Source organism: Balaenoptera ricei, chromosome 3 (assembly GCF_028023285.1).
Source record: "Balaenoptera ricei isolate mBalRic1 chromosome 3, mBalRic1.hap2, whole genome shotgun sequence".
Classification (NCBI taxonomy): Eukaryota; Metazoa; Chordata; class Mammalia; order Artiodactyla; family Balaenopteridae; genus Balaenoptera; species Balaenoptera ricei.
The window spans coordinates 169,495,396-169,612,063 of record NC_082641.1 but is presented as its reverse complement, the minus strand read 5'-3'; the positions used below and the strand labels follow the sequence as shown (position 1 = coordinate 169,612,063).

The 116,668-nt window shown below is 55.9% G+C and overlaps 2 protein-coding genes and 1 non-coding gene across 10 annotated transcripts; 2 read left to right on the top strand and 1 right to left on the bottom strand.

Moving 5' to 3' along the window:
- Positions 1-8,343: 8,343 nt before the first annotated feature.
- On the top strand, positions 8,344-82,350 carry CRTC1 (CREB regulated transcription coactivator 1). 8 transcript variants are annotated; one of them, XM_059918062.1, is made up of 17 exons: positions 8,344-8,493; positions 54,536-54,652; positions 55,881-55,928; positions 57,487-57,624; positions 58,654-58,715; positions 60,719-60,813; positions 62,880-62,965; positions 66,178-66,218; positions 66,697-66,917; positions 71,639-71,772; positions 73,507-73,818; positions 75,917-76,021; positions 78,671-79,003; positions 79,509-79,595; positions 80,196-80,376; positions 81,464-81,524; positions 81,635-81,761. In XM_059918062.1, the coding sequence occupies exons 1-17, from the start codon at positions 8,368-8,370 to the stop codon at positions 81,663-81,665; spliced, it is 2,178 nt and encodes a 725-aa protein (XP_059774045.1). In that variant the 5' UTR covers positions 8,344-8,367; the 3' UTR covers positions 81,666-81,761. The 8 variants fall into 8 exon arrangements, with proteins under 8 accessions (XP_059774045.1, XP_059774043.1, XP_059774047.1 ...); XM_059918060.1 differs by lacking the exon at positions 81,464-81,524 and having other exon boundaries at positions 81,635-82,350; XM_059918064.1 differs by lacking the exon at positions 81,464-81,524 and having other exon boundaries at positions 81,724-81,840.
- On the top strand, positions 63,322-63,428 carry LOC132364173 (U6 spliceosomal RNA). The gene has a single exon (XR_009502729.1). It is a non-coding gene; the product is annotated as a U6 spliceosomal RNA (small nuclear RNA).
- A 5,343-nt stretch (positions 82,351-87,693) lies between the features above and the next one.
- Positions 87,694-95,108, bottom strand: COMP (cartilage oligomeric matrix protein). Its single transcript, XM_059919736.1, has 19 exons — positions 95,029-95,108; positions 94,714-94,799; positions 94,247-94,298; positions 93,640-93,809; positions 92,799-92,936; positions 92,430-92,504; positions 92,176-92,334; positions 91,983-92,087; positions 91,787-91,894; positions 91,427-91,586; positions 90,765-90,883; positions 90,503-90,555; positions 90,221-90,402; positions 89,828-90,006; positions 89,652-89,700; positions 89,253-89,449; positions 88,583-88,755; positions 87,824-87,963; positions 87,694-87,740 (listed from the first exon to the last, which is right to left on the bottom strand). Exons 1-19 carry the CDS (start codon positions 95,105-95,107, stop codon positions 87,694-87,696), a joined length of 2,271 nt encoding a protein of 756 aa, XP_059775719.1. The 5' UTR covers position 95,108.
- Positions 95,109-116,668: the final 21,560 nt, after the last annotated feature.

Below are 116,668 nucleotides of genomic sequence, written 5' to 3'. Positions count from 1 at the left end.
AGCCCCCCTCCCCAGAGGCTGTGATGGGGGAGAAGCAGGGCAGGTCCTAAGGGAAGCATGAAGCCACTGTGCTTCCCTGTGGGCCCAAGAGCTCCTCAAATTGCCCCTGGCCCCTGCTCTTGTGGCAGGCCTCTGTGCGAACCCGGCTGCAAATTGGTGGAGAATGCAGTATTCTGACAGCCTTCTGAAAGGGCAGGCTTCCGGGATCACCCTCAAAACATACCCACAGGCCTGGTGCTCCTGTGCAGCGGCCGTCGGGGCCCGGGGTGAGGCTGGGTGTGTGTATGGGGGTGCGGGGTGGAAATAGGAACTTGGTTGGGAACCAATAAGGAGCCCACACTGCCAGGGGCATAGAAGTGAAAAAACAGCAGCCCTCAGGGACTTACTGGAACATTCTAGCCCCTTCTCATCACCCCCAACCTGAGCTCCCCCAAAGAGAACCCTTCCCTGCTGGAGGCACGGCCCCTTCGGGGGGGCAGGGAGAAGCCTTTGCCAGCTGCAAGTCCCCCCAGATCAGCTCACACCTCAGAACATCTTGTCCCCAACGAGCTGGCAGGGGCGCCGGCGCGGAGTTGGGGGTGGGGAGGTGCTGCCATATCTAACCGGGTCGATTGTGCATAACCGTCTGGGCTGGTTCATGGAATGTTCTCAGGGGCCCCCTGCCCCTCCCTCTCCACACCCACACCCCCCCGGAAGAAAGGAAAATTATTTTTCATATTGTAAACTTTAAACACGAAAAAGCTGTTTTTAATTTAGCAGAAACTGGCTTGCATCTTTACTTTGTGCACATTTGTGTCCTTCAGAGGGAGGCGGAACATGCGTGCACACAGGCACGCAGACGCTCACACGCACACCTGCACTCATGCATCTGACACCCACATCCACGTGGTCACACTCACAGGTAGCCTTGCTCATAGGCCGTGCAATGTGCTCACATGCTCACTCATGCACAATTAAACACACAGCTCATGTGTACATGCTCCTGGACTAGCCTGGCCCTCCTCTGCACAGCACCATGAAGGGGTCTGGAGCTCATCACCTCATCACCTCCTTCACCTTTTGCCCAGGGCAGCTTGGGCACGTAGGGACTGAGCTTGTGGAGAGCCCGTCTGCTTCCAGATATCCTGCTTTCCCACCGTGGCCCTGGATATGGCCGGCAGGAGCCTCCCTCTGCACCTGGGCTTGGGCTGTGGGAAAACGCCATCTCCTGGGACGGTGGGATGGAGGCCCGCGAGAGGGAGGCCAAGTGTGACTTCTGGGGCCTCACAGCGAGCGAGGGCCAAGGGGGCCTCGGGGGAGCCGTGTGAGGTGGGAATCTGCCCCAGACCTGGCCAGCTTGGAAACCCGCCCCTGGCTTCATCTCTGAGAATGCAGCTCCAGCCCCTCTGTTCTCACGGGCCCTGGAGCTTTTGCTTCTCATGGTGGAGCCTCGGCGCACCAGTTTTATTAGGGGCACCTGGCCATGTATCCCAGGAGGCACAGCCTGAATGTTTGTTGCACAAATGACAGCTTTTGGGGTGGGGTGGTGGGAGCAGAGTCTCATCCACTCCAGCATCCGTGGGCATCATTGGCCTGAAGACCCCAAGGGCAAGAGGGCCACGAAGCTGTGCTCCTGCCCACAATAAAGGGCCCAGCTTAATTCTTGTGGCTGACCCTGCTTGTTGCCATCCCGGCGATCATTTCACCCTCCTCACCAACAGAGCCATGGTTTGGTGCCCAGCCTCGGGGATTAATTTAGGATTTGGCTGAGCCATTCTTGGCAACGTCTTTTGTGGGGGGTTTTCTCGATCTGGGCACATTTCCCAGTTCTGGCCAGCAAGTTGTAAGGGGAGGTCTGGGGTAGGGGTTTCTGGACACAGGAAAGGTTTTATTGCCCCCTTCCCTCCCTTACTGTTTCCTATGAGGACATGATACCAGGAGCTTCTGTAGCCATCTTGTGGCCATGAGGAGCAAGTTAAGACAGGCACAGAGATGCTGCCTCCCAGAGCCCTGAAACCATGGGGGCACCAGTCCCACCCTGGAACCTCTTACCTCCAGACTCCTTTTTATGAAAAATCACAATGTCTGTGCCACTTAAGATACTAGTGGTCAGATATTCTGCTAATTGTAACCCAAACAGTTCCAAAATTATAATATAAATGTAACAGATGCTGGGGTTTCCCCATCTTACGTAAGTCAAGGTTTTAATTTGCAAGCAGCAGAAACACCGGCCAAATTAAATAGCAAAAACGTGCATTGGAAGTCTGTTCAGTTCCTCACAAAAGTGGCAGGAAGGCTGGAAAACCAGGCTCAGAAAGTGGTAGAAATCAAGGAGGCTAGGGTGATTAGCTGAAATCATGCCAGGGAACTGGTTGGTGAGGTCACTCCTGCCACCACCACAGAATCCAGATGCCTCAACTGGCACTGCCATTGGTACTCCGCCATAGCTGCCCCTGGAAACCACATGCTCCTGCCCCAACGCTGTTTCTTTGCATCACTTGGAAACATCCTGTTGGCCCAGCCCATGTCCCGCTCCAATGCCCTAGGGAGTGGGGAAAGTTAGTACCTCAGTGTATTAGTCAGCTGCTGCTGCTGTGTAACAAGCAACCCCAAGTCTCAATGGCACACAAAAATATTTTTCACGTGTCTGTGACTCAGCTGGGGTGGGGTATCTGTTCTAGGCTTCCCTTGGCTGAGCAGCTCTGCTTCTAGGTGCAAGACTGTGGAGTAACCAGGAACTTCAGGTCCACCTGCCTTGCATCTTCCTGGGACCAGCAGCTAGTCAACCTATGTTCTCCTCCTACAATGGTGCCAGAGGACAAGTGGGATCACATGAGGCTTCCTAAGGTCCAGATTCGGAACTCTTGTGCTGTTGCTTCTACCCATATTCCTTTGGCCAAAGCAAATGATGTGCTCAAAATCAGGGCTGGGGAAATATCCCCTACCTTATGCAGGAAGAATGCACAGTGGTGTGGCAAAGGGTGGGACACAGAAACAAAGGGGAACTGAGGCCCATAATTTGATCACACCATTGGCTTTGGAGCCTCTGTTGTCAGTGGGGAGGCTGAATTCCCACTATGGGGACTCCCCAGCCTCCAGATGCTGGGCCACCAAAAAGAAAAGCCAGCTGTATCTCTTCTGCAGCCACTGCCCCCTAGAGGTTGGGGAATCCTTCTCTTTTATTGTGGAGTAGATTGGGGCTGTAAGTGTCCTGGGCTTTTGGACAGTGGGTAGGGGGGTCTCTGTGAGGCAGTTTAGCTGGAGCTCAGCCAAGTCTCAGGGCATTCTGGTGTCACTGGAAGGCCTGCCCCAGATGTCCCGTCAGCGTGGTGGTGGTTGTGGTGGGGACTGGACGGCTGGCTCTGTCCCACCATACCCTAGATCCATCCCCCCGGGTCCCTGCCCCCTCAACTCCAGCCTCCTTGGCAGTCCGGCAGTCCGCCCCATCCCACCTTCCACCCCACACTCAGCCTGCGGTGGGGGGCTGAGGGGCCTGGGTCCTCATCTAACCTCTTATTCGGTCGTAAGGAGTGAGCTCCATGTCTGGTGTTTATGGCTCCCATCGGGTTCTTCCCTTTCGCTTCATAATCAAACCTGATTCTTGCTTTGCCTTTCAAAACTCTGTCTGATGAGGGCCTGGTTTGGAAGTCAAAGACGGGCCCTGGATGGTTTTCCTCTTTGCCTTCCAGCTCCAAATGGCCCGAGTTCACCTTCATGCAATGTGGGTACCCTGGATTGACTAAGATTCCATATAAGGCAGTGCAGAAAAGCAAGCCATGAAAACTAACATCTCGATGTAGGGTTTTGCTTCCCTAACAGTTATTGAGTGCTTGCGAGGAAGCAGGCGCTGAGCTAAGTGCTTTACATGCATTATCTATTTAATCTTCCCAACAGCCTGCTCTGCGGAGTGCCATTATCTGCATTTCACACGGGAGGACAGTGAGGCCCAGAGACATGAAGTCACTTGCCTGTTGTCACACAGCTGGAGAATTGGCAAGGGCTGGGCCACGCAGAAACGCACAGGAATTTAGGTTTGAATTTAGCTTGTATTTAGAACTTTACGTTGAGGGGTGCTGTGGCCTGGATGCAGGGGAAAGGGCATTCTAGGCAGGGAGACAGCCTGTGCAAAGGCCCATGCAGGATCAGCAAGGTTGGATGGAGGACACGAGAAAGGGAAGGGTGAGAGAGGATGCTAGGGAAGCTGGCAGAGAAAAAAAGGGAGTCAGCCAGAGTTATGGAGCAGAGGAGAGAAAACTATATCATGGAGGCAGCAAGAAGTAGCTTATAGGACTTGCCTCTTAGCTTACACTTGGATGTGCTCTGTAACTCAAGTGAAGCTATTTAAGAATGGGATACTCCTGGGACTTCCCTGGTGGTCTAGTGGTTAAGAATCCACCTTCCGGGACTTCCCTGGTGGCTCAGTGGTTGACTCCATGCTCCCAATGCTGGGGGCTGGGGTTCAGTCCCTGGTCAGGGAACTAGATCCCACATGCATGCCGCAACTAAGAGTTCGCATGCCACAACTAAGGAGCCTGTGAGCCACAACTAAGGAGCCCACCTGCCACAACTAAGACGCAGCACAACCAAATAAATAAATAAATATTAAAAAAGAAAAAATAAAGAATCTGCCTTCTAATGCAGGGGACGTGGGTTCGATCCCTGGTCGGGGAACTAAGATTCCCACATGCCGCGGGCAACTAAGCCTGCGTGCCGCAACTACTGAGCCCACACTGCGCCACAACTAGAAAGTCCGTGTGCTGCAACTAGAGAAGCCCACGTGCCACAACAAAGAGCCTGCGCTCCGCAATGAAGACCCAGTGCAGCCAAAAAAAAAAAAAAAAGAGAGAGAGAGAATGGGATATTCCTTATCCCTTTGGGTCAGGGTTGGCTGGAGAAGGACCCAGGGCTGTGTGAGTCCAGAGGGAGGAACAGCTCTGCTTTGGGGTCAGCAATGGCTTTCTGGAGGAGGGGTCATTTGAGGTGGGTTTTGAGGGATAGATAGGAGTTTCCCAGGCATATTCATTTAACAAACCCTTCCTAATTCCCCATCTCTGCCTAGTCTTGTGTTAGCTCTGGGGATCCAGGGAAACAGAATGAACACAGATGAGCATAAAATGAGGCCTAAAGTGCTCAGAGCCATCAACAGAGAACAAGCCTTAGGAGTAGGGAATTGGGTGTGTCTGTGTTCTTTCTGCATCACAGGAAATTCAAGCCCCCGGAGTGTCTGAGAAGGGTGAACATACTTTCAGCTTCTGATCTCTGCTCAGTCTATAGGGGAGCAGACAGTACTCCAGAAACAGCTGCCTTCAGAGGGTGGGATGTTCCTGGATCATGGGACAAACATTCAAGGGTACACTTTAGATAGCGCCCTCAGGGTGGGTCTGCCAGAGTAGAGGTCTGAAAGATGAGAAGGTGCCAGCCATGAAAGGATCTGGGGGGAGAGCAGTGCGGGCAGAGGAAACAGCACATGCAAAGACCTGGAGGTGGAGTAGCAAGGAAGCCAGGGTGGCTGGAGTGAGGCGCCAGGGTGTGTGAGGACCCTGCGGGCCACTGGATTTTTTTCTGAGTATCACAGGGAGCATGAGATCCGCCCCCCTTTACGAAGACCATGAGCTGCTCCAGAAGTCCTGCCCGGGCCACACTGGGTGGCGGAAGCTGCCTTTGATGAAGGGAGAAAGTGATAAAGTCAGGGTTGGGTTCTGCCTGGGTCACCAGACGCCCTGGCCTCACCCTTCTCAGTGCTGGGGGTCAGTGGAGTGGGAGGAGGCCTTGGGTCACCGTCTGGCCATTGTGCAATAAGCAGGCTTGTGGCTTCCTCTGACTCATCACCAGGGTTTAGGATGGATCGAGTTGCTGCTGGGGTGCGGGGTAAACGGGGGTAAGTAAGGCGAGCACTGGCCCCCCACCTCTGCCCTGTGGGCATGGTCTCTTGCTGTGGCCCCTGCTACCCCCCAAATCTTTTCTCCTCCATCTTTCTGTGCAGAAACCGGCTTAGTGCAGCCTTATGTAAGTGATCAGGATAACCAGCATTTTTTGAGCACTTATTATGAGCCAGGCACTTGACATATATTAACCTCATTTAAACTTGACAAAACCTGGTGTAGAGAAGGAAGCCGACCTCTGCTGTCAGGCCTGAGTTCCAGTCCTGGCTCTGGCGCTTAACTTGTTATGGGCAGCTGCCGTCCCTGCTCTCTGTCACTATTTCCTCTCCAATCTCACAGGATGGTGGCAGGGACTAAAAGTCACATAAATAGAATGTCCAGTCCCTTACCTGACTCCCAGAAGCTTCAGTCTCCGTGCCAGGGAGAGAAGATGGACTTCAAATCGACTTCAGCAAAAAAGAGAATGAATTATTGGCTCATATAACTGAAAAGGCAGGAGTGTCTAGCTTCAGGTATGGCTGGATGCAGGAATGCTGAGAGTGTCTCTGCCTACATTTGGTTCTGTTTTCCTTTGTGTGGGTTTACTCTCAGGCCACCTCTCTCTCTCTTTTTTTTTTTTTTTTTTTGTCTGCACGCACTGTGCGACTTCTGGGACAGTTCCCTAACCAGGGATTGAACCTAGGCCACGGCAGCGAAAGCACAGAATCCTAACCACTAGACCACCAGGGAATTCCCCAGGCCACCTCTCTTCAAGTGGTGACCTCTGGCTCTGCAAACCTGTGTTATCCTTCAAATCAGCCACCCAAACAAAGAGGGTGCTTCTCTTTCCCATGCTTCAAACAAAAATTCCAGACTTGCATCTCATTGGGCAAACTGGGTCACATGCCTGCCCTGACCCAATCGTGCTGGTCAGAGCAATGGCTCTGCTGATTGCCCAAGCCTTCCAATTTGAAGGGGAGACTTTGTGGGGAGAGCAAGTGGTGAGACCAGCTCTACCACAAACCAGGGACTGAAAGTTGGAAAGGGTTCCCTGAAAGGTAGTTGGTTGTTGACACCCCAGATAAGGGGCAGATACTTGCTAGGCAAAAAGGCTAGAAGTCCAAGAAAGTGCTCAAAACCATATGAACAAGAAGGATAAAATAGAGCAGTGGCAGTGCCCAGGACACTCCAAATTAAAATCTATGTATGTGTATGTATTTAATGTGGACTTTTCATTAAACTGTTGTAAAATGTAAATAAAAGCATGTTTGGAAAATGTTGGTGTCCCCCTATGATCTCCATCAGTGTCCCCTCCAGCCATCCCTTGCCCTGGTAAAAAAGTGTGCTTGTTGTGCAATTAGAGATGCCCCCAATTCCCCTGGCTGCCCCTCCTGGCTTCTGCCCTGCCCATGCCCCCAAATCCCTGGAGCCTCCTGAATACAAACTTTTGACATTGGTGGTTGGGGATCCCTCTGTCTGGGGAGGGACAACTAGATGTCAGAATCCCTCTTGCCTCCCTAGGTCACCTGCCCCCCCACCTCATCGCTGGGGAGACTCTGCTGTCCCTTTCACTGCTGGGTTTGGGTGGGATTTCTAGACCTGTCCTTTAGCACCCCATGGCAAAGCTGGCTTCCTTGGGCAAAACTGGACTGGAGGAATTCACAGAGAGGAGGCTGAAGCTCTGTAGTTCCAGTTCTCCGAGCTTAAGGATCCAGAAAATAGGAACTGGATAGGGAATAGGAACAGGGAAAGAAAGGTGTTAAGGACGACACTGGGATTTTGGGCTGGGGACTGATCGCACCCCCAAAACCATGTTGGCCATAGGAGCCTCCCTTCCTAACACCACTCTCCTCCTGGCCCATCACTGGTTTTATTTTCCACATCACATTTCTCTCCATCTGAAAAGTTCTCGGGTCATTTGTTGGTGGGTTATGTTCCATCCCCCCGCCCCGACTGTGCATCCCATGAGGGCAGGGACCACGTCTGCTTGCTCACGCCGTTCCCCCAGTACGCTTGGCACACATAGGTGCTCTATAAATGAATGAATGCATGCATGGATGAGCAACGCCCTGAACTGGTGTCTAAGCTGAACTGGTCCGAGCCCAGGCTCAGCCTCGAGTGCTACCTGTCCTTGGGATGGGTGCTGGCTCCATCTTGGTGACCTGGAAGGGTTTGCGTCCAGGAGTCTCTCTCTTGGGAGCTCCAGCGCCCCAGCCTGTCCCTTGCCCAACAGCCAGGCGGCCGCTGTCCAGCGGGCCAGGAGGCGGCTCACTGCGACTGCGCCGAAATCTCCACCCTCCCTCTCCCACCTCCCCTTCTGGCTTCTGAGCGCGCCGCCGAGGCGCGCGCATGCGCTGTCGCCCCCGCGCCGCGCGCCACTCTTGTGCGCATGTGCCGCTCTCACTACAGCCGGCGCGCCTGCGCACTGCCCGCCGCCCGCGGGTCCGGCTGGCGCTTGCGTGGTGGCACCGGCGAGTCGGGGGGGCGAGGAGGTGGAGGAGGAGGAGGAGGAGGAGGCGGCGAGAAGATGGCGACTTCGAACAATCCGCGGAAATTCAGCGAGAAGATCGCTCTGCACAACCAGAAGCAAGCGGAGGAGACGGCGGCTTTCGAGGAGGTCATGAAGGACCTGAGCCTGACGCGGGCCGCGCGGGTAAGGGGGCTGCCCGCGCCGACCCCTCTGGGCCGGAGAGGGAGGCAGGGGGCGCGTGTTTGGCGCGTGCACGGGGTGGGGGGCGCGCGGCGGGGGCGGGGCGCGCGCGGCGGGGGCGGGACTTGGCTCGGCCCAAGGGGACAGGTGTCCCCACGCCCCGGGCGTCGTGGGCGGGACAGGTGCCCCCACATCATCGATACCTGAAGGGGTGAAGGTGTCCCTGCATCATTGCTATCTGAAGTGGGGGACAGGTGTCATTACATCATTGTTACCTGTAGGGACAGGGGTCTCTACATCATTACTACATGGGGGGAACAGGTGCCATTACATCATTGGTACCTGAGAGGGGAAAGGTGTCCCCACACTGCTACCTGAGGAGGATAGGTGCCTTTATATCACTGCTACCTAGGGCAGTGATACTGAGGTGTGTGAACTGGGTGCTGCTTGCAAGCATCACTGTTACCTGGGGAGGGGGGATAGGTGCTCCTATATCATTGGTACCTGAGGGGGACAGCTGCCCCCACACCATTGCTACCTGAAGGAACAGGTGTCTCTCCATCATTGTCACCTGTGCACTCACTGCCTGAGTGTTGGGGGAAGGACAGGTACCCCCACTTGCAGAGCTGAGATGGGATAGGTATCTCTCCCTTTTGGATACCTGAGGGAAAGGTCTGGCCTCCGCTGTGGGGACCTGGGCGGGATCAGGAAGGCAGATTGGGCTGTCTTGGAGCTTGAAGTGCAGACAGCTGCCCCTTCCCCATGCAGCCCATATGGTGGGGACCAGGTGATGTTCCTCCCACTAGGACAAGGTACAACTGGCCACAGATGGCCCCTGGCCCCTCAGGACCAGGATGGAGGGACAGTTCTTCAGATGGCTGGGTGCTTTTGGTGTGCAGGGGCAGGCCCGGTTACCTGCTAACCTCACCTGGGAAGCCGCTGTAGACCTGGAGCAGGGGCTTGGTTGTGGCTGGGGTCGGGGGTCCTGGCTCTTCTTCTGGGCCCCAGTTCTCTGGCGACCACCGTGAGGTGCCAAGCTCCTTGGGTCTCGGTGTCCTCCCTTGTGGAGCGTGTCTAGCAAGCCCTTACTTGTGGGTCAGGGAGGGGAGCATGCTTAGCACAGGTGGCAGTAAATCTCTGCTTCCATCCTGCAGAGCGATGGGACCCCTGTGCTGTACCCTGGGGCCTCGGGGAGGGGTTGAGTGGGAGCTGCAGACACCCACCTCGCTGGTTTCTGGATTTGGTGTCTGATCTGACTGTCCTAGGCAGATCTACCTCCCATGTTGTGAGCCTCAGTTTCTGATTCCTCAGGTGGGCTTTTGGGGTGACATTTTTTAATTAGTTGCTTGTTTCTCTTTGAGATCATGACCTTAAGACTAGAATGTGTGTCTTCATTTCCATGCATTTGTTCAGCTGTATCAGTCGGGTGCTCACTGTCGGCCAGGTGCTGCTTATCCCTGCTCCAGCAGCTTGCGGCCTCGCTCAGGATGTGGTTGGTGAATGAATGAATGAATGGTAGCTTGAGTGTTGCCCATACGTCAGGGCTTCTGAGTGCAGGAGTGTCCACTTCATCTTGTCTCTAGCATGTAGCGTGTGCTAGCAAATGTGTAGCATGTCAAATGTATGTGGTATGACAAGAAGAAGGGGTCACACTGGTTCATGACAGTTCTTCATGATCGGAGGCCTGGTTTCTGCTTTAGGGTTGGAAATGAATTATTGGCTTTTTTTGTTTGTTTGTTTTTGAATTGTTGTTGGAAAGATATCTTTAAAGTAACAACTTTATTGAGATAGTACCATATAATTCACTTGTTTAAAGTGTACAATTCAGTGGTTTTTAGTACATTTACAGAGTTGTGCAACCATCACCACGGTCTAATTCCAGAATGTTTTCATCATTCCTCAAAGAAACTCCGCACCCATTAGCAATCACTTCTCATTTGCCCCTCCCCCCAGCCCCTGGCAGCCACCAATTTTTCTGTCTTTATGGATTTACCTGTTCTGGACAGTTCATATAAATGGAATCATACAAGATGTGGCCTTTTGTGTCTGGCTTCTTTCGCTCAGCCTAATGTCTTCAAGGTTCATCTACATTGTAGCGTGTATCAGGAAGCTTCTTTCCTTTTTATGGCTGAGTAGTATTCCTTTGTATGGCTGGACCACATTTGCTTATCCATTCATTGGTTGATGGGTGTAGAAAAGATTTTTAAGATTCACAGACAGCAGTTCTCTTGGCCCCTGGTAACTGCTTCCCATCTCTTTCCTCCCTCTCCCTGTTGCCTTCCTTTACTTCGGGAACTGGGGAGGTAGGGTGGGCTTGGGCCCTGGGCGGAGGTGCGCTTATACTAGATTTTTACAGACAGAGCAGTGTTATCTATTGGGGGTGATTCTGTCCTCAGGGGACATTTGGTAATGACATTTTTGGTTGTCTCGACTAGCGGAAGGGCTGCTACTGGCATCTAGTGAGTAGAGAGCAGGGATGCTGCTCAACACCCCACGATGCATAGACGGCTCCCACCATAGACAGTGATCCGGCCCCAGGTGTCAGCAGTGTCAAGGCCGAGAAACCTTCAGTTTGAAGGAAACATTGTGTGGGCAGGGGTGCGAGCTTTGCACCCGGGCAGATCGTTCGAAACTCTGCACCCACCAGTACGGCTGTGCCACTGTGGGCAGGCTGATGGCTTTGGCTGCACCTGAGACCAGGATGGGCAAGCTCTTTCCCAGCCTATTCTGGCTATTGCATGTGGCACGTGGTACATCAGCAGTGTCTGGTGCAGGTGAGTGAACCCGCCTGATGCAGGGTCCCCTCCTGCTCACCCTCCCGTGGCTGCAGCCTTCCGCGCTGCCTCCGCCTGCGGTAGACACCAGGGTTTCACCTGAGAACAGGTGGGACGTGGCCCAGTTGGTCCCTGCTCTTCTCAGGGGAATTCCACAGGTCAGCATGCCCACTCCTGGAGCGAGCGGGGACACTCGTGTCGATGTGTGTCTGCTCGCGGTCCTCGGTCGTGATGGGTGCACCCGCGGTGCCTTCCCTTGTGAAAGTCAGCAGATGTTGAGCCTGATTAGTAGATCCGTGCTGTCACATCACCCAGGGGCAGGTACCCCAAGGGCTAGTTCGGGTGGGGGATGGGGTGTGACGTCCACTTTCGGGTCGCAGAGTAGAGAGGTGAGTGCACGAATGTTCCTTTCTCGTCCTCAGACTTGGGCAGCCTGATGTGCAGAGAGGGCTGTGGTGCTCTGCTGTGTGACTTCGGGCAGGTTTCTTAACCTCTCTGGGCCTCAGAATCCTGATCTGTGAGCAAGGGTAGCTTGCTTATTCCACAAAATGACATTTTTCTTTGCCCAGCACGTCCCAGGGACTGTATTAGGTACTGGGGAGCCAGCAGCATATGAGGCATGTGAGGACCATGCTCTTGGGGAGCCGGCATGGTTTTAGCGGGGACAGGAGAGAATTGCTACAGATAAATGAGGCAGATGCTCTCAGAGAGAAGAAGCAAAGCAATGTGCTAGGACTGGCTAGGGCGGGAGGCTGACGCCTGGACAGTGAGACAGAGGCCCCCCCCCACCCCATGCCAGGGAAGGGTGTCCCTTGTGAGGGAGGCAGGTGCAGAGGCCCCAAGGTGGGAAGGGCTTGGCGAGGTTGGGGCTGGCATATTGAGAGAGAGAGAGGAGAGATGCGGCTGGCCCCTGAGGGAGGGGCCCTGGGGGGTTTGTGATGGTCAGTGGTCTGATCCTTTGCTTGTTTTTGTGATAGCTTTATTGAGCTATCATTCCCAATACATTCAAACCACTCATTTAAAGTGTACTGGGACTTCCCTGGTGGCACAGTGGTTAAGAATCCGCCTGCCAATGTAGGGGACAGCCCTGGCCCCAGGAAGATCCCACACGCCGCGGAGCAACTAAGTCTGTGCACCACAACTACTGAGCATGCACTCTAGAGCCCGCGAGCCACAACTACTGAGCCCACGCACCACAACTACTGAAGCCCGTGTGCCTAGAGCCCGTGCTCCGCAACAAGAGAAGCCAGCGCACCTCAATGAAGAGTAGCCCCCACTCACCGCAACTAGAGAGAAAGCCTGCATGCAGCAACGAAGACCCAACGCAGCCAAAAAAAAAAAAAGTGTACCATCTAGGGACTTCCCTGGTGGTCCAGTGGTTAAGACTCTGAGTTTCCACTGCAGGGGGCACAGGTTGAATCCCTGGTCGGGGAACTAAGATCCCGCAAGCCACGCGGCACGGCCAATAAAAATAAATAAAGTGTACCATCCAGTGGTTTTTAGCATATTCACAGAGTTGTGCAACCATCACCAGTCAATTTTAGAACATTTCCATCACCCCAGAAGGAAACCCCGTCCCCTTAGCAGTCACTCCCCATTCCCCCTCCCACACTCCTGGCAACCACTAATCTACTTTCTGTCCCTGTGGATTTGCCTGTTCTGGACATTTCATATAAATGGAATCATATAACACGTAGCTTTTTATGTCTGACTTTTTTTACTCAGCGTGATGTTTCCGAGGTTCATCCATATCGTAGGGTGTATCAGTCCTTCCTTTCTTTATTAAGAATTGTGGTAAAATATACAAAACATACAGTTTACCACTTTTTTTTTTTTTTTTTTTTAGTTTATTTATCTATTTAATTTTGGCTGTGTTGGGTCTTCGTTTCTGTGCGAGAGCTCTCCCTAGCTGGGGCAAGCGGGGGCCACTCTTCATCGTGGTGCACGGGCCTCCCACTGCCGCAGCCTCCCCCGCTGCGGAGCACAAGCTCCAGACGCGCAGGCCCAGCAGCCGTGGCTCACGGGCCCAGCCGCTCCGCGGCACGTGGGATCTTCCCAGACCAGGGCCCGAACCCGCGCCCCCCGCATTAGCAGGCAGACTCCCAACCACTGCGCCACCAGGGAAGCCCCCTTTTTTTTTTTTAACATTTATGTATTTTATTTATTTTGGCTGTGCCAGGTCTTAGATGCGGCACTCAGTATCTTCGTGGCGACACGTGGGATCTTTAGTTGCGGCATGCGGACTTCTTAGTTGCAGCATGCGGGATCTAATTCCCTGACCAGGGATCAAACCCAGGCCCCCTGCATTGGGAGCTCAGAGTCTTACCCTGGACCACCAGGGAAGTCCCTAATTTACCATCCTAACCATTGATAAGTGTACAGATCAGTGGTATTAAGTACTTTTACAGTGTCGTGTAGCCACCCCTGTCCATTACTTCATTACCCTTTAAGGCTGAATAATACTCCATTGTGTGGATGCATTGCATTTCGCGTATCCATTTGTTCATCCGTGGACACTCGGGTTGTTTCCACCTTTTTGGCTGCCGTGGACGTTTGTGTCCAAGCGCTTGTGTGGATGCAGGTCTTCCTTTCCCTTGGGTGTATATGCCGAGGAGTGGAATTGCTGGTAACCCTCAAATGGTAACTCTGCATTTAATCATTCAAGGACGCTTCGTGTCTTACAAAGATGGCTGTGAGCTGAGTTGGCAACGGGGTGAGAAGGGAAGCAGGCAGATGGTGCGAGGCCGCTGTAGCATCCCGGTTGGGGAATGGAGAAGGTGGCTTGAGCAGGGAGGTGGCCGTGGCAGTGACCAGAGCGGTGGATTTTGGTGATATTTTGGCAGCAGAGGTGACTGGACGTGTGGGTGGATCGGATGTGGGAGGTGAGGGGAAGAGGTGGGGGCGTGTCACCCACTTGCCAGGGGCTCAGAGCACAGGAGGCTCTGCCTGTAACTGATCACTGAGCATCCCAGGGAGCAGCACCTGGGCCAGAAAAAGGCCGTGTGCAAAGCAGTCCACGGTGGCCCAGCCAGGGCTGCCGGCTCTGGCTGCACTGAAGGAGGGTGTTCTCCCGACCCTACCCTGTGACGGGGGTGGCTCTGCACAGGCTGTTGGAAAACAGGCCTCTGGGCCGCAGGCACCGCGCAGCGGGGGCTCGGGTTAGCTGAGCGTGGAGGCCGCCCCCAGTCCTGGCCTCCATCCTGGGCTTTGGCACCATTTGCCTCTGTGCCGGCTGCTTCAAGTGTCTGGTGCCATCTGCAGCCTTGACACACACACATGCACGCAGGACTCACCGAGCTGCTCTGTTGAGAGGATGGGGTACACCATACCCCACCTCCAGAAAGCCCCAGCAGTCTCAGTGTTCTCCAGCTTGTGATCTGTCACACCCAATAATAGGTTGAATGGGGGCCCCGAAGAAGATATGCCCACATCCTGACTCCCAGAACCTGTGACTCTGACCTTATTTGGAAAAAAGGTCTCTGCAGATGTGAGTAGGGTAAGGATCTCAAGATGAGGTTGTCCTGGATTTAGGGTGGTCAGATGACTGGCGTTCTCACGAAAAGAGAAGACCCGGACTCACATATGAGAGGCCATGTATGACGGAGGCAGAGATTGGAGTGTTGCAGCCACGAGCCAGGGATGCGTAGAGCCCCCAGAAGCTGGAAGAGGCAAGGGAGGATCCTCCCCTAGGGCCTCCAGAGGGAATGTGGCCCTGCCGACACCTCGATTTTAGATGTGTGGCCCCCCGAGCTGTGCAAAAATAAATTTGTGTTGTTTATGCACCCCCCCCCCCACTTTGGTGGTCATTTGTGATGGCAGCCCTGGGACACTCTCCCCTGGGCTGAGACAGAGCCTGCAGAGTCCAAGTACCATGCGGAACCCGCTTCGGGGCGGTGGGCCTGAGGGTTGTCTGCAGATGTGCACATCTGGCCTTCTCTGGCAGGTCATGTTCCCCTCGAGGCCTTGAGTGGACCCGTCACACACCCATTGTCAGGAACTAGGTAGGGACTCTCGCTCTGTACTGGGCCTGGTGGTGATGGTGAACAAGCCTGAGAAACAGCAGCTAGAGCAAGGGCCCTGGGGCAGGAGGGGGCATCTTGTTGTCAGGAGCTGACCCAGAGTATGGTCACAGTGGGGTGGGGGGTAAAGTTTGTCCTTTGCACTCCTGGGTCCTGCTCCCTGCTGGGCACCGTGTGGCTTTCACTCAACCCCATTCTTGTTGCTCAGCCCCTCCCCCACCGGAGAGGAGGTGTCGTCTTTGCCATTGTGCCGATGGGGAAGCTGAGGCCCAGAGCCGCATCCCAGCTGGGAAGAGGCAGAACTGACGTTCAGCTCTGGGATGAGCACACGCGCTGTGTCCGAAACAAGGAAGTAAGAACACAAACTAGAACCTTCAGTAGCTCGCCAGAGCCTGCTTGGCCTCACGGGGGCCTTGGTTTTTCCGAACCGTGACTCAGTTTCTCCAACCACGCCCCTGTTTCTCCCATGACTTGGGCCCTGGACTCCATATTTCCTGTCGCTAATTGTCCTCGTCTTGGAGGCGGCAGCCTTGGGACACCATCACACGCACCTTTGTGCATGGCCCATGGCTCTTTTCCCCATAAAAGCCATGGTCTAGATCAGGCTGGGTGCCGAAGTCTCTGTGGCTGGCACGGGACACGCTTCTTGGTTCTTTGGTCCAGTTGTCATTTGGAAAGAGGCTTTCTTGGAGAGCCCTGGTTCTGTTCCCACAGGGAACTGCTGTGTGGCCCTGCCAGCCTGGGGTCCTGTGTAGAGAACCCTCCTAAAGCTCATGGCCAGCCCGTGCCTCAGAACCATGCTGAGTGACCTTTTTTTGAAAAAAGCCTTTAAAAAATTGACATGAAATTCACATAAAATGAACCATTTTAATACACATTTCGGTGGCATTTAGCACATTCACAGTGTTGTACAACCATCACCTCTGTCTAGTTCCAGAACATTTCCATCACCCCAGAAGGAAATCCCATCCCCATTAGCAGTCACTCCCTATCCTCCCCTCCCCCATCTCCTGGCAACCACTAATCTACTTTCTGTCTCTATGGATTGGCGTGTCTGGACATTTCATGTAAATGGGTCCATACAACATGTGACCTTTTGTGTTTGGCTTCTTTCACTCAGCATGATGTTTGTGAGGTTCATCCACTTTGTAGCATGTGTCAGAGTGTCATTCCTTTTTGTGGCCAAATAATACTCCGTTGTGTGGATGGACCACATTTAGTTTATCTGTTCCCTGTTGATGGGTATATGGCCTGTTTCCACTTTCTCACTGTCATGAATGGTGCTGCTGTGAACATGTGTGTGCAGGTGTTTGCACAAGCCCCTGATTTCACCTTGTGGGCACATGCCCGGGAGTGGAATTGCCAGGCATATTGATTCACTAGGTGGTGGCCGGTGCTCAGGGTGTGCGGTGCTGGGGCCCACCTGCTCTGGGGAATCCAGGGGGGGCTTCCTGGACCTGCAGTCGGTGTGGAACCAGGGGTGTCTATGGCTGGGTGAGGGGAGGGTGTCACTGGCTGAGGGACAGGCATGGAAGCTGAGGGCTTAGTTCCAAGGCCGCCTTCTCATTTCCTTGACTGTGACCCACTGTTAGAAATTTGTGTTTCGTGACATAGCAGCAGCCACCAACAAACATACAATTGAAACAGTTTTCTCCAAGGAGTCCAGCCCTCCCTGTGTGTGTGCAAAGTTGATATAATTGGTTCCCTTCTGTTTATTATAAAATGCCAGGGACCCACTGAATTGGTTTCATAACCCAGTAATCCAGGGCTCAGTAAGCTACACCTGTTTTTTGTAAATAAAGTTTTATTAGAACACAGCCACACCCATTCATTTATGCCTTGTCTGTGGCAGTTGAGTCATTGCCACAGAGATCTGATGGCATAAAGAGGTGGAGATATCTACCATCTGGCTCTTTACAGGAGTTTGCTGGCCCTGGGCCAATGGCTGTCACCCACAGTTTGAGCCCCACTGACCAAGAGCAACAAGGAAGGTTGGGAGGATGGTGGGCAGTGGTTTTGTCACTCTTGGGGGTCTCTGAACCACCTCGGAACTAAAGGGTGCAGACTCTGGGCTCCCCCAAGATCCTGCTTCTGGAGGTCTGGGTGGGGACCTGAGTTCTGAGTGGGGATCTGAGGACCCTGCCATGTGGGCCTTTCTGGGAGGCCCGGACACAGGGGTCACCAGGGCTGTGGCCAGGTGGAGGGATAGGGTTGGCCTCCGTCAGAGGGGTAAGTGGGCTGTCTGGCCCTTGGTTGGTGGCCTGGTGGTCATTGTTGGTCCGTACCATCAGGGAGGGTTCTGCTGTCCCTGTCCCCAATGCTGGCCCGGGGGCACAGTGCCAGGTGACTCTTGGCCATGCAGTGGGCCTTCTGGTTCTGCTCGGGGTTACTTAGGTTACTCTGGGTCAGAATTGGGCCGTTGTGGGCGTCCCGAAGGCTGAGTGCTGGGCCTCCTCTGCCGCTCTCGGCGCCGGGAGCTTCTGGTTTCAGCTCAGTGGTCCAGGCTCCCTTCCGTGCTGTTCTGTGAGACAGGGCACCGGCGCCTCAGGGGTTGGGATTCAGAGTCCTTGGTGCTGGGGATTTCTTTTTTAACGGGGACCCTCTGGAGGATGCCATGCGGATGTCAGGGGTGGGGCCTGGCCTGGGGAGAGACCGGCCCGAGTGCAGTGGTGGGGAAGTGTCAGAAATGGGTGCTGCAGGGTGCTCACCCCGGCTGGTTCTGCCTCTGCGGGCATTTGGCAACATCTGGGGACATCTTGGGTTGTCATGACTTAGGGCGGTGGGTGTTCCTGGCATCTGGTGAATGGAGACCAGGGATGCAGCTCAACACCCTGCAGTGTGCACGAGGCCCCTGATGTCGGTGGGTGCCGAGGCTGAGAAGTCCTGCTCCTGTGCTCCCCCGCGTGCCAGGATTGTGCAGGCAAGAAGGGGTCGGTAGAGGCCCCCAGTTCCTTGAGGTGCAGACCTTGAGCCTGGCGACATGACAACACCCCAGGCAGCTGATGGCATTCTCCTGGGTTTACTGAGGGGGAAACCACGGCTCAGAGAGCAAATGTCACAGAACATTCGAGGTGGGAGAGCTGGGATTTGACCCCATTTGACAGACCCAGGCCACCACACGTTTTCCCCTGTCTCATGCAGCTCTGGGAGTTGGCCAGCTGGTCGGGGTGGGGCAGAGCCTTCCAGGCTGCTGGAACCCTGTGCGTGGAGGGAAGGGCTTGAGGAGCATAGACTGCACGGGCAGAGGACTGGGGAGGGAGGCGGGGCGGGTGATGGAGGGCCCTAGGCCAGGCCCTGTTTGTGGGCCATGGGGTGTCATGGAAGGTTCCAGCAGGCTGGTGACGTGAGTGACACGAAGGTGCAGGAGTGGCAGGGGCCATACTTGCTAGAGCCCAGGTGCGTACACCCGGCAAGTTGTGGCGGTCACCCCGAGAAAGAGCCTGTTGCTTCCCCTGGTTCACAGATGAGAAACCAAGGCATGACAGGTCACGTGGTTTGCTGTGTGTGGAGGTGCTGGGATCAACCCTGTGTCTGAATCTGGGGCCCACATTTTTCTTAATGCAGCCATAAGGGACCCTGTTGGAGGCTGAGCTTCGATTCATATACTCTGTTGATGACCATGGCGGTCATCCCTGGTGTTTTGCAAATCAGGCGTTCATTGTGTTCCTCTCTGTGCCTGCCCTACCTGTGTGTCTGTCTCTGAGCCCCCTGCAGCAGGGAGGGGACTGTAACACCTTGGGCTCAGCCACGGTGAGGACAGAGGGAAGGCCGATTCGGGACATTTCAGAGGTAGTAATGACAGGGTTTATTCAGAGGTGAACAGGAAGGAGAGCGAGGTGGGGGAACCAGTGAGAAAGGGGTGGGGATGGGAGAGTCTCACCTCATCTTGGAGCTTGTAGGATGGATTGGCCCCCCATTTCTGGCTGGGGCATCTCTGACCCCCTCTCCTAACCTCCCTCCCTCCACCATGTCCAGCTCTACCCCAGAGCAGAGGTGGGTGTGCCCTGCCCTGGCCAGGGGTGGCTCTGGTGCCGCTGGCCGGATGGGGGTCCAGGTGCGCAAACAAGGAAGCCACTGCTTGCCTCTTCGGGCCAAGGATTCAGAGAGAGTCAATATTTATTATTTGCCAGATGGAAGTGAGGCGCGGCTGGGGCTTCCTCCTCAGGGTTCTCAGATGGGCATGGAGGGGAGAAAGTGCTTGGGGTGGTGGGGCGGGGTCAGGGGGTTCTGTAGCACCTGGTACCCAGCTTGGGACCATGCTGCTGGGCTTCTCCCTGCTTCCTCCTGAGTGAGTTTAGACCTGGGAGTCCCCTCTGGGCTCCTCTCCCTCTCCGTGAAGCGGGGGTCACAGTGGTGTCTGCCTCATAGGATTGTGGTGAGACATAGACGGGTTAACCCAGGTAGCGTGTCCGGAATGGGGCTCGCACATAGATGCTCGCTGCGTGCTTGCTGCTGCTAAGATTCTGGAGGCGTGTGCACAGTGAACGCGCGGCGGCACTCAGCGGCACTGGGTGGGCAAATGGCAGGCATTCAGCAGACGCTCGGCTCCTGCTCAGCAGGTACACAGTATACCCGGCAAGTGCTCAGCAGACACAGAGCGGACCATTGGTGGGTGCACAGCAGGCATTCAGCAGGCACACAGGGTGTAGGCAGCAGGTGCTCAGCAGGCACTTGGCAGCAGACATGGAGTGGACACAGCAGACACTCAGCAGGCACAGAGTGGGTTTTCGACAGGCACTAAGCAGATACTGGACTGTGCCCCCCCGAGGGCAGGCCTCTCTCTAGTTCATTTTAGGATCTTCTGGGTGCACGTGTCCTTTAAAAGGGCCAGTTTCCCACCACACAGTCAGGCTTCTCCCCTTAAGTAGTGGGAATGTGGCGTGGGGTCCCGTTTTCCATCTGGGAATGTGTACCAGGTGCCGAGTGGCTACAGAGCCAGGTGGGTAGTGGGATTTTCCCAGAGCTACAGTTTTCTGAACAGTTTTAGGGAGAAACTTGGAGTTTGTGTTGACTACGCAGGGGTCTGGAGTGGACTGGCAGAGCCCTGTGGGCTCCGGAGGGCGGGCCTGGCGCAGCGTGGTGCCTGTTCGGCCCTGCAGGTACCCTGGGCTGGGCAACGTACGAAGCACCGGGTCCCCCAATGAGGTCTCCCTGCAGTGGCCAGGGTTTGGAATGGAAAGTCTAATCCTTCAGTCAGTATTTATTGAGCACCTACTTTGTGCTGGGCCCTGGGGACACCTTGCAGAACAAGTCACCAGGAGCCCCTGCCCCAGGGGGGACACCATGCCAACAGCCAGCTGGTCCCTGGCCCCAAGGTCATGGCTCTGAGAGAGTGAAATGGGATGGGAGTAGGGGGGCCCTTTGGTGGAGGTGGTGTTTGGGCTGAGCCCCGGGGCACAAGGGTGAGCCATGGGATTGGGGGATGTGAGGCCTGTTGTTGGGGAGAGCCTGACCTGGCCGAGCTCCATGGGTGATGTGTCATGGGCCCCCGTGAGGGGTCGGAGTCTGATTCTGGGGTGGTGGGGTGCTCCAGAAAGGTTATGAGCAGGGCAGTGATGTGCGATGTAGGTTTAGCAAGGATCCCTCCAGCCACCATATGGGCACAGGCCTGGGGAGAGTGAGGGCAGGGGATGCAGGGGTCTGGGGTGGACTAGTCCCCTGGGAGGGGACCAGGGCAGGCATCCCCAAGGGGTGGTGGGTGCTGAGGGAATGCACGCTGACTCCTTACAGACCAGGACTTGCTGACTTGGCAGAAGTTCTTTCACCCAAGAATCAGGAATCTGATTCCCCGGGGTGGGGATGGGGGAGGTTTATATTAAATAGCTTTCACTTTATGCTCTGGTGGTCCCCGTAATGAGGAAAGGCATTTCTGCAGCAGAGAAGAGACTTTGAGTCCTAATTTCATATGTGAACTTCCTTCTCTGTCAGGTGGTCCCATCCTGACACCCCACTAGTCACGGGGGTTTCACCCCAAAGCCGGGGCACAGCATTCTATCCAGAGGGGTCAGTCTCTGCTGTGAAGGACAGATCTTTTCCCTTGTTGGCTGTTGAGCGTTTGAGCCTCTGTTCCTGGATCCAGCCTGGGAGCTCGGTGGTCCCTCCTGAGTTGCCCTGCTCCCGCAAGGACGCTCATGAGGGGAGAAGCCCTGTGAGAGCTTTTGAGGGCTGCCCTTCACTCCCAGCTGGGGTTGCAGGGACGCACTCTGCCACACTTTTTTTTTTTCAATAATAAAAGAAATTGTTTATGTCTCAAAACTTTGATGAGAATTGAAAACAGAAAACCCAAAGCACTTCCCTTTTCCTCCGTGCATCTGACAACAGCTCACCTGGGCGCGGAGGGTGGGTGGGTGCATGCCAGCTGGTCATTCGCCTGGAAATCTCAGGGAGGAAGTGTCAGCCCAGCCAGGCAGAGTGCCCAGGGCTGGCTCTGCAGGGCTGGCCAGTCCTCGGGCTGGGGACATGGGGAGGTGGAGCGTGCCCCACAAAGACCGAGATCTGTCCGCCCTGCCGGAATGTCCAGGGGGCTGCTGTGTCCATGCCCTGCCGGCTAAGGAGCCTCTCTCACATTGAGATCAAGTTCAGTGATCAAGTTCAGAAGAGACAAACTCCTGCGGCCCTCCTCCATGGGTCCTTTTGTACCCGTGAGCATTGTGTTGTCTTGATCCCTTCTGTCCTTCTGAGCAGGAGGGCTTTGATAGCTGTAATTAGGATGGGAGCAGCTCATTAAATCGTCACAGAATCAATGCACAGCCTCGGGAGTGATTTATGGGCCCAGCAGCGATTTATGGGCCCAGCAGCCGAGGTGCCAAGGAGATGCTAATTTCATCCCTGCTGGCTCAGCAGATGCAGAGGGAGGAGCCCTGAGGGTCAGTAGCAGGGGCCTTCTGGGGGTCACTTGTGCCCAAGAGCCCGCCCCATGGCGACCCTCCCACCCTGCAAGTCTAAGTGGCTATTATTGGGGCTCAAAGCCCTGCCTCTGCCGGCTTCCCCCAAATGACTCCTCCTCTGTACCTCAGTTTCCCATGTGTAGAGTTGTACAGATCAGATGACATGCCCACCCTAAGCGCTTAGCCTCATGCCGGTGGGCATCAGGGTGCCGCATGGGGCAGGGTCTTACACTTGCACCCATGTGCCCTGGCTTGACATGTGACAGATGCCAAGAAACAGTTTAGGAATTGTCTGTTCAGTTTTATTGGGGGGGGGATATTCATTTCTTTTCACTTTTTCTTTTGAGAGAGTTTTAGATTTAGTGGGAAGTTGCAAAGACAGTACAGTTTCCATAGCCTCTCACCATGAACGTGTCACAGGACCAGGACAGCAGTATTGTCACAGGTCTATTAACTAGACTCGAGTCTGCGTTTGGATGTCCCCAGATGTCCCTCAGTGACCTTTTTTGGGCCCAGGTTCTGTCCAGGCTCCCACGTTGCACTTAGTCGTTGGGTCACCTCAGTCTCCTCCAATCCATGATGCTCAGGGTTTCCTCATCGTCCACGACCTTCACCTCTTGAAGAGAACTGCTCAGTCTTTTTGTGGAATGTCATTCAGGGCGGTTTGTCTGTTTTCTTGCCATTGGGTTAAGGTGGTGTGTTTTTGGCAGGAATTCCATAGGAGTGAAATGCTAATTTTCTTTTTGTATTTTTCCTTTTTAAAAATTGTGGGAGGGAATTTCCTGGCGGTCCAGTGGTTAGGACTCAGCACTTTCACTGCCCGGACCCGGGTTTGATCCTTGGTCAGGGAACTAGGATCCCGCAAGTCGCGTGACGTGGCCAAATAAGTAAATAAATGAAGTGGGAAAATATACGTAATGGTTTACCATCTTAACCATTTTTAAGTGTACAGTTCGGGGGCATTAAGTACATTCACACTGTGGTGCTACTGTCCCTACCATCCATCTCTGGAACTCTTTTCATCTTGCAAAACCGAAACTCTGTTCCCATTATTAAACACTTTCTGTCTCTATGAATTTGACTACTCTAGGTACCTCATGTAAATGGACTGACTCATAATATTTGTCCTTTTGTGACTGGCTTATTTCACTTAGCATAATGTCCTCAAGGTTTGTCCGTGGTGTAGCATATGTCAGAATTTCCTTCCTTTTTAAGGTTGAATAATATTTCATTGTATGGATGGACCACATTTGTTTATCCATTTATTCTTCATTGGACACTTGGGTTGCTTCCACCTTTTGGCCATTGTGAATAATGCTGCTCTGAACATGGCTGTACAAATATCTGTTCGAATCCCTGCTCCCATTTTCTTGGGGGGTGTATACCCAAAAGTGGGATTGCTGAATCATGTGGCCATCCTGTGTTTAATTTTTTGAGGAACCGCCACACTGTTTTCCACAGCGGCTGTACATTCCCGCCAACAGTGCACAAAGGTTCCAACTTTTTCACATCCTCACCAATACTTTTTATTTTATGGCTTTTTGATTATAGCCATCCTTGTGGGTGTGAGGTGGTATCTCATTGTGGTTTTGATTTGCATTTCCCTAATGATTAGTGATGTTGAACATCTTTTCATGCACATGTTGGCCATTTGTATGTTTTCTTTGGAGAGATATCTGTTTGGGTCCTTTGCCCATTTTATTTTTTTTAAATGTAAGTTTCAAGCGTAGAGCATTGTAGTTCAACATCTGTGTACACTGCAGAGTGATCACCAACACAAGTCTAGTTACCATCCATCACCATACAGTTGACCCCTTCACCCATTTTGTCCACCCCCAACCCCTTTTCCCTCTGGTAACCACTAATCTATTCTCTGTATCGATGAGTTTTTATTTTATTTTGTTTGTTCTTATTTTTAGGTTCCACATATGAGCAAAATCATATGGTATTTGTTTTTTTCCATCTGACTTATTTGACATAGCATAACACTCTCATATCCATTTATGTTGTCTCAAATGGCAGGACTTCATTCTTTTTTATGGCTGAGTTGTACTCAGTGTGTGTGTGTGTGTGTGTGTATGTATAAATACATATGTATAAAACATTTTCTTTATCCATTCATCCATCGATGGGCACTTAGTTTGTTCCAATATCTTGGTTATTGTAGTGTGGAAATGAACATAAGGATGCATATATGTTTTCTAATTAGTTTTTTTGTGTTACTTTACCCATTTTTGAATTGAGTTGTTTTTTGCTGTTGAGGTTTAGGAGTTCCATATATATTCTGGATATTAATCCCTTATCAGATACATGATTTGCAAATATTTTCTCACGTTCCATGGGAATGGGGCCTTTTCACTCTGTTGATGGTGTCCTTTGATACACAAATGTTTTCAATTTTGACAAAGTCCAATTTATATATATTTTTCTTTTGTTGACTGTGTTTTTGGTGTCACAGCCAAGAAGTCATTGCCAAATCTAATGTTTTGAAGCTTTTCCTCTGTTTTCTTCTGAGTTTTATAGTCTTAGCTTCTATAGTTTTAGTTACATAGTTAAAGTTTTATAGTTTTAGCTTTAGGTCTGGATCCATGTTGAGTTAATTTCTATATATGGTATAAAGTATTGGTTTAGCCTCAGTCTTTTGCATGTGGAGATCCAGTTTTCCCAGCACCATTTGTTGAAAAGAGTGTCCTTTCCTTTTTGGATGGTCTTGGCACCCTTGTCAAAAATCATTTGACCATATATGTGAAAGTTTATTTCTGGGCTCTCTATTCTATTCCATTGGTGTTATATGTCTTTATGTCAGTACCACACTGTCTTGGTTGCTGTAGTTTTGTGGTAAGTTTAGAGATCGGGAAGTATGAGTCCTCCAACTTTGTTCTTTTTAAAGATGGTCTTGGCTATTTGGGATCCCTTGAGATTCCATATGAACTTTACAGTGGATTTTTCTATTTCTGCCAAAAATGTTGTTGGGATTTTTTTTTTTTTTTTTTTTTTTTTTGGCCACGCTGTGCGGCATGCAGGATCTTACCCCAATCAGGGATCAAAACCTGTGCCCCCTGCAGTGGGAACGCAGAGTCTTAACCACTAGACTGCCAGGGAAGCCCCTGTTGTTGGGATTTTGATAGGGATTGCATTGTCTCTGTAGGTTGCTTTGGGTATTGTTGCCATCCTAACAGTATGAAGTTCTGCTCCTCTCCTGCCAGCTGTGTGACCCTGGGCAAACACATAACTGGCCCCTGTCAGTTTTCCCATCACCGCTCCTAAGATGTGCTGTAGAGGGGGTTAACCATGTCAGTGTGTGAACAACCCTTAGGACTGTACCTGCACACAGTTGGTGCCCTGTGGAGGGAATCACATCTGCTGACTGCCCTGAGGAGCTACTGACTTAGAGGGGAGAAGAGGTTACTGGAGGGTGGGGCCAAGCTGGGAGGGCTGCCTGGAGGCGGAGAGCTCTGCGGTGGGACAGGAGGTGGGTAGGGAGTGACAGCGTCTTTGGGAGGAGGAGGAACAGCATGTCCTGCGGCACAGAGACCTGGCAGGGGATTGTCTGGGGCACGACTGTGGGGCGAGGGGAATCTGGGGGCTCAGGAGCTGTGGAGGAGAGGTGACCGCCAGGCTGGCCACGGCGGGGAGGCCCGAGGGAAGAACGGGGCCACCCCCAGGTTTCTGGCTGCCGCATGGGGAAGAGCACGGTGTTATCTGCCAGGGCCAGGAGGAGCGGGGGTGTGGAGTGGAGGACTCGGGAGGACAAGAGCCTCGTGAGGGGCTGCTGAGATGGAGGAGGTTCCTGTGAGCATCACGGAGAGCGTTCCGAGCACAGGGCCAGGTGGCACACTGGAGTTGCTGGCTGACTTCGGCATCCGGGGCCACCCTAGAAGGGGTGACATGTGAGAAGCAGAGGGCTGAGTCCTTAAGAGAGCCGTGTTGGAGGGAGCTGGGAGGGGACCACAGGGCGGAGGCTGGGAGAGGAGCGAAGTAACGGGGAGAGAGGGGGGTTCCCTCGCAAGGGTAGCCATGGGCACCAGGCTGGAGAGGCACCCCTGGTCGACAAAGGCCTGACCAGCAGTGTCTGCTCTGAGCCTTCATGGTGCTTGGAGGTGCAGGGCTACAGCTGCGTCTGGAGCAGTGGGTGCCCGATGGGGCATGGGGGGAGCCATGTTGGGCCCTGTGGTGCCCCGAGTGAGGTTCGCCTGGGGGGGCGGGCGAGGGTGCACCTGGCAGAGGGCACAGCAGCTGCAGAGGCTTGGCGTGGCGGGGTGGGGGTTGCCTGTGAGAAGGTGGGGACCAAGGGGACAGGATCCTGAGAGCGCCTGTCCTGGCCTCATGCTCCTGCGGGCACGTGGGACTTCATCCTGAGGGTCATGGCAGGAAGCCTGCAGTGAGGGGCACAGCCGCTGGAGCAGGGGAGCAGACCCCGCCTTGGGGTCTGGATGGGAAGGAGGGAGACGTTGGAGGAAGGCTGGCCAGCACCTTCATGGGGACAAGAGAGGGACAGATAGAGCCTGGGGACCAGCCAGGGGCCATGGATGATAATTGGGGTGAGCCGGTGTGCCTGTCAGCACCCTCCTGGGACCTGCTGGAAAGCTGGAAGTGCACCCAGGGGTGCCGCCTGGGAGCGCTTGGTCCCTGGGACAGGTGAGTCTCCAGGTCCCGTCTGCCCTGGGGGGTTTTCCTTGTGCCTGCACAGCCACTCATCTGTCCAGGTGTCGCATTGGGCCCCATCCTGGAAGGTGGCTGAGTTCAGGGGCCTAGTCTCCACCTGCCCTGTGCCTTGCCTGCCGTGGATGGGCCGTCTGCTCCCCCATTGCCAGCGTGACACTGGCTCCTCTGTCCACCTCCTCCGAGCATGGGAACTCTGTGGGAGGGAAGGCAGCCTAGGTTACTGGCTTTAATTCTTCTCGTAGCTTCTCATCATGCTCAGAGTGATATCCCGTGAGGCTCTGCGCCCTCCTCCCCCTAGCTCCTTGCTCACTCATGGGTGGCCTGGCCTGCCCCCATGTCCCCCTCCGCCTGTCATGCTCACTCCTACCCCAGGGCCTTTGCACTCACTGGGCCGCCTGCCTGGAGTGCTCTTCCCAGCTCCAGTGTCACCTCCTTTGCCACCTGCTCCCCCAGCCCCGACCCCATTTCCTGCTTGTTTTCTGCACAGCCCCTCTCACTCAGAAATCCTCAGCCTCCGCCCAGCCCGGTACCTGGAGCGCCCCAGGACCTCTTTGTGCTGGTGGGTGAGCATGTGAGCCACAGAGCTCGTCCCCGGCCCTGCTGGCTTCCCTGCCGGCCTCCTTTCCAGCACCCTCAGGCGACGGGCTCCCCGTGTCTCCAACTGCCTGCTCAGGCCTCCTGTCCTTCTGGCCCCAGGCAATGCCTAGTGGACCCTCCCTGGAGGGCACTAGCCCCACCGGCTGGGCCAGACATACAGGGTTTTCTGGGACTGCTAGAGGGTGAAGACAGGAGCCAGTGAGGGTGGCGGGGCTCCTGGGCTGTGTTGAGTGGTTCCCTCAGGTGGGGGCTCTGGGAGGCAGTGTAGTGTGGGCTCTCCCCAAGGAACCCCTGGCTCTTGAGCCAGCCTGGGCCTGGGCCTGACTGCTGACCCCTTGCCTTTGCTTCTGTCCCCTCCCCAGGGCTTTGCAGACCTCTTGGTGTCCACTCTGCCTGGGGCGGCTCATGGTTAAATGCTGGACGGGCAGCAGTGGATTTCTTTGGGGTTTGGCTCAGGGTGAGACCTGCGTTCTGGGCCTCGCTTGGCCCACGTGCAGCATCCTAGCTCGGTACCTTCTTGTCCCACTTGGCCTGCTTCTGGGGGTGGGGTGGGGGCTTCCTCCCTCCAGGCCTTGGGTCAGTCCACACAGCTGCTGAGCTGGAGGGAGGGGCAGCGGGGACAAGCTGGGCTTGGCAGCCCTGGGTCTGCAGCCAGCTGGGTGACCTCAGGCCTGCTGACCCTCTTGGAACCCAGACTTGCACATGGGGCGTGAGGGGACCTGTGCAGCCCCCTTGTCTCAGTGCGGGGAATGTGGCCCTGCGCTGGCTGTTAATAAATCACGAGCCAGGAATCCAGGCCCCAAGTTGTTGGCACTTTTAGTGTTACAGGAGGAGCCAGCAATTCTGATGTTTAAGTTAATTTCAAAAAAAAAATTTAGAAGTTGGCCACTAGTTTGCATTTTTTGAAATGCTTCTTAGACCTCAAGAAGGCCACAGCTGCGGCCTCGGTGCTCCTGCCTGCCAGATCACAGGCTCTGACGTGGACCGATGGACCCCCAAGGCGCTGTGGGTTGGCAGTGCGTGGGCGGCTGTGTCCCTCCTGGGGTGGGTGCCTGGCAGGTTGACCCTGGGCTGCCTCAAGAGGGGATGTGCCATGGCCAAGAAGCCACGTGGCCTAGGGGCTCCGATCGGCAGTCTGTGTTCCTCTTCTGCGTACACATGTGGGGCCGTGGTGGCTTCCCAGTTAGACGACACTGGGGGCAGGGGCGTGGTCCTTGGCGACCATCCCCCCACCCACGCCATTGTCCTGCCGGCGGGGGGCTCGGGACAGGTCGCTCCGGGCCTCACCCACCGCTCACCTCCATGCTGACGTGCACTTTGCGCTTGGCCAGAACCTTGGGAATGTGTTTCATTTCTCTTACATATTGTTTTATTGTGGTAAAAGTCACATAACATAAAATCTGCCATTTCAAAGTGCACAGTTCAGTGGCATTTAGCACATTCACAATGTTGTGCAACCGCTACCTCTGTCTATTCCAGAACATTTCCATCCCCCAGAAGGAGACCCGTCCCCATGAGCAGTCCCTCCCCACCTCCCTCCTTCCCCTCATGCCATGGCAGCCACTAGTCTGCTTTCTGTTTCTGTGGATTTGCCTGTTCTGGACATTTCATATAAATGAGATCACACATTATGTGGCCTTTTGTGTCTGGCTTCTGTCATGTTTTCTTTTTAATTTATTTTTTATTGAGGTAACATTGGTTTATAACACTATATAAGTTTAATGTGTACAACATTATGTTTCTACTTCCGCCTTCCCTACAGTGTGCTCACTGTCAAAAATTTAGTTACCATCTGACAGTTGATCCCCTTTACCCATTCCACCCTCTCCGCCCCCCGACTCCTTCCCCTCTGGTAACCACTACTCTGTTCTCTGTATCTACATGTTTGTTTTTGTTTGGTTTGGTTATTTACTTATTTATTTACTATTTCACATACAGGTGAAATCATAGGGTATTTGTCTTTCTCCATCTGACTTATTTCACTTAGCCTAATATCCTCAAGTTCCATCCATGTTGTTGCAAATGACAAAATTTCATTCTTTTTTATGGCTGCGTAGTATTCTGTTGTATACATGCACCACCTCTTTTTTTTTTTTTTTTAAGAGGGGACTTTTAAAAAAATTTATTTAATTTATTTTAAACCAAACAAAGCTTCTTTTTTTTAAAAAAATTAATTTATTTATTTTTGGCTTCATTGGGTCTTCGTTGCTGCACGTGGGCTTTCTCTAGTTGCAGCAAGTGGGGGCTACTCTTCGCTGCGGTGTGTGGGCTTCTCATTGCGGTGGCTTCTCTTGTTGCAGGGCACGGGCTGTAGGACATGGGCTTCAGTGGTTGTGGCATGTGGGCTCAGTAGTTGTGGCACATGGGCTTAGTTACTCCGCGGCGTGTGGGATCTTCCCTTACCAGGGCTCGAACCCATGTTCCTAGCATTGGCAGGCAGATTCTTTTTTTTTTTTTAATTTATTTATTTTAATTTACCTATTATTTTTGGCTGCGTTGGGTCTTCGTTGCTGCGCGTGGGCTTTCTCTAGTTGCGGAGAGCTGGGGCTACTCTTTGTTGCAGTGCACGGGCTTCTCATTGTGGTGGCTTCTCTTGTTGTGGAGCACGGGCTCTAGGCACGCAGGCTTCAGTAGATGCAGCGCGTGGGCTCAGTAGTTGTGGCTCGTGGACTCTAGAGTGCAGGCTCAGTAGTTGTGGCGCACAGGCTTAGTTGCTCTGCGGCATGTGGGATCTTCCTGGACCAGGGCTTGAACCCGTGTCCCCTGCATTGGCAGGCGGATTCTTAACCACTGCGCCACCAGGGAAGCCCCACTGCATCTTTTTTATTCATTCATTCATTGATGAGCACTTAGGTTGTTTCTGTATCTTGGCTATTGTGAATAATGCCACGATGAACATAATGGGTGCATATATTGATATATATTTATATTTTATTTAATTGAAGTATAGTTGATTTACAATATTGTATTAGTTTCAGGTGTACAGCAAAGTGATTCAGTATTATTGCATGTATATTTTTGAATTAGTGTTTTCATATTCTTTGGATAAATACCCAGAAATGGAATAGCTGATATGGTAGTTCTATTCTTAATTTTTTTTAAATTAATTTTATTTTATTTTATTTATTTTTGGCTGTGTTGGGTCTTCGTTGCTGCGCGTGGGCTTCCTCTAGTTGCGGCACATGGGCTTTCTCTAGTTGCGGCGAGCGGGGGCTGCTCTTTGTTGCAGTGCGCGGGCTTCTCGTTGGGGTGGCCTCTTGTTGCAGAGGCCTCTTGTTGCGGAGCATGGGCTCTAGGCGCGTGGGCTTCAGTAGTTGTGGCACGTGGGCTCAGTAGTTGTGGCGCACAGGCCTAGTTGCTCCGTGGCATGTGGGATCTTTCCAAACCAGGGCTCGAACCTGTGTCCCCTGCATTGGCAGGTGGATTCTTAACCACTGTGCCACCAGGGAAGCTCTCTATTCTTAATGTTTTTTAGGAACTTCCATACTGTTTTCCATAGTGGCTGCACCAACTTACGTTCCCACCAACAGTGCACGAGGGTTCTCTTTTGCCCACGTCCTCACCAACACTTGTTATTTCTTGGCTTTTTGATAATAACCATTCTAACAGGCGTGAGTTGACATCTCATTGTGGAGAAATGGAGAAATGTCTATTCTGCTCCCCTGCCCATTTTTAAATTGGGGTTTTTTTTGTTGTTGTTGAGCTACACGAGTTCTTTATATATTTTGGATATTAACCCCTTGTCAGATATATTTTTTGCAAATATCTTCTCCCATCGGCGGGTCGTCTTTTCATTTTGTGGATGGTTTCCTTTGCTGTGCAGAAGCTTTTTAGTTTCCTCTAGTCCCTTTTGTTTATTTTTGCTTCTGTTTTCCTTGCCTATCTAGAGACATACTAGAAAAATATTGCTAAGACTGATGTCACAGAGTGTATTGCCTGTCTTTTCTTCCAGTAATTTTATGGTTTCAGGTCTTACAGTCAAGTCTTTAATCCATTTTGAGTTGATTTTTGTGTATGGTGTGAGTCAGTGGTCTAGTTTCATTTTTTTGCACATGGCTGTCCAGTTTTCCCAGCACCATTTATGGAAGAGACTGTCCTTTCTCCATTGTATGTTCTTTGCTCCTTTGTCGTAAATTAATTATTCATATATGCGAGGGTTTAATTCTGGGCTCTCAATTTTGTTCCATTGAACTTTGTAGCTGTTTTTCTGCCAGTACCATAGCATGACGTTTTCAAGGTTCATCCATGTTGTAGCATGTATCAGTGCTTCATCCCTTTTTATGGCTGAGTAATATTCCATTGTATGGATGGATTGAGTTTGTTTATCCATTCATTAGTCAGTGGACATGGGTGTTGTTTCCACCTTTTGGTGATTGTGACTTGTGCTGCTATGAACATGGCTGTACAGGTTTTTGTTGGAACACCTGAGCTCTGTTCTTTGGGTCTATAACCTAGGAGTAGAATTGCTGGGTCATGTGGTAATTCTATGTTTCACTTTTCGAGGACCCACCAGACCATCTTCCAAGAGCCAACTGGTTTTGCAAACCACCCTTTCCATGTTCTCTGTTGCATCCCAGCTTGGGATCTGGAGCTTTGTGCCCATTTACCAGTCCTTCACCTCCCCTCCCCACTCACTCCCAATTTTATTGGGCTTGTCCTATTTTATATTGTGGAGGTTTGAGTTGTTTGCACACAGTCCTGTAACCGTGAGGCTCACCACTGGGTGCTTCTAGCTCAGTGTCTGGGGGCTTGATGCAGGCTGGGATTCCTGCCCTGGTCCATCTGGAATGTTACATTTATATGCGAAGACGTGAAGGCACAGGGATGTTGCATAACATGCCCAGGCACAGAGCCCCAGGGTGTGGGCCAGAGCAGGGAACCCCTTTGTGCACACCTAACTGCATGCCCAAGGAGGTGCCCCTGGATGCCTCTGCAGTGGCTGCCAGCAAGTCCCCCGCCTTGCTGTGCCCTGTACCCACACAGTCCACTCCCTGTGCCGGCGGCTTGGCCTGCGAGTGTGGAAACCCACCCTGAAAATAGCAGCCACGTGCCTCCTGTGGGCAGCCTGTGCTGGACTCCTTCCCTCACTCCCAGGCCCACCCAGAGGCAGCAGAGTGGCAGTGCTCACTGGGGCCCATGCAGTCCCCCCACTGGCCTGCACTGTGACACCAGGCAAGCGACACACACCCAGGAAGACTGTGAGGAGCAGGGGGTCAAGGGTGCCCCAGAAATCACTGGGAATCATATTGGCTCTGTTTCTAGGAAGATGGCACTGTGCGTGTACAGACACGGTGGGGTCTGGGCAGCCTCACAGTATGGACCTGGAACATGTTCGCAGAAAAACTGATGCTCTGTGAACAAACAGGAATGGCCTCCCATCCACTGGTCGTGTCACTGCTGGTAGGCCTGTACCACGCTCACCAGAAGGGTCTCTGCAGAGCTTTTGTATTTCAGGATGGTGGGTTAGGGATTGGGATGTTATTCCCACATCTGGAGGGGTGGAGGTGACCTCGGGGACCTCCCCGCTCTGGCTGCATCCTGTTGCCTGCACCTCCATGCTTCCCTCAGCACCTTTCCAGGGCCCTTCCTGCTACCACTGGGCTCTGGTGCCACTGCACCCACCTGGAGGGCGATTCTGGGGAGGGCCCCCTGAGAATCTTCAGGGACAGTTCAAGCACTGTGTTTATTAGTTTCCTGGGGCTGCCACAACAAATGACCACAAACCTAGTGGCTTAAAACAACAAGAATTTATTGTTTCATAGTTCTGGAGGCCAAAAGTCCAAAATCAAGATGCTGCCAGGGTTGGTTCCTTCTTTGGGCTCTAGAGGAGGATCCTTCTTTGCCTTTTCAGCTTCTGAGGGTGTCTCTGAGAGATGCACTTCCGGGTGGAAGGGGTGTGAGCATGTGCACCAGTGAGTGAGCACACGTATGTGTGGATGGGTGTGCACACACGAGTGTGTGGGTGAGTGTGCGCGTGCGCGCGTGCATTCAGTACTGGGTGTGTGTGAACACATTCGTGTGAGTGTGTGTGCCCAGACATGCATGCCTGCCTCTGCACACATATGTGAGCAAGGTGTGTGCGTGTCTCGCCTGTGATGTCTGTGCAGCCTCTCTGTGAGGATGGCGGGCGCTGGGTTGGAAGTCAGAATTTGGAGAGCTTTGAGGGAATCCTGACAAGCGTGAGATGGGGGCTGAGACGAGGCTGCTAGATTGGGGAGTCAGGGTCCAAGTGGACTTCAGTCAGGAGCCAAGGGGAGGGCTCCTCCCCCTTATCGGTCTCTGGGCGGTGGCCCTTGGGGTCAAGTGCGCCCTGGAGCCCGGCTCCGTCTTCTCGGAGGCCCGTGAAGAGGATCAGGGTTGCAACCCCACACCGCATGCTGGGGTGGATTCACTGTGGGCTGCCACAGCCCAGTGGCCAGGTCTTCCCCTCCTCATCGGCAGCCCCACTTGACCTCAGGTGGCTCGGAGGCCTGCAGACGCTGCTCCCATCCTCCCGGGCCCAGGGGAGGAGGCAGGGCCGAGTGCTGGGCAGGGAGCAGATCAGGGCTTCTCGGAGGAGGGGGCTTAGCATGGGACCCCCAGGTCGGGATGCAGCTGCTCCCAGAATTGGGGGAAGTGTGGGCAGGAGAAGGGGATGGACAGACAGAGGTTCTGGGGGGAGAGGGACTCGGCCACCTGGGGGAGCAGGAAGAAGACCCAGGTGGCGGGGCAGGGGGGCAAGGGAGAAGCCAGCCCCCCAGGGTCGGGTTCAGTTTTCACTGATTGATTGATTATTGAGGTGAATTTCATGTAACATAAAAGTAACCATTTAAAGAGAACAGTTGAATGGCATTTAGTATATTTACAATGTTGTGCGACCACCACCACTATCTGGTTCCAAAATATTCCCACCCCCGCCAAGAGGAAACCCCAGCCCCGTGAGCAGTCACTCCCCACCCCCTCCCCCAGGCCCTGGCAACCACTAATCTGCTGTCTCTCTCTGTGGATTTACTTGTTCTGGACATTTCACTTAAATGGAGTCATACAGCACGTGGCCTTTGGTGTCTGGCCGCTTTCACTCAGCATGATGTTTTCGAGGTTCACCCACATTGTAGCGTGTGTCAGTGCTTTGTTCCTTTTATGGCTGAGTGATGTTCCATTGTGTGGATGAACCATGTTTTGTTTATCCATTTTCCCATCAATGGCCACTTGGGTTGTCTCCACCTTTTTGGCCGCTGTGAATACGCGTGTGCAAGTGTCAGCGTGCACGTAGGTCTTCATTTCACTGGGACACGTACCAAGGAGTGGAACCGCTACATCCCGAGGTAACTCTTTTTAACTTGTTCAGGAACTGCCAAACTGGGGTTGGCTTTGATTTTAAATAGGATAGCAACCTACTGGTGTGTTTAAAACAGGAGCGTGACACAATTTGAACTTAATTAAAGAAGGAAAGAAAGGCTTTCCTGGCAGCGGTGTGCAGAGAGGGCTTCGGGCAGGGGGATCGGGGAGGAGGTTGTGCGGGCATCCTGGTGCAAGATGACCCAGGCTGGGACTGTGGACGGGGCACACAGGGGCCGTGGAGGGGGAGCCACTGGGACTTGCTCACAGAAACAACAAGGGGGAGAGGGAAAGGGGAAGCCATGGGATGCTCCCCTGCCTGCCCCCGCCTCCTTGGCCCTGCACTCAGGCCATCTCCAGCCTGGCCCGGCCTCCTCTCTGGCCTCACCTTCTCATGGTCTCCTCGCCATGTCACCCGGCCTAGCTGCTCGTCCCTACAAGCCCTTGTCTTTGCTTTCTTTTCCCTGGGCGGGGGGACCGCGGCCCCGGGCTGGTGACGGTTCCTGGGACATGTCCACTGGACACAATTCCAAGTGGGGCCCACCCTGCCCGGCCGACTGTGGTCTGAGGGCAGTGAGGCAGCCCTAGGGCTGACCCTGCCCATCCCCATGCCCGGAGCAGGTGCCACCCAGGGCCCCGCTGGGGGCTGGCAGTCTTAGGGGCTCAGGCAGGGCTGTGAGAGCGCCCGAGGGGCACAGGGTGGGCCTGGGCAGGCCCGGGATCCTGCCTCCCAGACCACAAACCAGCGTGCAGTGTTAATATGTAACTCCAGGGTTGTGCTATGTCTGAAAAATGGAGCATAAAAGCTATTTTGGGCCCATGGTAATGAGGGCATCTCGCTTTTGTCTTATCTTCCCATGGCCCCTGCCGTCGTAGGGGGAGGCAGCATTGAAGGAGCCACTCACGAGAGGCGGTTTCAACCCAGAATCTGAGTTCTGTGTGTGGAGGCCGTTTTTAAAAGTCATTCGTTTGGCATCGGCCCGAAGCAGCTGCTGGCAGACAGCCCCGCGGCGCCGGGGATCCCGGAGGCCGGCAGGTGCTGACCCCCGCGGCGTGCAGAAGGCTGTGCTCCCTGCTGCATCTGGCACCTGTCAGAAACTCAGTCTGATGTTTTCAAGGTGGACCGGGCAGAGGGAGGTGCGGGACCCATCACGGCCCCGTCTGAGTCCGGCTCCCTCTTCATGCCGGGGCCGAGGGGCTGCTTGCTGGGAGGCAGCCCCGGTTTCCAGTGGCCGGCATCCCAGCTGGTGGTTTGTGTTCTCCAGTTGGTGATGAGGTTTAAAATTAAACTGCAGAGGGTCCATTCTTTCGGCTGTAAACAGAGACACGTGCTCACATGTTCCAGAAGTGGTGTGTGTTCGGAGTAAAGGTGGAGAAACTATGAGTTTCAGAGTCCCCCGTCTCTCCCTGTGTACAGTACGCACGCACATATAAGACCTAAGGCCCGTCTTGGTGTCCTGTGGCTGCTGTAACAAATGACCATGAACTGGGTGACTTAACAGCAGAAATACATCTCCTCTCACGGTTCTGGAGGCCAGAAGTCCCAAGCAAGGTGTGGCAGGGCTGTGCTCCTTCCGAAGGCTCTAGGGGAGGATCCCTACTGGCCTCTTCCAGCTTCTGGTGCCTCCAGATGTTCCTTGGATTGTGGCCGCATCATCCCAGTCTCTGCCTCTGTCTCCACGTGGCCTTCTGCCTTGTGTGTCTGTGTCGCTTCTCATCTTCTAAAGACACCAGTCATTGGACTGGGGCCCACACTACTACGGTACGACCTCGCTTTAACTAATGATACCTGCAAAGACACCGTCTCCAAATAAGGTCAGATTCCCAGGTACCGGAGGTTAGGACGTGGATGTATATTTTAGGGGGACACAGTTCAACCCACAGCAGACCCTCCACCAAGCAGGTCCACTGGCCCTCAGTGAGGCGCCAGCTCCCCGAGAGGTGCAGTGGTTTGCCCTGCCTTCACTCAAGCACATGGGGGCGCAGCCTCGTGTGAGTGGGGTCTTCACTGTTTGGGCACAGAGCCGGGGGTTTGTGGACGTGCACTGCGGGCCCCTGGTGTCCCTGCCTAGGCTCGCTGCATCCCAGGCACCCCGCAGTGCTTCCCTGTGAGAATCATCCCGACCCCTCCTCCATCCGGCCAGGGAGGCACTCCCAGCCCCATGCTGCAGATGAGAAAATTGAGGCCAAGAGGTTACAGATTTGCCTATGGTCCCTTAGCTGGAAAGCAGCAGTCCAGGGGTTTGGGGAGTAGGAGGGTGGGCACAGACACAGGCTGTCAGCCTTACAGCAACCCTGGTGGAGTAGGTTGAATGGTGTCCCCCAAACATGTATTTCCAAGTCCTAACCCCTGGAACATGTGACTGTGACCTTTGGAAAAAGGGTCTTTGGAGGTGTGACTAAGTCAAAGATCTTGAGATGAGATCGTCCTGGAGTTGGGTGGGCCCTGAATCCAGTAATTGGTGTCCTTCTAAGAAGGCCGTGTGAGGGTAGAAGCAGAGATTGGCGTGATGGAGCTATAAGGCAAGGAACACCAAGGATTACCAGCAGCCACCAATTTTTAAATTGAGGTGAAATTCACATAACATAGAATCCACCGTTTTTAAGTGAGTAATTCAGTGACATTTAGTGCATTCACAGTGTTGGACAACTGTCATGTCTGTCTAGCTCCGGAACGTTTTTATCATCCCCAAGGGAAACCCCGTCCCCATTAGCAGTCACTCCCTACACCCCCCCTGCAGCCCCTGGTGACTCCTAATCTGCTGTCTCTATGGATTTACCTGTTCTGGACATTTCATATAAGTGGAATCCTACACTGTGTGGCCTTTTGTGTCTGGCTTCTTTCACTCAGCCTGATGTTTTCGAGGTTCATCCGCGTTGTATCCTGTGTCAGTGCTTCTTTCCTTTTTATGACTGAGTAATATTCCATGGTATAGCCGGACCACATTTTTTCTATCCCTTCGTCCGTTTAGTTGTTTCCGCCTTTTGGCAGTTGTGAACAGCCCATCCGCGGTTTGTAAATGTGTTTACATATGACCTTCAGTCTCCCCACTTCTGTCTCTGTCTGCTGGTTCTAGCCGTAGGATTGTCCGACCTCTGGGGACATGTGGTGGCACCACCGTGAGGTTTAAAGTGTCAGAAGTTCATGCCTGTGGTGGGTTTGGGGCAGTGTTTCCAGTAGTGGGCTTGGTACCTGCTGGACGGAGGACCTTGTGGGGGGAACTCTGGAAGGCCGGGGCATGTGCTCATCTGTTTGGTGTCTTTTGCCTCTGGGCCTTTTGTTTGGGGGCGGGGGGTGCCTAAGAGGGCCGTGTGACCTGGATGCTCAGAGGGGCCTGTTAGTGAGAGGGGTGTGGGGCCCTGATGGAACTAGACAGTCCCCAAGTAGCCTCTGTCCCCTCAGAGGCCCTGGTGCTCTCAGAGCCCCCAGAAGGCAGATCGTGAGTCAGTGTGTCAAGGGTGATGGCATCCAGTGTCGCCCGGTGGGAAGCATGGCAGTAATGTGGGTGCCCTGGTGGCCTCCTCAGGGCTCCGTTGTCCACTTTGCAGAGTGAGAGGCCAAGATGACGGAGCAGTGACAGCTATTAGGTCTTAGACTGGGGGAGTGGATATGTGGTATGTAGGTCTTTGTGCTTGCTGGAGTTCAACTTCGTTTTCAAGTTAAAAGAGAGAGGTAATAGGGCACCATCTGTGCGTGGGGGAGGGGTTCAGGGCCCACCCACCAGCCTCAGCTTCCCCTGGGAAGGGGAGACAGCTGCATCTGTCCTGGCTTGGGCGATCTGTGGGTATGAGTGTCTTGGGGCTGCTGTAACAAGTACTACTGACTGGGGGGCTTCAAACAGCAGGAGTTTATTCTCTCACAGCTTTGGAGGCCAGAAGTCTGAAATCAAGGTGTCAGCAGGGCGATGGCTCCCTTTGAAAGTCTGGGGGCAGAGCCTTCCTTGCTTCTTCCAGCTTCTGGGGGCTCCCCCGTTCCTTACTGTGTGACTGCATCACCTCAGTCTCTGCCTCATCTCCACATGGCCTTCTCCCTGTGTGTGTCTCCTCTTCTGTCTCTTATAAGGATACTTGTCATTGGATTTAGGGCCCACCTGGATAATGCAGGAAGATTTCTCCGTCCCAAGATACTTTCCTTAATTACATCTGTAAAGACCCTCTTTCCAAATAAGGTCAAAGTCACAGGTTTCTGGGGTGAGGATGTAGACTTAAGTTTTTAGGGACATAAGTGAACCCACTGCATGTGCCTGAGCTGAGCCACATCAGGTGCTTGGTCGGCACCTGGTGGGGCGTGGGAAGGTGCCATTTAGGTCTTGCTGTCACCATCTTCGTTGCCCTTGTCAGTTAGGGGCTTCTGACCCTGTCGCCCACCCAGCCCTGCCTTGTGTCACCCCAGCACGCCTGCCCTGTCCCTCCTACCTCCCATGCCCTTTTGGTGGGCCTGCCCGGAGCTGGGGATGCCTCTCTGCATCCCCCAGGTACACTGGGTAGACATCTGTGACTCACTGTCTGCATGTGAGATCACGCTCCCACCACTCCCCAAGCCCCTTGGCCTGAGTGGGGGGAGCCTCCTCTCTGACCTCTGACCTCTGCGGGGCCTCTGCACCTCAAGCAGCCTCCCCTTCCCCGGCTCCACGCAGCTGGGGCGTCTCTCCCCATGGCCTCCAGGGAGCCCCCAACCCTCACAGAACCCCTCACTGTCAGGATCATTGTGTTGGCCTGTTTTCGGGTTCACGTCAGTCTCTGGCCTGTAGAGGACGAACGTGGAGTGTTGGGTCCCCACTTCGAGCCCAGGTGGCCCCAGTCACCCTGGTTATGCGGTTTGCCATGGCCCTTCCGTTGACCTGGAGTTCCTCCCATGTCCCATGGGGCATTTCGGGGGCTGCCGGCCACCCTGCAGCCTGCACACTCCAGCTCCTGTTTCCACTTGGGGATGTCCTTGGACAGGAGGTAGCCCAACCTTCTCCCGGGTCAGCCTTTGCCTACACGGACCAGCCACAGAGACGGTCCAGAAATTGCAACAGAAGGCGGGTTCCCCATCATCTACCTCCAGCCCTGGGGGGGTGGCGTGTGTCCCCTGCTCTCCTCTGGAGGATCCTGCCGTGCGGCTCGGGCTCCTCGCTCTGCTTATCGACGCGGCAGGAACATCCTTGTGCATAAATCTGCCTTTTGGACCATCTTCCTCAAGAGAGCTTCCCAGAAGTGGGATTACAGGTCATAGGGCAGGAACATCGTTCAGGCTCCCAATGGATGCAGCCAAATGGCTCTGCAGACGCTGCCGGCCACCTGCCTCTCAGGGTCTGGGTCATTTCCTCTGCAGCTGATGTGTGCTGGGCGGGTCTGTGTGCCGACCTGGCTTCACCCCTCAGCCCCTGGGTGACAGTGGAGGAAATGAAGGAGAGAGCACGGCCCGGGGGGCCCAGGGGCTGCAGGAGCAGGGTTGGGGCTTGAGCTTTGAGGTGTTGCCATTATGGGATGGTTCTTAGTGTGGGACTCGAGGGGACACAGGATTGGGTGACTCTGATGGGTTGAAGAGTGTCCCCTCTCCCCCAAGTTCATGTTTAACCAGAACCTACGAATGGGACCTTATTTGGAAATAGGGTCTTTGCAGATCTCATCAAGTCACCGTGAGGTCATCCTGGAATAGGGTGGGCCCTGAATCCAGTGCCTGGGGTCCTTACAAGAAGACAGAACAGAGTCACATAGGGAGAAGGCCATGTGAAGACAGAGGCAGAGATTGGGGTGACACATCTACAAGCCCAGGAACACCATGGACTGCCGAAAGCCACCTGCAGTCAGGAGAGAGGCCTGGGACAGATTCTCCCTCAGAGCCTCCCGAAGGGTCCGACCCTGCTCACACCTTGATTTCAGACTTCTGGCTTCCAGAACGGTGAGGGAATAAATTCCTGTTTTTTAAGCCACCCAGTTTTTGATCATTTGTTACGGCAGCCCCAGGAAACTTGTATAGTGCCCCAGAGTGGGGGGTGGACATAGAGGGCCCTGGGGTCAGGGTTCCTGCTCCCACAGAAGCACCCTTCCCGCTGTACCTCGCCACGTGGCGAGGCTGCCAGGGGTCAGGAGTGTGCACTGTCCTGAACCACCACCCCACTCTTTCTTTTCTTTTCTTTCTTTTTTTTTTTGTTACTAGGCAGGGAACTTTATTAACCTGGTTCCAAACTTTATTCCCAGGCTTCTCTAGCTTAATTAGCTGCACAGAATGAATTGTGGATAAGCAAAACCGGGAAAGAACTGCAGCGTCTAAGGGGTTTGGACTTAAACATATCAGAGATCTAGATCTTATCAGCTCCAGAAATCAAGTAACGTAGTAGAAATGGGCAGCTCCAAGTAACTTCTTCAAGCCTGATCTGCTTTCGAAGTTCACTCGATTATTCTGTTGGCCTCACTCTTGGAAGCCCCTCTGGCCTCGAGCCCCCCAGCCCCGGGGCCTCCCCCCAGAGCCTCCTGCTGGGCCCGGGCTGAGTAGCCCCTGTGGAGGCCGGGAGAGCTTCCTGAGGTCACAGGTGAAACCAGGTGCGTTTGGCCATTTGGAAGGGGCCTCACTCACTGTGTGCTAGGCTCGGCCGCCTGCCTTGGGGGAGGCTCAGCCACGCTGTGGGGACCTGCTGCCCAAACAGATGGGGTCGGGGCTGGCGCCCGTGCGCAGGCCGTCCTGTGCCTGTGGGGCAGCCGGCCTCCTCTCCTCGCCAAGCTGTGGAACCAGGGGAGCAGCGTCTCCAGTTGGCCCTGCTGGCAGCACTGGGCTTTGCCTTTGGGCCTGCAAAGCATGGCTCCCCTGCTTCCCACTTGGGGCCCCTCACACCTCTTTAGGACCTGTCAGGGCTTGTATAGGGCAGGGGTAGGAGAGCAAACACTGGGCCCTCCTGGCCTGCTGCACACACCCTCCCCGCCGACTCCCACCCCGTGAACCTGACGGTGACGGGCTGTGGCCCTGCAGTCAGTATGTGGTGAAGGGGCTGGGGGCAGTCACGTTGCTGAGGCCCTGCTCACTTGATCCCACCTCAGCCCGCTGGGATGCGGTGCCGAGGTGCAGGCCAGAGGGAGGTGTGCAGCTCCAGCGGAACTCTGTGCCCAGTAAGACCCTATGTCCCTGTTGTCCCACCTAGTACAGCCCCCAGGACCTTGGGGTGGGATTGGCATAGTGTTGGGGAGGGGTGCCTTGAGGACCTTCCAGGGGTGTGTCTTGGGGGGGCCCTTCTGCAGCTCCCAGTGTGCCGAGACCGCCCCGCCCGGCGAGTCCACTATGGTGTCACCAGCCCCTGGGTCTCCAGCTGGACGTTCACTGCCTCCCTGTGCTGTCACGGACTGGGCACCTGTGCTTCCCTCCCCACCACTCTGCAGTAACTGCCCATCAGAGCTGGCCTGACCTTGTCTTGCCTCTCTTCTTGGGCTTCCACTTCTGCCCCTAATGTTCCCTCTGCCTAGACCCTTACTTCTTCACCCTGGAGTATCACCTTGCGGGTCCCCATCATCGGCCTTCCCCGATCATCCATTCGCAGGGTCCCCACCTCCCCCAAGCTTGGCTCTGAGTGGCCCTGCCTCCTCTCTAGGTCCCCAGAGTTAGTTTCCTAGGGCTCCTGTGGCAAAGTACCTTAAGCTGGGAGGCTTAAAACAACGTCTCTCCTGGGCATATATCCAGAAAAGATGAAAACTCTAATTTGAAAAGATACGTGCACCCCAATGTTCAAAGCAGCACTATTTACAATAGCCAAGATACAGAAGCAACCCACGTACCCATTAACAGATGATTGGATTAAGAAGATGTGGTATATTTATACAATGGAATACTACTCAGCCATAGAAAAGAATGAAATAATGCCATTTGCAGCAACGTGGATGGACCTAGAGATTATCATACTAAGTGAAGTAAGCCAGAAAAAGACAGATACCATATGACATCACTTATATGTGGAGTCTAAAAAAATAATACAAATGAATTTACAAAGCAGAAATAGACTCACAGATATAGAAAACAAACTTCTGGTTACCAGAGGGGAGGGGGACGGATAAATTAGGAGTTTGGGATTAACAGATACACACTACTATATATAAAATAGATAAACAGGGACTTCCCTGGTGGTGCAGTGGTTAAGAATCCGCCTGCCAATGCAGGGGACACAGGTTTGAGCCCTGGTCCGGGAAGATCCCACATGCCGCGGAGCAGCTAATCCCGTGCGCCACAGCTACCGAGCCTGCGCTCTGGAGCCCACGAGCCACAACTACTGAAGCCTGCACGCCTAGAGCCTGTGCTCTGCAGAGGCCACCACAATGAGAAGCCAGCGCACCTCGATGAAGAGTAGCCCCCGCTCGCCGCGACTAGAGAAAGCCCACGCGCAGCAATGAAGACCCAACGCAGCCAAAACATAAAAAATAAAAAAAAAAATAAACAACAGGGACCTACTATACAGCACAGGGAACTATATTCAGTATCTTGTAATAACCTACAATGGAAAAGAATCTGAAAAAGAACAGCTATATATATATTTGTGTAACTGAATCACTTCGCTATACACCTGAAACTGACACAACATTGTAAATCAACTCTACTTCAGTAAAAAAGTTGTTTTGGAAAAAAAAAGAATTTAATAACAATATAAGGATCAAAAAATACCAGAGATTCAAAACAAAACCAAAAACAAACAGAAGAAAAACAAAACAAAACCCGGAAATCTATTCCCTCATAGTTCTGGAGACGAGCAGTCCCAGATCAAGGTGTGTGCAGGGTTGGATCCATCTGGGGGCTCTCAGGGGGAATCTGTCCCAGGCCCCTGTCCCAGCTCTGGTGGCTTCTCGTAACCCTTGGCTGTAGCTGCACCCTCCGATCTCTGCCTTCACCTTCACACGGCCTTCTCCCTGTCTGTCTCTGTGTTCTCTTCTTCGAGGAGCACTAGTCATTGGATTTAGGGATCTCCCGAAATCCGGGATGACCTCATCTCAAGAGCCTGAACTAATCACAGCTGCAAAAACTATTTTCAAACAAGGTCATATCCTGAGGTTCTGGGTGGGCATGCAGCCCCCGTATAGTGGCTGAGCTGATTCACCTTGGGCTGTTTCTGCTCCTCCGTGCTGCCTTGCACGTGCCCCCACCCGGCCCCCGACCCGTGACCCTGGTGAACAGGCACATGACTTTACATTTGGGCCACTGATTCTGGAAACACCAGGCGTGATTGTCCACCCATCACATCTCTGTCTTCGGCAGCCCCGGGGCAGCACGCACCACTCGTCACCTCCGCCTCACTGACTCCCGGGACAGGTCCAGAGAAGACCTTTCCTCGCAGGCCACCCCACCCTGCACCCTGGGGGCTCCTGCTGGGAGAGTCCTGGGGTCCCTGGGCTTCGCCTGGGCCTGGCTAGCTGTGGGTGTTCCCAGAGGACTCAGGGTGTGGAGCGGTTCTGGGCTTGCCAATTCCAGATACAGCTGTTGGGAATTCCCTGGTGGTCTGGTGGTTAGGACTCCGTGCTTCCACTGCAGGGGGTGTGGGTTCCATCCCCGGTCAGGGAACTGAGATCCCGCATACTGTGCAGTGCAGCGAAACGAAACAAGACACAGGACTTCCCTGGTGGTCCAGTGGTTAGCGATCCACCTTCCAATTCAGGGGATGCGGGTTCGATCCCTGGTCGGGGAACTAAGATCCCACATGCCATGCGGGGCAACTAAGCCTGCGAGCCGCAACTACTGAGCCCATGCGCTCTGGAGCGCCACAACTAGAGAGAAGCCCGCGTACCGCAACGAAGAGCCTACGCGCTGTGGCTAAGACCCAGCGCAGCCACATAAATAAATAAATAAATAAATATTAACAAAACACAACAACAACAGACACAGCTGTTGATGGTTGCTTCCTCAGGATGGGAGCTGGTCCCTGAGGCACCTACAGAGGCCAGGCAAGCAGGGCCCCAGCTGTCAGGGCCTGTTGGCCCACCAGACAGACACAGGCCGGCAGCTTACCCGTGAGAGGGTGCTGCGGACCGAACTGTGTTCCCCAGATTCCTGTGTGGAAGCCCTAGCCTCCAGTGTGACCATATGTGGAGATGGGGCGTGCAAGAGGTGATTGAGGTGAACTGAGGTCATAAGGGAGGGTTTCTGATCCCATAGGACAGGTGTCCTTATAAGAGGGAGAGAGAGACTTCTCGCTGAACACACCCCAAGGAAAGGCCACGTGAGGACACTGGGAAAAGGCAGCGTTCTGCAGGCCAACAACAGGGCTCTCACCAGGGGCTGTGCCGGCACCCTGATCTCGGCCTCCAACCGCCGAAACTCTGAGAAGTACACATCTGCTGCTTAAGCCGCCTAGTCTGTGGTATTTTGTTACAGCGGCCCGAGTTAATACAGAGGGTTATTTTGGAAGTAAGGGGTCAGGGTAGGCTTCTTGTCATGTTTGAGCTGAAACCCAAAGGATGAGAAGGAGCTCCATGGAAGGTTCCAGAAAAGGGTGAGGTGGGTGCAAGGGTCCAGAGGCAGGAGGCAGGGGAGGGCCTTGTGGGCCACCAGGAAATTGAGGTTTGCCAGGAAAAGAGCCTGGATTGTAACCGAGGCCCCGTCCCGTTTCCCAGGTGACCTCAGGGCGAGCCAGTCATTCCCCCCGGGCCTCAGTTTCCCCCCTTGTAAAACGGATGTGAAGCCATGTCTCCCCATCTCAGGGCTGCTTCAAGGCCCCACCCAGAGTGGGTGCCTGGCTGGCAGGCAGGGGAGAGAGGCCCCCCAGGAGCCAGCTGTGCTGCACTCAGACCCCAAGGGACCCTTCCTACATCCCAGCCCGACCGTCTGTGCTCAACAACTGCCACCAACGAGGGAAACAAAACATGCTCAGAGCGGACCCTCTGATTCAGCTGGGGTTGGGGATTTGGCAGCGGCAGCAGAGCCTGATTAAAGGCATTCCGAGGCGCACTCGGTGTTTGTGTATCTGGTTCTGTATTTACACTTTGGGAACGAGTGAGGAGGCAGCTGGGGAGTGTCTCAGTCGGCCAGGGGGCCGGGGGCCGGGGTGACTCAGCCTGGAATCCACGCTCGGCCACATGCCTGTGATGCTTTCATTCATTCCCGGGTTCATTCATTATTCCTTCCCGTGCTCGGTAGACGTGTAATGAGAAACTCCAGTGTACCGGGCACGCTTCGGGGGGGCAGCCTGGCTCTCCTCACTGTGGAGCCGTCAGTTGGCGTGGGGGCCCATGGTGAGGTGGGACTGGGGCAGCAACAAAGTTATCAACAGTGAATTATTACTATTTTTGGCCGCACCGCACGGCTTGCAGGATCTTAGTTCCCCGACCAGAGATTGAACCCGGGCCCTTGGCAATGAAAGCACAGAGTCCTAACCACTGGACCACCAGGGAATTCCCAACAACAGTGAATTAAAAATGTACCAAAAGCCTAAATGTAAGAGCTCAATCTGTAAAATTCCTAGAAGGAAGCATAGGTGTAAATCTTCCTGGACTTGGGTTAGGTGATGGAGTTTTAGATGTGACACTAAAAGCACAAGCTAAGAAAAATAGATTAATTGGAGCATATCAACATTAAAAACTTTGATGCATCAAAAGACTGTCAAGAAAATGAAATATCTGCAAACCATATAGCTGATAAGGGATTAAGATCCAGAATATATAAAGGACTCTTATAACTCAACAAGAAAAAGACATACAACCCAATTTTTTTAAAAGGCAAAGGACTTGAATAGACCTTTCTCCAAAGAAGATGTACAGTGACCAATAAGCACATGAGAAGATGCTCAACATCACTAGTCATCAGGGAAATGAAAATCAGAACCGAAATGAGATACCACCTCCCACCCATCAGGATGGCTATTGTCAAAGCAACAGACACTAACAAGTGTTGATGAGGATGTGGGGAAATTGGGACCCTCGTGCCCTGCTGGTAGGAATGGAAAATGGTGCAGTAGCTGTGGGAAACAGTCTGACAGTTCCTCAACAAGAGAAATACGGAGTTACCCTATGATCCAGCAGTTCTACTTGGAGGTACATACCTGAGAGATTTGAAAACAGGGACTCAGATACTTGTCCATGCATATCCACGGCAGCACTAGTCACAGTTGCCAAAAGGTGGGACAACACATGTGCGTTCATAGATGAATGGACAAAATGTGCTCCATCCATGCGGTGGAATATTATTCAGACATAAAAAGGAATGAACCTCTGACATGTGCTGCCGTGTGGACGAACTCTAAAAACACCATGCTGAGAGAAAGAAGCCAGACACAGAGGGACAAATAGTGTGCGATCCCATTTATATGAAATATCAATAACAGGCAAATTCATAGAAACAGAAAGCAGATTAGTGGTTGCCTGGGCTCTGGGTGGGGGGATGCGGAGCAACTGCTAATGAGCGCTGGGTCTCTTTTGGGGTGATGGGAATGCTCTGGACCTAGCTAGAGGTGATGATCCCACGACACTGTGAATGTACTAGATGGTACTGAATTGTACAATTTCAAAGGGTTCATTTTATGTTGTGTGACTTTTATTTTGATAACAAAGAAAAAAAATGTTTAAAAAGGGAGAAGAGTGGTCCCGGGCCTTCCTGGTTGGGCACCTGTGCAGGCACAGCCGTCTCCCCCAGAGCCCCAGGTTTCCGATCCTTTCCAGAGCGGGCAGGAGAGGTGTGGGGAGAGACGGCACGGCCCACAGATGTTGTGAATGGAGCCCGGGAGGGGCCGTCTCCCCTCCCCAAACACGTCTGGTGCACGAGCTAAGACCAGGCAGCCTCTTGGGGCCAGGCCTTGGAAGGAACCTGGAGGGACACAGCCAAACTAACTGGGGTGCACACACCTCTCAGGGACTGCTGGCCCCGGAAAATGTACTGGCAGCTCCACGTGACTCAGAATCAGACCCTTTCAGGGGCTCTGCGGGGCTCCCTCCACAGGCCCCTACCGCTGCTGGAATACTTGGAGAACCTGATGAAGCCCTGGTCTCTCCCTCCCAGGGAATAACCCCCAAAGGTGACCCCTCTGCTGTTGGCAGCCTCCTGAGGACTCCACCTAGGGGAGCCCTGAGGGGCAGTGCTTGGGCCAGGGTGTGCGAATCCCCTGGGGTCCTGCTCAGCACTTAGGTCCCAGGAGGATCCTGCACTTGAGATGGGATTTGCTCTCCACCTCCCTCTCAGGAGCGGCTCTTTGCCTGTGTACTTGGGAAGCTGTCTGTTCTTCCTTGGGCCTCAGTTTCCCCAGAGTCGGGGGGTGGGCTGTCCCACGTGGGCGCAGGAGAAACATTGTCCCTGCCTGGGATTCTGAGCACATCGAACAGTTAGTTGTTCCTGCATTCACATGTTCAGCTGTTATCTGGTCTCTCAGTCCCCATGTGAGTGCCAAGCTACTCATTTGTGCCAGGGTCCTTGCAGGGCTGACAGTCTAATGGGAGGAGATGGACCTTGGTCAGGTGGTTTTGGATAGTGAGCCGTGGAAGGAGGTGACCCCATGGGGGAGAGGTGCGCAGTGTTGGGCTGGCCCAGTGGGAAGAGCCTTCTGGAGGAGGGAGGGCCAGTGCAAAGGCCCTGAGGCAGTTACCTCAGCTGGTAGAGCACAGTGGTTGGGGGAGAGCAGAGGGCCAGACAGTGCAGGCCTTCGTGGTGAGAGGGGGAAACAGGTCTGCTGAGAGCTCACAGCTCCTCTCTGGCGCTCTGCTGCGGCCCCCATGCCTGCCCTGGCTTTGCAAGACAGAGCTCAGCCTTCAGCTACTCCCCTTAATTTCATTAGAAACTTGGCCAATTGCCATGGTGGCTGCTGATGGGCCTGACCGAGGCCGGCTCCTTCTAGACAGCGAGGCCTGGGAGGGGTTGGCAGATGGGAATTTGCTGTATCCTGTGGGGCTCCCAGAGGATGGGGGCTGCCCTGGAGAAGTGACTGCATCTGCCATGCTATGCCTTCCCAGGGCCACGGGCCCCCGTTCTTTCCCGGCCTTGTGACCCCTACTCCTCCCAGTCCCTTGGATGCTGCCAGGATCGGGGGGTGTGTGCCCAGTAGGGATGTGGACACAGACTGCGGATGCACGCTGTGCTGGGCAACTCTGTCCCTGTGGGGTCCTGTCAGCAAGGGGATTGGGAGAGGCTGGAGAAGCCACCCATTTATACACGGTTCTGTAGGAGGAGTGGGGGTCGGGTGGGGGAGAAGGACTTTGTATGGGGGTGGGAGGGCCGGTCCTGGCTCAGGCTGTGTCAGGGGCCGGGGCGGGGGAACCCTGTGTGGAAACGAGGGGCCCAGGGCGAAAGCAGGACCTGAAGTGGCTTTTTATAGTGAGACTTGTGCTGGGTCCCCCTTGACAGAGCCGAAGTGGTTGGGTTGATGCTCTGACTGTAAGCTCCCAGAAGAGCTGGCGTGCTCTGATCTGTGATGTGATGTGGCCTCTGTGACACTCTGCGGTCCCAGCCACCCGCTGGTCCACAGGGTTATGCGAGAGTCAGGTTCCAGGAGTGGAGTCCATGGCCCACTTGGCCACTTCTGAGCTCGATGGCCCTGGGCAATTCCCTTGCCTGCTGAGTCTCAGTTTTCCCATCTGGAGAGTGGAGTGTGCTGGTAACCTCCTCAAAGGGCCTGTCTTATTACTATTTTTTTTCTTTTTTTTTTTTTCTTTTTGGCCTCGCTGCACGGCTTGTGGGAGCTTCCCCGACCAGGAATTGAACCTGGGCCACCACAGTGAAAGCCTGGAATCCTAACCACTAGGCCACCAGGGAACTCCCAAAAGGCCTGTCTTAGGTTGAATTGTGTCCCCTCAAAAGATGTGTCCTGGGGACTTCCCTGGTGATCCAGTGGTTAAGACTTCACACTTCTGGGCTTCCCTGGTGGCGCAGTGGTTGAGAATCTGCCTGCTAATGCAGGGGACACGGGTTCGAGCCCTGGTCTGGGAAGATCCCACATGCCGCGGAGCAACTAGGCCCGTGTGCCACAACTACTGAGCCTGCGCGTCTGGAGCCTGTGCTCCGCAGTAAGAGAGGCCGCGACAGTGAGAGGCCCGCGCACTGCGATAAAGAGTGACCCCCGCTTGCCGCAACTAGAGAAAGCCCTCGCACAGAAACGAAGACCCAACACAGCCAAAAATAAAAATAAATAAATTAATTAATTAATTAATTTTAAAAAAGGGATTACAAAGATGCACAAGGAAACTTTAAAAAAGAAAAAAAGACTTCACACTTCCACTGCAGGGGCCACAGGTTTGATCCCTGGTCGGGGAACCAAGATCCCCCATGCCTCATGGCGCCCCCCACCCCCCAAAAAAAGATATGTCCACATGCTCACCCCTGGAACCTGGGAATGTGACATTACTTGGCAAGAGTGTCTTTGCAGGTGTAATTAAGGGTCCCAAGATGAGATTAATTCTAAATTAGGATGGGCTCTGAATCCAATGACAGGTATTATTCTAAGAGAAAGGAGAGGGGGATTTGAGACACAGACACAGAGGGAAAGGCCGTGTAGAGACAGAGGCGGAGATCGGAGCGAGGCAGCTGTGAGCCAAGGACGCCTGGAGCCCCCCGAAGCCAGGAGGGGCCTGGGGCGGATCCTCCCTCAGAGCCTCTGGAAAGAACCAACGCTGTCCACACCTTGATTTTGGACTTCCACCTCTTGAACTGTGAGGGAGTGAATTCCTGTTGTTATAAGCCCCCCAGTCTGTGGTAATTTGTTATGGTTGCCTCAGGACCCTTGAGACAGGGCAGTTGTGATGCTTAAATGTGCTGAGACTTGAGAAGGGTTCTGTGGCCCATGGCGGGGGCTCAGGGGTGCCGTCTGCAACACTTGGGGTGGGAGGGTGGCTCAGAGGGTGCCTAAGGTCTATGCTGTGCTTCCTGGTCATCTGTTGTGTCCCCATTGGCCTCAACCCTGAAACACCTCTGACCCCTAGGGTGTGGCACCACGTCGTTGGTTGGTTGGTTCACACCTGAGAGCAAGAGGATTTGAGAGACACGAACTGGACTGTTCTGGAAAGATCTGGGGCTGCAGGATGCTGGTGGGAGGCGAGGCCAGACATGCAGCAGCACTTCCTGGGGGTCCGGCGTGGCCCCATACAGTGCTGGCACCAGACACGTTGGGACCAGTAGACCGTGAATGTCGGGAGCCCTCCACCTGGTGGGTACAGGATGGGGATGGTGGGTAGGGTTCATGGGCCAGGCGTTTTGGATGAGGCAAACGTGGCTAGACAAACCAAGAGGCATATGGAAAAGGCCTGGGTCAGTCAGTGGTGCTGTCATTTTTCTTCCTTTTGACCCAGTAAAGGAAGAGGGTAGCTTTAGGGGAAGCTGGGCAGGGTGATTCAGGAACTCCCTGTGCCATCTTTGCAGTTTTTCTGTGAACCGAAAACTTTATTAAAAACAACAAAGCCAGAGGCCAGTGTGAAGGTGGCTTGGGGGGGCCTGCTCCTTGGGTGGGGTGTCAGGGAGGCCCCTCCAGGATGGGTGTGGAGGGGGAGCTGTCACAGGCTGAGGCCCTGGGGGGGGTCACAAACTCGGGGTGCTTTGGGGTCAGGTGGCCAGAGGAAGAGTGGGGAGAGCAGAGGGCAAGGAGGCCACAGTGAAAGCGTGGGTGATGGACCATCTGCCTGCCCTCAGCATCTGGAGTGGGGTCCACTCTCACAGTCGGGGAGCCTGGACTTGGACCCAGGCTGTCTGACTCACAGGCGAAAAGCAAGGGGGAGCCTGGGAGTCACAGCTCCTTTGAGCCGGTGGGTCTTGTCCAGGCTTCACTGCCCTGCCTGCGCCTGCCTCTGCCAAAACCCATGAGGATGGGGTGAGGGGAAGGGGCGGCCTAAGCCTCCTGAGGGCATCGGGAGTTACGTTGGTGTCCTGAAAGGTTCTTATATGGCCTCCAAATGGGACTGTCACCTGGCTGGTGAAAGTCAGCTCCTGAGAGTGGGAACAGTGGTGTTCATTCATTGATTCGTTCATTCACTCATGTGTTCTATGTTCCTTTGTTCCATCAGCAGGTGCTGCTGAGTGCTAGACCCTGGCTTGGATGCCGGGTTTATGTCAAGGTTGGGGGTAGGGTAGGGTAGGAAGTGCCATCGAGGGGGTACAGAGTGAGGACCACTGGGCGGAGGGATGCATGAGGGACTGTGGCTTGACAGCGGGAAGAGGCATGAGCTTCAACGTCAGGCAGCTTGTTAGACCCTGACTGGTGGTGTCACTCTGCTGTCCTCCTTGTGGACCCTCTGAGGCATCAGGTCCATGGGTGGAGCCCAGGCTGGCACCTCCTCACCCCAGGACCTTACTCCTGGGGTTTCCTGGCCAGGCCTGGGACGGCAGTCAGCCCCTGCAAAAGTTAAGGGGGTCCCTAAGACCACCTTCACATCTGACACCAACTGCAGAATTTGAGGGTTCCCAAGACTGCATTCAGCTCGGCAGTTCACTGGAAGGACTCAGAAGTCACTGAAAACCATCATACTCACAGTCACGGTCTATTACAGTGAAAGGACACAGATCACAGTTGGCATGGGGCGGCGGCCAGGAGACTTCCAAACACAGAGCTGCAGGTTGTCCCTTCCTGTGGAATCACATGGACAGTGCTTGCTTCTCCCAGCACCAGTCTGTGATGACATACATGGGGGTTGTCAACCAGGGATGCGCCCCAAGCCTTGGTGTCCAGGGTTTTTATTGGGATTCGCCACGCAGACTCTGCTGACTGCTGTCTCCAGCCACTGCAGAGGGTGAGCTGGTATTGCATTGGCCTGAGACCTCCACCCGAAGTCACACTGTTGGCATAGATACCAAGCGTGGCCCGAGGACCTAGGCAAACTGAAACACTCTTATCAGGCAGGGCTTTCAATTCCCAGGAGCTGGGGGCAAAGGTCAAACTGCCCTGGGCCAGGTTAACTCTCCTGCACAGCCCCACATACAACCGAGGGTGAGCACACAGGGGTCCCCCAAAGGACGAGTGGAGCCCCACACTGTGTCCACTCCAGAGGCCGCACCACAAAGCCTGACATTCCTAAAGCACAGTGGATGAGGGTTGGGAACCATCGAGGGAAAGAAAGGCTCCACCGGAGGGCCGGTGTTGCAGCAGCGCACAAGCCGTGAGCAGCCTGTCCCCAGTCTGGGCTCCCTCTGGCCCGGGACGTGACAGCTTTGCAGAGTACTTTCCTGGATGCCGGGGTTTCCAGAGCTGGCAGTTCAGCCTGTGACAGAAGCATGTGTGGTATAAGCACTTCCTGTATCACACACCTGTCATTTGTGCACACACGCTCACCTGGACCACCCACTCTAGAGAGGGGGAAACTGAGGCTCAGAAGGGTGCTGTAGCCCCCCAGGGCCACATGGTACTTGAGAGGTGGTTCTTGAGAGGTGGATGTAAGGCGAGTTCCTGCCACGTGGCTCAGACACAAGAAGGGGCGGGGGGGCGGGTCTCAGGTCCAAGGTAACCCGTGCCCATCGCCCATCCTGCTTGGCCTCCCCCTCCCTCCTGACCGGGAGTTGGCCTATTTCATCTCATGCAACCGCAGGGAGGGACACAGTGGGGTGTTCACGGTGAGCGTCTCCAGCCACTGGAGACAGAGCCTGGGCTGGACCCTACAGATGCCTGAGAACCACCCGCGGAGGAACGGAGCAAGGTCAATCTCCCTCCCGGCTCCACCGCGGCTCGCAGGAAACAGCTGTTTACCTGGGTGAGGTGCTCGGCTGGGCGAGCAGCCAGTTCCCGAGCTTCACTTCCCCCTCCGGTGTCGGAGGCCCCCCAGGAAGCCGGGACTGGCGTGGGAGAGCGGGGCGGTGTGGGCGGACAGCAAACGGAGCGCTGCCAGGAGCTGTTTGTGAGGGAACGTGAGCCGGTCTTGTTGTGTACACAGTGTCGACCCTAGCAACCACCCCAGCCGGCTGGAGCGGACACCCACCCCTCCCCGGGTGCCCAGCTGCCACCCCTCCGTCACAGCACCTGCATCCCAGCCAGGGCAGATTGACGGGCTTTGGGGACCTGGCTGAGGGCCTAGGGCCACCGGTGGTGTCAACCAGGTCACGAGCATCTGCTATTCCTGGCAAAGTGGAATCGATGCTCCAGCGAGGAAAGGCCAGGTCCCAGCCCTGCCCCAAGGCAGCCGTGGCTGGTCAGGGAGCCCCGGACTCCTGGTTCTGAGGCCTGGCCCAGCGGGACGAATCCCCACGCGAGTGATGGACAGAGGACTGTGCAGGGACGCAGCCGCCCCAGACGAAGGCTCTGTAATGCGTGAGGCTGGCGGGACAGGCAGAAGGAGCCTGGGGGCTTGGGCAGGACTCCTTAGAACTCAGGCGGGGTCTGGCAGACCCTCTCGCCCTGTGTGTGCTGTCAGAGGGATTGTACATGCTGCACTTTGAAAGCCAGCACTGCACTTCTGAGCTGGCCTCTCTGATTCAGGCCAGTGGAAAGACAATTCCTCCTGTGTCCGGGCGTAAATTCGCAGCCTCTGGCCCGCACCCCAGGAACGCAGCCTTTGGCGTGATAAGAAATGGTTCCCCCGGGTGGGTGAGGGGCCTCCTGTACAGGCTCCAGGCTCCAGGTCCACTTGATACTCTTGCTTATTCACAAATTGTCTGAATCAGCTGGTCACGCCCCCTCAAGTTCACGGAGGCAGCGCCCCCAGGGCGAGTTTCCCTGCCTGGGGAGGGCCACCTGGGCGTCTTGGGTCTCTGATTCTGTTGGTTTTGGTGGAGAGATTCATGGCTCCTTTGAGAATCTGAGTCATGGGGGTGCCACACCCTCTGTGCCTGGTGCCACTGACTCCACTACTTGGGGCCCTCGGGAATGGCGCTCCGCAGGGTGTGCTCAGGAACCACCCCCCCGCTCCCCCCACGCTATAGCTGTCGGTTTCTCTCTTGCAGCTCCAGCTCCAAAAGTCCCAGTACCTGCAGCTGGGCCCAAGCCGTGGCCAGTACTATGGTGGATCCCTGCCCAACGTGAACCAGATTGGGAGCGGCACCGTAGATCTGCCCTTCCAGGTGAGCCCCCATTCCTCTCCCACACCACCTCCCACCTGGAGTGTGTTGCAGTCTGGGCCCTGGCCACAGAGCAAGAGAGCGTGCATGACAGCCTGTGAACAGCTGGGGTCACCGGACAATTGCCGCCGCCCACCCGGCCCCCGCCTACTCCTTCCCCTGGGATGGCCTGGCCAGGCCTCACCCGGATCCCTCCTTCCCATCCCCTGTCAGCAGAGCCCACAGCGAGGCCGAGGTCTGGCTGTGAGTGTTTCGGCAGCCGCTACACCTGTTGGCCGGCTGTGCGGCAGCGGGAACCGCTCAGGGCCTCTGGGGCTTGGCTCCGTCCCGCTTCACTAATCCGCAAGCCCAGCAATTCTCAGAAGGAGGCCCCTCAGCCTGACCCCACTTGTCTGCAAACGTTTTCTGGCAGAGACCCACACAGCACGGCTCCCGCAGGCCGCATAGCTGCCGCGCACGTCCTTATCATAAATATAAGAACAGATAAGGTCCACCGCCTGCCTGGTGCAGGGCCGGCCTCTTCTCCCAGGCCATGTCCCTCGACCCTGGTCTGCAGGTGGAAGTGGGGGCACGGTGGGCCCAGGAACTGGGCCGATAGCTGGGTCCCCCCCTCCAGCACGATGTCTGGACTCTGCAGGGACAGGTCCACCAAACAGCCACGCACTTGTCCCATTGCTGGGACAGAGCCCCAGAAACAGCCACGTCCGCTAGCATGTTGACAGGCCAGGTGGCGCTGGGTCGGTCCCACAGGGAGCTCAGTCCCCACCCACCCCGCAGTCATTCCCCTGCTTGTAGTCCTCCCACACTGCTGCTGGGATGTGGCAGGGCACCAGCCCAGGGTCCCGCAGGCTGGCTTGGGGTCCGGCTGGCTCAGCTCTGAATCCCCAGGGCCTCTTAGAGCACGGCCCTCCTCAGATGGCCTCCACATCAGAGCAGATAGATGCATGGGGCTGTCATGCTGATCTTGACATGCTCCAAAAGCCTCACCTCTTTGTCAGGGCCCTTTCTAGTTTGGGTTTTCTCCTCTTCTCCCTGGCTCCCCTCTTCCTCTGTTTCCCCATCCCCTCCTCCGTCAAGGACAGTGTCTCTCTGGGCATCCCCAAGCTTGGCCCTGCCTGAGGCCACTGTAGAGCCCCCGAGGGCCGAGGGTGCATGGGGGCCTGTTGGGCTTCCCACTGGGGGGCCAGGCGAGGCAGGAGTGTCTCAAAGTCTTGGTTCTTTGCATTTTCAGCCCAGCGGATATCTGGGGGAGGCTCTGGCAGCGGCTCCTGTCTCTCTGGTAAATGAGCCCCTGGGCTGAGGCCTCGGCATCCCCGGCACGTGTGTGGGCGCTGGGTATTCCTGTGCGGCCGCCCCCGTGGCCCAGCGGGAGGTGTCCCGTCTGCCAAACGGAAGCAGATTCGCTCTGCACCCCCTTGTCTGGGGAAGTGCGTATGGTCGCGTCGAGAGACCCCCTTCCCCGGGGGATCCTAGCATGCGTGCCAACGCTGCATGGTTCGTTCCTGTGACACATGCACACACGCGTGTGCGTGGATCCTAGACTCGGCCTGGCGAGCTGGGCTGTGGCTGGGCCCGAGCTTCTCTGTGCCTCTGGCTCTGCTTCAGCCGCCTTGGTTTCCCCTCTGGGCTTTCAGGCATCTCTGGGAGGAGATGAACGGCCCCTGTCCTCTGGTGTCTGTGCCTGGACAGTGAGGTTCCTACCCTCCCTCGGTCACTGCCATCTCCCGGGCCCCACAGCCTTTTGGAGGCAGAAGCACAGAAAGACCCAAGCTGGCAGCGTCCTTGCTGGGTCAGAGAAAGACGGGGTCCCCGGACGCCAGGGGTCCCCGGACGCCAGGGAGAGAAGTCAGCCCTGAATGCTAGCCGAGGTGTTCGGACAGGTGGAGAAGAGCAGTGAGCCAGCCAGTGGCAGTCTTCCGGAGGAAATTGCTTTTTGCCTGGCTGCCCAGAGAAGACAGAAGGGCCCGAGGGCCAGATGGCCAGGTAGGAGGCTGGTAGCTGCATCCAGAGCTAGCTAAGGCTGCCAGTCTCGCCCCAGTCAGATGGTGAGGGGCCCATGGCACCAGGGCTGGCGGAGAGCAGGCTCCTGGGGGCCTCAGGAGCATGGAGCCAGGGGCGGGAGCTGGCCGTGACTGGGGGGCCTCATGCCAGCCCCAGGTGCTGGAAGGGAGCCCCGTCCGGCCAAGCTGTGGCCCAGGGCTCCGGAAAGTGCCTGCACTTGGCTGCTGGTGGTGCTGGGACAAGGCCGTGGGGGAGAGTGCGTGGGGGCCGAGTTTCAATCAGGACCAGCCCCAGGCTCCACGAGGAGCCTCCAGGGAGCCAGCACTTGGCCAGGTGGGCCCCTGACGTCCTGGGCTGGAAGCCCTGGGGCTGTCTCTTGGCAGGCCCCTCCAGGGATGACGTAGGTGGGGAGAGGAGGCCGGCCAGGCCCGGAGAGAGAGGGCGGAGGCCTGTCTGCACCTGGCGAGGCTGGGAGGGGGTGCTCGGGCCGTCTGCACCCCTGGCACCCTGGCCGGCTCCGGGCCCCGAGCTTGCGCCGCTCTGCCTGGCCCGTGCATGCCAGCTGCACTGCACGCCTGCCGCCCCGGCACCTGGAACCCCAGCTCGCCGCCACCCCTACAGTGCTCGGAGGCTGGGGGCAGGGGCCGAGGAGGAAAGGAAGCCCGTCTGGAGTAGCCGAGGGTGCCTCCAGAACTGGGCAGGGGGGTTGTGGAGGGACCCTGAGGTCAGATCCTGGGGGCAGAGCTGGGGTCGGATCTTGGACCACAGCTGATAACCGTGGTTTGGGTTTCCTCTCTTTTTTTCCATCTCTTCCTCTCCTCCCTCCCCACCCCCAGACACCCTTCCAGTCCTCAGGCCTGGACACCAGCCGAACTACCCGGCACCATGGGCTAGTGGACAGAGTGTACCGGGAGCGTGGCCGCCTTGGCTCCCCACATCGCCGGCCCCTGTCAGTGGACAAACATGGAAGGCAGATATCCTTTTCCCAGAGGATGGGGGTGGGGGGGGCGGGGACCACTTCATCCAGCTGATGGACCTGACTGCTGCCAGCTCTGTGATAGAATCAGGGCCTCTACAGTCCTCCAGGGCTACCGGGCCCCACCAAGAGGGGGTGCCATTGCATGGCAACCCTGGAAGACTTCCTGGAGGAGGCAGTGCAAGCTGAGGAGCCTTTAGCCAGGCGGGGGCTAGGGGAGCACAGGGAACAATGACACAGAGGAGGCCACTGGAGCACACAGCCTGAGATGAGAGTTGGGAGGGTACGGTCAGATGCCTGACTGGGCAGTGGGGCCCAGGAAGGCTGTGAGCAGGGCACCCACACGTCAGGGCCATGGTGGTGGACCCCTCTGGGGGCCATATGGAGCCAAGGCAGTGGGGCCAAGGGGGATCTGAGCCAGACACAGATCAGAGGGAGGCTTGATCTGAAGACACAGAATTTGCCTTTGCACCTCTGCCAAGCAGAGAGGTTGTCAGGAATGCCCCCCCCACCACCACTGACTTGGCTGCCCCTTGGTACTTAACCAGCCAGGCTCCCCCGCCACTAGGGTCTGAATGGCTGCTCCTGGGAACCCCGGCTCTCTAGAACAGAGAAGTCTGTTCTTTCCTGGTTCTCGTTTCCATGGGCTAGGGGAGCCTGAGCAACTGGGCGCCAGACCAAGCCCTTGGGCCCTGGGAGTCACCCCGTCAGCCCAAAGAGTCAAGACTGGGGTCAGCTGAACTAGACTCCCTGCAGCCCCCCCTGCGGGCCCCCGTTTCATGGCTGAGGCCCCTCTTGGAAGGGGTGCAGCCTGCACGTGCGCTTGCAGGGGGTGAGTGCTGAGTGCTAGGTGGATGGGGCTGCACCCTGGGGGCTGCTCGCAGCCAGGCAGGAAAGGCCCCCGCCCCGAGGCCCCAGCTGTTTGCCGGCTCCCAGCAGCCTGGCTACTCGGGCTGGCCAGCACAGGGTTCTTGGGGCTCAGGGCAGGGCCTCAGCCGACAGCACCATCCCCTTAACTCATACTCACGCGGACAGCTGCCCATATGGCACCGTGTACCTCTCGCCACCTGCAGACACCAGCTGGAGAAGGTCAGTGACCAAGAGCCAACCCCCAGCCCTCTCATGGGAAACAAAACTATACTTTCATCGTGGCCGTGCTTGGAAAACCAATACGCAGTCACTTAAAAATGACAAAACTTAGAAGCATCCAGAAGTTTCTAGAAATCAGCTCTATCCCTGTAAACAATGAGGTCACAGTTTTGGGGTCTTCCAGGGATTTTTTTTTCCCCTCTATTTATGACTTTTTTTTTCCTTTTCTTTTTTAAACAAAGTTGGGATTGTAGTGAATATTCAGTGTTGTCACTCGCTTTATTTAATTTAATGCTCTGGTGTGATTGTTTCCCACATTCCTGAAAAGCCACAGAAAATTTGATTGGAAAAGTATTATATATTTATTACTAGAAGATTAGGAAAATATATAAATGCATCTAGAAGATGAAAAAAAAAGTCCATAATGCGATCATCTAGGAAGATCTAAGATAACAACAATAATATAGTTAATATAAATACCTACAATAACACAGGTGATAGTCGCACACCAGTGTGAATGTACTTAATGACATAGAAGTGTATACTTAAAAATGGTTAAAAAGACAAATTTTGTATTTATTTTACCACACATACACAAAAAAACATATGTAGGTGACTTCAGTAAACAAAGACCCAAAGTAAGCAAGCTGTTAAAAAAAAACACAGCACAAAATATATCATTCAATTAGGGACTTCCGTAATTAGGGACTTCCCTGGTGGCGCAGTGGTTGAGAATCTGCCTGCCAACGCAGGGGACACGGGTTCGAGCCCTGGTCCGGGAAGATCCCACATGACGCGGAGCAGCTAAGCCCGTGAGCCACAACTATTGAGCCTGTGCTCTAGAGCCCGTCAGCCACAACTACTGAGCCCGCGTGCCACAACTACTGAAGCCCACGCGCCTAGAGCCCAAGCTCTGCAACAAGAGAAGCCACCGCAGTGAGAAGCCCACGCACCGCAACGAAGAGCAGCCCCCGCTCGCCGCAACTAGAGAAAGCCCACGCGCAGCAACTAAGACCCAACAACGAAGACCCAATGCAGCCAAAAATAAATAAATAAATAAATAAATAAATTTAAAAAATAATGTAATTAAGTGCCCACCAAGCACGTGTTCAATATACCAGGTCCTATTTCAACCATCACATACATCAACTGATGTAAGACGCACAGACGTCTGTGGAGTTGGTGCTGTTATCCTCCCCATTTTAGGCATAAGAAAGCGCGCAGAGAGGTCAGAACACTTGCTCAGGGACAGACAGCTGGTGGGGAGCCAGGATCCCCCTGCCTCCTCACAGCTCAGCTGGCCCCAGGGTCAGAGACAGCCCGGTCCTCTGTAACCTGCTGTTGTCCTTGAACCAAGTTTCCTCCACGTCACTCTCAGTGTCTGGGACATCCCCGTTGGGTGTGTGTGGCTCTTTCCCCAAATTGGCTATGCAGCTGGACCTGCCCTTTGCGTGTCTGCCCAGCTCCCCATGGCTGCCCCTGGTTTCCTAGGCAGCTGAGGGGTTTTTCTGGGGACCTTCCCTCCAGGCACCTGCAGCTGGGGGCAGATTGTGTTATTGGGGCAGAGAGTGGAGCCTTTCCCAGACTCCTGGGAGCACTGGGGTGGTTGGAGCAAGACCCCCCTTGGCCGTTGGTCACCAGTAGGGGACTCCATGATGGGTTCATACCCCCAAGGCTGGGCCACTGTGGGACTGTCAGGCCCCCTCTCTTCAGGGTTTCAACAGGAAAGCACTACCCTTTCCCTAAAGCCGCGAAGGCCATGGAAGGGGCAGGTATGGGCAGGGGCTGGTTAGGAACGGAGGGACAGCTGTGCTGCAGCCTTTGCAAACGAAAACCACAGTCACTGTTGTGGTTCTTCAGGGTTTTTGCTCAGGTATGCAGCTCACAAAAATGACCCATGACTGCCACCCTGTTCCATCGGGTGGGTCCCAGATAGAGTGGAGCCAGGACTGTCCCTTTGTCCCCTTTGAGGCCAAGGCTCACTGTCTCTCTCCTCTCCCCAGGACCAATTCTGACTCTGCCCTGCACCAGAGCACAATGACGCCCACCCAGCCAGAGCCTTTTACGGGTGGGTCCCAGGACGCACACCAGAAAAAAGGTATCAACAGGGCCCATGGGTGTCTTTCCTGGGGTCAGGCAAGTCCAGTGGGTGACCGCTGTGCTCCCAGAGGTCACAAATATGTAGGTGGACAGACCTGAGAAGGAAGACTCAGCAGGTGCTGTGGGACAAGGGGAGGGGTTCAGGGAAACTTTGAGATGGCGCTATTTGAGTTGGATTTTGAGGAGTGGGTAGAAGTTTTCTAGGTAGAGAAAACAGTCCCTGCAAACTCAGATTGGCTTCTGATTATGGATTCAGGGTATGGCCGTGCAGTCTGGGGGCCTTGCAGATTCTTTCAAATGTTGGGAGCAGCAACCCCGGGGAAAAGGGGCATTTATCAGCTCGTGACCAACAGTCGGAACTAGATGCGCAGCTTCAGGTACCGTTTGATCCAGGGCTTCACACTGGATTGTTTCCCGGCTCTGATGCTCAGAACCTCTTGGTTCACAGGGTCTGTCCTGGCAACAGTGGGTGGAAAAGAGGCTAACTGTTCCCTAACTCTTGTCCAGAGCCTCCTTTCCAACTGGGTCATGCACACACCCCTGCAGCTGGGGCAGATCTGTGCCCAGGCCTCAGTTCCTCCTTGGAGCCAGGTATGGAGGCAGCATCCCTGGGACCTTCCAGGAAGGTACATGGCATCTTAAAAACTGGGGCAGTGTCACCCAGAGAGGGGAGTGTGACGCTGTGAGGCCAGCCCTAGAAACCCATGTGGGCCTGATCTGCTCCAAGACACTGAAACCAGACAGTTAATCATTTACACTGCAGGTCCAAACGTTTACCACTTTTTTGGTAGCATTTCACTGTGCGAGTATGTAAACATACCGGGGAGATTTTGCTGATAGAAGAAGGATGGTCAACCAGAACTTCACCCCTTGGTGGGCAGGGGCTCTCCTTGTGTGATCTTTCCAGCTCATTGGGCATCAAAGGCGACATTGCAGAAGGGAATGTCTCCATAATAAAGGCGAGGGTTCCAAATGCCTAGGGGTGACGAGAATGGACCTGGCACTTCCTTCCTGTTCCTGATGCTGGGGGCAATTCAGAGGGCGCTGTCTATCCTGAGGGGGGTCCTCCAGGAACTTGGGGCTTTGGGAGTGGGTGAGTGGGCTTTGCCCTCCCCAGGGACTCTTTGTGACCGTGAAAGGACCCCTGGCAGCTCAGAGTCCAGTTGGCCTTGGTGGGGGGGGGGGCACATCACCTCTCCCCGTTCCTCTAGGAGGGGCCCAGGCAGTAATGAAGTCTGGTGTTAGCCTGGCTGTCCTCCCATCCCCCAGTCCAGGTTTCTAGAGGAGGAATTAACCTCGTCCTTCTAATTGTGTTCGTAGTGGTGCTATTGCAGGTGAAAAACTGAACCTCCAACAGGCATAAAGAAATTGGATCTCATAAAGAAAGTGTTTAATCTCACCTTAACTGAAAGTTGTAAGGAAAGGGGCCTTCAGGCACAGCTGGTTCCAGGGCCTCGAACGATGCCCATCCAGTCCCTCAGACCTTCTCTCTCCTCCTTTCCTCCTCTGGGACTGGTTGGCATTGCAGCTAACTCACGGAGCCGTAGCTACCATGGTTGGATCGACCTCAGACTACGTTGAGCTACGTGGCTTGGTGCCAAAAGCCCAAGAGGGGCCCGGCCTCTGGGTGCTGACAGCCCAGAGGGGGAGGCAGGTGTCCACAGGGCTGTAGGTGGGGTGCACGGGGTGAGGCGACCAGTCATGGGAGACGAGGAGAGATTCTTGGCTGTTCTCTGCAGCACGAGGCCCGAGTGGGTCCTGTGAGAGGCAGAGTCGACACACGTCCTTAGCTCCAGAGCTTTCATTTTCATTTCTTTTTAAGTCACAGGTTCTCTGACTTTTTTTTTTTTTAACTTTTCTTTTTCTTTCTTTCTTTCTTTTTTTTTTTTTCTAAGGAAACTCTTTTTTACTTTAGTACAATCCCCAGAAGTTACTGTTGGGGCAGTTACATTCATATCACGGTCGTGACTCTATAGGTCAGGGAAGTGCCCTCCTGGTGCCCCCACGCAGCTGCAAAGATTCCTTTTCTGCTTCTCCTTCTTCTCCAACCCCACCCCACCCCAGTCTTACTATTAACAGTCCCTGGAATGGAGGAGACCACATCAGAGATGGACAAGAACCTTTCCAAGCAAGCATGGGACACTAAGAAGGTAAGAGCCTAAGAGTTTTCGGAAGTGGTTTTCCTTCTTGATCTTTTTTTTTTTTTTTTTTTTTAATAGCACAACCCACGTGAAGATGGTGGAATAGCACACTGGGGGAGCGTCGCCTTCCCTGAAGTGTGAACCTCATTCAATTTTTTTTTTTGGCTTTGCTGCACAGCATGCGGGATCTTAGTTCCCCAGCCCGGGATTGAACCTGGGCCCTTGGCAGTGAGTGCTCGGAGTCCTAAGCACTGGACCACCAGGGAATTGCCTAAACCTCATTCAGTTTTGACCAGTCGCATAAGCCTTGAATACTAATGGCAGGCCTGTTATGCTGGTGAAAACCATGTAAAGAATTAAAATCTATGTTCACTTTGGCAGCATGTATACTAAAATTGGAACAGTGCAGGGAAGATTAACATGGCCCCTGTACAAGGATGACGTGCAGATTCACAGAGCGTTCCATATTTTTATGTGTAGTGATGGATGTTAACTATTAACTAGACTTACTGTGGTGATCACTGCAGTATATACAAATATCGGATTATGATGTTGTACACCTGAAACTAATATAATATTATATGCCAATTATACCTCAATGAAAAAAGAAAGAAAGAAATTGAAGCCAGGGAAGTTAAGTGATTTGCCCGAGGCTGTGAAGATACTTAGGGTTTAGAACGTATACCTCCTAATTTTTAGCCTGTGATCGTTCTACTAACCCACAGTATTGGGTAATTATCATCGTTTATCGTCATTCTTTTTTTTTTTTCTGTTGCACCGCACAGCACGCGGGATCTTATTTCCCCAACCAGGGATTAAAATTGTGCCCCCTGCCAGTAGAAGCACGGAATCCGAACCACTGGACCTCCAGGGAATTCCCTGTTGTCATTCTTAAACATAAACTTCCATTCACTTGCACAATAATTGCAGCTTTTATTCGAGTACAGAGTCTGCTTGGAATTCCCAATTGGATTGGGATTTCTGTGTTATTTCCAGGTCCAGAAACAAATTTCTCAAGTTCAGCCTACAAAAATGTGTAGTGATAAGATAGAATTCGTGCCATGAATACAGATTTCAACGAATTTGAATAGAACAAAAATGCATTTAACACTAAAGCGATTTTGAATGTTTTTTTAAAAAAAATTGAAACCCATTGCCGGTCAAGTTGCGGTGAAGGGGCAGCAACGAGAATTGCTCGTCCCTGTCAGGAACTCGGAGGCAGATGATGAATGAGCAAACAGCACTATGTTCCTCAAAGGCATGTGTTCAGAACGTTTGGAATCAACAGGAAACAACCTGAATGTTCGACAGTAGGGGATTTATAAGGAAATTGTCCTCAGTCCCTCGTGTGGAAAGCTCTGTATGAGTTGGGATCTTTGAAGGAATTTTAAAGGCATGAGAGACTTGTGATAAAACTGGTATGTGGAAAGAGCAGGATAAAGCTGTTTAGAAAGGCACAAGACATGTAAAGATGCCCACAGATCCCTGGGTGTGCAGGACCAGGCTCTGGGGGAGACCCGAGTGCAGCTCTGAGCAGCACTATTGGCCTTTTAATCGCCATCTGCATGTTCCAGTTTTGCACAAGGAACGCATATGATTTTCAAACGTGGGGGGAAAAACTTAAAAATTCTAACAACCCAAACAAAGTCAAAAAGTAACTGAAACGTCTAGTTGCAGAGAGGTGCGTCAGTAAGGACAGCAGGGTCCCTACACATGCCCAAATGTGGTGCTGCCATAAAGAAAGTGAAGATGGCCAGCGTCGTGACTCTGGGGAGGGGGACGGCCCCAGCATCCTGGGAGTGAGAAGATGGTGGCAGAGCCCAGCATCTTGGCGAGACTTCCTTTAACTGCTGCTCGAAACGATGCATCTGTGAGGATGTCAGTAAAGGAATTCCTGTGGATTCGTTGGGGGTGGGGTGGGGGGTGATGGGTGAATTTTTAATACTGTTTAGAAATCTATTAGGATCCCATAACATTCGTGGAATGCTTTTGAAAAGATTTTTTAGAAAAAGTCATTGTCAAAGTGCTTTGTAAAAAATCTGGTAATGAAGCGAGTGTTTACTCACGGAATTAAGGAGCCTGTGGCCAAGTAGAAACCCGTTCCTCCGGCATTCCCTGCAGGGGCTAAATGCCTGCTGGTCACGTGTCCCCCCCTTAGGCTCCCCAGTCACTGCCAGTCGGGCCTCCCCCACCCCACCGCACTGGGTGTGTGCATGGGAGGCAGGCCTAGCCCCCCCCCCCCCCCCCCCCCCCCGCCGGTGTGTTCACGCTCCTGTAACGCGTCAGCCAGGAGTGTCTGCCCCAGGGCCCAAGAGGCAGAGAGGAATAAGGGAACATGACACAGCCAAGCCCTCCACTGGCATGCCAGGTTCTGTTCAGTCATGTCTGCTGCCATCGGAAGAGAGTTTCCTCCTTTGTCCTTGAACAGGTCTGGGGACCCTGCCTGGAGCCTGCAGTTCTTGGATGGCGATAGTGTCCCGGGTTCACAGAAGGGGAAACAGGGTTTCTCTGAGACCCTCTCCCCGGGGCTGGTCTCCAGGGCAGCCACGGTCTCTGTCCTTGGGCCGCGTGGGCCAGGGAGCACGTCAGCACCAGGGTCGCCGTGGGAGTCGCAGCTCTGGGGCACCGCACCGCTGGAAGGCGGGTCAGCAGGGGGCGTGGGGAGCACCCTCTGTGTTATTTAGGGCATGCGGTTTGAGCCTCCTCAGGCTTCTCCACGTGGTGTCCTTCCTTGCCATGGACAGAGGCGCACAAAACAGAGGCAGCCCCTGCCACTGGAGCCCTGTCTGCCTTGACTCAGGAGTGACACAGGGTGTTAGCCTGGAGGCCCCTGGGTTTTCAGTGGCCCTGCCCCCCGGCTGGCTGCTAACAGCCATGGTACAGCCCTGGGGGGTTCAGATGTGAAGAGTGGGCAAGCTTCCTCTTCTTCCCCAATGCCTGCTCTCACAGGGGACCACACCACCCCTGGACTGTGCCCACAGGTAGACAGAGTTGAAGCTGGGAGGGGGCTATAGAAAGACCATCTCCACACAACTCTTGGTTTTGCCCCTGGGTGTGTCTGGGGCAGGCCCCCCCAATCCCATGGGGCCACGTGTTCTTCATCTGCAGGTAAACTCCATTCTTGTTGAGCATTTCTTAGCCCTGGTGGGGAGAAGCCATGTTGTGAGGAGGAGCAGCGCACATGAGGAGGCCAGCTCAGCCTCTGCTGTCTTCTCTTTCAGACGGGGTCCAGGCCCAAGTCCTGCGAGGTCCCTGGAATCAAGTAAGTCTCAGCAGGGCCCGCCCTGTGTGCCCAAGGCCACCCTGGGCTGCTTGGACGATGCTAGGGCTTCCCCTCCGCTCATGAGGCTACAAATCCTGACAAGAGGGGAACTGTGCTGCTGGCAGCCACCCAGCAAGCCCCACCGCAGGGGGACACTCCTTCCCTTCCTTCCCTGAGATGACAGAGCCCCTGTCCTAGCCCCAGCACACTTACCCCTCAGACACACCCTTTTCCTGGGCAGTGGGAGGACCCTCACCCCGGCCCCCATCCCACAGGGATAGGCTGCTTCCTGAGGTTCCACTAGAGGTGCTGACAGTCGTTTCTCCAGCAGGGCAGTGCCTAGTTATGGGGTGTCATTTTGCGCCTGCGAATTTTTTTGCACCAGCCTTCTCCTGCCCCTGCCACAGCTTTCGTGGGAGAACAGGCCAGCCGCCACCCCAAGAGCTCACCGCCCCCTCTGTCTGGCCTTTCCCCCCAGCATCTTTCCATCTGCCGACCAGGAAAACACTACAGCCCTGATCCCTGCCACCCACAACACGGGGGGCTCCTTGCCTGACCTGACCAACATCCACTTCCCCTCCCCCCTCCCGACCCCGCTGGACCCCGAGGAGCCCACCTTCCCTGCGCTGAGCAGCTCCAGCAGCACCGGCAACCTTGCAGCCAACCTGACACACCTGGGCATCGGCGGTGCCGGCCAGGGTAAGGCCGGGCTGGGTGGCGGGGACACTCCCTTCCCTGACAGAGGTCACTGTCTAGTGAGAATGACAAGTGTGTTTGAATGATGACTTAGCAGGGTCACGTCCAAAATGCCAGGCATGGGGGTGGAGCACAGAGTCCACCAGGGGGGTTCAGGGTTGCCAGGCTGACCCAAGGGGAAAGGCATCTGGGCAGAGGGCACAGCCTGGGCAGAGGACCAGGGCTGGGAAAGCTCATGCCCCCAGGGATGGGACCATGGTTCTTAGGGGGGGCTGGGGGCTTCAGAGAGTTCAGGTGGGCCAGGCTTTCCTCATGCCCCTCATCAAGGGACAGGCCTGATCTGTTCCTCTCCCCCACCTCTCCCACTCCCCCCACCCCGACCCCCCAATCCCCCGACCATGGCTGCCTGCTTAGGATGCTCCAGCCCGGCCCTTTCCCCTGAGGGCGTTTCATGGGCCCCTGGCCTGTCCCAGTATCCCCCGGTGCTGCCCCAACCCTGTTCCTCCTCGGGACTTCTGGCAGCACCGTCCTCCTGTGACTCAGGCAGGGACCCTGGAGGTGTCCTCCTCCACTCAGACCCTCTCCCCTGCGTGGCCTCCATCTGCTTGCTCCCCGCCCAGCCCCTGCCTCTTCTCCACCCAGAAGGGCCATCAGCTCATGGCCCTCCTCTGGTCAGGACCTTGCACAGCACCTCAATTTCCTCCCTAGTGAAAGCTTGAGACCCCCAGGGCCCCCTAATTCCTGCTCCCCATGCCGACTCCTCTCCAGCCAACAGGCTTACCGCTGACCACCGTGGGGCCTTTGCACACGCCACCCCACCCACACAGCGCTCCTCCTCCAGGCTCCTCACCCCATTCCCTACGCAGACCGCCTCCCCTCCCCTCTGCAGGCCTTCCTGACTCCCTGCCCATGCCCCTGCCCCCTCTCACGCTGGGTTGCTTTTCTGCACTCACCGTGCTGCTGTTGAGTCACTATTTTGCTCTTTCGTCTGTCCTCTGGGCTGGGCCTTGATCTCCCATACCCTTGCTCTGACCCCTCTACCCACGTTGACTGTGGGAGGCATGGGTTTGCGCCCAGGGAGGAGACAGGACGGGCCCCCAACAGCCTGGTGGTGGGACGGGCAGGAGGGGCCGTGGGGACTCACGTGTGTCCCCACATGTCTCCGGACTCGGCGGTCGGTGAGAGCACTGCCTCGCTGTGCCCTCACTGTCCTGGAGCCACAGCACAGGTCAGCGCTCACCCCGTCCACAGGCCCACGGCACCTCCGCCCCGAGCATGGTGGGTAGCGCCGCGCAGCGTTTTCTGAGAGAGAATCACACACTCAAATTTGTGTTTGCCACACTTGCATTTGTGTTTGCCACACTTGCTCTGACTGCCCCGGGGAGAAGCTGACTGTGAGGAATGGGCGGCAGCCCCTGGACCAGGGCAGAGCCCCACTGGGAGCTTTGCAGAGAGATTTCAGGGTGAAATTGGCCAGCCTTGGAGCCGGGTTGATTCAGGGAGTGAAGGAGAGCAAGGAGCCCGGAGTCATTCCCGGCTTTGGTGCCGACCGGGCCAGGGCCAGGTGAGGGTTGTTGAGGGTGGTGCAGACGTTCCCTAGGTATTTAGGCGAGGAGATAGAGGCCAGAGTGGTGAAGAGGAGAGTGACATTCTGCCTGATGCCATTCAGGCTGTGTTCTTTTTCCCATGCACCTGGCCCCGTGCCCACTGAGGCTCAGCCATCGGGCAGAGGATACTGGCCCTGGCCGTGTGCACCCCACTCACCCACCCACACCTCCAGGGAAGGCCCAGAAGGCAAAACGAGCAGATTCAGGGGAGCCCCAGATCCGTGGCCCTCCCAAGACACCAGTGGGTGGGCAGCGTCCACAGATGCCTGTGCAAGGCAAGAAATCAGAAGGCCGGCCCTGGGGCTGCTGGCCCTCCAGCAGAGAGTTGCTGTTTCCCGGCCCCCGTTTTTCTCCTCACGCCTTGGCAGCAGCCTCCAGGGCACCACCCCCTCTGCTGGAGGGCCCTTGGCAGCCCCCCAGGGCCCGCCCGGGAGCCTCGCACCTCCAGCCCACGCCGAGTCTAAACAAGTACAGGAAAACACAACACATGTGAAAACCATAGATGCGGGAACGAGTGCAGACCCCGAGCGTGGGGCCCAGACCCCAGCCTGCCTGGCTCAGAGCTTCGGCCCGGTAATGTCTGACATGTGTTCGGTTGTTTGCGAACCTGCCGCTCCAGCAGCTTGCCTGGCAGGGGCCTCACTCTCCGGGCGTGTTTTAAATCAAGCAGAGCCGCTGGCCCCTGGCACACATGGAGATCGCCCCCCCACACCACCCGGCCCACCCTGCAGTCAGGACGTGAGCCGGTGGAGGAGGAAGAGGGAGGCCTCCGCCGCCAGGGAGACAGTGGCCCCTCTCATCTCCTTCCAAGTTTGCCAAAGTCGTTTCCCTGGCTGCGCGCCGGAAGCGGGAAGTGGGCAGGCTGAGGTCCTCCTTCCCTGCACAGCTCCGTGGCCGGCTAGCCCCGTGCACAGGGCTTCCATGCCACTGGGGCGGGCTCCTGCCACCTGGGCTGCCCTCCCCTGGCAGCTCTCCCTGCCCACGCTAGGCTTCCCTTCCAGCTGGCCCCGCTTCTTTTCCTGAAGTTGATCCAGGTTGTCAAAAGGAACTCAACAGCAAGGCATCCCTCAGCCCTCCCGGCCCAACTGGTGTCTCAGGGGGTGGTGGCCGCCCCATGTGAGGCCAGGAGCTCACATTACAGGCTAGCAGAGGATTAAAATCTCCCTTGTCTTCAGGACAGACGTCAGAGGCAGCAGCCGAAGGGCCAAATCCAGCCCCCCAGAATATTTTGGCTGGCCTACGATTGTGTGTGTGATGCTTTGAATTGATATTCAAATATGCATGTAAAAACCTGGGTTTCCAGCTTCTCTTGAAGAGTCAGGCCCAGCAATGGTGGGTCGAGGTCGTGTGCCTCAAGCTGGGCTAGAGCACTGCAGTTTGCTGCGGGCCCCTCCCGTCCCCGTCGCCCCTCAGTTCCCCTCTCTCTTGGCATCTGCCTCTGCTGCTTACTGAGCCCCGACATCTGCTCCCGACGTGCATGTTGAGCGTTCCTTGGCCCGCCGGACACATGAAGCGTCGGATGCTCAGAGAAGACGAGGGAGCAGTGCAGGGTCCCGACTCCCAGTGTGCTCTCAGCAGGCATCTTCCGGACTCCTCCTGACTAGGCCTCTGTCGATGGCTCCCTTGATGTCGCTGTGTTTGCAGCAGCCTGATTCTGGGCCCAAGGTCTGTGCAGAAACAGGCCCCCGGGGGCTCTGCTACAGGAGCTGTCGACGGTGCCAGGCTCCCCCAGCAGTGCTCAGCCGAGTGGAGCTGCCAGGGCATCCGAGGGGAAGTGCAGGCGTGACTGGGCTCGCCTTGCACAGATGACACAGCCCCAGCGAACAGCTGCCTGGGGTGGAGGGAAGGCTGCCCATCATCTCCCCTCAGTGTATGCTGGGTGCGTTCTTGCCAGCCCTGGAACCGGCCACCTCACCCGCTGGAACCACGTTGATCTGGTGCCCTCCGCGGGGTGGGCCCAGCTCCCCCGGTGAGTCAGGCACCTTCACCTGGCCTTGACTGCGGGCCAGATTCTCTTCTGAGCCTGCTCACGACCTCTCAGTTCTCCTCACGGTGAACTGGAGAGGACAAAGAAACTGAGTCTGGGGTGATCAGGCCAGGCCCCCAGGGCTCCCTTCCCCCCCAGCATCAGGGGGCCCGTTGCTTCCCTGGCACAGTGCCCCAGGATCATCTGGCAGGCCCCAACACACTGAACTTGACCTTACTTAGCTCCTTCACAGCAGACACATCCAGGGATCAGATTGCTGGGGGAGGGGGCCAGGGTGAGGGAAGGGGTGACTTGGAGCCCCCCCCCAGCAAGAACTCCATCAGGAAGAAGATAACTGAGTTTCTTGCTCGGGCATCCTGGTGGGGTTGGTGCTGCAGCATGGGGAGTGCACGAGGTGGGAGGAGAAGGTTGTGGGTGCGTGATGTCGGGGGAAGGGCTGCCAGATACAGAGGTCAGGGGCCAAGGGGAGATCTGGCCAAAGGAGCAGTTATGGGAAGGGGCACGTTCACGGAATGAGGGTGAGGAGAACGATGAGGCTCAAGAAGAAACTGCAGCATCAGGCAGCACCGATTTGGTTGGAGCTAACCAAAACCCAAGCCACTTTAGGAAAAAAAAAAGGGGGTGGGACTGTCTCTGAAACCAGGGAAGTGCCAGCGTGCTGGGTCTGGGGCTCAGGTGCTATCTCTGCCCCTCAGCTCCCTTGTGGTTACCAGGATGCCTCCTCACAGAATTCTGGACCTCCCTTCCTGGAGTTCCATCAAAAGCCCCTGGGCAGGGTCTCATTTGGCCAGCCTAGTCACGTGTCCATCTGGGGGCCAATCATGCGGTAGCCCAGAGGTGGGGAAGCGCTGATTGGCAGGACCTGCGGGACACGCCCCTCCTGGAGGGATGGCAGGATCTGTGGGGAGAGTGTTGGTCAGCACTGGAGGTGGGAGCCCATGCAGAGCTGGGGGACCCTGAGGTCAGGGTATCGGGACCTCAGAGGGGACATCCCGGGTTTGGTGATCCGGATGTGCCCACTGGCGTCTGTCCTAGCGATTGGACTGTCCTCAGCAATGACCCTGGGAGTGTGAGTGCCCCCTGCCATGATCCCAGTGGCTGGCATCACGCCCACCCTCCCTTCCTTTCAGGGATGAGCACTCCTGGCTCCTCGCCACAGCACCGCCCGGCCGGCGTCAGCCCGCTGTCCCTGAGCACGGAGGCAAGGCGGCAGCAGGCCCAGCAGGTGTCGCCCACTCTCTCCCCACTGTCACCCATCACTCAGGTGCGAGGGCTCAGGGGGGCGGGGGAGGTGGGGCCCTGCTCTGCTTCTCTGGGAGGCCTCATGCTCCTTCCAGGGAGCAGAATCCTGAAAATCTTGCCAACATTTTTTTTGCTTTTTGTTGTCAAATTTTCAAACACACGGGGAATGCAGATATCAGTGGCCTGGATTCCCCTGTGCCCATCATGGCTGTTAGCTTGTGCCCGTGTGACTGGGCATTCTTTATTATGCTGTTCTCTTCTTTAGGATCTAGTTGCAATTTCCCAAAATAAAATGTTTAGAGAAGGTTTTTTTTTTTTTTCCCCAATTTACCATGTTTGCTTCGTCTGTTTCTTTGGTAGTTTGTGTGTGTCTAGGAGTTGGTCCGTTTCATCAAAGTTATTCCACGTGCCAGCATACAATTGTTCGTAGTACTCTCATAATCGTTTTTATTTCTGTAAAGTGGTTAGTAATATTGCCCCTTTCATTTCCGATTTCCATAATTGGAATCTTCTCTTTTTTAGTCAATCCAGGCTCGTAGAACGAGTTAGGAAGTGTTCCCTCCTCTTCTATTTTTTTGAAAAGTTTGAGAAGCATTGGTATTAATTCTTCTTTGAACATTTGGTAGAATTCAGTGAAGGTGCTGCGGTCTTGGCGAATCTTCACTGGAAAGTTTTTGGTGGCTGATCCCAACGCCTTACTCGATATCGGTCCTACTCAGACGTCCTTTTCCTTCTTGGGTCCGTTTCGGTAGTTTGTGTGTTCTGAGGAATTTGTCCATTTTGTCTGCTTTTCAGTCCCTGATAGATAATATTGTTTCTTTGGCTTTTAACATGACCTCGATGGTCTTATCCACCCACAACGAAATTAACAGTAGTTCTTCTATACCTTCCACTGCACGGCCTGGTCTCGGCTCCCCACCGTGTCTCTGTCTCTTGTACAGTTCTTGTTCAGATTAGGATCCAAACAGAGCCATGTGTGGCTCCTAGCGGCTGTGTCTTCTTCAGTCTCTTCATCCGTGACCCCAGCCTCTTCTTCCCTCCCCGCCACGCCCCACCCCTGAGGCCTGCCTTCCCTTTCCGGAAACTCCTTTCCGGCGTTCTGCTAAGTGTTTACATCCTGTAGCTCCTGGGCACATCCAGCCTCCCTCAGAGGGCAGGAGCCCTTGCCTGCCTGCCTGCCTGAGGAACTGTCCGCGCAGACTCGTGAGCCTGGAAAACTTGCCTCTGGTTATTTTCCTCTTTCCAACTCCAAGAGGGGCCTGAGCTGGTCATTGCCGAGTGACCACACAGGGACCTCCATCAGCCCCAGCGTTTCCAGCCTCCCCTTGGTGCCCAGGCTGCAGGGTGGCGGGAGGGGGTTCCTTCTCCCCGGCAGGACCCCACAGGGGCTAGGTGCTGGCTCCCCGCTGGGCTGCCAGAGTGTGGTGCCCTGTGCCTGCCCACAGTGGGGAAACTCCAGCTCAGAGAGGCGGGGGATGGGGGTGGAGCATCCTGAGTCTCTGCAAGTGTGGAAGGGTGTGCAGTGAGAAAGGCTCACTGGGGGCAGGCCTACTGAGCTGTGGCCCAGTCCTCCGTGGGCCTTGGGGGAAGCCCGCTTCGCTTCCCTGGTCCAGGGTCTGGACATCCCTCTGTTCATCTCTCACTTCAGTGTCAATCACGCCAGGCCATGGGGGTCCCCTGGGGGCCAGGTGCTCACAGCCCGCCCGGCCCACTCCTTTGAGCATGTGTCCCACCTGATGCCCTCCTCTCCCTTCAGGCCGTGGCCATGGACGCCCTGTCTCTGGAGCAGCAGCTGCCCTACGCCTTCTTCACCCAGGCGGGCTCTCAGCAGCCGCCGCCGCCTCAGCCTCAGCCCCCGCCCCCGCCGCCGCCTGCGTCCCAGCAGCAGCCACCCCCGCCGCCCCCGCAGGTGCCTGTCGGCCTCCCCCAGGGCGGCTCCCTGATGCCGAGCGCCAGCCTGACTCGGGGGCCCCAACTGCCCCCGCTTGCGGTCACGGTACCGTCCTCTCTCCCCCAGTCCCCCCCAGAGAACTCGGGCCAGCCGCCAATGGGGATCGACACTGCCTCGGTAAGCCCGGGGCGGGGCCTGACGGGGGTGGGGGTGGGGCTTGTGCAGGAGGAGCCCAGGGGCTGTGGGAGACCCCCATCGGACCTGCAGGAGGAGTGTCAGGGTGCCTGGCTTTATCTGCAGCCACCTTGAGGCTCCACTTTGAGGCCAACTTGGCCAGGGGTTGGGGCTGAGGCAAACACTGCCTGGGGCTGGGAGCTCAGTGGGGGATTCTCCCTGGAATCCTCAAGCCAAGTTTGTCACCCTGGTATAGATGGGGAAACTGAGGCACAAGCAGGGGTCAGGTGCCCCAGACTTCACCCAGGACGGGCCACCCCACGTCTGGCTGCCAAGCCCTCCCCCATGGCCCCGGTTGCCCCGCTCAGCCCTTCCCACCCAAGACAGGGCTTCCTCGGAGGCAGGGAGAACACGGAGCTCTCAGGGCCTAGGGAATGGACTTCTGAGAGCCAGAGAGATGGAGCTGAACTTGGAGGAGAAGAAGGGATGAAGCCAGTTCTGTGGTTCATACAGCACAGTGCCCTGGGCCGGGGGCCTGCAGCTCAGACCATGGGACCCCTTGCCTGGGGCCAGGCTTGGGGTAACAAGTGCTAGGTTTTGACCCCTGCACCCCAAACCTTCCTGCCTGTTCAGACTTTCACCCAGGTTGCCCTGATGGGAAGGGAGTGGTCACAGCTACCTTTGGCCACATCCAGAGGAACAGGGACCCACGTTTGGGGCCCAGCCAGCCCTCCCCACTCACTTGGCCCATGGCTGCCAGCCCCAGGATAAATGTCATCAGAACATCATGTGTTCTGCGAAGAACAGGCCCCCCCCGAGCTGGCCAGGGTGGGCAGGTGACCCAACAGGTAGAAACCCACATTTCCAGGCTGCTCTGATCCCTCAGAGGGCAGACCTCAGGGGTCCCCTTGGATGGGACTGCACCCAAGCCTTGCCTTGGGCAGAAACAGCAGGTATGGGGGTGGCTCTGACAGTGGGGCTGCCTGGGGCACCCAGTTCCATGACACCCTGCCATGGCGGTGCCTTGCTGTGGAGCTGGGGGGACATTGGAGACATGGGCTATCCAGGCCAGGCTCTCGGGTCAGGGTGCTGTTGTCAGGCAACCCCCTCCCCTTCCGTGGGAGTGGTGGCTCCGCGGGGCTCGGGTTCCAGTGGCCTCCTCTGTGAATTTCTGTAGATCCACCCAAGCGAGGAGAATGTCCCTCTGGTCATTTTCCTCTTTCCAACCCGAAGAAGGCCTGAGCTGATCATTGCCAAGTGACCACGCTGGTGTCTCTGACACCCACACCCTGCTGCACGAGCCCTCTGCCCCATCTGGGCTCAACCGCCATCCCAAACTGCTCAGAACAGGCCGCTGAGGCAATGAAGGAGACATAGCACTTAGGGAGCCCTGGGCCGGCCGGCTGGGTCTCATTGAACAAGCTCAGAGAGGTCAGGCAGCTTGCCCAAAGGCACACAGCAGGGGCTCACTGGGTAGGACCAGAGCAGGGTCTAAATCCAGGTCCTGGCCTAGCCCGTCCTGCCCCCCAGGAGTCTGATAAGAAGCCAAGACCCTTTGTCATTCGAGTGAGGAGGTGGCCGTCCTTGGAAATCTGTGGACAGCATAACCCGGCGGACTTGTCCCAAGCAGTACCAGTGATAGTGACTGCCCAGCGCCAGGAGCCCTGCAGTGTGCCCCAGACGGCCTTGGCTGTTAGTCCGAGGGCATCTGACTGGCCCTGGGCCTTCCCTGCCCGTGCGGGTGTGCGTGTTCACACGTGTGCAGCTGTGTGCACACGTATGTGGGTGTGGTGTGCATTCGTGTGAGTGCTCTAAAACCTGCTGAGTAGAGGCTGATCCCTCCGCCCCTCCCCAGCCCCCCAGGGCGATTCTGTGAGGCTGGTTTCCAGGCTCTCTGACCGAATGCCCCCACCCCTCCCAGAGGTGGGTTTGGAGGTAGGGCCCCTTGAGGCCCTGGGCTCAGGTGCCCTCCTGCAGGTGCCCTGGGTATTCAGCTCACCTGAGGGATGGGGCCCCTGCCGGAGGTGTCAGCAGCGAACAGCTAGTCCCGGGAAGCCAGGCCTGGGGCCCCGCGAGCATCCTGACCTGTCTGTCGTCACAGGCGCCGGCTCTGCAGCAGTACCGTACTAGCGCCGGCTCCCCAGCCAACCAGTCTCCCACCTCGCCCGTCTCCAATCAAGGCTTCTCCCCCGGGAGCTCCCCACAAGTAAGGGACGCCGCCTCCCCTCCCCGGCCTCCTCCACTCCAGCCTAGCTGGCACCCCCCACCACGTGTCCCCCATCTACCTGTCTGTCCACCATCTGTGCCTCCCGTCTCACTCCACCCCATCTTGTTCACTCCATCGGGGTGGGGACCGGTGAGGGGCGGCCACCCTGGGCAGTGGCCAAGGAGAAGGCACCCCCTCCCGGAGCTGTCACACTCCCTCAGCGCCTCTGTGGTCCACGCCAAGCCCCAAGTGGGGTTGGCGGGCCCCCCATTCACATCGGCGATGTTGGTGTCGGCTTCGCCCCAGCTCCTCACCCCGTGGCTGGGATGCCGAGCCCAGTGTGTGGCTCAGAGCAGGCATCGAGCGGCCCGTGCCCCCGTCCCCACCCATGTCTGCCCGCCCTGAGGCCTCCTGCTTCCAGGCTTCTGGAGGTGGAGGCGTGCTCCCCCTGCGTCAGGGGGCAGCTGAGGGGACGGCCAGCCTGTGATGGGGGCTCTGACTCTTCAGCCCCCTCCGCCCCTTAGGATGGCGTGTCTCTCGCCTTCAGACCCCCAGCACAGGAAGCAGCCCATCCAGTGTCCTCGTCCTCTTCCCACCGTTGAGGAGACTGAGGCTTGCCCCAGGCAACAGGCAGGGCTAGATCATGTCTATCAGACTCAGGTTTTCCCTCCATACCAGGCACCACGGGACCCCGATCTCTGACACAGACACACACACACACCCCTTCCAGGTTCCTCAGAATCCCTCTTGGCTCTGCTCCACCCATGGCTGCATTCTGTCCGGAACCTTCCATCAGAGGAGAAGGGGTTCCTGCAAAACTGACATCCAGGCCCCAGACTTCTTGCTGTAGCAGCAGAGCCTCCCCAGGACCCCACCACCCCATCCCCAGAATGTCACCAAGCTGAGAAACCTCAGGAGCTACTGCAGTGCCCAAGACCGGGAAGTCTCCTTCTCAGCCAAGGGAAGATAGGGCCTTACTTCCCGGGTAGAGCAGAGGGAGGAGAGCTGTTCCTCCAGGCAGGACGTGGGCTCCTTTGTCCCCGGCGACATGCCCCGCTGTCCGTCTCCCAGGCTCGCAGCCACGCACCCCGAGCCAGGCCCTGTATGTCAGGACAGTAGGCCTAGCCCTCAGGGGACCTGAGGCTGTTCTCATGGCTCACTGATACACGAGGGGCTCTCCCAGGGCGCTCCCTCCACCACCCACGGCAGCCAGGGGTCCCGCTGGGACTGTCGGCGTGCAGCCCCCCACTCTGCAGAAGTCAGGGAAGGTGCAGTGAGCTCGAGGCCAGCCGGGGGTCAGCCTGGTGTCTGCATGCTCTCCGTCCATCCCTGTTGGCTCTGAGCTCTCGCGTCTGGTCTCGTCACGTGGTGCCGAGAGGACGCGGGAGTGGGAGAAGTTGGTCCAGGCAGGGGAAGCAATAGGGGGCGCCTGCCCGCGGTGGGCAGCCCTGCCTGGGGCTGGTGTACGTGAGGCAGGACAGGAATTTAAGGGTGGAGCAGATAGCTCTCAGGAGAGGTTCGCCTGAACCAAAGTGGGCCATTCTGAGCGGAAAGCGTGTTGCTGTCTCATCAAGCCCGTGTCTGTGTGTTGGTTTGTCCGTCCGTCAATTGGGCACTGGCCAGGGAGGCAGGCTGCTCACTCAGATGTGAGGACGGGGCCGGTAGGCTGTCTGGCCCCAACCAGGGGCTCGCTTGGGGGCAAACCATGGTTTCCCACTACAGCTGGATCTCTGGGGACACATTCATCAGCCCATGGGCCTGGGTCACCCCACGCCTCCCCGGCCCAGCCAGCATCTCCCCTGGACACACGAGGCAGCCGCCTTGCCCCACTTGGCCTCAAGCGGATGTCGCGTGTGTCCAGCTGCACCCTGAATCTTAGGCAGCTGGAATTGGCTCCTTTGTGCTGCCCCCTCCCGCCCCAGCCCTTCCATTCTGGGCAGACCTTTCTGGCAAACCCTCATGGTAGCTTCACAAGAGAAACCATATCTGGGGTCTCCTGTGTGTGCCAGGCCTCTCTGGGGCCAAGGCCATGGGGACAGGGTCAGGTGCCCCAGAAGAGCCTGCCCCCGGCCTCAGTGAAGGCCATCATCTGCCTCCTTCACAGGTAAACCCAGCAACCTCACAGCCCCCTTTTCCAAACCTGAAGCTGGCGATTTTTAGGGCAAATGTGGCCTTTTTGCCACATTGTCTTTTTTCCTTCTTACTCCTTTCACATTTTTAACTCTTTCCTGGTGTTTGAATGGAATGTCCATCCCCAGGAGCCACCGCACCGGCCGGAGTGGCTGTCCCTTTCTACGGTCAGTCCACTGAACACCCAGAGTGGCTGGGGGCTTCGTGGCCAACTCCTCTCTGGGATGGAGGCCTGAGAGTCAAGCTTTGGCAGTTGTCAGAGAACACGGGGACCTTTCTAGAATAGAGAGCTCAAAGGGGGGAGGTCCAGGGCCTGTGAAGACTGTGACCTGGAAACGGCCGCAGGGGAGCGACTTCTGCAGGCCACCCTGTTCTACAGAGGAGGAAACAGGCCAGAGCTCCCAGCCTCGGGGATGCCGAGGGCCCTGGGCGGGGCATCTGTTTCCCCAGGTCTGTTGCCTCCGGTGTGACCTGGCCACACACACGGTCATCCCTTTCCTCCCTTCCACATCCCGCCAGACTCTGTCCTGCCATCTCCCTGGCAGCATCTCAAGAATGGGCAGGAGCTCCACACTCCTATTCTTGGCATCTCCACCGCCTCAGAGGATCCCCAGCCCCCTGCTCCTCTCCCAGGGGCAGCCCCCGTCCCTCTGCCCCAACTGGCATTGGGTAAACAGGAGTGGGGCTGCCTGCCATCGCCCAGGCCCCAGGGCCTCGCGGGCAGGCAGGCAGCCACGGCTGGACAGGTGGGCAGGGGCTTTCCGTGTACCTGTCCCGTACTCGCTCTGTGCACCCTTCCTGCCCACGTGTGTGTGGCCTGCTGCCTGTCCCGCGTCTCCCGTGTCTGACAAGGTACGCATCCCACCCTGAACACCCAGAGTATCTCCCGCCTTGCCTCACTCACACACTTTCCTCTGGGGCCTGTCAGGTGGGGTTCCCGGTCCCTGTGGCCCCTCGTCTTCCACCTGATGACAGCGGGTTCACCCACACCTGAGCTTAAGGAGAGGAGATGGGATGGCACTTTGGGGGAAGTTGGGCGGCAGAGGCCCCCCTCCCCCAGGAGCAGGCGGTGGAAAGGAGCCATCATCCCGAGATTAGGGGTGCACCCCTCCACCCCAGCGGGTGTGGGCTCTCCCAGGAGCCCTGAGATAGACGTCATCAGCCTCTCACGTCCTGAGCATCTTCCAGGAAGTTCCAGAGGCCTCCCTCCTCTCCCAGCCCAGGCCGGTGGTGAAGTCCTGGGAGAAGGGTATGGGTGCAGCCAGCCCGTGGGAGCACCACCCCCACCCCATAGCAGCCGCACCCCTTGCCTGGTTTTGGGAACCCTGACGACAGTGGGCCTCTCTTCTGTCTGCAGCACTCTTCCACCCTGGGCGGCGTGTTTGGGGACTCATTCTATGAGCAGCAGATGGCGGCCAGGCAGGCCAATGCTCTGTCCCACCAGGTGAGCAGGCGCCCACCGCAGACGCTCGCCAGACCCGGCCCGCTCCTCTGCATGAGCTTCTCAGCCTCTCCAGTCTCCAGGCTGCAGAGGCCCAGGCCCTGGAGGGGGTGGCTTGGCTTGGCCTCTCCTGGCGTTTGCACCCTGCCCGCAGAACGAGGCCGCCAGCGGAGGGGGCGGAAGGGTGGGCGGTGAACGCTGGTGGGGACGGGCAGTGGCTGTTACAGCGGTGCCTCGGTGTGGGCCGTGCACGTGGGTTTGCCGGGAGGTTGCAGTGGCAGTGCGTGAAGGCCGGGACTGGGAGCGTGTGGGCACGGGAAGGGTTGGCTGCTGCCTGGAGCTGTTCACTCACTCATCCATCCATCCAGCAAGCTCTGAGGGGGCCATGTGCCGGCAGGCCCAGGCAGGTTCGGAGACGGGGAGACCCCAAGGCAGAGGGACTCATGCTTGGCAGCGCCAAGTGTACCTTGGCACAGGTGCTGGGCATCCTGTAGGGGAGGAGGTGCTGGCGGTCGCAGGCAGGCCGGCCAGCCAACCACGGCCGGGGTCCCAGGGCGGCCAGCTCGGGGGGCTGGCCTCACACCTGTATGCTTCCTCTCCCAGCTGGAGCAGTTCAACATGATAGAGAATGCCATCAGCTCCAGCAGCCTGTACAGCCCGGGCTCGACACTCAACTACTCCCAGGCGGCCATGATGGGCCTCACGGGCAGCCACGGGAGCCTGCCGGACACACAGCCGCTCAGCTTCCCCAGCCACAGCAGCATACCCAACATCATCCTCACAGGTGAGAGGCCGCGGGAGATGGAGTCCCCGCCCTGCAGGGTGAGGCGCGACGGGGCCCAGGTGTCCCTGCCCACGGAGGCCAGAACCTGCCAACCTCGACTCACCGCTGGGCTTACAGGACACAGGCTGGGGGGACGCACACTGGACCCTGGACCAGGTGTCCGGTGTCCCAGGCTCAAGAGTGAGAACAGGGTGAAACCAGTCCCTCAGCCCTTCACCTCCTGCCCGGTCCCCTGAACCCCAGTAGCTGAGCGTGCCGGGGATGCACGTGACTGTGGGGCGGGCCCTGCCTGCTGGGGCTTGTCCCGCGCAGCTGACAGACACGTAAGAGCTCGCGCATGCTGCGTCGGGCCTCCCCGAGCGGCCTGAGCACAGTGCCCAGGCACCCAGGCTTGCGCACGCGCATGTTGAGTGAGTCTTCTCCCAGCAGAGCTCAGACCCTGCAGTCCCCCACCCCCACCCCTCGTCATGCCCCTGAAGGTTCTAGGTTTTATCAAAGAAGGAGGCGGTTTCCTCATAAGCCAGGGCTGTCGTGGAATTGAGGGTGAGACCCTCTCAGCAGTCCCCACTGACATCTCTAGGATGGAAGGGGTTCCTGCCCAGAGCTCCCCACGGCCGGAGTGCAGACCCAGTGCCTCCTCCCCGCCCCAAGGGTCTGCAGGAGATGCTCTGAGCGCAGAAGCCTAGGCCTTGGAGGTTGTGTGAGAAGGATCAAGCCTCTGTGATTGTCCAACGGCCCAGAAAGAACAAAACTTCCATATCCGTTTCCCAGATTGGGAAACTGAGGCCCAGGGTCTCACCACAGGTAGAGGAAGGAGCCCAGGTGCGAACCTGGGTCTCTGCAGGGAAACCCGGGCTTCCCTCCAGCCCACAGGGAGGCCCCTGATGCACACGGAGCAGACTGCCTGGCAGAGCCTGAGAGCCCCCGGCTCCCCCCACGTCACACTGGAGTCTGCGTCGCTGCCCTCGTCCCAGGGCTTTCCGGCCTTGGTACCCCGACATCTGGGTCGGGACCGTCCCGTGTGCTGTGGGGTGTTGAGCAGCATCCCTGGCCTCCACCCACCTGATACCAGTAGCATTCCCTCCAGTCGTGACAACTAAAAATGTCCCCAGACATCGCACATGTCCTTTGGGGGACAGACCGCTCAGGTGAGCTCCGTGGTATGGCCTGAGCATTGATGGGGGCCGTGGAGGCGCAGAGTCGGGGTGCGGGGAGCCAGGGCCAAGCTGAGCCTTTTGTGTGTACCCCCCACCCCCAGTGACAGGAGAGTCCCCTCCCAGCCTCTCTAAAGAACTGACCAGCACGCTGGCCGGGGTCGGTGACGTCAGCTTCGATTCTGACAACCAGTTCCCCTTGGACGAACTCAAGATTGACCCCCTGACCCTGGACGGACTGCACATGCTCAATGACCCAGACATGGTCCTGGCCGACCCGGCCACCGAGGACACCTTCCGGATGGACCGTCTGTGAGCCGCACGCCCGGCACACGGCCGCCCAGCCCCCGGCTCCGTCACCCCACCGGTCAGTGGTCCCCACGGCGTCCCCCCAAGCCTGGGGACGGCGGCGCTCCGTCCCTCGCAAACGGCCGAGCTTGTGATTCTGAGCTTGCAATGCCGCCAAGCGCCCCAGCCCACCCGCCCGCCCACCCCGGTCGTCCACCTCCCGCGTGAGGCCGCGTGTCGTCGCCCCCGCGGACCCTCCCTGCTCTCTCGTCCCCCTGTAAGATGCGGAAAGCGCTCTGGGCAGGGCCGCCGGCCTCGGGGGGCGCCGTGCTCTGCGACGGTGGTGGGCTGAGGTGCACCTTGCGACTGTTGTCCAGCTCTCACTGCCTTCCTTTGTCCCCGGTCCCCCCACCCGCCCGCGCCCCCAGCCCTTGGTTAGGTAGCGAGCCAGCCCCACCCTGCCAAAAGGAGAAGGCGCCGGGGGCGGGGGGTGGGCGGACATGAAGCGGAAATAAACACTATTTGGACTGCCGTCTTTTATATTTCTGAGCACACACAGAACACTAGACTCCATCCCACGGAGGTGGGATGCGAACATGTGAACGGAGCATGCGAAGCAGCTACATCTCCCCCGGGGCCCAGTAGGGAAGCCCACGCCCCCCCCCCTCGCCACCCGCAGCTAGGCCCCTCGGTGGCCACCTTTGCTGTGAAATCCCCACCCAGGCCTGTCGGGGATGCACGTGGAGGCGGGGATTATTTCTAGGGGGTTTTGTGACTTGTTTCCATCTTTCTTTCTCTGTACCGTGGTCACTGTTACTATTATTTAAAGAATGGCCGGGGGTGGGGGGGCAGAGGCGGCCGGGGCATTTTTTGGTTTGTTTTTTTTCGGTTTGTATTTACATTTGGGTTGTAGATGAATAACTGACTCCTTCAAGCCAACACTTGCTGAGAGCATGTTTTTATTCTAGAAATCCAACGTTATAATATTTGTAAGCTAACTGGAAGCTGTCTGCTGCCTGCCCGGGTCTGAGCTGCATCTCCGGCCTTTTTACTTTTGCTCCGTTATCCCAAAACAGAAGGACATGAGGTTGGGCTGGGCTCGCTGGGCTGGGTGGGCACTCTGGCAGAAGCTGGCAGCAGCGCCCAGAGGGACCTCCGCTCTGATCCCTAACAGACTTCTGGGAAGGAGCCCCGGCTTCCATCAGGGGTTTTGTGAAGACCCAGCTCTGCCCGGCCTTCCCAAAGGTGCCAGCCAGTCCTCAGGGCAGGCCTGTCCTAGACCCCGTGGCTGGCGGCAGCAGCTGCGGCCCCTCTGTCCTGAGATGCCCCAGAGATGAGCCTGTCCTCAGCACCCCCATCCCAAGGACCAGCCGACATTCATCCCCTCCCACCATCCCGCCATCTCTTTCGTAGCCCTTCCTGGCAGGGCTGGATTTGGAGGCAAAGAGCAGTGTGCATTTTAGCGGCTGGTTTCCAGGTGCTTCTCACAGTGCCTCAGGAGGCCCAGGTGACCATCCATCGGGGCTCACTGGCGCACCAGAGGCCATCCCTCTGCCCTACAGGCCCTGCGAGGGGGGCGACAGGGCTGGCTTTGTGTTCTGTCAGTTGCTTTGGAATAGGAACGTCCGTTTCATTCCCTCCGACATCACATCTCGAGTTCTTACTCGCTCCTCCGCCTGCCAGCAGGGCTGGCACCTCCTGCCTGGTGCGTTTCCGCCTCCGTCGGGGTCTTGGGAGCTCCCGCCTCTTATCTGTGGGAGCCAGATTTGATCCTAGCGACCATCCCTCTCTCTTGTTCCCTGGCCGGGCTCTTAGCACGTGGCCAAGTGGCCGCGTGGCCCCACAGTCGGGAAGCCCCCTGTCCTCGGTCACTTGGCCTCCGCCGCTGTTGTCTGGACTGGAGTTAGGGTTAGTGTCAGTCCATCCAGGTCAAGGGCCCGTCTTCTTTCCAGGGCTGGGGGCGAAGAGTGAGGACTCTTTTTTTCTTCTTTTTTTAAAGAAAAACTACATGTATGTACATAGAAGGGTTTGATTACCATTAGACTTGTATGTAGAACTTTTTTTAAAAAATGGCCTTAATAAAATTACAAGCAACCTTCCTGGATGCCATTTTCAAACAAGGAGTTGGGGACCCCGTGAGGGAGCCCCGTCAGCCCACACTGCCCATCTGCCCAGCACTGGGTTCTTGGTGCAGATGGGTAGGGAAGGAGGGGCTGTCCAGCCCCATGGCCCGTTTCTAGCATCCCTCAGCCAGGAGCACAGGTGATACTGTATTAACACGGCAGCCTCAGCCCGTGAGGGGCGTAGGTGCAGAGCTTTCCCGGGGAGGGGATCCAGCCAGGAGCCAGCGGCCAGGTGTCCTCAAAGGGTTCACTGCCCCGTCCTGGGCCTGGGCAGGCCTCTGGGGGTCTACAACAGGGGATTTTGGTTTTTTTCTTAAGTATCATTTCTCTACTAAATGTTGAATATGAATTGCCAAGACTTTTAGAAACAGGACAGCTTAAGGGAATCAGCCCTTTGACTTGTGATGTGAAAATACTGTGATTTCAGGCGAGCTGCGCCATGAGGGGTGAGCCGGGGCCCCTGCATCGTGTATATAGACCCGCTCGCTGTGGCCAAGCCCCCCTCAGCTGTGCAAACCTTTCCTCTGGGAGCGTGAGCCAACCAGCGTGTCCCCACCTGCCTCAGTTTACCCTCTGTCCTCTGAGCCCCCAGGGTGGTAAATTTGTTCCCCCATGAGGCTCCATGGGCCGAGGATGAGACCTGGGGTCAGCCTGTCTCTGTGTCCCCCAGAGAAGAGAGTTCATGCCCCTGGTCCCCACCCCCCGCCTGTCAGCATCACCCCTGCAGTGCCCGGGGTTGACTTGGGGAAGGAGAAGGAGGAGTCTCATGGGGATCACGTCCCTGTCACAGGTACCCGTGAGGACCTCCACCCACACCGTGCCCTTAGCAGAGGGAAGACAGGCAGCACTGTTTGGGGTACCCTGCCGCCCCCTCCCCGCTTTCCTTGCACGCCTTGCTTCCCCCCAGCGCTCTTCTGGGCAAGAAGGGTAGGGGCCAGTCCCTTGGGGCAGGGGGCCCTGAGACCCTCAGTGGAAAGCTCAGGGGGCAGGTCGACCCTTCAGCAAAATTTGGAGGCCCACGGCCAGCGGTATCCAAAAACCAGTCAGGCTTCCCTGTGGGGACAAGTACACAGCAGAAGGGACCCTAATTGCGTTGGGTCCAGCCCCCAACCCCACTGCGGTCCACGGAGTTCCTTGGGACCAGGCCTGCGAGGCTGGAAGGCAAGGGCAGGTGTGTGTGTTTGCAGCCCTTTCCCCAGCAACGCCTCCATGCTCACCTCCAGCCTCCCCACTGGCTTCAGGGCCACCTGCCTGCCCGCCCAGGGGGTATGCACTGGGGGTGCTTGGCCGGCCTTTGCGGCCTGTGTGCTGTTATCTCCTTGTGGGTTTTAAGGGCTGGGCAGGAGGGTTCTGACGTCGTAGGTGTGCTTGGCCTGATTTCTTCAGGCGGCTGACCTCCCAGGAGGGCGGCCAGCCAAGTGGGCCCGTCGTGAGGCCTGTATGTCACAGTGGGGCGGGCAAGGACAGCTGTCCATCTGTCCGTCCATCAGATGCTGTGAAACTCCTGCATGGAGGGCGAGACGTCCCGTGTCGTCCATCCATCCTGCTGGGGTGGGTGTCCAGTTTGGGGACCGCGTGCATGCCGGGTGCTGGCTGCGGCCTGGTCTCGGGGGACGGGAGTAGGTACGAGGCCCATGGAGGTGCTGGGTGGGACTCAAGAAGCAGGGGCGACCCCCCTCTGTCCAGCCTCCTGGGCCTAATGAGCTCCCCTCATCACCTGCTCCTAGAGAAGACTTTGTTGACCTGGAGGCCTCCAGGCAGCTGAGAACGCCTGGGATGGTGCACCCCTCCCCAGACCTCCACATTTCAGCTGACCCTGAGCTAGTTCATAACCAAACTTGCTGCCAAACTCCTGCCCCCAACTGAATTCTGAGTCTTCTGCATTTCCAAAGAAGGCATCCCCACCCCAGGGTGCACGCTGGGTGTGGTGAGGCCTGGTGGGGTCAGGAGACCCTCCACCTCCCCTGCCCCCGCCCCCAGCCCTGACACAGCAGTAGCAGCACCCATCACCCTCACTGGGTTCTGAGGGAGCTATAGTCAGAGTCCTCAGGGTGCCCTTGGCGTGGTGTTGGGGCACAGGGGTGCAAGGTCAAGGGTACCTGCTGCTCTTGGGCCTGGCCTACCACCCCTGCAGGTGACGCTTCAGGTGAGGGAGCTGTGGCCACCTGAGCTCCGCCCCCCCCCCGCCACGTGACCTGAAGAGCTGGGGGGAGGATTTGGCACCTCGCCTACCCTGGGAGGCCTGCCTGGGGTGAGTGGGCAGCCAGGTCTGTTTCTGCCCGAGTTCTCCGTGGACCCTGAGCCCCCATCCCCTGGGGGTCTCACAGCATATGACAGGGGTCCTTGGGACATTCCTTTGTCAGGCCCTGCCCGGCCAGCTTGGCCTGAACCAACTCTTTTTGGCTTCCTCGGCTTTTGGGGGTCCTGGCTGTGTGGGGCTCAGGCACCTCTCATAACTGTTGGTGTGCCACAGGTGGCTGGCCACAGACAAGAGTTCTTCCCCAATGGAGGTGGGGTGACCTGCACCCCCAGGCCTGGGCACTGGGGTACTCCTGAAGGCGCCGGGGGGCAGACAAGACCCTTGTGACCCGGGCCTCAGTTCCCTCTTGTCATTAGCTCAGGCCCACGGGTCTCAGGGCCCCAGGCTCATCCCAGGCAGGGGCTGGACGTCAGGGGCTGGTTCCAGACAGCTCCCTCTGCCTTCTGCCCTCCTGGCCAGTGCCCAGCACCCTGTTCCGAGGAGCCAGTGACACTTGGGTTGCCCCCATCTTGCAGGGTTGTGGAATTTGGGGGTAATCGATGCCCAGCCTGTCATTTCTGACCTCCTGCCAACCGGGGACAAGGGGACACAGCTGTGGCATTTGCCACCAGACTCCGGAAGGGAGGGCTTTGGCAGTCAAGGTCCACTGGCCCCGCCATGCCCTCCGTTGGAAACTGCCCCTGCCCCTCCAGGAACTGGGCGGTACCACTGATATATGCAAACCTGCCAGTCCAAGCCCTGTCCCACTCATGTCCCTCTTTCCCTCAGGCTGGCTCTGCCCCCACCCCCAGCATGTACATTGTGCTGTAGATGTCCCGTGGGCCGCACGCGTGGGTGCCCACGGCGGGTGGGGGCGGGCGCTCAGGGTGCACTCGGCCGGCCCCTGCCCATCCTTTCTGGCGTGGACGCTATCGTCTGTGTACCTTTGCATCCTTTGTAATGAAACATAATAAAAATCCAATGTTTTCATCTCTGCCTCCTCTCCTTTTTTCCTGCCCTCTTCTCCCCTCTGGAGGATGAACTGTGGGTGTTGCAGGTGCACCAGGCAGAAGCCACACAGGGGCCACACACACACACAAACACACACACATGGACACACGGACACGCAGGCGTGAGCCCCTCACACACACACCCCAGGATCCTGGGGCAGACGCCCCAGGCGAGTGAGTGGGATGCAGCAGGGCCGGACACTCCTAGTCAGGCTCCTAGGGCCCCAGCCAGTCACGGGGGGAGTCAGTGGCAGGCCCCCAACTCTCCCAAGGCCTGAGTTTGGGGCCCCTGGCCTCCCCTCAGAGGCTCGACCCTGCCATCTCCCCGTGGCAGAGACCACAACCAGCTGCTCCGCCACACACACACTTTATTTGGTCCTCTCTGAGCCCCTCTCCCTCCCCACCAGGCCAGTTGCCTCTTGGGGCCAGGTGCTGATGGCCTTCCACAGTGAGGGCAGCTGTGAGGGTGGCCGTCATCCAGTGGCGGGTCCCCACCTGTGTCCCTAGGCCTGCAGCAGCCTCTGGACCTCGTAGTCCTCGGGGATGGTGTCTGTGGAGAGAGGGTGAGCAGGTGAGAGGGGGGTGAGGCTGGGCGGTAAGGACTCCCCACCTTCCCCAACAGGGTCCTCTTACCATTGCAGCGGTAGCGCAGGTTGGCCCAGATGATGTTCTCCTGGGAGAAGCAGAAGACTCCCAAGCGGCCTCCCCGCATGGTCGTGTCCAGGACCACATTGCTGTCCGCCACCAGCTCCGGGCCCTCGTAGAACCTCACTCTGCGGGGAAGGAAGGGACTGTGATTCGGGGCCCTGGGCCAGGTGCCGCCTCCCCTCTCAGAGCTTCAGCGTCCTGCCCCATGAGCTAGGCCCCCTCCTCTCTAGGAGAGGGGGCCATATGTCTCCCTGCCTGGGCCATGCTCAGGGCAGAGGGGGCTCCTGACCTGAGCCTCAGTTTCCCTGTGTGAGAGGATGGACATCTAGGGCCCTGCACACAGTAGGTGCTAAGCATAGTGCCTGGACTTCCTGGCAGCGCAGAGTGGGGACTGAGAAACCGGGAGTGAGTGAGACCCCACCTACTGCTGTGTGCAGAGTCCAGAACCACCGGACCCTTGAGCCCAGACCACCCAAACTGGCCCCGCCTTTCCTGAGTCCAGGCTCCCCCCTTGTCCCACCTCTCCTCTGGCCCTGCCCCCTGAGCAGCTCCCTGCACGGCCTGGCCCTTCCCCCTGTCCTGGGATGGGTATCATGCCCCAGGGCCAGACAGTATTTCTAACTGCCTGTATTATTCCCATTTTACAGATAAGGGGACCGAGGCCCCCTGAAGCACTCCCCACTTCCCTCAAGAGCCAGGATAGAGCAGGGCCTCCAGGCCCCCTGGCAGAGGACGGGTTCCCACCTGATGTAGCCCACTTGGGGCCGGTGCTGCAGGAACCAGCGGTAGGACGTCTTGTCCTTCCAGCCCACATTGCGGGGGTCCTTCCACAGCAGCCGCACTTGTGACTCTGTGTCCCCCGTGTGCCACAGTGCATTCCGAAGCTGCTCCCCAGGGCCTGTGGAGGACTTCACGGCCTGCCACGCCGGAGAACAGGGGAGTGGGGGTCAGAGACCACACAGGCCACCAGAGCCCCCAGACAGGCAAGGAGCTGTGAGTCATAGAGGAGTGGTGGGGGCCCCCAGTATGCCTGGATGGGAGACCCACGAGGAAGCCTTGGGGGCCACGTGGAGCTTTGCAGGCAGGCTGTAGGGGCAGCAATGGTTTGTGGGATAAACTCGAGTCTAGAGGACTTGGGGAATTCTAGGGTTTCAGTGAAATACTGGGGTCTATGGGGCCTGCAGGAGGATTTGGAACCTGAGGGAAAGTTTGGGGCTCTGTGAGAGGGTTTTGGGGCCCACAGAAAGATTGGGGGATCCCGGGGGAGTGTTTGAGGGCCTGTGGGAGGAACTAGGTAGAAAGACTTCGAGGTCCATAGAATGAGGCCGGGGGCTGTAAGGCTTTGGGGATTTGTGGGAGGGTTTGGGGCCTCCGAGTTGGCACTCAGACCCAGAGTTCAGGTCGGGCCCAGCACCTTGAGCTGGATGCCAGGCTCCGCCACTGCACGGAAGGGGTTTGCCTGCCAGTATGTCTGCTCCATCTGCTTCCACATGACCACGTAGAAGCTGGAGCTGTCCTGGTAGCCAAAGATGAAACCCGCATAGTCGTCATCCGTGACCGTGTTCACGTGGAACGTGCCTTCAAAGTCCACGCCATTGAAGGCCGTGTAACCTGGGGAGAGGAAGGGACGCTAGCCCCTGCCGCACCAGGGCCCAGATCCGCCCCCGGCCCCGCCCCTCCAGAGTCCAGAACGTCCGACCCCTGAGCCCAGACCACCCAACCGGGCCCCGCCTTTCCTGAGTCCAGGCCCGCCCCGTCCCACCTCTCCTCTAGCCCCGCCCCCTGCACGGCCTGGCCCCTTCCCATGTCTCACCCACACCCAGGCCAGGGTCGCTGTTCATCGTCTGCACAATCTCCATCCCCTGGTGGGGTTCAAAGGAAGAAAGGCCTCAGGCCAGCCGTGTGTGCCCTCGGCTCCCCGCCCCTAGCTTAGGACCCGCTGTGGCGGTCCTGGGCTCCCCCCACCTCCCGCCTGGGCCCCGCCCCCACCTGGTTGAGCACCACCCAGTTAGGGTCTATCTGCGCGTCGCCTTCGGGGTCCAGCACGACCGTCTGGAAGGCGCGGAAGTCGGTGAGGGTGACCTCAGCGTTCTCCGGACACACATCGATCTTGTCCACCACCTTGTCTGCATCAAAGTCCCCCTGGCACACGTCGCCCACGCCGTCCCCTGAGAGGAGATGGGAGGCCCCCCCACCGTAGTAGAATCAGCTCCAGGCCCCGCCCCAGGCCTGGCCACGCCCACACAGGCTACCAGCCCTGCCCACACCGTGTCTCCAGCTCCGCTCACACATGCCACTGGCCCCACCATGCCCACCCCAAATCTCACCTTAGTGGCTCCGCACTAGCCCCGCCCCCACCACAGGCCCTGCACCCTGCCTTACGGTCCACGTCTTCCTGGCCCGGGTTGGGCACCAGGCGGCAGTTGTCCCGACTGTCGGGGACCCCATCGTTGTCATCATCGTCGTCGCAGGCGTCACCCTGGCCATCGTGGTCTGAGTCCTGCTGGGCGCTGTTGGGCACTGTGGGGCAGTTGTCCCGCGAGTCCTGGTGCCCATCCCCATCCCTAGAGTGGGTGGGTGGGGCAGAGACAATGAGACCCCAGAAAGCTGGATCAAGGGCTGCCCACCCTGGGTCCCCACCTCAGCCCCAGATGTCCTCCTTACTGGTCTTGGTCGCTGTCACAAGCATCTCCCACAAAGTCGTGGTCCACATCCCTCTGGGGGCAGGGGAAGGATGTAGGTGTCCATAATCAGGGCAGAAGAATTCAGAAGCCTCCCGCCCACCCCCAGTTCCAGAGCCAAGGTCCTTCCTGACGCGGAGGAACACCCCCGCCCCCCAGGCTGCTCGGACTGGGCTGGAGTCTTGTTAATCAGCCTGGGGCTCACCCCAGGGGGCTGACCCAGCTGGGGTCTGGCCTGCCCTCACCTGGTCTGCGTTGCTCTTCTGAGGACAGTTGTCACAGGCATCCCCTACACCATCGCCATCGCTGTCCTTCTGGTCTGAGTTGGGCACCCTGGGGCAGTTGTCTACCGTGTTGCGGATCCCTGCGGGAAGCAGAAGGACAGAACGGGATCCCAAGATTGGCACGGGGCCAGGCTGACTTCAGCAGGGCAGGTGCAGACCTGGGGCTAGCTTGGGACAGAGTCCCACCGCATCTTTGGCTCCCAATAACTACAAAGTTAAACCAAGTATTCGTGCCCAGTCGCCAGCCTCCTAGAGACTAAATGAATGGACGGCGGTGAGGGGACTAGCTCTGTGAATGCACCACCTCGAGTCTCTGCCCAGATGTAAAAATGGTACCTCCTCGGCCCTAAACCCCAGGCTCACGTCTCTGTCCTCTTATTTCCTCCCTGCAGCATCTAACGCAGGGACCGCCTTCCCCTCCTCCAAAAGTTCCTTCCTTTTCTCCTCGGCATCATATCCCAGCTTGCATTTTGCTGCCCGCCGGAGCATGGTCCACGGTCCCTGGAGCCCTAGGCGAGCATACCTGCTCCGGCTTCCAAAGGAGGCTGAGCCCCGCCCCCAGCCAAGCCTCGCCCCTTGGTGCCAGCCCTTCCCTCTCCCCGCCCCCCTGCCACAGAGCTCACGGTCGCCGTCTGTGTCATCGTCGCAGGCGTCGCCTCGGCCGTCGTTATCTGTGTCCTTCTGATCGTCGTTCTTCTGGGACCGGCAGTTGTCGCACGCATCGCCCCACTTGTCGCCGTCCGCATTGCGCTGGTCTGGGTTCCGCACCAGCGGGCAGTTGTCCTAGAGGTCAGGGCCGGTTGGGAGTAGTCAGGCCTAGAGAGGCAAATGTCACTCCCCAGACTGTCCATCTCCGAGGCCCCGCCTCCTCTGCAGGGAACCCCCTAACCCTCTGGGACCCGCGGGATCAGCCTCTAAGACCACACCCCTCACTCGAGCCAAGCCCCCATCTAGTCTCGCCTAGGCCCCCGCTTTTGCCCCACCTTCTCGTTGAGGACGCCGTCCCCGTCGGCATCCGGGTCGCAGGCGTCTCCGATGCCGTCGCGATCCACGTCCTCCTGCCCTGAGTTGGGCACCGTCACGCAGTTGTCCTAGGGGTGGGCGCGGCGGGCATGAGGGGCGCTGCCAGGGAGCCCCGCCCACTCTCATACCAGGCTACGCCCTCCAGACCCCGCCCACCTTTCGGCACTGGCGCTCTGAGCAGCGCAGCTTCTCATCGGGAAAGCCGTCCAAGTCTGTGTCGCTGCCGCAGAAGAGCCCGTTGCCAGCCCAGCCGACGCCGCACTGCGGGTGGGGGAGTGAGTGGGTGCTCCGGCGTGGCCCCACCCCCGGACCCTCGTCGTACGCCCCTCCTTGGCCCGCTCGCACTCACCATGCAAGATCGCGACCCATCACGCTCCAGGACGCAGTCGGCCTTCTCGTGGCACGGGCTGGGCGTGCCGTCGGGGCAGAAGCGCTGTGCGCGCCGACGGCAGCCTGATGCCTGGTCTCCCACGAAGCCGGGCTGGCACGGGCCGCACTGGAAGGAGCCCTGAGCCCGGGCCACGGGAGGTCAGCCCCCGCCGCCCGACACTTTGCGTCCCACCCTCCATCTCTCAGCCCTTCCCCTCTCCTCCCAGGCCTTACCGGGGTATTGACGCATACGGAGTTGGGGACGCAGTTATGCTGCCCGGTCTCACACTCGTTAATGTCCGTGCAAACCTGGGTGGGAGGGAGGGCAGAGGTCACTGCTCCCACGCAGATACCCCCAGACCTCCCACCCGGTTCACGTCTCCTCTGAATCCTACCTCTCCCCTACATCTTGCCTCCAACCCCGACCATCCCTGACGTGGACCCTTAACTTCCTCTATTCCCCAGACTCCGGTCCCTATGCCCTCCCGCTGGAGCGAGGCAGGAAAAGGCTGCGAGGCTGGAGGTCGAGTTTACTCAACAAAATGCCCCCCACCCCAAAATGCTCCTCTTGGCTCCCCACCCCAACCCCCCCACGGCCCTCACCTGCTTGTTGGCCTTGGCGAAGGCCAGCCCCACGCCCTCGTGGGTGGGGCCGCTGTACCCCGGCGGGCAAGCCTCGCAGCGGAAGCCCGGACTGGTGTTGATGCAGCGGACGTGGGGGAAGCAGGGGTGGGCGTTGCACTGGGGGAGGAAGGGCCCCGAAGGGTCAGAGGACGGAGGTGTAGCTGGGCCTCCCCGAGAGAGGCGCCTCAGGGCTTATTGGGCTTGTACTTGTAAAGTTCAAGGCAAGGGCCATCAGCTAGCTCTTGGGGGCTGGGGAGTGCCATGTGGGGCAGAGGCCACTGTCCCAGGGGTCACACACGGCTTAGCCTTGATGTGGGAAGGGGCAAGACCAGGCGGGGAACAGGGCGTGCCTGAAGGGATCTGTTCCTGGGACCCGGTGGGCTGGGTGCTCATGGGCGGGGGAAGACATTTTGAGGGCGGGTGTCCCCAGAGGAGGCGGGAAGTGGTCGTCGGGGCGTGCGTGCCCGGCGGTGAGGAGGCTGTCGGGGCGGAAGCCACCCGGTGGTGAAAGGGTGGCTGGGGTCGGCGGCTCCCGGCGGTGAGGGGGGTCGTTGAGGCGGACCACTCCCGGCGGTAGGGGAGTCGTCGGGGCGGACGTCACCGGCTACGGAGGAAGTCATCGGGATGGGCGTCCCAGGTGGAGAGGGGGGTGGTAGTGGTGGGTGTCCCCCGGCGGTGGGGAGGTCATCTGTACCTGCGCCCCTGGAGATGAGGGGGCTCTCCGGGAGAGCACCCCCAGCGGATGAGGAGTTCGTCGGGGCGGTGGGGAGCTGTGGGGTCACGCGTTGGGGGATCGTCGGGGCGGTGGTGGCGGACGCACCTCGTTGACATCGGCGCAGTGCGAGCCGTTGCCGGTGAAGCCTGCGGGGCAGGGTCCGCAGCGCGCACCGCTTGTTGTCTCGGTACAAGCCACGCCGGGGAAGCAGAAGCCGGGCGCGCACTGGTTTAGGGGCCTCACACTCAGGCTGTGGGTGCGCGCGGGTTGCATCCCTGCGGGGGGGTGGGGCGGGAATGGGTAGGGCCACGCCCAGGGGTGGAGCCGGGGTGGGGGGGATGGCCCCCTGAGGGCGTGGTGAGATCCTGGCTGTTCTGCGACCCCGCCTCGTACTGAGCGCTCTGCCCGCCAGGTCTCTCCAGTATCTGGATCTCTGCGCGCGGCCGTTTTTTGCTTCTCCCTCCTCGACTCTCCACCTCCCAGCATCTCTCGCATGGTTTCTGGCCCTTTGGGGGTCTCCCCCTCCCATAATCTCTGTCTCCCCTTCCTGTTTCTCTCTCTCCATCCTTCATCCAATCTCTCCATCTCTGTCAGCCTCCATCTTCTCCTCTGCCTCTTTTCCTCCCGGTCTGTCCTTCGCTCTCTGTCTCTGTCTCCCCATCTCTTCTCGCTCCCCCCGCCGCCCAGTCTCTGCCGACCCAGCTGCGCTCACCGCACGCGTCACACTCCATCACCGTGTTTTTCAGAAACGTCATCTCCTTGACCTTTGGTGCAAGGGGGATGGGGTGTGGTCAGCGGGTCCATCCCTCTCCTCCCCCGTCGGGTCTCCCGTCTGCCTCTCTCAAAACTCCCTTCCCTCAGACCCACCCACTCGGCCCGGGCCCCCTCCCCACGGACTCCCTACCCCGAGATCCCTACTCTCCCAGCCCCTCTCTTCCTTCCCTGGGATTCCCTTCCCCCCTCACGGATCCCTACCCCTCTCCCGCGGAACCCCCTGTCCCTGGGACCCCTCTTTTTCCTCTTTTCCGTAACTCTGGGCTCTCTTCACCTCCACCAGGATCCCCTTCTCCGGTCCTCCTCCCACTCCCCCACACTTCCCCACCTCCGAGACCCCCTTCCCCTCTTCCAAGCCTCTCTGTGCCAACCCGGCACCCCCGTCCCCCCAACCCCGGCAGGCACCTGCTGCCGCAGCAGTTCCCGCACATCCTGCAGCGCCGCGTTGGTCTCCTGCAGTTGGCGGAGCATCTGCGGCCCCAGGTCTGCACCTGCGCTGACAGGGGGCGCTGGTGGGGCGTCGGGGACCGGAGACCCCCATCACCACCCCTCACACCGCCGCCGCAGGGACCCCTGACGCCCACCCCATTTCTTGAGCCTCTGCCCCGCTGCCTGCTTTCTCCGCCCCGTACGCCCCGGCGAACAGTCCCCGACTCCCAAGAAGCCGCGACCCCAGGCCTCCCGCGAGTCCTGTCCGTTTGGGGGTCAGGGGCGGCTTACCCAGAGGGATCTGCCCCTGGCCCGATGCGCCGAGGGCAGCCAAGGTGAGCAAGAGAACGCGGGCGGCGGTGAGGACCATGACGGCGGCGGGGAGCTGGACAGCGTCTCGCTCTCTGCCGCCCACGAGGCTCGCGCTGCCTATTTATGCCGGCGGCGCGGCCGGCCCCGGGGACGGCCCTCGGCGGCCCTGCCCAGCGTCCAGCCTCAAGGTAAACAGACGGCGCTGGCCTCCGCGTTCAAGGCCCCGCCCAGCGCGGCTGAACCCGGATCCGGCGGGGAAACTGAGTCACGGGGGGGCTTGTGCCGGGGTTGGTGGGGCGGGGAATCAAGCGGGACCGCCCTCCAGCCTTCTCATTCGCTTATCTGAGTGATGGTTGCGTGCCAAGACTCGGGCATAGCTGGGAACGAAGTGATCCCCCCACAGTGGCTCCCCTCAGCTCACACTTGGGGAAACTGAGTCAAGAGTGGCTAAAGGTTAGGACTCACCTCCTCCCCCAGCCCCTTTCTGATCTCTCTCTGCGGTTCTCTGGCTGGTGAGTAGGGGAGGGGGGCAGCCTGGTCGCCCAGGGACCGGAGCCCACTCAGTCTCCCAATCTGTGCACTGGGCTGTGTGTGTGTCCCTCCCCAGCAGGAGGGTGAGCAAATTAAAGGGCTCTGGCTGGAGGAGATCTGAGCGGAGGAGGCCCTGTGCTTCTGTTTGTCGAGACTTTGCCGTACCATCCGAGCTCCAGTCCAGCTCTGTGGGAACAGCCTGTAATAAAAATAGAAATTACTGCTAATCAGGAAAATCCTCCCAGCCCAGCCATGCTCTTAAGCTAAAAAACACCTCTGTTTTCTGGAGTTAACCCTCTTTGCCCCTACCCTCCAGTGTTTGCAGCCTCGATTCCATAGGCAGGGAAACTGAGGACCAGAGAGGGGAAGTGACTAGCCTAGGGCCATTGCGAGGGGCAAGGATGAAGCCAAGGTAGGTTCATTGCCAGATTTGTTCTCATGGGAGGTTGCAGAGAAGTCACTGAGGGCTTCCTGGAGGAGGTGGCAAGGAAACCTAAAGGAAAGGAGGACTCAGATCAGCAGAGACAAAAAGGTGAGGACAGTTCTGACAGAGGGAAGCATGTGGAGCTTGGAGGTGGGGAAATTTCAGGCACATTCATTACTCTCAAACATGCATTGAGAACCTACTGTGTGCCATGTCCTGTGCAGGACGCTGGGGACACAGAGTGAACAAGCCAAACTGGGCCCCTCCCTCGTGGGGAACCCAGGTTGGTGGGGAAGCAGCTACATGTAATCATCCCAAGGGGCCAGGACTGTGGTGGGGGATGCACAGGCAGCAGTGGGAGCTCCAAGAAGGTGCCTGACCCAGCTTGGGATGGCAGGGGTAATCTGGGCAGGCTTCTTAGAGGAGGAGGGAACACCGAGCTAGGACCAGGAAGGTGAGGAGGCCATGGCCAGATAAAGAGATGGTGGAAAGGCATTCCAGGTAGAGGAACAGCATGTGCAAAGGCCCTGAGGCAAAAATGAGCCTGGTCTGATGGACAGTTTGATCTCAGGGTAGAGAAATCTTGGGGCTCAGGAGAAGCAATACCAGTGGGGCAGGGCTTGTGCTGTCTTCTGAGGGCAATGGGGAGCCACAGAGGGTGAGTGAGGAGTGGTGGGTCTGGTGGGGAGGCTGGGTAGGAACAGCCGATCCCAGCCTGGGCACTTCCAGTGAAGTGCCACAGGCCCGTGCCCTGATGCCTGTGGCAGGGCCATGAGCTCACCTCCTGTTTTCCTTGGCGTCCAGCACACCTGGGGGCCACTCCCAGCTGGTGCTGGAATTCTTGGGAAAACCACGGCTCCAGCAAGGGCTGTGGGCTTGCGTGTGCCTCATGCAGCTGGGACAAGGGCACATGGAAGCCAGGCCCCCACCACAGGCTTGGCATGGGGCTGCAGCTTGGACACACGTGGCCTTGTTCACGGCCCGGCTATGAGGAGATGCGGGGAAGGACATTCTAGGCAGAGGGAATGGCAAAGGCAGAGGCCCTTAAGATGCCCCAGTCTGCAGATCAGACAACAGAGGCCTGGAGACATGGGCAATCTGGTTTCATGCTCCTGCCTCCTGGATCCCGTCGGCCCTGAAATCCCCCTTCCAGGCAGCAACCCCCTCCTCCCACGCACACCTCGGCAGCCTCACATTACACAATAACTCACTCTGAGTGTCCTTCCGGCCTTTGTACCTGCTGCCCCCCACCATCCTGAACACCTTCCTCCATCGTCCAAGGTCTGGCTCTGGTGCCCCCTCCTTCAGGAAGACCTCCCTGCTCTTCTTGGGCAGGGCTTAGGGGCTGGTGCCTGTGTGACATTCTTCTAGGATGCCTGACAGAATATTTCTGGCAGAGAAAGTTGGGATGGCCTCACCAGGGGGACTGGAAATGTCTGTGTTTTGTTCTGTTCCTCCTACCCTGGGGGCCACTGGGCCTGCAAAGAGCACCTGCCATGATTAGTGTAACATTGTTATTATTCCTTATAATTAATGTAACGTAATTACTATTAATAATAGTAACCCCTGCTACCACTGTACTTTAGGACAGACTCAGGAGCCACATGGCCTGGGTTCGAATGTCAGCCGGGCATAGCCTTGCTGTGTGACCTAAGGCAAGTTGCTTGACTTCTCTGTGCCTCGGTTTCCTCACCTCGAAAGTGGGAGTGATCACTGTTGAGAGGATTGAATGAGCTAACCCGTGCCCCATGTCTGCCTCCTGTGTTAGCCTCATTATATAATCTGTAATTTATACACTATGTCACTTATACCTCAGATCGTTCTTATTCACATTTCCCTCAGAGTGGGCATGAGACAGCTCAAGATCACACAGCCAGCATTAAAACAGGAGAAGGCAGGACCCCTAAGGCCTTCATACCACCCACTGTCTGCCCTTGGCCACAAATTCCAGACAAGAAATGCTAGCCCAGGCCCATCATTAGCTGTGAAGACTCTGCTACCCGGGACCTCCTGGCCTGAGCCCTTGACTGGAGCCCCAAACAGCCCCCCTTCCCATGATGCTGGACCCAGTGGTTCCAGGAACCTGGCCAGGCTGGGGCAGAGGGGCTAATGCCTGTGTGAAGGGGCCCCTGAGCCCTTCCTGGCAGAGTCCTGCTGGGCCAGGAGACATGTGGGCGCCCCCAGCTCCCCCAGCCGCCTCTCCTTGTGAATCCAGAGAGAAAGTATGTCGGGAAGGCAGCCGCCCTGCCCTGGGCGGGCCCGGCCACAGGCCCAGGGTCTGGGGAATTCATTAGAGCAGCAAGGGAGGCCACTTAGCAACTGCTGCATCCGCAGCTGAGGAGCCTGACCCAGCCTGCCTTGGATGGCCCGACTGGACCCATCTCTCCAGAAGGACCAAGTGGTGGGAAGAGGGGCAGGGGGACAGATAGGACAGATAGGGTGCCATCTGGGCACTGGAGTCTGGCAGACCCACCCTGACTTGCTCTGTGAATTTCAGCAAGCCCTGCCTCCCCTCCCACTCTCCATTTGCCCCGGCTCTATTGTCATTCTGTCTCAGGCTCTCCAAAAGGTATGATAAAGAAAGAAGAAAATAACAATAAATATAGTGACTACAATTTTATTGAGCAAATGCCAAATGCTCGAAACCTTGCCACATCACTTTTGTGGGTTTTCCTTTTTTGCCCACTCTCCCCGCAGCCTCAGGAGGCAGGAACTCATCATCATGGGAGGCAGCAGGACACCGCCATGAAGGTCTTGGTCTCTGGCACCAGGACCCTGAGTTTCATGTCCCAGCTCTGCTGTGCAACTTGAGACAAGTTGCTTAACATCGCTGTGTCTCGCAGTGTGTGTGTGTGTGTGTGTGTGTGTGTGTGTGTGTGTGTGTGTTTCTTTTCTTTTCTTTGGACAGGGTGGGGGAGGACACCTTCAAAAGTTTATTATAATGTAAATTTTTACTTCTCCAGTTTAGAGAATGGACTATGGAGTTGCCTTAGGGGAGAAAGGACTTCACTAGGAAGTGACTGGAATTTAACAATGTGGCATTGTATGGGCACTGATTTCTGAGAATGATTTTACACCACCATTATCTTCATAATTTTCCAGGGATAACTGTGGCAGGACAAATGACTGCCCTGCTCTTTTCTCCTTTCCTCTCGCATTTAGTGAGAGTTTTGTAGGTAACAGCAAAACAAACCTGTGTCTGTGTTACACGGAGAGAGACTGCCTGTGGTCTCACTACAGTGGTTTCCTTCTCTCCCTCAGTCTGTCTGTCTGTCTGTCGGTCTGCCTCTCTGTCTAATGAAGTGAAAATTGGAAATTCTTAAAGTTTGTTTGCACTATACCAGCAGCACTAAAAACCCAGGTGAAATGGGGACAATGAGAGCCCCAACTTCTTAGGCTCATCATGAGACCCGAATACATTAGTCCATGAAAAGCACGTTCAGCACTTTTTGATGCTGGTGGTTGCCAACGTTCCCCACTCTACAGATGGGCAAACTGAGGCTCAGTGCGGCAGGCTCGTCGTGCCTCCTCGATTTGGGCACTGGATGCTCAGAGAGGGAAGACACACAGCCTTGCCGTGGGGAGAAGTGCCCCCACTCAGGTTTCTGTGGGTGGGTAGGCAGGAGAGATCACAGGAACCAGAGCCCTGCCCCCAATTCCTCCTCCCCCCTTCTCCAGCCCCCACCACAGCTCATTAACAGGAGGCCCTTGTTCAAGCCAGTGACGGGCGGGAGGCCGAGGGCGAGGGCGGGGTGTGTTTACCCACTGGCCGCCTGGCAGGCAGAGGCCCAGGCTCGAATGGGCCAGTGGGGGAGGGAGGCCACCAGGCAGGGGAGAGCCCCAGCCCCGAAATGGGAGGACTGCATACAATATGTGCCAAATAAATGCTTAGCAATCAATAGGATAAAACTAAATAACTCCATCCACTGCACAAGCATTGACCCCTTGCTGCACAGCGCATGGGAAGGAGGTGGTCTCGGCCCCTCAGCCCTGTGGTAGGTAGCCTCAAAGGTGGACAAATGCACACAAGTTTCATGGAAGTAGGGGCTGGCTGGGCTGTGGAAACAGAGCCCAGGGGTCAGGGAGGCCACTCTGCAGTGGGATGTTAGTATCGAGACCTGAACAGGTGAACGGGTTCCAGCTGAAGAGAGGTGTCCCGGGCAGAGGGCACAGCAAGGGTGAAGGCCTGGGGGAAGGATGTGCCTAATGTATGGGAGGTTCAGCAGGGAGGCAGGTGTGGCTGGAGCAGAGGGGTGAGGGTGTGATGGAAGGGGAGAGGGCTGGACGGGACAGAGCCGTGAACCATTTTGGGCTTCATGGGCCTCTCCAGCCCCATCTCTTTCTGCCCTCCGGGCCCTTAGTTGGGCTGTGATTCTCCCTGGTCCACCTTCCCCTTTAACATCCCTCACTCCTCCTCGTCCCAGCTGGGTTAGTAGCAACCTCTGGCCTCCAAAGTGTCCTGAGTATCATCTGTCACAGCTCTGACCATACTGAATGGGCACAGATGGATTACATGGCTATGTGGCTGCATCCTTCATCACACTGAGTCCCACCATATCTCCAGCATCATACACATGTTAGAGTAAATGAATGATGGATGGATGGATGGATAATGGGTGAGTAGATGGATGGATGGGTGGATTGATGGACAGATAGATGAGTGAGTGGGTAGGTGGGTGGGTGGATGGGTAAACGGGTGAGTGGATGGATGGACTCACAGAAAGGAAGGCAGATGGATGGATGGACAAATGAATGGATGGTTGGATAGATGATAGCTGGCTGGCTGGATCAGGGGATGGATGGATGGATGGAGGGAGGGATGAATAGATGGGATGGCTAAATGAGTGGACTGATATACAGGCAGATGGGTGGGGAGATGGATGGATGGGTTGGTGGATAGGTGGCTGGGTGGGTGGCTGGGTGGATGATAGGTGGATGGGTGTATCATAGACAGATGCTAGGATGGATGGATGAATGAATGGACGCCCCCTTGGGGCCTCTCTAGCTATGTGACAAGCCCGTTCAAAGGTCATTGTGAGAAGTCAGTCAGACAGTGAAGGTGAAGCACATAGCAGGTGCCTCTGTCCAGTCTCTGTCTCCCTTACCTTACATGAGACAAAGGGAAGTGAACTGGCCTGGCTCACTCTAGCCACACTGGCTGCCTCTCCCTGTGCCTCCTACTCTCAGGCTTCTCCCCACCCTAGGACCTTTGCACAGGCGGTGCCCTCCACCTGGAGCACTCTTCCTTATGCTGTTTACCTGGCTGACCCCTATTTACCCTAACTTAAAGCTCACTCCCTCAGGCCGGGCCAGGCTGGCTGGCCTGTGTGTCCCTATTCTCACCCCACAGAAGGAGACTGAGGTGTTCATTCAAACCCTCCCAGGAATGGCCAAACTACAGCAGCTGTTGGGATCGTCTGCGAGAGAGCTATGGGACGATGACAGCCACATGGAACCCTCTGGAAAAGGGGTGATGCCACTGCTGCCGCTGGCCCACATGGTGCTGGTGGAGGGGGGGGTCATTGCAACACCCACCCCATGAGTTTTCTTGACTCTGTTTCCCGCTGGGTTAGATGATTTACCCTTTTCTAAAGTCAGGAAGTGGGGCTTCTCTGGTGGTGCAGTGGTTAAGAATCCGCCTGCCAATGCAGGGGACACGGGTTCGAGCCCTGGTCCGGGAAGATCCCACATGCTGTGGAGCAACTAAGCCCGCGAGCCACAACTACTGAGCCCACGTGCCACAACTACTGAAGCCTGCACGCCTAGAGCCCATGCTCCGCAACAAGAGAAGGCACCGCAATGAGAAGCCCACGCACCACAACTGAGAGTAGCCCCCGCTCGCCACAACTAGAGAAAGCCCGCGCACAGAAATGACGACCCAGCGCAGCCAAAAATAAAAACAAACAAACAAATAAATAAATTTATTAAAAAAAAGTAAAGTCAGGAAGTTCCAATGAATCCAAGAGTCACAAGACCACAGAACAAGGAGCCACAGAACTAAGGAATGACAGAGTCATAGCATTATGGGTTGATGGAGACATGGGACCACAACATGCTAAAGCCATGGCACTGTGGGATCCTAGGGCCACGGGATCGCAGTGCTAAAAACCACAGACGCAGGTGATATGGCCACCAGTCAACAGAAGCACAGAACCATGGGATGGTGGAAGCCACAGGAGTCCAGGGAGCCTGAGACACAACACTGGTGAGCCCCACGTATGAGATGCCACAGGATGGAGTCTCAGAGGTGATCCCATCAGAATCACCTTCTCTGCTCCACCCTCACCTGTTGGCTGTCCAGGGAGGCTCCCAGAGGCCACGGGAGCTCTGAGGTGCTCTCTGGGGCAGCCACAGGAGAGAAGGACCACGCCATCGCCAATGCCTGGAGCCAGCCAGCCGCCAAACGCTCAGCGAGTCCCTGTTGCCAGGGCCAAGCGAGGCTGTCCAAGTGCCGGGAAACAGTGCCAGCCTCCGGCCAGGCGCGCCGGGACGCCGAGTGCTCAGCAGCAAGTGGAAAAAAGATCAACAAGTTCCCTCTACATCCATATCCTCTTAAAAGCCAACAGCAACACGGCGTGGAGGGGAGGCTGTATCCTGGCTGTGTCGCCTCCGGATGGCAGTAAACTGGTAAGCTGTCCCCCAGCGCTGGCCTCTGCCCAACACCAGGAGTCATAGCCCAGCTCGGATTCCACCAGACACATCCGTGTATTAATGAGCTCTCCCAGGACAGCAACTGTTCACCCAGCAGACCCGGCACCTGACGCCCAGAATAACCAGTCTGTTTTGGAGAGGGGAAACCGAGGCCCAGAGGTGAAGACCACTGGCCCGGGATCACAGAGGGCCAGAGCTGAGACTCGAACTCAGGGCTGTTGGGTGCTAAGAGTGAGCTTGTCACCACCCAGCTGAGCCTCCTCTTGGGAGCCCTAACCCCCCTCCTCCTGGGGCCACAGCTATTTGCTTCCAGATGTGACACAGCGTCGAAGGCAGGAGCGTGGACTTCGGCAATTTCTTCCCTTTGCTGAACTCAGAACACCTTGTTCGCAGAGCTGCCATGGGGACGAAACATGATCTTACATGATCAAACATGAGTGCACACTGGGACCTTGTATTGCTGGCATGGAGGAACTTTCCCTTCCTCCCATTTTATAGATGGGAAAGCAGAGAGTCAGGGAGGGGATTCCAGCCTCCTGAGGCCCCCGGCACCTTCAGTGAGGGCTGTTCTCATCATGATGGGGACGTGGGTATGAACAAAAGCAGCTGATTTTCTGAAATACCAGGTTACAGGGAGGGAAAGCCCATCCCTTGCTGCCTTACCTTAGCGTCAGGGTTACCTTCAGCTATGGCTGGATCCAGAACCCCAAATGATGCCTTCAGGATCTGTGTCTCTCTGTCAGCTGTCTTCTCCCTTTTCTAAACAAAAATTGTGATAAAATACACATTACATAAAATTTATAAGTTCAACAATTTTAAAGTGTACAATTCAGTAGTTTTTAGTACATTTGTGATGTCATGCAATCATTCCCTCTATCTTGTTCGAAAACATTTTCATCTTCTCCCAAAAGGAAACCCCGTTCCCCTTATCAGTCACTCCCGTTCCCCCTTCCCCCAGCCCCTGGCAACCATTCATCTGCTTTCTGTCTCTATGGATTTGCCTGTTCTAGACATTTCATATAAATGGAATCATACACCATGTGTCCTTTTGTGTCTGGCTTCTCTCACTCAGTATGTCTACAGGGTTCATCATTTTGTTTATCCATTCACCAGTTGATGGACATTTGGGTTGTTTCCACCTTTTAACTATTGTGAATAAAGAACCCTATGAACATGTGTGTACAAGTTTTTGTTTGAACACCTGTTTTCAATTGGGTGCATACCTAGAGTGAAATTGCTGGATCTTGTGATCATATGATGATGAACTGTTTCACTTTCTGAGGAACCACCACATTGTTTTCCACAGCGGCTGCGACATTTGACACTCCCACCAGCAATGCACAAGGGTTTCAGTTTCTCTGAAATCTTGCCAACGCCGTGTTTTAGATTTTTTTTTGATTATGGCCATCCTAGTGGGTGTGAGGTGATGTCTCTTTGTGGTTCTGATTTGCATCTCCCTGATCAGCCCTCTTCCTGCTTCTTGGAGTGGCAAAGATGGGCCAGGCTTACATTTCTCCAGCCCCATGGTCCAGCGGAAGCAGAGCACCTTTCCCTCTGCTAGGCCCAGTAGAGATCTCAGGGCTGAGGCTCACTGGCCCAGTTCAGGTTCCATGCCCTTCCCGGAACCAGTCACTGTGGTCTGTAGATGGAAGGTTTTGATTGGACAGGCCAGGGGCTTAAGTCATCCTCTCGAGGTGGGGAAGGGGGTAAGCCCCAGCTGAATGCCACCAGATGCAAATGATGGAGACTGGATCAGCCACCTGCCTCCTGCCTTAGTGAGCATTCTGGATTACAGGTTGTCGGACACCACCTGCTTTAATGGAGGTGACCCTGGCAGTATGCCAAGCCTCCATCGTCTGCCTCCATCTCCAAACGCTACATTCAAGGCCCCTCTTGTTACCTTCTGCCTGCAGGAATGGTGGTGGTCCCAGCTCTGGCCCAGGCTTTCCCTGGAAGGCTGCCGCTGGAGGAAGCTCCAGGCCCAGCCAAGGCCCTTCCTTAGTCTGCTGGCCTCTTGACCTCCCCTGGGTACCAGGCAACCTTGAGCATCACAAGGAAACAGGCTTTGCCCGGGACGGCTGCCATCGCCAATGTGTTATTTCCAAATGGCTGGCAGGTGGCAAGAGGAGCCCACACTCACTAATTTCTCACCCCATCACTCATTTCAAGGCTGCTCAACTGACGTTCATCTCTCTTGCTCCCCAGCCCTGCTTCAAGCCCCAAAGGGTTGAAATGGGGGAAATGCACAATAACAGTGAGTCATATGATGCAGAGCTGGAAGGGAGGGAGGGAGCAAACAGAAGCCCAGAGAGGGCAAAACATTCGCTCAGGCCACGCAGTACATGAGAGGCAGATTTGATTTGTCTTCATCTTTTTTTTTTCTTCCTTAAAAATTATGTTTTATTGTGGTAAAAACACATAACATAAAACTTTCCATCTTAATCAGTGCACAGTTTGGTGGCATGAAGTGTGTCCACATTGTTGGGCAACCATCCCCACCATCCATCTCCAGAATACTTTCAGCTCGAAAAACTGAAACTCTGTCCCCATTAAGCAGCACCCCAGCCCTCTCCCCGGCCCTGCCACCTGTCCCCACTTCTTAAGCCACACTTGAACCACTTCCTCCTAGTGACTGGGATCAGGAGACCTGAAAGTGTGCTTCCCTGGTGGCGCAGTGGTTGAGAGTCCACCTGTCAATGCAGGAGACACGGGTTCGAGCCCTGGTCTGGGAAGATCCCACATGCCGCGGAGCAACTGGGCCCGTGAGCCACAACTACTGAGCCTGCGCGTCTGGAGCCTGTGCTCCGCAACAAGAGAGGCCGCGACAGTGAGAGGCCCGCGCACTGCGATGAAGAGTGGCCCCCGCTCGCCGTGACTAGAGAAAGCCCTTGCACAGAAACGAAGACCCAACACAGCCAAAAATAAATATAAAAATAAATAAGTAAAAAAGGAAGTATTTGGGCCCCCATATGTGTCAAGATATAGATTCTTAAAAAAAAAAAAGAAGACCTGAAAGTGATTCAACCCAGTTCCCACCTCACCTGACTTTAAACAGCTGACTTGTGCCCCTGATCTAGAAGATTTGGGACCGCTGGGATCTTGTCCATGGGGCCCCAAGCTGGGTCATGAATGGTCCGAAATGAAGAAGTTGTCATGGGGATAATGCTGACTGCCTGAGGTGGGGCTGTTTTTCTCCCCATTGCAGAGATGGAAAACTGAGGCCCAGGAATGTGACAGCTGTTGTCTAGCGAACCCCACACCGCGTCCCGCTGGACTGGGAGGCTCTCTGGGCAGGGCTGGCCATGGCTTGTCTGAGGGGTTGGTCTCCAGTGCGTGGCCCTCGGCTGAGCACACAGCTGGTGCTTCAGGAGACCTTGAATGTGGATGCGAGTCCAGAGCAATGCCCCCTTTTCCAGATGGAAAACTGAGTCAACTTTCATGTCTAGAGAAATGCTGGGAGCCAGTCTTTTGCCCTCCTGACCCCTGCCTCTGCTCCTAAACAGGTCCGTGGGCGGGTCTCAGATCTGTGGGTTGGCGGGGGGCCCGGGGCCTGTTTTTCCACCCGGAGCTTGGGTTGACACCGGGAAGGGTGAGGCCTCGGTGCTGGGATTATTTTTTTAAACTTTGCAGTTGCAGCCAGAGACACAAAGCTGAAACCGTCCTGCCCCCGACACCTGGCCGGGCCATGGCCAGAGAGGCCACACGGAGGCCTGACCCACTGGACGCCTGGATTCTGGGCCTCCCCAGACCGCATGGTCTTGGGGCTGCATCCAACTCCACATCTGGATTTCTCCACTTGGTCCCAGTTTCCAGCTGGAAACAAAAGAACCCGGATGGGGAAAACTTGGGCCCTGACTGCTTACACAAAGCTTGGGGTTTTAGGGCTCGGGTCACGCCCCTGCCTGCCTCTCCCTGGTGGACCTGGTCCAGGCTTGGATGTCAAAGGCCACACTTCGCCCACAAGGTCCACAGTTCCATCTGGAGCTTGACCAGCCTGGCCCAGGAATGTGGTTCCAACCAGACACCTTGACTGCACGGCCAAGGCACAGCCGTTGGTACCCTGATGTCATCTCTCCAAGGCTTTCTGTCTCAGGCAATGGTCCCACCATCCATTCCGTGCTGGGCCTGAGACCTGGGCAGCATCTGAGACTCCTCCCTCCGCCCCCCCGCCCCCCGTCGCCATGTTCAGTTTGTCAGCAGCTCTTGTCCCCTCGGCCTCCAAAACATACAAATCCAAACGCTTTGCCCCTCCCAGCAGCCCAGCCCTGGTTTCCACCCCGCTGACTCCTGTCTGGACACTGCCCCGCATTCCCCAGGGTAGCCACAGGGAATGTCTCAGATTCATAAATCAGATCATGTTCCTCTCTGGCTCACACACCCTCCATGGCTCCCTATTACTCTCAGAATAAATTCCACCTCCTCTCTGTGGCCTGCAAGGCCCCACACAATCTGACTTCATCCCATCCCTCCTGCCTGTCTCCTCCTTCCCTCACTCTGCTCCAGTCACACTGGCTTCCTCACTGTTCTGCCAACAGCCACGTCCTTTCCCACCCCAGGGCCTTTGCACAAGCCATCCTTTCTGTCTGAAATTCTCATTCTCCATAGTTACACAGTACTTTCCTGTCCTTCAGATCTCAGCTTAAATATCACCAAGCTCAGGAGGCCTCCCCAACCCCTGAGCAAAAATACCTTCACTCAACTTTCTTCCAAACACTCTTCACTCTTTGCAATTATCTTCTTTGTGTGTATGTTCATACAAATACACACTGTATTTTACCTCCAGCATGTACCATCACGCCCAGCCCATAGTAGGTGGGGTCCTATCTTCTAGGGGACAAAGGGACATATGAGCCCCAATGACAAGGTTTGAGAAACATCTACTCCTCTGAGTCCCCCTGACCTCCCCCAGCAATGCCCCAGGATTTATAATCAAGAATTTCACCCTCAATACATGCCAGTGTGGGCAAAGGCCGGAGGGGACAAGAACAAGGCAGTGTTCCTGGACCTGGCTGTGGTGGGGCCCGGCTCACATGGGGGCAGGGGACACAGGGCGATACAACTAGACAGGCCAGACAATGAGGTCTGGATTCCATCCTGGGACAATAGGGAGCCATGGGAGGTGTGTGGACCCCATTGCCCTGTGCTGGACACCGGGAGCCTCCTTCCTCAGACGTCAGCACCCTGTGGGTTGCTCATGTTTGCTGGGAACATCTCGAAGCAGCTTTATACAAATTCCTGTGGAGAACTGTCTCCGACTGGTGGGGCCACGCACCACATCCGTCACCACAGGACTCAGGGAGGTCTGTCGGTCTGCAGGAGCCTCCCAGACCCAGATAATGTGCTGACAGCCACCTGGCCCTGCCTGGGCCCCTCAGCCTCCCCCAAGAACAGCAAGGTCCCCCCAAGGCCCTAGGCCTGGCTACCCCTTCCAGGCCCTTGGTGGATGCCAAAGACCTCTCTCCTTATTCCCCTGGAATTTTCCTCACAGGCCCTGCCAACGCCTCAAGGAATATATTAAAAGAAAATGTTTCCAGTCCGAGCAGGGCTGTTTTATGCTTCTCGGGGCTGGGAGTCTGACCGCACAGTGGAAAGGCCTTGTCACAACGCTGTTCCTTCTGCAGAGCGGCTTCGATCCTGCTTGCCTCCTGTGCCCTCCTTAGAGGCCTGGGTTCTGCAGGGATTTCCTAGCCAAGCAAAGTCCCCCTCGCCCCCTTCCCCTGGACTGGGGAGAAATTCTCCAGCAAAATAGAGGCTCAGGATAAAGCGTGGAGCTAATGTATTTTCCAACATTTATTCATTCAACAAACGCCTGCTGTGCTCCTACTGTGTGGTCTCCTTCGGGTGCTGGTGAAACAGCAGGAACAAGTGGGACCTGTCCTGCCCTAGAGTGGGGACCAGAATCAGGTGGGAAGGGGCACTAGAGTACCCCCAGGTCACAGGTCTATAAAGGAGGGCAGGAAAGGTAGCAGACATTGCAGGGAATAAGCAAAGGGGCAGAGACCAACATAGGCAGAGCAGTTCCAAAGACGCCTTTCTTTTGTCTAACTGAGGTGAAATTCCCAAAATGTAGAAATCACCATTTTAAAGTGAACAATTCAGTGGAATTTAGTACATTCACAATGTTGTGCAACCATCACCTTTGTCTCATTCCAGAACTTTTTCATCATCCCAGAGAGAAACCTTTATCCATTGACAGTCACTCCCATCCCACTCTCCAGCCCCTGGCAACAACTGATCTGCTTTCTGCCTCTGTGGATTTGCCTGTTTGGACATTTCACGTAAATAGGGTCATACAATATGTGGCCTTTGTGTCTGGCGTCTTTCACTTAGCATAATGGTTTCTAAGTTCATCCGCGATGTAGGGTGTGTCAGGGCTTCATCCCCTTTTGCAGTTGTGTAATATTCCACTGTACAGTTGTACCATGTTTTGTTAGTGGACATTTGGGTTGTTTCCACTTTTGGCAACTGTGACTAGTGTTGCTCTGGTCCTGGACTTTTGTTTGTAGGGAGTTTTAAATTTTTTATATTTAAAGATATTTTATTCATTTATTTATTTTTGGCTGAGTTGGGTGTTAGTTGCGGCACGCAGGATCTCCTTTGTGCAGCATGCAGGCTTCTCTCTAGTTGTAGCACATGCAGGCTTAGTTGCCCCATGGCATGTGGAATCTTAGTTCCCCGACCAGGGATGCAACCTGCGTCCCCTGCATTGGAAGATGGATTCTTAACCACTGGACCACCAGGGAAGTCCCTGTAGGGAGTTTTTCAAATTACAGATTCTATTTCACTGCTAGTGATTGGTCTGTTCAAATTATCTGTTGCTTCTTTTTTTTTTTTTAAGTAATTAATTAATTTATTTATTTTTGGCTGTGTTGGGTCTTCGTTTCTGTGCGAGGGCTTTCTCTAGTTGCGGCAAGCAGGGGGGGCCACTCTTCATCGCGGTGCGCGGGCCTCTCACTATCGCGGCCTCTCTTGTTGCGGAGCACAGGCTCCAGACGCGCAGGCTCAGTAGTTGTGGCTCACGGGCCCAGTTGCTCCGCGGCACGTGGGATCTTCCCAGACCAGGGCTCGAACCCGTGTCCCCTGCATTAGCAGGCAGATTCTCAACCACTGCGCCACCAGGGAAGACCCCTATCTGTTGCTTCTTGATTCAGTTTTGGTGGCCTGTATGTTTCTAGAAACTTGTCCATTTCTTCTAGGTTGTCGAATTTGTTGGCATAGTATTCTCTTATTTTTTGTGTATTTCTGTGGTATCGGTTGTTATTTCTCCTTTTTCATTTCTTATTTTGTTTATTTGGGGCCTCTCTCTTTTCTTCTTGGTGAGCCTGGCCAGAAGTTTGTCAATTTTCTTTACCCTTTCAAAGAACTAGCTCTTGGTTTTATCGATTTTCTTCTATTTTTTAATTTCTATTTTATTTATTTCCTCTTGATCTTCATTATTTCCTTCTTTCTGCTGACTTTAGGTTTTGTTTGTTCTTCTTTTTCTAATTGTTTTAGGTGGTAGGTTAATTTGTTTATTTGAGATTTTTCTTGTTTTTTGAGGAAGGCCTGTTCACTATGAACTTTGCTATAAGAACTGCTTTTGCTTCATCCTGTGGATTTTGTATGGTTGTGATTTCATTGTCATTTGTCTCCAGATATTTTTAATATCCTCTTTAATTTCATTGTTGACCCACTGGTTTTTTTTTTTTAATGTCCCTTAGACATTTAAAAAAAAATGATTAATTAATTAATTTTATTTTTGGCCGCATTGGGTCTTTGTTGCTGCGTGTGGGCTTTCTCTAGTTGCGGCGAGCGGGGGCTACTCTTCATTGCGGTACACGGGCTTCTCCTTGGCGGAGCATGGGCTCTAAGAGCACGGGCTTCAGTAGTTGTGGCTCGCGGGCTCTAGAGCACAGGCTCAGTAGTTGTGGTACACGGGCTTAGTTGTTCCGCGGCATGTGGGATCTTCCCGGACCAGGGCTCGAACCCGTGTCCCCTGCATTGGCAGGTGGATTCTTAACCACTGCGCCACCAGGGAAGTCCCAACCCATTGGTTTTTTAGTAGCCTGTTGTTTAGTCTCCATGCTAGTGCTGCTCTGAACATGCGTGTACAAGTTTTGGTTTGAACAGCTGTTTCCAGTTCTCTTGGGTCTACACCTGTGAGTGAAATTGCTGGATCATGTGGAAATTCCACGTGGAACTCTTTGAGAAACCTCAAACCAGTTTTCCGCAGCAAAGCCAGGTTCAGTGTGCTGTGTTTGGTATACCAGGAGCACACGGACCTTTCTTTGGACAGTCCAGACCCTAGAAGCCACCTTGACCCACACAGAACCAGTTGTCCAGGAAATTGGCTGACATGCCCCAGGACAGCGTGCCTGGGATGTGTCCGCAGTAATTCCCTCCACATCTCAGCAAACATTCTGCTGAAACCCTGTTGGCACAGGGAGCTCTCAGGCCTGGGTGATTGCCGTCCCGTCCTACTGACTGGAGTCTACATCCCAGCTCCAGAAGGCTGGGGGGAAAGCCGGATCCACGATCAGCCTGGGGCCTGCAGTCAGCCCATCCTGAGGCCGAGAGCGAGCCCTTGGTTCACCTCCCACCTGGACACCTCATTGGGAGGGCACCGGCTACTTGGGTCTTGCTCCGGCAGGGCAGGCACGAACCTCTGGTTTAATAATTCCCATCTTCCTCCACGAAGTACTCCCATTGTTCATTATAAATATGTTCACATATACCCCCAAATCGAGAGAATCATACATTATGCCTGCCATGGACCCATTTCTCAGACTCTAAATTATCAAGCGTTGGCCTCACTGGCTTCCTTGACTCTCTTCACTATTTTTAGACAGCTTTCTTGAGATAGAGTTCACACAGCCTGCAATGCCCCCTCGCTTTTTTATTGAAGTATAGTTGGTTTACAATGTTGTGCTAATTTCTGCTGTACAGCAAAGTGATTCAGTTATACATACATATATATATATATATATATATATATATATACAGTCTTTTTTTAATATATTCTTTTCTATTACAGTTTATCACAGGATATTGAATATAGTTCCCTGTGCTATACAGTGGGACCTTGTTGTCTGTTCATTGTATATACAATAGTTTGCATCTGCTAACTCCAAACTCCCAATCCACACCTCCCCCACCCCCTCCCCCTTGGCAACCACAAGTCTGTTCTCTATGTCTGTGAGTCCGTTTCTGTTTCGTAAATAAGTTCATTTGTGTCGTATTTTAGATTCCACGTATAAGTGATATCATATGGTATTTGTCTTTCTCTGTCTGACTTACTTCACTTAGTATGATAATCTCTAGGTCCATCCATGTTGCTGCAAATGGCATTATTTCATTCTTTTTCATGACTGAGTAGTATTCCATTGTATATGTGTACCACATCTTCTTTATCCATTCATCTGTCTGTGGACATCACATTGCTTCCATGTGTTGGCTATTTTGAATAGTGCTGCAATGAACATTGGGGTGTATTTATCTTTTTGAATTAGAGTTTTGTCTGGATATATGCCCAGGAGTGGGATTGCAGGATCATATGGCAACTCTATTTTTAGCTTTCTGAGGAAACACCATACTGTTTTCCATAGTGGCTGCACCACTTACCTTTCCACCTGTGGTGTAGGAGGGTTCCCTTTTCTCCACACCCTCTCCAGCATTTGTTATTTGTAAACATTTTAATGATGGCCATCCTGACCAGTGTGAGGTGTTAACTCATTGTAGTTTTGATTTAATGCACCCTTTAAAAAAAATAAATTTTATTTATTTATTTTTAGCTGTGTTGGGTCTTCGTTGCTACTTGCGGGCTTTCTCTAGTTGTGGCGAGCGGGGGCCACTCTTGGTTGCGGTGCATGGGCTTCTCACTGCGGTGGCTTCTCTTGTTGCGGAGCCGGGCTCTAGGCGCACAAGCTTCAGTAGTTGTGGCACGTGGGCTCAGTAGTTGTGGCTCGTGGGCTCTAGAGCACAGGCTCAGTAGTTGTGGCGCACGGGCTTAGTTGCTCCACAGCACGTGGGATCCTCCCAGACCAGACCTTGAACCCGTGTCCCCTGCATTGGCAGGCAGATTCTTAACCACTGAGCCACCAAGGAAGCCCCTAATGCACCCTTTTTAAAGTGCACAATTCAGTGGTTTTTAGTATATTCACAGTGTTATGCAGCCGCCAACTCTGTTTAATCCCAGAACATTTCCATCACCCCCAGAGGAAACCCAGTCCCCATGAGCAGTCACTCCCATTCTCCTCTCCCAGCCCCTGGCAACCACTAATCTGCTTTCTGTCTCTATGGATTTGTCTGTGGTGGACATTTCATATAAATGGATCCTTACATTATGAGGGGTTTTGTGGCTGGTTTCCTCCACTCAGCATGATGTTTTCAAGGTTACTCTATTTTCAATTTATTTTTACTTTATTTTGCTGAAATATTTTAAAGCACTCCCAGGCCTCGAGTCATTTCTTTCTCTGCCACTTGGCTCCAAAAATGATGGGGATTTTCATAGGCACCCACGATGCATCATGCATCTCCCAATTTCCCCAGCTGTCTCAAAAGATGACTTTTTACAGTTGGTGTATTAGAATCAGGTTCCAAACAAAGTCCGTATTTGGTTGTCGTCTCCCTTAAGTCTCTTTTTATCCCCTCTCTTTTTTTTTTTTAATTGTGGTAAAATAACATAAAATTTAACATCTTAACCATTTCTTTTTAAAATTTTTTTGGCAGTGCCATGCGGCTTGCAGGATCTTAGTTCCCCGATCAGGGATTGAACCTGGGCCCCCTGCAGTGGAAGCGTGGAGTCCTAACCACTGGACCGCCAGGGAAGTCCCCATCTTAACCATTTTTAAGTGTCCATTTCTGTGGTAGTAAGTACATTCACATGTGGTGCTACCGTCATCACCATCTTCCCACAGAAATTTTTTCATCTTGCAAAACTGAAACTCTGTCCCCATTAAACACTAACTTCCCATTTCCCCTCCCCCCCACCGCCCCCTGAAAACCATAATTCTCCTTTCTTTCTCTATGGATCTGACTGCTCTAGGGACCTCATATAAGTGGAATCATACAGTATTGTCCTTTTATGACTGGCTTATTTCACTCGCCATTATGTCCTCAAGGTTCAACCACATCGTAGCAGGTGTCAGAATTTCCTTTTTTTAAAGGCTAAATAATATTCCATTGTGTGGATACACCACATTTTGCTTATCCAGTCATCTGTTGGTGGACATTTGGGTTGATTCTACCTTTTGCCTTCTGTGAATGTTGTTGCTGTGAGAGCAGGTGTGCAAGCATCCGTTCAAGTCCCTGCTTTCACTTCTTGTTGAAGGTGTTTTGTCCGGGAGCCAGAATGTAAGACCAGGGGAACGAGAGTGCACTGACTTGGGGGCACCTTCTTGGGACACGGGATTTAACATCCTGGCAAGGACTCAGAGGATGACGGGCCAGCTGGGTTGCTGAATTGGCTCTTAGAACCCTGGAGAAAGTGCTGGCCCAGGCTGAGAGCGGTGGAATGACCTGGGTGAGCTGCCCTGGCAGCGGCTGAGGGCAATGGAAGCATATGTGGACGCATCCCAGAGGATGGTGTCCCGTGGGAGGGCCCAGAGGGCACGCCATCTCCCAAGGCTGTCAGAGAGAGATGCCAGCGCCAAGAGGGAGCTGGGTAGTGGTGTCTTCTGCAGGTGGTCACAGAGCCGTGGGCATGATGTTCCAAGTACGAGGTTGGGTGGGCACTTCACCGCCAAGAGCCAGAACCTGCAATTATTCTAAGACAGTACCATGGTTTTACACGTCAGCTTGGCTAGACTGTGCGCAGTCATCCCTTAAGCCCCAGTCTAGGGGTTGCAGTGGAGTATTTCGTAGATGTGGTTCACTTCCATATCCAGTTGACCCTAAGTAATCAGGGTGGGTCTTATCCAGTCAGCTGAGATGATTTAGGAGCAAAACTAAGGTTTCCCCAAGGACAGAGAAACTCCACTTTGTCCAAGATAAACAAAGCCAGACCCTAGTTAAAGTGGTCAGGACAAACTTATGGTTACCAAAGGTGCAGGGCGGGGGGCAAATTAGGGGTATGAGATTAACAGATACTAACTACTATACATAAAATAGATAAGCAGCAGGATGTACTGGATGTCACAGGAAATTACACCCAATATCTTGCAATAACCTGTAATGTCATATAATTTGCAAAAAAAAAAAAAAAGAAAAGCCAACAAAACACCCTGAATCACTATGCTGTATGCCTGAAACTAACACGACATTGTAAATCGACTATACTTCAATAAAAAAATAAATAAAGCAGTCAGGGGAGATTTTAATCCATAACATACTATTGCCATAAGGAAAAAGGTTCAATGTGGAGTGAACTCAACTTTGATTTGACTTTTTAAAGGGAGAATGAGGGAATGGAAGTGAGGGGTGAAGGGGGGCTCTGTAGAGGCAGGGAAGTGAAAATGACAAAAAGCAGGAAGGAAGGGTTGTTCCACGTAAGACCCATCTAGGTTTGCCAACTGGTGCTTCTCAATGTTTGGCCTCCACCCTCCCACCGAGGCCGAGAGACCGGGGTGCCATCTCCAAGAGCTGACTGGAACAAATGGTCAATTCATTTGGCAGCCCTGAGTTTTCTCAGGCAGGCACTTTAAGAGGGGCTGGGGTCGGGGCTTCCAGTGGTTAAGACTCTGCGCTCCCAATGCAGGGGGCCTGGGTTCGATCCCTGGTCGGGAAACAAAGAGTCCGCATGCCGCAACTAAAGATCCTGCACACGGCAACTAAGACCCGGCACAGCCAAATAAATAAATAAATATTTAAAAAAGAAAAAAAAAAAAAAGAGGGGCTAGAGTCATCCTAGGGAAGCGACCTTGAGCCATTGGATACCACGTTAGTTTTTCGTTCAAGTCTTTATAGGCCAAGATTGGAGCCTAGTTGAGAAGAGGGCTCAGAGGAGTTTGGCTTGAGTTTGGTCAAGGAGACCAATTTGTGGACTCCTGCCTGAATCCCCAGTCTACCAGTCTGGATTTCGAACTCACCAGCCCCCATGATTGCATAAGCCAATTCCTCCAATAAGACTTTTGATGTATACATGTCCTAATAGCTCCATCTCTGGGAGAAACTGGCTGATACAGACAGGCAAGGTGGAAGGGGGCTTGACCCCAGCGAGCTGTGGAGATGATTAATAAGGCTAATAGAATATCCCTGGGGTGAGATGGGTGGGCAGTTACCAAGGATACCGCATAATTAACAACCACAATCTGAAAACACAAGAACAAAGCCAGACCCTAGGGCTTCCCTGGTGGCGCAGTGGTTGAGAATCTGCCTGCCAACGCGAAGATCCCACATGCTGCGGAGCAACTAGGCCCGTGAGCCACAGCTACTGAGCGTGCGCGTCTGGAGCCCGTGCTCCGCAACAAGAGAGGCCGCGATAGTGAGAGGCCCACACACCGCGATGAAAAGTGGCCCCCGCTTGCCACAACTAGAGAAAGCCCTTGCACAGAAACGAAGACCCAACACAGCCAAAAAAAAAAAAAAAAAAAAGCCAGACCCTAGTTAAAGTGGTCAGGACAAACTTATGGTTACTAAAGCAGGATGCGGAGTCTCAATCCCTTTGCCCAGTTCCCAGACCTGAGCCGGCCTGAAGAGCTGGTCAGGTGCGAGGAGGGAGGACTCTGGGTAGTTCTTTCCTTGACAAATCCTCAGTCCTTTCTCACAGCGACCTGTGGTCCTGTACTCAAGTGGCCGTCCACTGCAGAACCTGGATGCCCAGACATTTTGAGGACTATCAGACACAGGGTCTGAGCTGACACTGATACTAAGAAACCAGTGAGTCACCATGGCCGCCCGCAGACAGAGGGCTGGGGGGCCAGGTAATGAACAAAGTCCTGGAGAAAGTCTAGCTCATGGTGGACCAGCTCAGCGGTCCCTGAGTGTATAAGTAGAGCTGATGAGAACAGATATACTTGGAAGTTGGAGGAACTTCCTCTCACTGTTGAGGCCTGAAGGATAAGAGTGGGGAAGGCCACAAGAAACCTCTAAATCTGT

Excerpts from the sequence above, each read along its gene's own strand:
- COMP (XM_059919736.1), bottom strand. The coding sequence starts at position 95,107 with ATGGTCCTCACCGCCGCCCGCGTTCTCTTGCTCACCTTGGCTGCCCTC. Across the intron at positions 89,701-89,827 it reads ACTGGGTGGTGCTCAACCAG|GGGATGGAGATTGTGCAGAC; the intron begins GTGGGGGCGGGG and ends GAACCCCACCAG. Across the intron at positions 87,741-87,823 it reads CCTGCGCTACCGCTGCAATG|ACACCATCCCCGAGGACTAC; the intron begins GTAAGAGGACCC and ends CTCTCTCCACAG.
- CRTC1 (XM_059918060.1), top strand. The coding sequence starts at position 8,368 with ATGGCGACTTCGAACAATCCGCGGAAATTCAGCGAGAAGATCGCTCTG. Across the intron at positions 62,966-66,177 it reads AAGCATGGGACACTAAGAAG|ACGGGGTCCAGGCCCAAGTC; the intron begins GTAAGAGCCTAA and ends CTTCTCTTTCAG. Across the intron at positions 79,004-79,508 it reads CGTCTCCCGTGTCTGACAAG|CACTCTTCCACCCTGGGCGG; the intron begins GTACGCATCCCA and ends TTCTGTCTGCAG.